The sequence below is a fragment of the Oncorhynchus nerka genome, linkage group LG24 (genome assembly GCF_034236695.1).
Source record: "Oncorhynchus nerka isolate Pitt River linkage group LG24, Oner_Uvic_2.0, whole genome shotgun sequence".
In the NCBI taxonomy this organism is placed as follows: domain Eukaryota; kingdom Metazoa; phylum Chordata; class Actinopteri; order Salmoniformes; family Salmonidae; genus Oncorhynchus; species Oncorhynchus nerka.
Window position 1 is genome coordinate 40,703,280 of NC_088419.1, and position 144,179 is coordinate 40,847,458.

The following is a 144,179-nucleotide window of genomic DNA, read 5'->3' on the forward strand; positions in this document are numbered from 1 at the left end:
CAATGCCTAAACCTGCAAATAGACAAACATTGCTTCAGTAAAATAAAAACAGGGAAACACAAATCCTTACAAATGGTGAAATTAGGCCGAGTTGTTTTTCCCAGCTCTGGTAAGATGTAGCAGGAAGGAGAGAGGCAGAGAGACTAATACAAAGTGGTCATTTCCCAGACCATTTATCTGATGACACATCCATGCTGTACCACCTTCCCCACCTACCTACCTACCTAAATGGCAAGGTACATTTCCCTGTTGTTGTTTCCAAGGGGGGGGGGGGGTCTACACAATTCTTCAAAAGTTCAAAACCAGATTTAAGCGTCACCTAAACAGCTTAGACCAGTTTATACAGTACCCGTGGACATGGACCCATTGCATTGGAGGGGTTGGTGTGACATGCTGCTCAGTCTCGCACCCAGACGTTTTTATCCCCCTTCAACTTGAGCTCTCAACCTTGAAGCCGATGGAAATGTAACAATTCTCAACAATCAATATTGTTACAAGGTAGGCGAACAGTAGTCAGCTACCATAACAACTGATATGACAATTGTGCCACATTATTGAAGTAGTCGAGTGACATGTTCAGGTCATGGGTGAGCCATCGTTTTGATTTAACCAATGATCGATAAATATGCTGGCCAATTCCTGTGATTGTCTGCATAATATGGCAGTTCATTAGCTTGAATGTCATCACTTAGCAGGCAACCACCGTTTCAACTAATAGGAGCTCACAAGTTAGTTAATAACCTGGAAGGCACCTTACAACGCAAAAACGTGGGAATTAAATGCATGCATGATGTCATCTTTATGCCGTAAATGGAACGTTGGCCATCAGATATTGTGACATCGACTATTCAATGCACCTGCCTGCATGTGTCACAGTGAGCGAATGACTATTGGTTCACCCACAATTCAAAACTGCAGAATAAATGTTCTCATTAGAAAAGTTAAGTATCTTTATCAGCATCTGTGGAGCTCGATGTTAAAACAGATGTGATATCATCGCTAGATTACGCAAAATTGCGAACTGATCTGCGCACTTTTCCCGAGTCTCCTGCCTACTGGTGTAGTGCGCACATACACTACCATGATACTGACAGAGAAACATGCGACAAAATAACAAAAACACCAATATAGGTTCAATAAGCTTAACACATGTTAGAAGCGATCATATGGTCAAAAGTTAAGCAGTCTACCTATCCAATTAGTCTCATTTTATTATCCTGTTGAGCAAGCAAGCCAACAATGACTGTTTCACGATGGATAATAACATCCACGCATTGCCAATTTACACCATACAGCAAAACGAATGCATGCTTTTGGGATCAGATCTACAACATCGAGTCGGTTATTGCTCGAATTCGCACTTGGCTAACACGAGTAGCAGTTACGAGTAGCCGAGCTGGCGTGGATGGCCAGGCAGTGTACATCACACACGCTGTCTGGCTGCACAAGCCAAGTAGCTACCACTCCCCAAAAACAGCTTCCTATTTCCATGGCCATTTGCCTCACGAATGCCCATACACCCGACTCGAAACAAAAACAAACGCCATCAAATGGAAGAACGACTACATCGTATGAACTAAGTTTACTGGCATTAGCGCTAGCTAACGTACTCCCCCGAAACAACTCAAAAAGAGATAGAAACGCAAGCTACTCACCCCTGTGGGTCTCTGTGGCAACTCTCCTCCCTAGGCAAGTTCACAATATATTAAGGAGGCGATCTACAGTATAATCCCGACCAGGACACCTTGTTGTTAAGAGGTGGATATATCGCTAAACACGACGCACTAGCGTCCGACGTTAGTCCGACGCTGGGGGCTTGCTGGCTTCTGTTCTTGACTTTTAAGTGCTCGTCTCACTCAGCCTTCCGCGAAAGTCAATGTCGAATGATTAGATTTGGCTTCCTCTAGCTTTCCTACACTCTATTCGAGGAACCCCCGAAAAAAAAAAAAAACGACGAAAGAAGCAAAACCACTCCAACCACCCTCTATTCTCCGAAAGGTAGCATATTCCCTGGAACTGTTTACCAGCGTTACATCCAACTCAAACACGGATCTGTTTCCACACACGAGTTGATACCGCTGAAGTGTAGAGAAACACGTCGCTTGATCCGTTATGGCAGTACAAGGCAGTTTTCAGTTGCGCACCAGTCTCACAAACACGCCTGCTCGCAGCTGAAGTGTTGTTAGCCTATTCTATTGCACTGGCAGGGAAAATTGTAACCATCCTCAAGCCGAACGGTCTTCAAAAGCAGAAAAAAATCGCGGAAATATTTTCTGCAGCATGTTTAAATAAAACACCTTATTTTTGCAGTGTAGCGTGTTTTTACATAATAGCATCATCCAGCAGCCGCTGTATGTCCGATCACATGTGAGGGCCACATGGAGAGCCTTTTAAAGGGGCACCAGCGCTTGGCCAGGCAACTGATCAACAGCGATAATGGGTAAGGGCAATTATGGGTCCCCTGGGTGCTACTTTTTATAGCATAGTCATAGACTAGCTTGAGTTATAAACATACATCCATGATTTTGGAAGCCCATTCACGCCACTATTTTTTTAAATGTTGATAGCCTACATTCTAAAAAAATCGAGATAGTATCTCAATGTTTAGATAGTAAGTCGAAATTTCGAGATAAGCACGTTCGAATTTAGAGATACTAACTAAAAATGTGAGATAGTAGACCATACTTATAGGATAGATTTCTTTCTTTGTAAAACATTCTGTGGTAATTTCAGAGGTGTTGCCCAGGGGCTCCGAGTTTTCCTGATCTGGTAGGCTAACTTAACCAGGTAAAACTCTGGGCCCTAGTAATAAACATAGTTTACCAGACAGTAGTAAATCAGCTGTAAACAGTTTTATATGGGCTATGATGGGACCAGATTTGTTCAAACTGGACTAACAGGGCTGAGCTTGCTTTATGCAGGGTTGCATCATAACATCTGTAATTACTCACACAGTATGTGATCACTATTGTGTTGATTGATTAATTCCAGTCAATCATTTTGGATTGAGTCTTGGTAACCTAGCCACCCGAAGTTTGAATATAAACCAAATTTAATCACGTTCTCTTAACACAAATAAATAGGCCTATTTTAGGCTATAAATACATAGCTTAGGCTATAAATACATGACGTTACCGCCTCATTTCCTCTGGCCAGAGGGGATCAGAGTGCATAGGCTTCTCTAGGCTACCTGCAGCTGTGGTTGTTATCAGTAGGCTACAGTTGATCAGACTGAAGCACAGATTAATTGTGCTCGAGTTGACAGCTCATGACCTTGAGTTGGAGTGGGGTGCGAGTAAGGGGAGAAGAAAAATGGTCCGTATGGCCCACCTGAGTACTCTTACCTACTGATGAGCCTGGTCTCTTTAAAGGACAGGTAACACATAATGACCGGCAGTTCTGCAAGACAACTCTGGGTGTTAAGTCTGCGTAAGCATGCGGCTGGAGACAGCCTAGCCTTGCCGAGTTGCATCAGCTCTGAAAAAGGTGAGTAGGCAGAACTTGGTAGACTCTCTGGGGATCTCGGGTAAGCTTGAATCCTCTAAGACGCCAGGGACTTCCGGAGTTCCTCGGAGGCAAGGGGGGATCCTTGGGCAAGCGATTGGGACCAGAATCAGACCTCATCTCCCTCCTACGCTCCCGTCGATTCGACCATCGATTCGGATGGTCAAGGCGATGTGCGAATCGAGATCCATAGGCAACTGCGAGCTCATCCTCAACCTCCTCCAATAATCCATGAAGGAATGTGTCGAACAGGGATTCCGGGCTCCAGGCACTCTCGGCAGCCAACGTGCGGCAATCAACCGCATAGTCCGCCACACTGCGGGAGTCTTGATGAAATTGGAGTAACTTCCGGGCAGTCTTTCTCCCGACAACGGAGAATCGAAAGCCTTTTTTCACCTCAGCCACAAACTCCTCCAGGCTGAAACACAAGGCAGATTGTTGTTCCCACACCACCGTAGCTCAGGCGAGAACCCTCCCGGACATTAGCATTATGAGATACGCTATCGTCGAGTGGTCCGAGGGGAAGGACGAGGGCTGCAGCTCGAAGAAGGAATACTGGGAGAGAAACGCTGACATGTTCCTGACCCTCCAGCAAAGCGTTTTGGAGGAGATAAGCAGGGTTCTCGGGAAGCCGGGGTGGCCTGGAAGGATGCACTGCTGACAGAGGTGTTATTTGGGGCTGGGAGGCTAGTGTCGTGGCCGGCTGCTTCACAGATAGTCCGCGGAATTGCTCCAGCAATGTATTCAAGGCACAGTGATGGCGTTCTGCCAAGGTCTGGAATCCATCCAGAAGACCTCAAAGTAACTCCTCATGTCTCCCAATGGTGGCTTTTTGGGCGGAGATGGCCTTGCAGAGCTGGTCCGAGTCTGCTTGGTCAGTCATGGCCCGTTTGTACTATCAGACCTCTGGATAAGACCCAGATCCAGACAGTTCGAAGTAACAAAAGTTCTTTACAAAAACAGGGTGCAAGGGCAGGCAGAGGTCAGTAATCTAGAGCAGAGTCCGAAAGATACAGAATGGCAGGCAGGCTCAGGGTCTGGGCATGAAGAGGTCAGTGATCCAGGGCAGTATCACAAGGTACAGCACGGCAGGCAGGCTCAGGGTCAGGGCAGGCAGAATGGTCAAAACCAGGAAAACTAGAAAACAGGGACTAGAGAAGAGTACAGGGAAAACGCTGGTAGGCTTGACGAGACAAGACAAACTGGTAACAGACAAACTAAGATCACAGAAATAAAGTCACAGGGGATAATGTTCTACTATCTAAGAATTTCGAGTTTGCATCTCTAAATTTCAAGTCAGTATCTTGAAATGTTGACGTACATACAGTGGGGCAAAAAAGTATTTAGTCAGCCACCAATTGTGCAAGTTCTCCCACTTAAAAAGACGAGAGAGGCCTGTAATTTTCATCATAGGTACACTTCAACTATGACAGACAAAATGAGGAAAAAAAATCCAGAAAATCCCATTGTAGGATGTTTTATGAATTTATTTTATTTTCACCTTCCAACACGACAACGACTCTAAACACACAGCCAAGACAACGCAGGAGTGGCTTCAGGACAAGTCTCTGAATGTCCTTGAGTGGCTGAGCCAGAGCCCGAACTTGAACCCGATCTAACATCTCTGGAGTGACCTGAAAATAGCTACACTCCCCATCCAACCTGATAGAGCTTGAGAGGATCTGTAAAGAAGAATGGGAGAAACTCCACAAATACAGGTGTGCCAAGCTTGTAGTGTCACACCCAAATACAGGTTTGCCAAAGGTGCTTCAACAGGGCCTCCAGAGTGGCGCAGCGGTCTAAGGCGTCACAACAGGTCCGGGTTCAATCCCAGGCTGTGTCGCAGCTGGCTGCGACCGAGAGTCGGAGACCCATAAGTCGGTGTATCGTCTGGGTTAGGGTGCGGCTGGCTTCCTGGTGAAGCGCGGCAGTACGGCTTGGCGGTTGTGTTTCAGAGGACGAATGGCTCTCGGCCTTTGGCTCTCGGCCTTCGCCTCTCCTGAGTCGGAACGGGAGTTGCAGCAATGGGACAAGACTGTAACTACCAATTGGGGAGAAAAAGGTGTAAAAAAATAAAGGTGCTTCAACAAAGTAAAGGGTCTGAATACTTATGTAAATGTGATATCAGTTTTAAATTTTTAATACATTTCCAAATATTTATAAAAAGCAGTTTTTGCTTTGTCATTATAGGGTATTGTGTGTATATTGATGAGGGAAAATAATCAATTTTAGAATAAAGCTGTACCGTAACAAAATGTGAAAAAAGTCATGGGGTCTGAACACTTTCCGAATGCACTGTATGGGATCGGGAGACTATCACTCAAAAAGCCCAAACAGCATTACAGTTTGTTCATTAATGCACAACTACCTAGCCTGCTCAATGGACTCAATGGACAAATACAGGTAAGACTATAGAGACTTGATGTCGCTCTAATACTGGCTTTGATTGAGTCAGCAACTACAAACAGGCATGCCCAAACTAAAGACTCAAAACCAAACAAAAGGCATCATGGCCACCAAACCAACCAGCAGCCTCACAGCTCTGCAAGCTGGGACACTGACTGATGACAAAGATTATGGATGTACTGACAAGATACACTACATGACCAAAAGTATGTGGACATCTGCTTGTTTAACATCTTATTCCAAAATCATCGGCATTAATATGAAGTTGGTCCCCCCATAGCTGCTATAACAGCCTCCACTCCTTGTGAAAGCCTTTCCAATAGATGTTGGAACATTGCTACAGGGACTTTCTTCCATTCAGCCACAAGAGCATTAGTGAGGTCGGTCACTGAAGTTGGGCGATTAGGCCTGGCTCGCAGTCGGTGTTCCAATTAATTCCAAAGGTCTTTGACTGGGGTGAGGTCAGGGCTCTGTGCAGGCCAGTCAAGTTCTTCCAAAACCTCTACAAACAATTTCTGTATGGACCTCGCTTTGTGCACGGGGGCATTGTCATGCAGAAATAAGTAAGCCTAAACCATGAAAAACAGCCCCAGACCATTATTCCTCCTCCACCAAACTTTACAGTTGGCACTATGCATTGGTGCAGGTAGCGTTCTCCTGGCATTCGCCAAACACAGATTTGTCCATCGGACTGCCAGATGGTGAAGCATGATTCATCACTCCAGAGAACGCATTTCCACTGCTCCAGAGTCCAATGGCGGCGAGCTTTACAACACTCCAGCCAACGCTTGCGCATGGTGATCTTAGGCTGCTCAGCCATGGAAACCCATTTTGTGTTTCAGTTCTTGTGCTGACATTGCTTCCAGAGGCAGATTGGTACTTGGTAGTGAGTGTTGGAACCGAGGACAGATGATTTTTACGTGCTTCAGCACTTGGAGTTCCCATTCTGTGAGCTTGTGTGGCCTACCACTTCGCTGCTGAGCCATTGTTGCTCCTAGACGTTTCCACTTTACAATAGCAACACTTACAGTTGACTGGTGCAGTTCTAGCAGGGCAGTAATTTGACAAATTGATTTGTTGGAAAGATGGCATCCTATGACGGTGCCACATTGAAAGTCACTAAACTCTTCAGTAAGGCCATTTTACTGCCAATGTTTGACTATGGAGATTACATGGCTTTGTGCTTAATTTTATACACCTGTCAGCAACGGGTGTGGCTGAAATAGCTGAATCCACTAATTTGAAGGGTTGTACACATACTTTTTGATATATAGTGAACATCTCTCTGTCACGTGATAGAGAGATGGCGTGATAGTGACTTGGGTCGGTCATCTAGGTGAAATTGTATTTCTATGGTGACCTGATATGGGTCCCAATCAGAGGCAGCTGTTTATCGTTGTCTCTGATTGGGGATCATATTTAGGTAGACCTTTCCCCATGGTTATTCGTGGGATCTAGTCTACATTTAGTTGCATGTGTGCAAATCAGTAGCTGCACGGTTCGTTTGTTGAGTTTCGAATTATTAAAAAAATGTGTAACTCTGCGCCTTGATCTACTCATTACGACGATCGTGACACTCTCTGCACTAACAATTGGAGTTGCTGTCTACAAAGTGGCGTGGCGGGATGTCTAGTTCCCGCCTACCCTTTCTTTGGATTGGTGGGTACACCTCATTATTGTAGTCATTGTTTTTAAATATTCGATGAAGGTTGTTAATGTCAACCTCCAGTATTCAATTGAGAGATGCTATGCTCCCAGCCTCATTTCATGAATATGCATAGCCATCTCTAGACCCCGATATATAAAGTGTTTTTTTTTCTCAAATTGGCTGTCGTACTTATATCCGCACACTCGTAACATCTTAAAACATTACAAAACTTCCATTCGATCAAATAAACCTTACGTAGAAAGTAAGTATTTTTATTATTTTGTTGACCAAATTCGACACACTCATTGACCTCAATATAAAAACTCCTTGTTTGGTGAGCGAAACAATAAAAAAAAATTAAAGATGTACATGCTGGAGGGTTTTCAGCCGAGTTGGGCCTCTCTTCCTAACTGCTGACGATCTTCTTAATTGCCTGCACCTGATGTGCTCGTCAAGGCTTCCTGGCAGAGCACCACCCATGACCTCGGGATGGAATGTGAAAGTGTATCCTAGTACTCTATTGCCTAACCGTGTACACGGCTAACACTAAACTACCCCCCCCCCCCCCAACCCCCCAATTAAAAACACTAAGGCGAGTGAGACCGTAGCTTAAATGTGTTCCATTCCTGCAGCATTTGATTTAATGGTGGAGTTGTGATACAATCTATATTTTATTGGTCCTCGCGATACGAACCACGTTATAATTCCCAACAAGTAGGTTAACCCTATGGCACAATGCTTAGGGTGTTTGCATTTTTACACCAGTGCCCCGGGTTTGCTTCCTGTCCAAATATAATACCATAAGCCACACAATTTCAGTGGGATCTGCTCCTACAATGTTTAATTTTTAAAAATGTATTTTAGCCAAAAAAAAAAAACTGTCTGGGTGAAAATGAAGTCAGTGTCCTGGTTTAACAGTAATTGTCAAAAGTTTGGACACAAGTACTCATTCAAGAGTTTCTTTATTTTTACTATATATATTTTTTTACATTGTAGAATAATAGTGAAGACATCAAAACTATGAAATAAAACATAAGGAATAATTTAGTAGGTGAATGGATGATCTCTGCATGTGTGGTTCCCACCGTGAAGCATGGAGGAGGATGTGTGGTGGTGCTTTGCTGGTGACACTGTTATTTATTTAGATGGCACACTTAACCAGCCATGCCATCTGGTTTGCACTTAGTGGGACTATAATTTTTGTCAACAGAAAATGACCCAACACCCCACCAGGCTGTGTAAGGGTTATTTGAAGGAGAGTGATGGAGTGGTTACTTTTCTGGTTACTACTTGATTCCATATGTGTTATTTCATAGACATTTTGATGTCTTCACTATTATTCTAAAGTGTAGAAATAGAAAAAATAAAGAAAAACCCTTGAATGAGTAGGTGTCAACTTTGAATGGCACTGTGTGTGTGTGTGTGTGTGTGTGTATATATATATATATATATATACAGGTGAAGTCGGAAGTTTACATACACCTTAGCCAAATACATTTAAATTCAGTTTTTCACAATTAATCAGAGTAAAAATTCCCTGTCTTAGGTCAGTATCACCACTTTATTTTAAGAATTTGAAATGTCAGAATAATAGTAGTGATTTCAGCTTTTATTTATTTCATCACATTCCCAGTGGGTCAGAAGTTTACATGCACTAAATTAGTATTTTGTTGCATTGCCTTTAAATTGTTTAACTTGGGTCAAACATTTCAGGTAGCCTTCCACAAGCTTCCCACAATAAGTTGGGTCAATTTTGCCCCATCCCACCTGACAGAGCTGGTGTAACTGAGTCAGGTTTGTAGGCCTCCATGCTCTCACACACTTTTTCAGTTCTGCACACCAATTTTTTATAGGATTGAAGTCAGGGCTTTGTGGTGGTCACTCCAATACTTTGACTTTGTTGTCCTTAAGCCATTTTGCCACAACTTTGGAAGTATGCTTGGGGTCATTGTTCATTTGGAAGAGCCATTTGCGACCAAGCTTTAACTTCCTGACTTATGCCTTGAGATGTTTCTTCAATATATCCACATAATTGTCCTCCTCATGATGCCATCTCTTTTGTGAAGTGCACCAGTCCCTTCTGCAGCAAAACACTATGATGCTGCCACCCCCGTGTTTCACGGTTGGGATGGTGTTCTTCGGCTTGAAAGCCTCCCCTTTCTCCTCCAAACATAACGATGATGATGGCCAAATAGTTCTAGTTTTGTTTCATCAGACAAGGAAATTTCTCTAAAAAGTATGGTCTTTGTCCCCATGTGCAGTTGCAAACCGTAGTCTGGCTTTTTTATGGCAGTTTTGGAGCAGTGGCTCCTTCCTTGCTGAGCGGTCTTTCAGGTTATGTCGATATAGGACTCGTTTTACTGTGGATATCGATACTTTTGTACCTGTTTCCTCCAGAATCTTCACAAGGTCGTTTGCTGTTGTTCTTGGATTGATTTGCACTTTTCGCACCAAAGTACGATCATCTCTAGGAGACAGAACACATCTCCTTCCTGAGTGGTATGACGGCTGTGTGGTCCCATAGTGTTTATACTTGTGTACTATTGTTTGTATAGAAGAATGTGGTACCTTCAGGCATTTGGAAATTGCTCCCAAGGATAAACCAGACTTGTGGAGGTCTACAATTTTTTTTTTCTGAGGTCTTGGCTGATTTCTTTTGATTTTCCCATGATGTCAAGCAAAGAGGCACTGAATTTGAATATAGACCTTGAAATACAGACCCTGGCCTTTTTGGTGGCCCACCTTAGTTCCTGACGTCTCCGCCTGCATCGTGTGTGCCCAGAATAAAACTATGTCCTCCTCCTCCAACCTCATCCCATTCCTCACTGCCCCTGGTCCAATATATCCCTGGACTTCGTCACGGGTCTCCATCCATCAGATGACAACACCACGATCCTCACGGTGGTGGATAGATTAACCAAAACTGCCCATTTCATTCCCCTTCCCAAGTTTACGCTCAGCGACGGAAACGGCCCAGCTCATGGTGCAGCACGCCAGATCAATGGACTTTCGGTGAGCATGGTCTCCGACCGCGGTCCTCATTTCTCGTCCCGGTTCTGGCCGGTGTTCTTCACCCTCATTGGGGCTTCGCTAGCCTGTCCTCTGGTTTTCATACCCATTCAAACGGCCAGTCGGAGCGAGCCAATCAGGACCTGGAGACGACTCTTCATTGCCTCGTCTCTGCCAACCCCACCACCTGGAGCCAGCAACTCATGTGGGTGGAATACGCCAGCAACACCCTTCCCTGCTCGGCCACTGGTCTCTCGCCTTTCAAGTGTTTAATGGGTTATCATCCTCTGCTATTCCCTGAGCAGGAGGAAGAGGTCAGCTTACCCTCGGCCCAGATGTTTTCCCGCCCTTGTTGCCGTACCTGGAAGAGAGCCCGGTCCGCCCTCAAGACCATCTCCGCTTTTCGCCTTCTGTTGTCCCGCACTCTCCGTACACGTCCCACTTTCCATGTATCTAGAATTAAACCCCTGTCTCACAGCCGTTGTCTCCTGTTTCCAGGCTCACTCCTCTCCCCGGTCTCATCGACGACCATCCGGCATACCCAGTGAGGCGCCTCCTGAGTGTTCGACCTCGGGGCAAGGGATTCCAGTACATGGTTGATTGGGAGGGTTATGGCCCGGAGGAGAGGTGCTGGGTCCCCGGGAGGAAACATAATGGACTCAGCCCTCATTGCTGAGTTCTGCTGCCAGCAGGTATGTGCCCAGGTAGGACGCCAGGTGGCGCCCTTAGAGAGGGTGGTACTGTCGCACCCTGATCTCTTTCACCTGTCTTGTGCTTGTCTCCACCCCCCACCATGTGTCTCCCACTTGTCCCCATTATCTCCTGTGTATTTATACCTGCATTTTCTGTTAGTCTGTTGCCAGTTTGTCTCGTCCTGTTAAGTCCTACCAGCGTGTTTACCCATTTTCGAGTTTCTGTAGGTGCTATTTTCTCGTCCTCCCGGTTTTGACCATTCTGCCTGCCCTGACCCTGAGACCGCCTGCTGTTCTGTACCTTTCTGACACTGCCCTGGATTACTGACCTCTGCCTGCCCTGACCCTGAGCCTCCCTCTAATTCTGTACCTTACTGACACTGCCCAGGTTTACTGACCTCTGCCTGCCCTTGACCTGTCGTTTGCCTGCCCCCTGTTTTGTAAATAAACATGTGATTCGAACGGTCTGCATCTGGGTCTTACCCTGAGGTCTGATATATGGTGTCCAATTGCACACAGGCTTTTATGGTCACAAGGTGCTATTTGGGAATTCAAAATAAGTAGGCGTACAATTATTTACATTGCCCCAGTTCCTTATGCAACCCAAGTTGAGCAAAATAACCATAACATTTCAAATAGATAGGAAGTTGCAGTTGTCAAAGATTAAGTTGCATTGAATCCAATTAATCAGATGCAATAATTTACCACCCATAGCGCGGAGTACGCTATTTCAGGTAGGCCTTCATCAGAGGATGGCAGAGGTCAATTTAAGCTGTATACAGTAACAGTCAAAAGTTTGGATACACCTACTCAAGGGTTTTTCTTTATTTGTATTTTCTACATTGTAGAATATTAGTGAAAATGTGGAAACCAAGGAAGTGTATTTATTTTATATTATATATTTTATATTCTTGAGATTCTTCAAAGTAGCCACCCTTTGCCTTGACAGCTTTGCACACGCTTGGCATTCTCTCAACCAGCTTTGAGGTAGTCACCTGGAATGCATTTCAATTAACAGGTGTGCCTTAAGTTAAGTTGTGGAATTTCTTTCCTTAATGCGTTTGAGCCAGTCAGTTGTGACAAGGCAGGGGTGGTATACAGAAGAGAGCCCTATTTGGTAAAAGTCCAAGTTCATATTATGGCAAGAACACTTCAAATAAGCAAAGAGAAATGACAGTCCGTTACTTTAAGACATGAAGGTCAGTCAATGTATGGTTCTTTTTAGAGAAACATTTATTTAGGAAAACAGCTAATTTCCTGCAATTTTACAAATTTGACTATGGGGCAGAGAAACATGCAGTTCTATAGATAATCATATGCTATTCTGCCATGAGTCTGAGGAAATGTTGCTGTTTTATAGCTAATCTCATGCTATTCTACATGTTTTGCCGTGAGGCTAAGAGAAAATGTTGCAGTTTTATAGCAAATCCTGTAATTCAAAATATTTCGCAATGGATTCAAATAAAATAAACCTTGGGAGCCACTGAAGAAGTGCATCTTAAGCGACTGCTCACGCACCAGAGGGCTCTTACTCACTCTGGATGTGGCAGTATCTCAATAATCTAAAGTGGATCCATTGTCTTCCATCCTCACTCACACATAACATGGCACTCACTCCGTATGTACCTCAATCAACTAAAATCGTTTCCTCTCCTTGTCCTTTGTCCGCACCACCAGACACTCAATTTCAATTTAAGGGCTTTATTGGCATGGGAAATACATGCTAACATTGCCAGAGCAAGTGAAATAGATAATGAACCAAAGTGAAATAAACAATACAAATTAACAGTTAACACTACACTCACAGAAGTTCCAAAAGAATAAAGACATTTCAAATGGCATATTATGCCTATCTATATACATTGTTGTAATGATGTGCAAATAGTTAAAGTACAAAAGGGAAAATAAATAAACATGAATATGGGTTGCAAAAACAATGGTGTTTGTTGTTCACTGGCTTCCCTTTTCTTGTGGCAACAGGTCACACATCTTGCTGCTGTGATGGTACACTGTGATATTTCACCCAGTAGATATGGGAGTTTATCAAAATTGGGTTTGTTTTCAAAGTCTTTGTGGATCTGTGCAATCTGAGGGAAATATGTTTGTCTAATATGGTCATACATTTGGCAGGAGGTGCAGCTCAGTTTCCACCTCATTTTGTGGGCAGTGTGCACATAACCTGTCTTCTCTTGAGAGCCAGGTCTGTCTACGGCAGCCTTTCTCAATAGCAAGGCTATGCTCGCTGAGTTTGTACATAGTAAAAGCGTTCCTTAAGTTTGGGTTAGTCACAGTGGTCAGGTATTCTCCCACTGTGTACTCTCTGGTTAGGGCCAAATAGCATTATAATTTGCTCTGTTTTTTTGTTAATTCTTTCCAATGTGTCAGGTAATTATCTTTTAGTTTTCTCGTGATTTTGTTGGGTCTAATTGTGTTGCTGTCTTGTGGCTCTGTGGGGTCTGTTTGGGTTTGTAAACCGAGCCCAAGTACCAGCTTGTTTAGTGGACTCTTCTCCAGGTTCATCTCTCTGTAGGTGATGGCTTTGTTATGGAAGGTTTGGGAATCGCATCCTTTTAGGTAGTTGTAGAATTTAACGTCTCTTTTCTGGATTTGGATAATTACTGTGTATCGGCCTAATTCTGCTCTGCATGCATTATTTGGTGTTTTACATTGTGCACAGAATATTTTTTGCAGAATTCTGTATGCAGAGTCTCAATTTGATGTTTGTCCCATTTTGTGAATTATTGGTTGGTGAGCAGACCCCAGACCTTACAACCATAAAGGGCAATGGGTTCTATAACTGATTCAAGTATTTTTTTTAGCCAGATCCTAATTTATTTACCTTTTGATGGCATAGAAGGCCCTTGCCTTGTCTCTCAGCTCGTTCACAGCTTTGTGTAAGTGACCTGTGGCGCTGATATTTCGGCCGAGGTATGTATAATTTTTTTGTGTGCTCTAGGGCAATGGTGTCTAGATGGAATTTGTATTTGTGGTCCTTGCGACTGGACCTTTTTTGGAACACCATTTTTTTTTGTCTTACTGAGGTCTACTGTCAGGGCCCAGGTCTGGCAGAATCTGTGCAGAAGATCTAGGTGCTGCTGTAGGCCCTCCTTGGTTGGTGACAGAAGCACCAGATCATCAGCAAACAGTAGACACTTGACTTCAGACTCTCTCTGCCTCTCTGACAGAATCTCAATCTCAGTCTAAAAAGTTACCCCTGCCCTTCTTCTCTCATTCACTCCCCTCTGGAGTTCTCAAATTAGACCGGGTAAGGTTTTCAAAACAAACCTGTCAGTGCTGATGGAGAAAAGGAGGATAGGAGAGGATGCTACTGTAGACTATTGAGATGTGCCCCTCTAAAATGGGATGAGAGATTGATGAAAAAGACATGAGGGAGTGAGGCTTAAAGTACAGAAGAGCTCGATGAGAGAGTGGGTGAGAGTCTGAGGGACTGACGAGAAACTAGGATGAGTGAACGTTCAGTGATGTTGAGCTAGGTGTGTTTTAGGTGCACTAAGTGCAAATACCTGCGTGCTATACTGATGATAATGTTGCCTACATTATCTGCTCTCGTTCCTTTCCCCCTGGCTGAGTCTCTATTAATCCCCACTTTGTAAACGCTTCTAACCGATAAACTGAATTGATTTTCTATGTGTTGTCTTCACAAGAAGGGCCTCACAGGGAACTTGTCTGACTTCATTCTAAATAGGTGGAGAGATTTTATTCATGCTTTTACCTCCTAGGTCTGAATTCAATCCATATAATGATCATCAGACTTGAATAAAGGGTTAAATTGAACTTAAGTACGAGGTCTATTCATGGTTGTACTGGTTTTTGCTTCCATAAGCATTAAGGTGACACGTTTTTGCCATGGAAGTAATAACACAGAGGCAGATTGTGTGAGTTGAGTTAAATGGGTGGAAATCAACCTCTACCTTGTTACGCAACAAACCAGTTTAATTATGCAAGCTAATTTGTGGGTGGCATGGGGTGGCACACCTTGAAAGTTAGGCTCAGTGTGCTCATCTCAGAGTTCCAAGGTGCAATTTAAGGGACTCTCAGTCCCAGGCCTTGCATCCTCTGGTTCCTTGTCACCAAATGAGCTTAACCAATCAGCAGTCTGGGTTCAGATGCCTTAGAAGGCATGGCAACAGAGCTTGAGGTCACTGAGGCAGAAAGGTACAATGAAGTAGAGAACAAATAAACTACAAGCTCACTAGCACACACACACACACACACAAACCGTATGTTGGTGTGTGGAGAAGGATAGATCAATGGTTCCTCAATCAAATTTGATGTCTAGTTCTTTCTGCAAATAATCTGGGCCTAGATTCCCAACAAGCTAGCAGAAGCAGTGGCAAGGAACAATCTCCAGAGGCACCAGGCTCAAGAGAGGAGTCTTCTTTTGGCTGGCTGGGCAAAGGGTTCTTACATACATATTGGCCAAGTATCCAACAGACAGAAATGGTTGACACCCTTGAGCTCCTGGTGTTCAGGATCTTCATCTCCATTGTGGGTTATGTAGTCCTGATCCTGTCTTTAATAAAGAACCAGATCTCCTGTCTGAAGACCTTCAAGGTGTTTCTCCCGGGCCTTGCTGCCTCCAACCTCGTTGCCACCAACCACAAAGTCATTGCGCTCCGCGTCCATCCTCATCACCTGGTGGCCGCTCAAGTTCTTCCCGGTGAGAGTAAAGTAGTATAGCAGCTGACGGCTAAAGTGCATTGCTAGTGCCTCCCTGAGACCTAGAAGTACTGTGACCCCAGATGGCTTAGCTTTTCTTGGTAAGTGGTGGGCTATTTCTAGGCTATTGCTAGTGCTTCTTGTTTCTTAACACTGTAGAGGGTTATATGAATTTGCGCCCGGGTCAGGCGTAGATAAAGTTGTGTTTGGCTCTATTGGTTTGGAATGTTGGTGTTCGCCAAAATTGCCAGCATCCTCTTCACCGTCCTCTTCAACATCTTCCGTTACCAGAAGCGTTGAGATCCTGAGACGAGGGGGCAACTTACCCATCTTTCTGGACAACATCCGGTTGGCCTGGGCTCTGAGTGGGCTGTGTTTGATGCTAGCCATACTCCTGGGAGCTCCTTCTCTATCTCATGAACCTGGATGGTCATATGGATAACTATACACGTGACGGCAGCTGCCCTCCAGACTTCTTCCACTTTCCCAAGGAGAACCTCCCAACCACTATCCAAGTCTACAAGTACCTTTATATTCTGCTCTGCAACCTGCTGCTTCTATTCATTGTCACCGCCACCAGCTGTCTCATTGTAAAGGTCTGTAAACCCCATGGAGTCGGGAGAGGTTCCCCCTAACCACGGATCTAGGGTCAGATATTTTGTTATCCCGCTAGTCTAATGGTTTATAAGGTTAGTTTTGGGGTTAGAGTGATCTGATTCCAGATCTGTGGTCTTTGACCACTCTTTTCTCAGGGGTGTCCAGCTGACACAAAACATGTAGGGGGTGGATCAGTTTTAATATTGCGGATAGATTGTTGCTTCCATCAATGTAATTGTCTGCATCATTTCCAATCCCCCAGTGTCTTGATATGTTTGTCTCACCTACTTTTAGTTGAATGCACCTACAGTAGTATAACTCATCATATAAATGTTTGCTAAAGGTTGGTGATGCTGCTAGAGTAGAGGAAGGGTGGTGGTGCCAGCGCTAAGTGCAGCAGGGGGGAAGACTCTGAGAAAGAAGGGGTGGTGGGCATCCTAGTAGCCATGGGGTTGTTCCAGATGGACTGGACCCTCTACTCGGTCCTCTACCTGGCCTTCAGCCCTTACGACTTCCCCCTCCTGGTCCGAGGTGGAGTTATTCATCACCAGGTTCTATACCACCATCAGCCGATATGTGTATGGGATAGGGAGTAACCTGTTTTCTCGCAAACACTTTAAGAAGTAATGGAAGAAAGAAAATGTAGGCCTTAGCTTAGGTGTTAGGAGCAACTTATTTTCTTAGAGGCTCTGGAGTGTTAGGAGTGCAGTATGAGTATGGGATAGGGATAGGGAATAACCTGCTTTCTCTTAAACATTTAAAGTAGTTGAGGCTAATTTATCAACCCTAGGAGTTTTTAGGTGTAGGTGATTGTCTATTTTCTGGATAAGTGTACCTTGAAAACACTTGCAATAGTGCAGCCTTACTATGATTATGCTTTCCCTACTTGGTACAAACTATAAACAGCACACAATAAAATAGCAAGGACGATACTGAATCTGAGCCCTCTGTCTCATGTTGGCCCTTCTCAACTCAGAACTCTAGTGGCTAACGGTTGATAAAAGGGTTGTTCAATTGAAGTTGGGATTGACCCACAAAATCTTATATGGCACAGTCCCCCAGTATCTGTTTTTTTTAAACTTCAGTTAGGGACTCTTCGGATGCCATGAGAGGAAAAGCCATAGACTTTGTGCAATGTCGATTTTAAGAGTTGTACTGGTCAGAATATGTTTTATATACGGCAGTGGTAGAGTGGAAAAAAAACTACTGGCTGGAATTAAAACTGTTTCTGCCAGTCATAGGTTCAAACACTCCTGCAAGGTTTGGTTAATGATGAGATAATCTTCTAGTGTTAACAACCCCCTAAATGTTTTTTAAAAAATGAACAATTCTGCGCTAGACAGAGTTATTTGCTAGGTGCATATATTTGCATTTTTTGATACCGTGTATGTAAATATTTAAACTTTATCTATGGTTGAATGTATGGCACAGATTGCCCATGACACTTGACTTTTCCCTAAAGCGCTTGCCTACCAATAGAGGACCACAATGGAAACAAGTCTCTTGAGTTTTTGGTTTATGTATCCTTAAAAATCCTACAATGTGATTTTTCTGATTTTTTTTTCTTTCTCATTTCGTCTGTCATAGTTGAAGTGTACCTATGATGAAAATTACAGGCCTCTCTCATCTTTTTAAGTGGGAGAACTTGCACAATTGGTGGCTGACTAAATACTTTTTTGCCCCACTGTAAATGCACTGTCTAAATTACAGTAGCTATTACTGCGAAAAAATGCCATGCTATTGTTTGAGGAGAGCTCCTAACAACAAAATACTTTTTTTTCACAGCGATAGGTTTGAAGGTGAAATGTGTACTTTCATTCAGAAATCTTCCTCTGATTTATCATCCAAAGATTCCCAGTGATAACATGAAGTGTCGTTTTGTTAGATAAAATCCTTTTTCAAATCCTAAAAAAGGTCCATATAGCACGCACGATCGATTTTGCATTTCCACTCGTTCATTTTGCAAAGAAAGGAATCTGTGAAAATCTAACCCTAAACGTTGTTTCAACCAGTCAAATCATGTTCGTATTTATTCCTCAGAGATCCTAGAACGTAACCAGACTTCACTATATAATTAGGGGTGTAGTAAATCCTATAGGACACCATATTTGGTCAGAGAATGACGCCTTCATGGCACGCCAATGACGCGGGCGGTCTTCACTTGATTGACTAACTTTGTCAAATAAGCACTAATCGGGGTCAACATTTTAATAAAGGGGGCTATCCCTAAGAAGTTTTAAAGTAATGATGGACTGTTGTTTCTCTTTGCTTATTTGAGCTGTTCTTGCCATAATATGGACTTGGTCTTTTACCAAATAGGGCTATCTTCCATATACCACCCCTACCTTGTCACAACACTGATTGGCTCAAATAAAGAAATTCCACAAATTTATTTTTTTACAAGGCACACCAGTTAATTGAAATGCATTCCAGGTAACAACCACATGAAGCTGGTTGAGAGAATGCCAAGAGTGTGCAAAGCTGTCATCAAGTCAAAGGGTGGTTACTTGAAGATCTTCGAATCTAAAATATATTTAGATTTTTGTATTTTAATTTTTGTTACTACATGATTCCCATATGTGTTATTTCATAGTTTTGATGTCTTCTCTATTACTCTACAATGTAGAAAATAGGTGTGTGTCACGAATACTCCCTCTCCTGTGCTCTAGGTCACCAGGCTGCTCATTATTACATTATTACTTATTATTATTATTGCTCATTATATCGCACACCTGTCACCATTGTTAACGCCCACTTCATCACCTCCTTGATTACCTTCCCTACATCTGCCACTCCCTTTGGTTTCTTCCTCAGGCGTTATTGTTTCTGTTCCATTGTTTCATGGCTGTATGCTGCTCGTGTTTGTTGTTTTATCCATGTTCATTAATTTATATATTAAATGATTCACTCCCTGTACTTGCTTCCCCGACTCTCAGCACACATGTTAGTGTGTCCAAACCGTTGACTGATACTGTAACTGTTCTGAATTTTGTGTTGTCATTTTGTAAAATGATATGGTGAAAACAATAGTTGTCCTAAAACGGAACCTTGAGGAACACTGACATTTACGGTTGATTTGTCAGAGGACAAACCATCCACAGAGACAAACTGATATCTTTCCCACAGAGAAGATCTAAACCAGGCCAGAACTTGTCCATGTAGACCAATTTGTGTTTCCAATCTCTCCAAAAGAATGTGGTGATCGATAGTATCAAAAGCAGCACTAAGGTCTAGGAGCACGAGGACCGATGCAGAGCCTTGGTCTTACGCCATTAAAATGTAATTTACCACCATCACGAATGCAATCTCAGTGCTATGATGGGGTCTAAAACCAGACTGAAGCATTTCATATACATTGTTTGTCTTCAGGAATGCAGTGAGTTGCTGTGCAACAGCTTTTTCTAACATTTTTGAGAGGAATGGGAGATTCGATATAGGCAGATAGTTTTTTACATTTTGTGGGTCAAGTTTTGGCTTTTTCAAGAGAGGCTTTATTACTGCCACTTTTAGTGAGTTTGGTACACATCCGGTGGATAGAGAGCCGTTTATTATGTTCAACATAGGAGGGCCAAGCACAGTTCATGCAGCTTTACTATTCTGATCATATAGTTCTGATCATGGAATTCCGAACGCATCAAATGTCTACACATACATTTAAATGTGTCTACCGTGTCCAGATTCCCCTTTCCTGGTCTACAGTATATTCAAATGCTAGTATGCATTCTACAAACGGTGAAATAGGCTAAATATGATAACACAACAACAACTGATGGCAGTAGCTAACTATTGCAGCTAACTAGCCAGCTAAACTTTGTCCGTCTAGACCCGTCTTTTCAACGCGATCTTCATATTTTGATAGCAGAAGTCGCATGTAAGTGTCAAGTGTAGACATGGCCATAGACCCACTTTCACACTCTTGACATACGCTGTTGCTACTCTGTTTATTATCTATCCCGATTCCCTAGTCACTTTTACCCCTACCTACATGTACATATTACCTCAACTACCTCGTACCCCTGCACATTGACCTGGTACCGTTTCTCCTTGTATATAGCCGTGTTATTGTTATTTTATTGTGTTACTATTTCAATTTTTTATTTAGCACATTTGTTTTGACTGTTTAGCTCTGCATTGTTGGGAAAGGACTGCATAGCATTTCATGGGAAAGTCTACACCTGTTTTATTCATTGCATGTGACAAATAGATTTGGTTTGAGATTGCATGGAGTTTTAACTCAAAATAACTGCTCACATCCTGTTAAAAAATAATCAGTGATCAATCATCAGTAATAATAATGATTATTGATTGATAATCATTAACGATTGATCTCAATAGTAAATTAGTTAAGTTCCTTATCACAATTGAATAGACGAGACTGGGCCTATTTTAATTTCAAAGTGTGTCTTGCTGTTGTTGCTGCTATTACTGTGGGTGTGAGATTCATGGCATAGGCACACAAGTCGGCCCTTTTATAGGATCATAGATCCGTATCATAATTCCATTCGATAAATGCCTAATTTAAATGCACATGTTACTTATTATTGAGTTATTTCATTGATAGGAAATGTCAATTTTATCTTTTAAAACACTCATCACACCTGTATGTGCTGTGAGTCTTCTGGCTGCTGGGTAGAAACTGCGTGTAGCATTTTTATTTATTTTTTATTTTATTTCACCTTTATTTAACCAGGTAGGCAAGTTGAGAACAAGTTCTCATTTACAATTGCGACCTGGCCAAGATAAAGCAAAGCAGTTCGACACATACAACGACACAGAGTTACACATGGAGTAAAACAAACATACAGTCAATAATACAGTATAAACAAGTCTATATACAATGTGAGCAAATTAGGTGAGAAGGGAGGTAAAGGCAAAAAAGGCCATGGTGGTAAAGTAAATACAATATAGCAAGTAAAACACTGGAATGGTAGTTTTGCAATGGAAGAATGTGCAAAGTAGAAATAAAAATAATGGGGTGCAAAGGAGCTAAATAAATTAAATACAGTTGGGAAAGAGGTAGTTGTTTGGGCTAAATTATAGGTGGGCTATGTACAGGTGCAGTAATCTGTAAGATGCTCTGACAGTTGGTGCTTAAAGCTAGTGAGGGAGATAAGTGTTTCCAGTTTCAGAGATTTTTGTAGTTCGTTCCAGTCATTGGCAGCAGAGAACTGGAAGGAGAGGCGGCCAAAGAAAGAATTGGTTTTGGGGGTGACTAGAGAGATATACCTGCTGGAGCGTGTGCTACAGGTGGGAGATGCTATGGTGACCAGCGAGCTGAGATAAGGGGGGACTTTACCTAGCAGGGTCTTGTAGATGACATGGAGCCAGTGGGTTTGGCGACGAGTATGAAGCGAGGGCCAGCCAACGAGAGCGTACAGGTCGCAATGGTGGGTAGTATATGGGGCTTTGGTGACAAAACGGATTGCACTGTGATAGACTGCATCCAATTTGTTGAGTAGGGTATTGGAGGCTATTTTGTAAATGACATCGCCAAAGTCGAGGATTGGTAGGATGGTCAGTTTTACAAGGGTATGTTTGGCAGCATGAGTGAAGGATGCTTTGTTGCGAAATAGGAAGCCAATTCTAGATTTAACTTTGGATTGGAGATGTTTGATATGGGTCTGGAAGGAGAGTTTACAGTCTAACCAGACACCTAAGTATTTGTAGTTGTCCACGTATTCTAAGTCAGAGCCGTCCAGAGTAGTGATGTTGGACAGGCGGGTAGGTGCAGGTAGCGATCGGTTGAAGAGCATGCATTTAGTTTTACTTGTATTTAAGAGCAATTGGAGGCCACGGAAGGAGAGTTGTATGGCATTGAAGCTTGCCTGGAGGGTTGTTAACACAGTGTCCAAAGAAGGGCCGGAAGTATACAGAATGGTGTCGTCTGCGTAGAGGTGGATCAGAGACTCACCAGCAGCAAGAGCGACCTCATTGATGTATACAGAGAAGAGTCGGTCCAAGAATTGAACCCTGTGGTACCCCCATAGAGACTGCCAGAGGTCCGGACAGCAGACCCTCCGATTTGACACACTGAACTCTATCAGAGAAGTAGTTGGTGAACCAGGCGAGGCAATCATTTGAGAAACCAAGGCTGTCGAGTCTGCCGATGAGGATGTGGTGGTTGACAGAGTCGAAAGCCTTGGCCAGATCAATGAATACGGCTGCACAGTAATGTTTCTTATCAATGGCGGTTAAGATATCGTTTAGGACCTTGAGCGTGGCTGAGGTGCACCCATGACCAGCTCTGAAACCAGATTGCATAGCAGAGAAGGTATGGTGAGATTCGAAATGGTCGGTAATCTGTTTGTTGACTTGGCTTTCGAAGACCTTAGAAAGGCATGGTAGGATAGATATAGGTCTGTAGCAGTTTGGGTCAAGAGTGTCCCCCCTTTGAAGAGGGGATGACCGCAGCTGCTTTCCAATCTTTGGGAATCTCAGACGACACGAAAGAGAGGTTGAACAGGCTAGTAATAGGGGTGGCAACAATTTCGGCAGATAATTTTAGAAAGAAAGGGTCCAGATTGTCTAGCCCGGGTGATTTGTAGGGGTCCAGATTTTTCAGCTCTTTCAGAACTTCAGCTGAATGGATTTGGGAGAAGGAGAAATGGGGAAGGCTTGGGCGAGTTGCTGTTGGGGGTGCAGTGCTGTTGACCGGGGTAGGAGTAGCCAGGTGGAAAGCATGGCCAGCCGTAGAAAAATGCTTATTGAAATTCTCAATTATGGTGGATTTATCAGTGGTGACAGTGTTTCCTATCTTCAGTGCAGTGGGCAGCTGGGAGGAGGTGTTCTTATTCTCCATGGACTTTACAGTGTCCCAGAACTTTTTGAGTTAGTGTTGCAGGAAGCAAATTTCTGCTTGAAAAAGCTAGCCTTGGCTTTTCTAACTGCCTGTGTATAACGGTTTCTAGCTTCCCTGAACAGCTGCATATCACGGGGCTGTTCGATGCTAATGCAGAACGCCATAGGATGTTTTTGTGTTGGTTAAGGGCAGTCAGGTCTGGGGAGAACCAAGGGCTATATCTGTTCCTGGTTCTAAATTTCTTGAATGGGGCATGTTTATTTAAGATTGTTAGGAAGGCATTAAAAAAAAAATATCCAGGCATCCTCTACTGACGGGATGAGATCAATATCCTTCCAGGATACCCGGCCAGGTCGATTAGAAAGGCCTGCTCGCTGAAGTGTTTCAGGGATCGTTTTACAGTGATGAGTGGAGGTCGTTTGACCGCTGACCCATTACGGATGGAGGCAATGAGGCAGTGATCGCTGAGATCTTGGTTGAAGACAGCAGAGGTGTATTTAGAGGGGAAGTTGGTTAGGATGATATCTATGAGGGTGCCCGTGTTTAAGGCTTTGGGGGGGTACCTGGTAGGTTCATTGATAATTTGTGTGAGATTGAGGGCATCAAGTTTAGATTGTAGGATGGCTGGGGTGTTAAGCATGTTCCAGTTTAGGTCGCCTAGCAGCACAAGCTCTGAAGATAGATGGGGGGCAATCAGTTCACATATGGTGTCCAGAGCACAGCTGGGGGCAGAGGGTGGTCTATAGCAGGCGGCAACGGTGAGAGACTTGTTTTTAGAGAGGTGGATTTTTAAAAGTAGAAGTTCAAATTGTTTGGGTACAGACCTGGATAGTAGGACAGAACTTTGCAGGCTATCTTTGCAGTAGATTGCAACACCGCCCCCTTTGGCAGTTCTATCTTGTCTGAAAATGTTGTAGTTTGGAATTAAAATGTCTGAATTTTTGGTGGTCTTTTACGGTGATACTACCTCTTGCAAAAGTCAGGTCATTCATAGTTCTTGCACTTTTCAACCAGCGCAGAGCAGTTATGAACGAAGTTGTCAAAGTGGTGTGCGCGGTGTTCAGACAGGACCTCCCGCCCCCACCTCCCATCAACCAATCATGTCAATGCGGAGCTATACAGAGCCCTCGGCATTGTTACAACATTTGGGAAACGCGTAGCGATGCGGTACAGAGCTCAATTTGGCCTTTGTCCCTCCAAAAACTGCGAAATTGTGTAAAACTGCGAAATTGTGTCACACCCTCAGTACAGAGTCTCTTACTACACTTTCAGATCAAGCATAAATTGTCTTTTACGGAAATGCCCAAGAACAGAAAGCCTTCCGACACTCGAAATGATATAACGAGTAACTATTGGTATTCAGAACATTCGCAAAATATCACACAATAATCCTAAAAGTGTTTGCTGGCTATTTGTTTTTATTAGGATAAGGGGATGTAAATTATTTGCAGCAGTATTTTGTCTCTAATTCCATGTGAGGTGTTCTAGCCAAAATAAAACCGTTGTTGCGGCCCTCACACACAGCCTGTCGAAGGCGGAAATAGGCTGCAATACTCGGCTGGCCCTGGAGTCCTGTATCTGGTCTCCTTGTCCTTCACCCCTCCCTCCTACTGTGGTGGGCTGAGTCAGCAGTCATGTTGTTGATGTTATTCAAGTGCGAAAAATGAGAACAATGGCGCATATGATAGTAGTCTATATAGGCTATTTACATTTGTCCATTTATGGTATGCAGTAAATGAGAAATTGAACACGGCCTACTGATATAAAAATACTGGGCATAAACTATACAGGCCCACGTGCTATTGCTCAGTTCATAACCAGACACCATAACGGGACATAGAGAATGATAGAGATTTCATCTTTATACATATGACTGGGAAAAATACATTTGAACGGCCCTCCAAATGGTATTTACTAGTGGGAAATGTGTCAAACTATTATCCTTGAGCTCTGACTTCACCTACTAACGAAATTACTTCCATAACAGCATTTTTCGGCAGTTACATGCAACTACTTTTTTTTTTTAAAGCAATCTATTCATAATGTTTTTGAACACTTTAATTGGTTTACAAAGCCCGATAGCTATACTTTTAGTTTGGCTAATCGCCAAAAAGTTGTGTCAACAATGAGTTCAAAGCACATGAATACATCCAACGGGTATTTACAACTTCACAACTGGTAAATTCCCACCTCCCACTTGGCTCGCAAGAATGATAGACTGGTTACCACCAGTAGTTACCAGTCGGAGGACCGTTAAAATATATTTTATGTTGTAAACATAGAGAATGAAAGAGATACCTTTGTATGTTTATATATGTTCCATCATGGTGTTTGTTAGCACACGGGCAGCGCCATTGAGTCCATCTCCATTTTGAGGTAGTTTTTTCTTCTACTACTTCTATGAGTTGGCAAATAAACTGAAAGGGTGCATATTGCCAACTAGAGTGTGTAGTTTGAATAGGTATGAAGCCAAGGATGGCGATTTACTGACACCTACAGTTATGGAATGTTTGCTCAATGGTTTAATTCATTGGCTGATCCCTCCTGATGACCCGGATCCTTCCCCCATAGGAAGTCCCACCCAGTTGACTACTTTAAAATGGAGAAGACCTCAATGTCTATGCCAAAATAGGTTTTTATCCATCTAGAACCCTCTATCTAACTCTATGGCGGTAAATTCCCACTTTGTTATGAACTCAGCAAAAGTTCAATTTTAGGCTATAATTGTTGCTAACAGTTTGGCTGGTTAACAATGTAACATTTTGCACTCTGAGCTTTTATATTTCACAACAGTAGCCTGGATGGTCAATGTTGACTTTTAAGAATACATTTTTAAGTGGATACATTTCTTTCACACAGCCTACTGTAACATTGTATTAGGCTACTTTTTTAAAACTTTCTGATGTTGCAGTCTGGCTACAATGTTACAACTTTCACACAGATGATAAATAAGCTCCTATTATTCAGTGTATTGATGGCATATGATAAGGCCTAGCATGTTATGCCTAATAAATATCTAACTTTTCACTGCATTTTTTAATTTCTACCATTGTTTAACTAGGCGCATCAGTTAAGAACAAATTCTTATTTACAATGACAGCCTAGGCACAGTGGGTGGACTGCCTTGTTCAGGGGCAGAATGACAGATGTTTACCTCGTCAGCTAGGGGATTCGATCTACCAACCTTTATGTTAATGGCCCAATGCTCAAACCACTAGGCTAGCAGCCGCCCTATTAATTCTGTTGACAGACAAACAGACCATCAGCAGACAGACAGACAGACAGGTAGACATAAAACAGACAATCATCAGACTGACATAAGACAGCCCAACTAGCGTCATACAGACAGACATTGTACCTTCGAAACAGCCCGCTAAACCTCTGGAGGGAGCCTGCGAAACACATACCAACCGAACCCAAGTGTGTGTGTGTGCCGCCATGGTGACTCTTACGTCACACCCGGAGCACAGATGTGTGTGTGTGTGTGCCTCCGTGGAGTGAGCATTTAAATATAATAGATGTTCGAAAGGAGTGAGAGGTAGCCAAGAAGTGGAAGGACATGCACACGATTTGAAGAGAGTCACAACACTATCCGATTCAAACACGATTCACAAAGGTAGACTCAATTTGTGTGTTTGTTGGTTATTGCGCAGACTTGTCCGAGGCCACGAATGGGCCTCGAGGTCCCAGATATCCAGGGGATGGACTCCGGCGTTCCCTCGCGCTGGCGTGGTAATCACGGGTTGATGTTGTGCATGCGCCTTGGTCGAGGGTGTGCATGGTCCGGATGCTACGTTGCGTGGCTTCGGCCTTGTCCATTTGTGAATTAATGTACATACTCGGAAGATTATTTCGAGGCGTTTTGTTTCGATGACGGCACGCAACAATTGGAGTTTGCGCTGTAGTAATTTCTCTCCAAACAGCGCAACACACACTAACGTTACTGCTGTGAAAGGTAGGCGTCAGTGAATAACGTTTTAACTTGCTGGCTAAATACATGGAGGCCTACAACATGGCTTGGTGAGGACGAAGGGTCAAACAACTTTGAAGGGCTACTCCACTGGCCTATGTTTTTTAAGAAATAGTTCATTTAAAGCTCATGGAAAACAATGGTTTGTTTGATAAGTGAGAAGAAATATGATTTAGAATAACCATATTTAACAAACATTAGTGATAAAACCTCCAATATCCTATGCACATCTATACATGAAAGGACTTTTTGCATTGTTTCTAAACTGAAATTGACAAGGACACTCCTGTAGGAAATGTAATTACTTTCATTTTAGCCTCTAACCTACATTTTGATTAATAATTTTGATGATTTACCTTTTGGCTAGGCTACTAGCAGGGTTGGGTATGCTACTTTCTAAGTGCAATCAGTTAGTAGCTAGTTACCTATCCAAAACTGTAATCTGAAGGTCATGACCTGCACGTTTCCGCAGACAGAGTTCTATGCTGTGACGTCATACCAGAACACCAGGATCACCCAGCTGAAGATAGACTATAATCCCTTTGCTAAGGGCTTCATGGAGGACAGCGGCAGCCCGCGCCTCACCAAGCCCAGGACAGAGCAGTCTCAGGCGGGGAAGGGAGATACCCGCTCCCCTGGTCTGAGCTCCGCTAGGCCCGATGGTCGTGAGGGGACTGAGCAGATTGTGACTGTGAGTGGCGTGGCTGATCTCAGGTTATACTGTAATTCAGCTGTTCCATTTCAGTTGGTCAACTCGGTACGACACAGCAATGGGGAGTTTGCTCGCTAGCACCCTCTACTGAAGAACATTAGAATCACATCTGACAAGTGCCAGTGAATACCATGCCTCACCGGAAGCCCCACCATCCACAGGTTATTCTCCTGGCGGTTTAGCCTTGGTAACTGGTTGTAAGTAAGATGACTAGCACAAACAAATCAACTAAGGTTTTTAAGCTGGTGTTGGAGTTGTTTGGCCACGCAGTCGTGGGTGAACAGGGAGTACAGGAGGGGACTAAGTACACACCCCTGAGGGGCCCCAGTGTTGAAGATCAGCGTGGCAGAAGTGTTGTTGCCTACCCTTACCACCTGGGGGGTGGCCCGTAAGGAAGTCCAGGATCCAGATAATCATTTAGGCAGGTGTTGCAGGAAATTAATTCCTCTGTTTTAATTCCCAATTAAAATGAAACACTCTGTCAATTCATAAGAATTTGTATGACCCTTATTTTATAGAGATCGACAGAGCCCGGTCTTAAAGTCAAATAGCAGCCTTTATTCACGAGAGTACTGAATACGATACAGTTTATCACAGGTTATAAACTGAAAATGACGTCATTAGTTTCAGCACCAACCCGTGCCATCTCCGTTCCAGTACAAAGGCTGTATCTCAAGCCTTCCCACATCCGTCTCCCTACCAATTTAATATAATTTACGAGCCAAGGTCTTCTCGTGTAGATAAGCATTCTAGCCAGTCTGAAGATCTCATTCATTCATTCCTGCCAAGGAACAGACAGTCATTGTTCTAACTCTTGACGACATTCACACACATTATATTCAGTACTGGGATCAAGAAAGAAAACTCATACATATACAGAATAGTATTCTGATTAGTACATATACAGTAACATAATAGTATTCGGATTAGCACATATACAGGAACATAATAGTATTCTGATTAGTCAGTCCTGATTGAAATGTATACATAATTAGTCATCATTGATAAAAATTCCCTTAACAGCAGGTTAATTTCGCTTCCTTGGGCAAAAGGGACTATGGTGGTCTGCTTGAAACATAGATATTACAGACTCGGTCAGGGAGAGGTTGAAAATGTCAGTGAAGACACTTGTCAGTTGGTCTGTGCATGCTTTGAGTACACGTCCTGGTAATCCATCTGGCCCTGGCGCTTTGTGAATGTTGATCTGTTTAAAGGTCTTGCTCACATCGGCTACCGAGAGCATTATCACACAGTCATCCAGAACAGCTGGTGCTCTCATGCATGCTTCAGTGTTGCTTTCCTCGAAGTGAGCATAAAAGGCATTTAGCTTGTCTGGTAGGCTCGTGTCACTGGGCCGATTGTGTCTGGGTTTCCCTTTGTAGTCCATAATAGTTTAAGCGCTGACACATCTGACGAGCATCAGAGCCGGTGTAGTAGGATTCAATCTTAATCCTGTATTGACGCTTTGCTTGATTGATGGTTTCGTCTGAGGGCACAAGGGGAATTTTTACAAGTGTCCGGATTAGTGTCCCGCTCCTTGAAAGCGGCAGCTCTAGCCTTTAGCTCGATGTGGATGTTTCCTGTAATCCATGGCTTCTGGTAGAGATATGTACGTACGGTTACTGTGGGGACGACGTCGTCGATGCACTTATTGATGAAGCCAATGACTGAGGTGGTATACTCCTCGATGCCGTTGGATGAACCCCGGAACATATTCCAGTCTGTGCTAGAGCTTGCGTACAAGCTCTCTCGAGAGGCAAATACCCTTCCTTAGAAGGCTTAGTAGAATTGTAGTTAACTTTCCTCCCCTTGTTTTTTTTTATTTGACCATTATTTAGCTAGGCAAGTCAGTTAAGAACAAATTCTTATTTTCAATGACTGCCTAGGAACAGTGGGTTAACTGCCTTGTTCAGGGGCAGAACGGCAGATGTGTACCTTGTCAGCTCGGGGATTTGAATTTGCAACCTAACCTTTCAGGTTACAAGCCCAACGCTCTAACCACTAGGCTACCCTGCCGACCCTAGGCGATATGAACTTGCACCCCTGGGTGCCTGTATCTCGGTGGAGTCTGAGCTGCAGGATACGAGTGTGGATCTGGGCTCTTGGCCGGATCACTTGGAACTATCATCCCAGCATGGCGATATACACTAAGTATACCTAACATTAGGAACACCTTCCTAATATTTTTGCCCTCAGAACAGCCTCAATTCACAGCATGGACTCTACAAGGTGTCAAACGTTCCACAGGGATATTGGCCCAAGTTGACTCCAATGCTTCCCACAGTTGTGTCAAGTTGGATGGATGTCCTTTGGGTGGTGGACCATTCTCACGGGGAAACTGTTGAGTGTGAAAAACCCGTCAGCGTTGAAGTTTTTGACACAATCCAGTGTTACTGGCACCTACTATCATACCCCATTCAAAGGCACTTACATTTTATGTCTTGCCCATTCACCCTCTGAATGGCACACCTACATAATCCATGTCTCAATTGTTTCAAGGCTTAAAAATCCTTGTTTAACCGGTCTCCTCCCCTTCATCTACACTGATTGAAGTGGATATAACAAGTGACATCAATAAGGGATCTTAGCTTTCACCTGGTCAGTCTATGTCATGGAAAGAGCAGTTGTTCCTAATGTTTTGTATAATCAGAGCGAGCTGATATCTCGGTCTCCTTTCAGTGTTACACAGGACTCACATTCGGATGACGACATGGTGTCTCTGGCCAGTTCCAGGTTTTTTTCTAAGATCGAGATGGAGGGCTTGGCTTCGGGGCAGCAGTACAATCCCTGGCTTCTAGTACGCCGTTCATTGATCTATGCCGTCGAGCAACTGCACGCTTGTCAGTGGAGTGGTGGCGCAGCTTGACAAGGTGTACCTTCTCTTACTATCTGGTCGATCGCGATTGACTGGTCGATCTCCAAGGAATTCCTAGCCATTAGCCAAACATTTCTGTAAAAAACTCAATGATGAAGGCTTGCGGTCCTATTATTATTAAATATTTTAGTCTCACGCTGTTGGCGGTAGGGAGCACCCGATTTCAGCTACCCTGTGCGCCGGGTAGGCGAACTGTTCCCATTTTCAACCATTTTGTGTGTCTTAAGGTACAAACTCTGCCTTCCCGGCGGGCCCAGAGAGCAGCGCACCTAGCGAGATGAGAGGGAGGTGACATGGTCCCCTCCCCAGAAGTTTGCTATGACAACAGTACCCCCAAGTGGCACGGCCAACCCAGAGTGGAACGAGCTTCAGGCAAATGTTGGCACCTAAACACATTGTTTCTACAGCAAGATCCACGGTTTAACAGGTGTCAAGAGTGTTATGTCCTCCACGTGAGCTTACAGTCAGACACTCAGTTCTCGAAGGTGGTGGAAATAATAACCAAATTCTTCCAGTCCACCTTCAGATGGCACTTTACGGGAGACTCACTGTCTGTGTCGACCAATGATGCGCATGCGCAGTGTTGCCCTGGATTATGCAAACAATGACGTTGGGGTAAAGGCTACAATTTGTTGTGCGTCCCCCACGTTTTTACGACGTCATTACATCGACTGTTCCAGAGGCCTCAGCGCCCGTTTTGAGAGAGCAGATTTCTTCCCTTCTCCAGAACAAGGCAATATGAGTGGTTCCTAATTCAGAGGCCCAGTATTGGTGGTACTTCCTGGTTCCAAAACGGGGCGGGACTTTGTGTCCCATTTTTAGGTCTGTGTGCCCTGAACAAGCACCTCAGGCTCTACAAATACAGAATGCTCACAAACAGCTGGTTGTTACAGTCAGTGCGCCAGGGCGATTGGTTCACCTCCATCGACCTGAAGAATGTGTCCGTTAATGTGGCCATATATCCCCCTCACAGAAAGTTCCCAAGGTTCCATTTCGAGGCTGTTGCTTATGAGTTTCGGGCTTTCCCTCTGGCCTTGCACTTTCACCAATGTTGTGGGTGGGTTTGGCCCCTATGTGGTGTCTGGGGCTCAGGATATTGGACTACATGAATGCTTGGCTAGTGGTAGCAGAGTCGAGGGAGCAGGTGGTGTTACACAACCATGCTGGTTTCCCTTGTTCAGTCTCTGGGTTTCATAGTGAGTCAAGAGAAGAGCTGTTTCACTCCATTTCAGCACATTCTGTTTCTGGGTCTCGAGCTCAGTCGAGAATCGTGCGTTCATGTCCCCGCAGAGAGAGGCTGGTTTCTGGCTTTGCATGGCTCAATATCATTTGGGTCACACAGTGCGTTTTTGCCAGTGCCCGAGCCTTTTATGATAGCAGTGGTTCCCCTCTGGCTGTTGCTGATGCAACCTTTCCAGCCGTGGGTGCACTGAAAAAAAAATGGTGCTTTGAATTGACTTAATTCAAATGTGTACATCGGTTCCACATGAATGAAACATGTTAGATAAACACAATTGTTTTATTTTTCTGTTTACTTATTTTCTTTTTATCAAGCCAATATAATTTGTTTATGTAAAAATGCATCGTAATGGAATAGAATCAATCTAACATGATTTGGTTAAGCTAATTCGATTTGAAATAAATGTGTAGCTTTGAAAGGATTTGATCATGTTCCTGATCACTACTTAATAATAATATTTATTGGTGATATTGCTCATAATTATTAATGTAAGCACAAGATGAAATGCTGCCATTTTCTACCTTAGTGTGTGTATTCTCACAAATGATTAGAGAAATATGCTAAAGATGTACATGCTAAAGATGTGTAACAAAGGAGCAAAAGAACATTTGCATCAATGACAAAAAGGCAAAAGGCATGTGTTTCAAAAATGAATGTATTACTTTGGAATGACAAATGTCCATTTACTGACATTCAGCGTTCAATGAATTGCACAGGTCTACATCACGGTAATGTAGGCTATATATCTGTATAAAAAAAAGAATTGTCCTGTCAATGATTGGTCACACACTAATGCATTTTGTTACAAAATTAGGTAGTTATTCTTCATAAGGAGTAACAGACAAAGGATGAGGTAGGTATGTGTACATGTTGGTGCATGTTAATTCTATTGACTAAAAGTCACTACAAAGTGAAACTGAACTTTTTCCATAAGCAGCAAAGAAAACTAAGGGCATCTACTCAAAACACCATACAAAATGTCTAACAAAATCACGACAGCGCCATCTTTAAACATGCTCATTCTGTTTGGAGTTTTTGTGAACAATCTAACAAGTTCAAAGTAAGTCAAACATATGACGTGAAACACACAACAAAACGGCTCACTGAAACAGGCTTTTAAAAAAAAAAATGCAACAGCTTTGTTAAAGTTTTCCCCCATTCAGTTCCATACGTTTTTCTGAAAGAGTTCAAGTGTAGCGGAGCTCGGTAGTGGAACGAGGTTCATGGCATACATGAGGCCGAACAGCATTGCAACAGCAAATGCTACGTTGCCCAGATTCTGCAGCACCTTGACGCCTTCAAGAATAATCCCAGTGTCCTCTGGTTCCTCCTCATTATCTTTGATAATATAGATCCCCACAGTAGTGTCCTCAATGGCTGCCTTGGTGGACTCTTCATCCATGCCCTGAATAAGACAAAGGCAAAACTGGTCAGTCATACAAAATGAATCATTCATCAATGAAGAGTTTACAGTTAGGGACTCTAGGTTGCAAAAAGTATAGCTCATGAAGCACAAGAGCATGATACAGACAGAAATAAATCAAGACTGGAGTCCTTTTAAGTGTCAGCTAAATCAAGAACTGCTGGCAATATTTGAAACCCGCATTTTACAAGGCTAAAAAATTAAGTAATTCTAACCAAGATTTCCATTCTATCCAGATTACATTTGAGACACAGCCAATTTGAACACGGTATTCAGCATTCATGCAAACAAAAAAAGACATGGACTCTAATCTGAATGATGCAATTCTGGAGAAAAAAAATGGTGCATCTAACTGCAGCTAATGAAATAAGATGTAAGACAGAGGAGATGACACAGTAATAGAATAGCTAGTGATAGAATATGATGGTGGCACGGAACAGGAAAGGAAGAGAAAGAAATGGAAGGAAACACATACCACATTCCTGAACAAGGTTTTCTGGGTCTTCACCCATACACACACACACACACACAATCTTTATGATGCAGTCTCAACTGACATCTGTGTTGCTATTCTAAGAAAAGAGAAGGATTTTTGAATTTAGGTCTTATTTTGAAGTCAACTTTTGGTGTAGAACCACATATGTATTTTGAAGCATAAGGAATTATTACATCCGTCATAGGTGCCATGATTGATATGAGTCTTCTGCCCAGCTGTCCTCCTCTTTGGAACACCTTCAGCAGGTCATCTGAGTGTATATCAAGTTGAGAAATACATTTGGACTGGGACTGGGGTTGTGGTGATTCTCTTCTCTCACCGTCTCTGTTTTTCCTTTTCTTCACATTGTGGACAGTAGAGCTTTCCACATGTCCCCGAGGCTCTCTTCTGTTTCTCCTGAGGGATATGTGGGGTTAAAGTTCACTTCTGCTCTCTGGCTTTTTAACACCATAGGCTGCACTTGACTTCCCTGCAGGTTTGTGCTTCAAGGAGTTTATTGTCACCCCTGGACATCCCAGTCTTCTCAGGCGAGTGCGGTAGTTTGCCAGTTTGTATTTCAAACTGGTTCTCCATCCTCCACATACAGTGAAGGAACACTTCTCAGTCAGATTTTTTGTAACTTAAGTCTGTTGAGTGGACTTTACTTTGGTGCACAATTAAGGCGTTCCAGGTCCTAAATGCACATGGACAGTCAATGTATGTACATGGGTAACGGACAGTTCGGCCATAATGTGGGTGCTTTAACTTAATGATGATGCAAAAGTTGGGACCTACTTGACACCAATTCTGAACACCCCTTACATTCACACAACCTAAAACAACCTCTGATAAAAGTACTCACCAACACTATATAGCCTTTGAATGGGTAGACAAAGCAGCTCAAATGTAGTAGGCAAACATCATGGACCTGTAAATATGAATTTTGTCCATCATTTTTTATTATGAAATGTTTGATTCAATTATCTATTGATTTATGCATGCATCCACTAATATGCAGACACATTGAATTATTTTATCATTTTAAATGTATTGATAAATGGACACCCATAATATAAAGTAACACAGTTCAACTGCTAAAATGAACTCCACATCCCATTTCAATAAGTCTGTCACCCTTGCACCGCGTTTTACAACATGGAGGCAGCCATGAGCAAACTGTTGAACTGCATGAAAGCACCAATCTCATAGGATTAGGTGTATAATCATTAGATCTCAAATCTGTAATGAAAAACTTTTTTTTACTTACATTTACCTCAATTTTTTGGGGTGCAAAGTGATTGCAGACAATGTCGTCCACAATGTCGTCCATAAAGCATTAGTTAGCTAGCAAGTTACAGCGGTGTGCACTCCTCAGCAAACCTTAATTAGTTCTTGGCTTGGTAAATTCGAAGTTCTTGAACAATCGGTAAATATCATGGTGTTTTTCCAACTACGTCCTTACAAAATGTAAATCTTGACCTAGTCCTGTTTTACTGATCATAGAAGCTAGCTAGCAACATCGTCTTTTACCTTTAGCTGCCATGCCAATATGTTTCAGACTCGAGCACAAAATGAGGATATGGAGCAATCACTAATAACATTACTGATTACAATTCTGACTACAACAACACAGACAAACGTTAAACAAAATCAACCACCATGCTTACCTTGACCAAGATTCTAGGTACTATCGTCTCCGCTAATGCGCCAGTGCTCTTTCTGGAAGATTCTTCTCTTGTGCGGTTTGAATTGTTACTCGTCATTAATTCACTTTATTGCTTCACACTCCCCCTACATGATTCAAACTAGTAGGTCTGATTTTTCTTCGTGTTGCATTGATTGCAAGCAAAGAAATCATGTTGAGAAGAGAAACAAAACATGTTTGAGTAAATCACACAATGTTTTTGTAAAATCTGACAGCCCGCCATGTTTTTTTCAGTGTGATACACTTGCATGGACGGGTCTTGCCACCTAAACCGGTCACTCCGGATGTCCCAGTCATGCTTATGGACTCTGGCTCAGGGGAGGGACCCACGGCTTTGATTGCTGGGAAACCCAAGGGTCCAGTTATATCCTAAAAGGTGATCGCGACAGATGCATCACCCTGAGGGTGGGGTGCACTGTGCGAGGGCAGCTCAATTCGGAGTTGTGGACAGTGTCACATCAATTACCTGGAGCTGTTGGTGGTGTAAATAGTGCTCAGGCATTTTCTTCCATTGTTGGCAGGCCAGCATGTGCTGGTGAGGACCGACAGTGATGGCATACATCAATAGATAGGGAGGGGTGCGGTCTCGCCCTCTCTTATCCTTGGCTCGCTCCCTACTGCTATGGAGCACTGCGCACTTTCCCTCACACGGGACAGCGTATCTCCCCAGGCACCTCAACACAGGTGCGGCTCTGCTATCCACGGGTCCCCCGCCTCTCGGGAGTGGAGTCTGCACCCCTGGGTGGTCTCCCAGATCTAGGAAAAGTTGGGCAGGGCCGATGTGCGTTCTCACAATGTGTAAAAGATCTACGTTGTTGATTGTTGTTTCCGATATGGGACCCGAGTGCTCCGTTAGGAACTGATGCTCTCGCGAACCAGTGGGGACCCTCCTTTATGCATTTTCCCCTGTGGACCTCTCTAGCGTGGGCTGAATCAGGGTGCGATGGGAGGGCTTGTCGTTGATCCTTGTGGTTTGTCGTTGGACGACCTTGGTTTGCAGAGATCATTTATTTAGGTCCAGTCTGATGGCATGTGGTTTGTTTACCTCTGAACGTTATTTCTACAATACACCCTCCACAAGAAGGTTGTATGGTTACAAGTGGTGGGCATTCGAGCATTGTTGCCAAAATATAGGGATCGTTCCTTTTCAGAGCTCTCTGGTGGACAGTCCTGCTTTTTGAGCCGTGCTGTTCATTCTCCACCCTTAAGGTGTTTATGGCAGCTATTTCAGCGTGTCATGTGGGAATTGATGGTGCCACTCCAGGGGCTCATCCCAGACTGTGCGTTTAAAAAAAATTGTGCACCGTCTCAGGCCGGAGGGTTTGCGCATGGTTAGTTTCAATGTTTCTGCATGTTGTCCATACTGTAGTGCTATCTTCTTGGTCTATGCCATGTAACAGAGTTCTAATACACAATGTGTATTATCCCTATGTTAGCCTTCTGTAATCCACACACACATTTTTTGTTTGTTTTTTGTTTTGAATTTTACCCCTTTTTCTCCCCAATTTCGTGGTATCCAATTGTTTTAGTAGCTACTATCTTGTCTCATCGCTACAACTCCCGTACGGGCTCGGGAGAGACGAAGCTTGAAAGTCATGCGTCCTCCGATACACAACCCAACCAAGCCGCACTGCTTCTTAACACAGCGGGCGTTCCAACCCTGAAGCCAGCCGCACCAATGTGTCGGAGGAAACACCGGCACCTGGCAACCTTGGTTAGCGTGCATTGCGCCCGGCCCGCCACAGGAGTCGCTGGTGCGCGATGAGTCAATGATATCCCTACCGGCCAAGCCCTCCCTAACCCGGACGACGCTGGGCCAATTGTGCGTCACCCCACGGACCTCCCGGTCGCGACAGAGCCTGGGTGCGAACCCAGAGTCTCTGGTGGCACAGCTGGCGCTGCAGTACAGCGTCCTTAACCACTGTGCCACCCGGGAGGCCCTACACACACATTCTTAGCCTATTTCGCCCATTTCGAATTTGGTTTGGATGTGCTGTGTGAGGCCCCTTTTGAATCAATGTAGTGTGTGGATCTGAAGGTCCTCTCCTACAAGTCATCCTGCCCGTGGCCTCGGCTAAACACATTGGACCTCTCTTAAGGGTTATCCGTTCACCCCTCCTGTATGACTTTCGCCCTTGGCGACTAAGGTGACGTTGCGTCCTAATGCAGCCTTCGCCCCTAAGGTCATGACTAGGGTTGCACATTTTGGGGAATATTCAGAGGTGGGAATTAACAGGAATATATGGGAATTAACGAGAATATATGCAAATGAATATTAATACCATTTAAATGTAGATGTTTTTTGCATTGAATATATTTACCATATCATATGGAGACATAATTGCAAATGATGAAATCCTTCCAATTGAAAAAAAATCAATTTAGTTACGAATTGAACTTTAATTAAGAGTTAACTCTTCACATGGGATTATTTCAATGAACAACAAAAAATAAGGAATATTGAATGATCCCAATGATCCATCGCATCTCCCAAAAATGTTTTCAACATACATCTGTAAAATGATAGTCTAGAAACTAAAGCTTTGGATGTCTTCCTCTCAGGCTTCCATGTCTTCTTCCTGGACCTCCTCAGTGAAGACTGAGGCCTCATCTTCACTGTCACTTTCCAACCTTGTTGAGGATGGTTTGTTGTCAGGCCTAATAAGCCTCAAATTTTCTCAGCTGGCCATTTGTTGGCACGACTGCCATATTGCATCTCCATCCCAAAGCGCTTGGTTGGAAGTGTACTTCGCTAGACTGGCAAGAACATTGCCCTCATACAGGCCAAGGTGGCGAGACACATTAGTGATGACATCATAGGCCTTGTTGATCTCTGCACCAGACAGGATGCTCTTTCCAGCATACTTGGGGTCTAACATGTCTGGGCTTCAGGCAGAAGTCTTCATGCTTTTTTATGTATTATAAACTGCAGTTTCCTCTGCTTGGAGCAACAGTGAAGTGGGCAGAGCAGTACGGATTTCTTCTCTTACATCTATCTGCAAGCAGAGTCTGAACATCAGGCATGGTCTCCTTTCAATCTGTGCAATGGCCACTGCTATAGGTTTCAGGAGTTTCAGTTTGCTTACCACTCTCTCCCATAATAAATCATCCAGGAGGATCCTCTTGATGGGGCTGTCCATATCGGCACTGTGATATGGCCATTTCTTGGAGAGACTCCTTCCCCTCCAGGAGACTGTCAAACAGGATGACAACACCAACCCAATGGGTGTTGCTGGGCAGCTTCAATGTGGTACTCTTATTCTTTTAACTTTGCTTGGTGCTATAATTGATGACCCTTCACATATCAAACCATTTCCTTGGCTCTCTTGTAAAATGCATCCATTGTTTTCAGTGCAATGATGTCCTTGAGAAGCAGATTCAATGCATGAGCAGCACAGCCATTGGGTGTGATGTGAGGGTAGGACTCCTCCACTTTAGACCAAGCAGCCTTCATCATGTGTGCAGCATTGTCTGTCACCAGTGCGAATACCTTCTGTGGTGCAAGGTCATTGACGACTACTCAGGCAAGAAAAAAACCTCACCCAAATGTATAGCCCAGTTGGAAAATCTAAATGGACTGTTCAATGTTTTACTTATTTTAATATACACTACCGTTCACAAGTTTGGGGTCACTTAGAAATATCCTTGTTTTTGAAAGAAAAGCCATTTTTTTTTGTCCATTAAAATAACATAAAATTGATCAGAAATACAGTGTAGACATTGTTAATGTTGTAAATGACTATTGTAGCTGGAGGGGGGGTCCAGGGAGCGAAGAGCTAGTTGCTCTTAAAGCTCTCTTTCTATCTAAGTAGTTACTGGACATAAACGGTGGAGATGTTCTTCCTCCGTGGAAGTGAAGGCGACGGGCGAAAAGCTCTAAGGTGAGACTACTTATGCTACCGTCTGGGCAAGTAGGGAATTCGTTCCGAGTTAGCTACTGTAGCAATCCTTATGCTACAGTATGTGCAGGTAGAAATGCTATTGTGTGATTAGCTAGCCAAGTTAATTTATGCCTTGCGGCGTGGGTTAACCCAGTCTCGATATCTAGCCGTGAAGCTAGCTTACTCGAGTAGAAAATTAATTCTACTGGAAGCTGAAATTTTCATTTTGGTCACTTGGTCAATACAAAGGACCAGCTGAAAATCCTGCGTTCAATGGCGTAACCACGGCGCACCTGAGAACACTTACGCAGAAAGACGGGGATCAAGTCGTCCTGAGGAGAGCTCCCAGAGAGTAGCTCTCTTTGCAAGGAAGAGAGGTGAAAATGACCAGAGGTGGGCAGGGCAAGTGGCTCCTTTATAAGGAGGTGACCTCGTTCACCACTCAACCCGTTTGTCTCCAACAGACGGCTTGTCATTGGTTCTTCCGAGACTTAGTGATTCAGAGCGAATCCCATCGTGAGATATCGAAACAAGTATTTGGAAGATAACTATTCTGGTCATTTATAAGAGTTAGCCCCTCTCTTTTAACGTATAACTTATTGATTTTCCTGTCTTTGCAGCTAAAGACTGCTGCCATCCTCTCACCTCCAACTAAAACAGGTAAGCGGGTACCTGAAACCAGAGTGTGAATAACGGGGGAGCCAGGGAGAGCTAAGCTCCCCTGAATAAGACATGAGCTCATTTTAAAGGCAACAAAAGTACAACTTTGAGATGCGCACCAACATCAAGACACACCAATCTCATCGGAGAAAGCATCTGTGTGCGCAAAACAGAGTCCCTCAGTATGTGTAGCCAATGTATCTGATGATGTCTGGCCAAAAATAATTTAACATGTCATTCTCTTTTCGGCCAGATTGCGAATTGAAGGAAAATGGTTAAAGGGTAACTCTCAACCCCAATTTTAGCCTTTGCCCAACCCCTTCAAGTAAAGAATATAAATAATTTCAGGTGAAAAGTTGTGAGTAGGGGAAATTGATCATAATTATTCGTTTTTTTTTTTGGAGGGGGGGGTAAACGTAGTTGTACCTAATGCCAAAAGGTTATCATTAAAGCATACTTACCAGAAGTCCACTGATAATAAAATGATGTGCATCGCGAAACAAATACGGCTCTGGACAGTTAGCTCAATGGGAAGGCGCGCAGTTCCTGACATCTATTGCCGCTTGCGGTGTAAATTGCAATCCCCCATGGGGCGCAGAATTTTTTAAAAAAATGTGGACTCACATTTATTTCGGTATTGTGTTGGGAAGAAAAGTGCAATCATCACCTTGAAAATGAAGATTAGGGGCTCAATTCAATCCATCCCGCATTGCAGGATTTACTTAGTAGCTATTTCTCCAATGGACAAATTAACTCAGATTGCTCTACAGTACTGTATAAAAACCGTCAACTACTACCAGGGTGACCACTCTCACGGGTATGCTTTCACTTTTCAGAATTAGGATGAATATTGTAAAGAAAGGATTTGGAGAGAAAAAATACATCTGCCCCATATGGGATTAGAATTGGCAGCTACTGAACTATGTTTCCCAACTGTTTTAGTGGTTGGGAAAACAAATATAACATGTTGACATGACCACCATATTTACATTTACATTTACATTTAAGTCATTTAGCAGACGCTCTTATCCAGAGCGACTTACAAATTGGTGCATTCACCTTATGACATCCAGTGGAGCAGCCACTTTACAATAGTGCATCTAAATCTTTTAAGGGGGGGGGGGGGGTGAGAAGGATTACTTTATTCCTTAAAGAGGTGGGGTTTCAGGTGTCTCCGGAAGGTGGTGATTGACTCCGCTGTCCTGGCGTCGTGAGGGAGTTTGTTCCACCATTGGGGGGCCAGAGCAGCGAACAGTTTTGACTGGGCTGAGCGGGAACTGTACTCATCTATATTCATCTATGTCTTGTTACGATGGATGTAGTTACGAATATAACCCGTATAATTCTCATAGCCTACTGTCACGGATCCCTCTGGAACTTTCATTGCGCACACCTGGCCCCTATTCCCACTGATTGTATTTATATATATATGCCCATTGTTTACCATGGGGGTGTCGATTATTGTTACTATGTCCGTTGGTGCGCGTGAGTACCTGTGCTGTGTGTTTTGGGCTTTCGAGCCCTTGTGGATTGCGCAGATGATTCCGGGTCTCGGCCCGTGTGTTAATCATCGTGCACGTGCGTTATTTATTCAAGGTACACTTCACTCTTTTGTTTGGGTTTCAGCCCTTTGTTTTTGTTGCGTGTTTGTTTGGTCTACGTCCCCGTGCCTTTACACCGCACGCCGTAATTTGGGCTGAATAAAAAACCCTAGACGCATGAACGCTTAATGTCTCCCGATCCTTCATGCCAGCACCTACATGTTTTTTTGTCTTCGTAAAAGCACAGATGGGTATGAAATAACCAGTGACACGTTGAATTTGGTCACGTGGAACTGTGCCCTTACTGCCTTTTGAGTTTGGTGTAACGTCAGTAGTCTAGTCAAGGATGCATCATGCAAAATATTTTTGGCACACTCCACTTACCAAGATCATTGCCAAGTAAGGCGCGCTGTCACCTGCTTTTAAAGTAAGCATTGAGGTGGTACCACCCAGCGCATCTGGAAGGGAGTGTATTTCATACGGAAGCCCTCCCTTGAGATGACGTGGAGACATCTTCTAAAGGTGCCTCTACATCACGATTTCAATGGTAGAGTTGAACGACTAGGGGCAAAAAGAGCTAGATTTGCTACTAAAAGACCCAAATATCACTTTTGCGACGACCTGTCAAAATGAAGACCAGAATTGATGTGCTTCACTATAACTAAGCATAAAACATTGTTTTCATGACATTTTTAAATGTATTGTTCACATTTTTGGGGAAGCGTCAGTGTTTTGTTCGAGACCGATCCAAGACCAGCGCAAATCGAGTCCCAGTCAAGACCAAGACCAGGGGGGGACGGGGACAAGGGTTCTGAGACCGCGTCAAGACTAAGACCATAGTCTAACTTTTTTTATGGCGGTTTTGGAACAGTGCCTTCTTCCTTGCTGAGTGTCCTTTCAGGTTATGTCGATATAGGACTCGTTTTACTGTGGATATAGATACTTTTGTACCTGTTTACCTCCAGCATCTTCACAAGGTCCTTTGCTGTTCTTCTGGGATTGATTTGCACTTTTCGCACCAAAGTACGTTCATATCTAGGAGACAGAATGCGTCTCCTTCCTGAGCCGTATGAAGGCTGCGTGGTCCCATGGTGTTTATACTTGCGTACTTTTATTTGTACAGATGAACATCCAATGATGAACCAGACTTGTGGAGGTCTTTTTTTCTGAAGTCTTGGCTGATTTCTTTTGATTTTCCCATGATGTCAAGCAAAGAGGCACTGAGTTTAAAGATAGGCCTTGAAATACATCCATAGGTAAACCTCCAATTGCCTCAAATGATGTCAATTAGCCCATCAGAAGTTTCTACAGCCATGCCATCATTTTCTGGAATTTTCCAAGCTGTTTAAAGGCACAGTCAGCTTCATGTATGTAAACTTCTGACCCACTGGAATTGTGATGCAGTTAATTATAAGTGAAATAATCTGTCTAAACAATTGTTGGAAGAATTACTTGTGTCATGCACAAAATAGAGGTCCTAACCGACTTGCCAAAACTATAGTTTGTTAACAAGAAATTTGTGGAGTGGTTGAAAACGAGTTTTAATGACTCCAACCTAAGTGTATGTGAACTTCAAATGTATCTTGGTAGTAAAATTGAGAACTGAGCAAGCCTTCTGGTACAGGGGTGGGCAGACACTTTCATTCATTACTGTTTGACCCATCAACAACAACAAAAAATAGGACGTTTTTGAGTGAGGTGACCATGTGGAATGTGCTGCTCGCACTGATGCGACCAATGAAACATTAAACTTGCGCAACCAAGTCCTAAGGGTCACAGAATGTGACTAAATGTTCACAGTCTGGAGCCCTGGGCCTAATGACAATTGCTGAATGATATTACGCTTGAGTTCTTTACATTCATCAAATGGCGCATGCACAGTGCACTGGATGCTGGAATTATTTTGGATTGGACTAACGTGCGCCGCTGCAGGTAGCCTACTTTTTGAGCACGTGCACCCAATAGAGGCTCCCCGAGAGGCACAGTATAATTCACACTGCCCGAAACCCTTTCTGCCAGGTGTGCTAGCATACAATGTTACATTCGCGTTGACTCTTAACACTCAACCTGTGACCTCTGACCTTTCCCCTGTAGTTGTACCAAGGAAGAGTCCTCCCACCCAGGCCAAGAAGTCTAAAGGTTCTCCTGAGCCCACCATAGAGCTGGAGATCCAGTCAGTGTAACTGGGAACAGCATCGGAAACTGGTCCTGGGCGTTCTGTGTCGACGCATGACCCAGAACCGTCTGTCCGAACCCTTCAACATCGGCCGCTACCACGTCCACCTCGTCTCCAACACACAGACATGCAAGGCCGAGGGCTACATCATCATATTGAAGGTAGGTGGATAATATCCATTCGAATGAAGTGTTTTAGAAACATGAAGTTTCTGTTTCTGTCTTAAAGAAGCAGTTACTTGGACCAACTCATGCTGCCATACAGATAATGTTCAGAATTCCTCCATGTTTCAGTTTATTTTTTATGCATAATTCCATCACTGCATAGAATCTCAATCAGTGACGATTCAATGCTCATGAGTGTTTGATTTACCATCATCCACTTCCTTACTTCAAGGTATGCATCCAGTAAGGCTAAAGACGACAATACCGATGATATTGACGTATCCGATAGTGAAGTCACAGATGACCGTGATGAAGATGAGGAGGAAGAGGGCATCCCTAAGCCAGAGACGGAGATGCAAGTCGGCGTGACTCGCTTTCTGACTGGAGTGGTGCCAGCAGGCAGACTGAGAGCCAGGAAGAAACAACCAGCCAGGTGGGCTAATTATGTTCACTTTACATTGATTTTAGTCTTGTAGCTAGACATAAAAAACAATAATAATAATGACCTAGCATAAAGAGTAGTTTGCAGTGGTTTTATTGTCATTGAGGACCTCCAAATTGTAATTTAAACATTTTGGCTACGTTTTGTGAAAAGCTCAATCCTCCACATTTTCTTTATGTTTATCTTTCTTTCTTCTGCCCCAGGTGAACGGTAAATCATACTCCTAGGCCCGGCTGCCGCTGGGGCAGATGGGAGCTCTGCACCCGACCAATCGACTGGCCGCGTTCGTCACCGGAAGGTTGCGCTCTGTAGCGAAGGCCCCTCAAAAGCCTCTCTCCTGCTCACCCAGGTTGAAGAAAACACCTGTGGGTGCTGGGCGCTTAAAGACAGCAGGCACTGCTGTTACTCCTTTAGGCAGTAGTAGTGTTACATCTATGTCTATGGCCCAGAAAGTATTCCAGACACCAGCAGGTAAGAGGGAATAGAGGCTTGAGGTAGAAGTTTTAACCTTTAACCTTACTTCAACACTTGTAAATGTTTTATTGTGTTAAATATGATGTAATTAGACAGTTGAGTAACCGAAGCCTGATTGTTCAAATTTCTGTATGTATTCTCTCAAAGTTATCTTTCTCACACTGTCATTGTTCTTCTCCAGGGAAGAACAAGCTTCCTCCCTACAAACCACCATGGTCCCTAGGTGTCACCAAATCTAAAGGAAAAACCTCCAATAGTCAAACCACCACAGACCCTAAAGACCCAGCCGGCTCTCACCTGCTGCTGATCCCCATGGCCTCTCCTGCCCCAGGGACCTCCCCAGGCTCTCGTCCTGGTGTGGTGCTCCCTGCAGGGAAGAAGATGCTACTACAGACAGTCGCTTCCTCCCAGGGCTGTAAAACGTATCATCAGACCAACGGACAGATGATGAAACCGGTACCTCTGAATCATCCCAGACCATCCCAGACCTCATCTTCCCGCATCTCTCTGACCAGCTCCTCCTCCCTGAAGACCCCCAGCTACCTGGGCCAGATTGGGACCTACTCCTTCAGGATCTGTTCATCTATTGCCGGGGACCAGGGTACATGGGGCCCAGGCCAGGGCACCAGGGAAGGCCCAGCTGGAGTGGCCCTGCCTCGGGGCTTCACCCTCATCCAGCTCCCTAAACCTGGAGGTACTGGTGGTTCTCCCCGGCAACCCAAACTAATCAGAACCACAGCCGTGGGTGAAGCGGTAGCAGCCAGAACTTCGCAGCAAGGAGGGCCTCATCTGGAGACCCAATCTTCCTCTGGACCTGCAGGTGGAAAGGCCCAGAAGAACCAGAAAGGAACCTCTTCTCCCTCACCTCTAGCCTTGATAGAAAATAAAACAGAGACTGTGCAATCTGAAAAGCTCTCCTACACTCCAGAGTTAAATACCAATACACCTGACTCCAGATTAGCGCTAGCCCAGAAGAGACAGTCTGACTCAGTCAAAGGGCCTTAAATCTGACCTTAGATCAGCCAAAGTAAACTACTCTAGTCCCACAGAGCCCAATGAGCTGACCTGTGAGGTGGGGGGGAGGGGGAGCGACCATGGAGCCCAGAATCATGTCAGAAAGACACAAAGTTAAGTCAGTTTATGACTGAGAATGCATGAGAATGGACATCCTGATTTTAATGTTGAGGACTCGGATCCGGGCGACTCGTCGGATGACTCGGATTCCGACAGTGATGAATATGCCGAGGTAAGAGAGCCTAATTTTTTTTATGGTTTGATTGAAGTCATTTTTTTATTCTATTGTTTATTTTGAAAACTTGTTTGCTGCTGTTGCACTTGAATGAGTTCTGGTGTAGTGTTTTGTAAAGCCAGAGTGTGTTGTGTTCTCCCTCACCCCAGGAAGAAGCGGTTGACATTGAGACGGCGGAGGAGAGGAGACAGGGCATCACCATAACTCAGATGAGGGCCACTGTCAAACACACACACAGTAAGACTAGAGTGTGTTTGTATAGGTGCGTGTGTGTTTGGCTATTTACATTTAGCAGTATGATTTGCGTGAGACTGTCTCCACAGACAAAACAGTCAGGATGGTGAAACGGCACCAAAGGAAACGGTAAGGCTTCTCCCATCTGTTCATTATAACCGCAGAGCCATCTTGTTTTGTAGATTCATAGCTGTCATGAATGGCAAAAATAAAATGCTTTAGAGGTCTCGGAATACCCAATAGAATGCTCAATGGCGCTTAACCTTTGGCCCCTGTGCCGTGCAGCGTCAGAGGGAAAAGAGAGAGAGGGAGGGGTCTGGCGAGGGAAGGGCTCGTAAGAACCGTACCCTGGCGAAGAGGTTGCGTCGCGGCGAGCACCAGAAACTCTTCACCAGACTCAAACAGGTGCTGTTCATGGAAGAACTGGACCCCAAGGTCGCCAAGCTTCACCTCCTTTCACAAGTAAGGGCCAGTCTGTTATGTGGCTGTGTAACTGGTCATTTGTTTTGGTTCATTTTATCGTATCCTGTACTGTGGTAGACACATACTTTTGTCTTGGTTGAATTGTGACCTCTGTTATATAAATATATGTAAACATTCATATACATAGTTCATATATTATACAGCGCCAAGCCAAACCGCCTGACTCAAGTCATTTCACGTACCCCTGCTAAAACAGGAACCAGGTCACTCTCCCTGCAATAAAACTACCCCCTCAGCTCTGTTGTTTCACGACCCCCTCTGCTCTCCTGTCTCAGGAACCCCTGACACAAACATCTCCTAGAATAAACACACTTCCCCCCTGCTACTGGTCGGGTGCCCAGAACAGAAGACTGCTGTGCACCAATGGGGGCTTCTACTCTGACTAGAGCGGGTCCGCCTCCAACCCTACGGGACCATTCAGAAGGCGTCACGACAAGACTCTACCTACTTTATTCTATGTATAAAAATGAATGTAACCTTTGTATAAGTTCTCTTTTTCACCTGACTCCTTATCAGGTTATATGAACTAGATCCGTGCACGTAAAACTGCGGGACAAGATATCCTTTAACTCATTAAAACTGCCTTTTGTTACAACTGAAATCCACTCTGTCCAGCGCCCGTGATTTGGTCTCGACTCTTCAGTATTTAATTACTAACACCTCTGATTTTCTAATTGGTTTGCAGGCTTGATAATTATCGCATACAAAAGATATTTAAACTCTGTCTTTCCATCAGGCTCTGAAGGAGATTCGTACCCCGTCAGTGGACTCTGAGTCTCTGGAGGAGAAGAAAAAAGGATGCTGACTGAGATCCAGTCTGTCTATGTCAAGGAGATTACATTACATTTCTGGTATGTCTGACTGAAATGACTCACTCACTCGCTCACGTGATCTACTTGAATATTATGTTGTTTCGGACTCCTTATTTTCAAAGATGGTTTTTAAAGCAAAAACACACACCAAAAACAGTGGTGTGTGTGTGTGTGAGAACTCACAATGGTTAAGAAAAGCCCGAAAACAGAACTAAGACACTAGCGGCATTCCATCCTAAGAACCAAGAAATGTTGTTATAAACCCAGATCTCCTTCCATCGCAGGGAAGCCAGAGGAGCTGATCAAGGCCAAGCTGAAGGAGATCTGGGAGAAGAAGAGAGCTCTGGCTGCCCAGAGCAGAGCAAATGTGCCCTCTACCTCTATCCATATCTCCTCCACCTGCCAGCTCTCATCCACCGCCTTCACCCCTAGTCCCAACACCCTGACAGGTAACAACAACCCGTTTCCTATATGTCTGACAACAGCAGGAAGGGCACTAAGATGGATCAATGTATTAGCCAACATTCAGATAAAGCTACATTACCAGTCAAAAGTTTGGACACACCTACTCATTATAGGGTTTTTCTTTATTTAAAAAAAAAAAAAAAAAAAAAAACTATTTTCTAGAATAGAATAATAGTGAAGACATCAAAACTATGAAATAACACATGGAATCATGTATTAAATCAAGAAAGTGTTAGACAAATCCAAATATATTTTATATTTGAGATTCTTCAAGCAAAGCCACCCTTTGCCTTGATGACAGCTTTGCAAGCAATAGAGAGAATCAAAGTTAGTTAGTCATTCAGTGCTTTATGAAAAAGTGTAATGGACTACTGAAGAAATACTTTTTTTCATCATCTTTTCCATGTTGTGATTCAACATATTTTAATGTCCAACCTAATCCAGTGATTGTCATGCGTTTTGGGTTGACATTTAGGCTATTGTTATATTCTTACTGTAAAAATATGTCTCCTGTATGTATGTATGTATGTATGTATGTATGTATGTTTGTTTGTTTAATAGAGATTAATCTTCCTGCATCTTAATGTGCACTAATGTCATAGGCTAATTTATTTGAGTGGAAATCTCAAAACACATGAGCTAAATGGCTATCTCTTAATATAATACCCACTGCTGGTAGCTGTGTACTCATCTAACAGAAAGGTTGCAGTTCTAGCCTACCGCCCAGTACTCATCTAATAGAAAGGTTGCAGTTCTAGCCTACCGCCCAGTTTTACATTTATATTTGAGTCATTTAGCAGACGCTCTTATCCAGAGCGACCTTAGTTAGTGACTGCATACAGTTTCCATGAAGCCTATGCAATCCCAGTGGTCAATGCACATTTAACATGCTCCGTATCGCAAATCCATATCAGATATCTCGGTTACAAAAATAATTGCTGTTGAGCTGAAAATAATTGAGAGCTGAGAAATACAAATCATATCTACAGAAAGCTGATAACCTCCTGTCTTCGACTGTGATAACAGGAAAGCTGTGTTTTTACCCGCAATATGCTTTTAAAATGTTATACCATCAGAACACTTTATTGACCAAATACTTATTTTCCACCATAATTTGCAAATAAATTCATAAAAACTCCTACAATTTGATTTTCTGGATTTTTTTTCTCTCATTTTGTCTGTCATAGTTGAAGTGTACCTGTGATGAAAATTACAGGCCTCTCATATTTTTAAGTGGGAGAACTTGCACAATTGGTGGCTGACTAAATAATTGTTTGCCCCACTGTAGCTCTTATTTATTCATGTGTTTCTCTCTGTGTGTCCCAGTTGTCTCGGGCTAGCTCTCTGGGTCAGGCAGGGGCAGCTAGGGGCTCTGTGAAACCAGTGGCTGCTGTTCTACGCACCGAAAGCGGCAAGATCATACTTCCTGCTTCCACACCAGGTTAGCGCATACAGGAACAGGATACCCACATTTGGTCTCTCACTCTTGTCTAGAATGTTATGTAAGTTCTATATCTAAAAAATGAAGTACAAACCACGCTGAATTGGAAGAGCATGATAACTGTGTTTTTAAAGTCCATTGGCAGACTATATGGGTAAAACTGACTAGAATAGGTTGTTGTAAGTCTGTCATTCTAACTGTGGTGTATTTCCTTTATCCACAGCAGGCGGAGCAGTCTGCACAGTGACGGTTATGAAGAGACCATCAACAGCCACCTCCCTCTCCAACACCACCTCAGCAGCCAAGGAGGCTGTGGAGAAGGAGAGCGCTGAGGAAAAGGAGTGTACACACTGGATTATCCGCCCCTCTCGCTGACCCCTAGCCCACAGTGCTCTGCGTCTGCCACTGACCCTGAGAAGAAGGACCAGGGTAGAGTGTCTGGGGAGGCTGAACAGTCCTCAGACAGACCAGCAGAGGAGAGGCCAGAGATAGGTAAGGAGGAACCACAGGCCCCTGTCTGTAATGGATCCATGGGAAAAGAGACTTCCACAGAGAAGGACGACATATCAACTCCTACAGAGAAGTCCCTTATCAATAAAAACTTGATCAATAGGCTTTCTGCTATGAAGTATCCCCTTGTGGACAGCGCCTCCCTAAACAGTGCCATCTGGAGGCCATTGGAGAAACCGCTGGCGGTGGGTGAGCGTGATCCAGGAGGCTGGGACCTGTCTCTGACCAAGGGAGAGGCAGCCGTACTGGTGAAGGCTCTCTCTGAACACGAGGGCATAGTAGTGGGTCGGAAGGGAAAGGATGGTATGGTCACACCAAAGCGCAAGGATAACCTGGTCCAACACAATGGAAAGAAGAGCTCTGTGACACTGAAGGACAATGGTAGCTGTCACACAGAAAAAAAGTGTAGCACAACGTCTCAGAAAGAAACTAACAACTTGGTCCCACAAAAAGAGGATAGCTCGGGCCCACCAAAGGAAAATTATAGCTTGATCACTCAAAGCAAAAGACGGCTTGGTGACATCAAAGGAAAATGATTGCTTGCTGACACAGAAGGGAGGGGGAGGCTTGGCAGATGGCTTGGAGGCTCCAACTGTGAAGAGAACACGACTGCCACGCTTGGACATTTAATCCCCACCAACTGAACATATCACTACTACCCCTGTGGCAACGACTGGGGGGTAGCTGGCCAACGTTACACAAGCCACGGGTAGTACCCGTACCCCAGTGTCTCGACCTGGGGGTATTCTTGTGACTAACACTGGGGATGGTGGCCCTGCCACTTGGGGTAGTCCTCCTAAAGTACGGAAACCTGGAGATAGCCCTACCTGGCCCCTGGAACTCGGGCTGGTTAAGCCCTGCGGTGAAGACTGATGGCAGCGCAGCCAAAACACCACGAGTAGATAGCCCGGCCAGGACAACCCAAGCTGGGGTTAATAGCTCTGCAGCAATGACTAAAGGAAGCCCGAGTAAAACACCACAGGCTATGGGTCGGCTTGGAACACAGCCTGTGACCCGCTCTGTCGGTGGGAAGAGGACAATGAGGTCTGACAAGGCCTAGTGGAGCTGAGACTAAGGCTGCATTTCCACACTGCCTCCATTGGTGCATCTCGATACATTGTGGCTCAGTTGGTAGAGCATGGCGGTTGCAACGCCACGGTTGTGGGTTAGATTCCCGCGGGGGACCAGTATGAAAATGTATGCGCTCACTATTGTAAATCGCTCTGGATAAAAGTGTCTGCTAAATGACTAAAATGTAAAAATGTACAGTAGTTGTCTACCTCGTTTCCTCTCCCTTCATTCCAATGATGATGCATTTCAGCCCAGTTCCAACCAGAGGAACAAGGGAATCATACTCAACACGTCACGTCAACAGATGTGTCATTAACTGTCATTAAAGGCTGCACTCCGGTCCAGAAATCCCATTGAGACCGCCACATGTGCCTGTTCACAAATCCAAAGGACCCTGGACAGTTGTTTGTGTGAGTTAACCCTGTCTCAGCTTTAGTACTCATTTGCCTGCCTGCCTGCCTACTTGTGAATAGACAACAAATCAGACAATAATTTACACCTACAGGACAGTCTTTTTTCAGAACATCTCTAGTCATTGAGCGAAACGTTAAATGAATTAACTGCATGCATGTATTGAAGGTTTGGCTGCTGTTTGAGTAGTTGTACATGGGACATTAGCCCCATGTTGGGGTGAATGTGGGATGTCCTACTTTTTTGGTGAAGTCAATATTGTTATTAGTCAAATCAAATTGATTTATATAGCCCTTCGTACATCAGCTGATATCTCAAAGTGCTGTACAGAAACCCAGCCTAAAACCCCAAACAGCAAGCAATGCAGGTGTAGAAGCACGGTGGCTAGGAAAAACTCCCTAGAAAGGCCAAAACCTAGGAAGAAACCTAGAGAGGATCCAGGCTATGTGGGGTGGCCAGTCCTCTTCTGGCTGTGCCGGGTTGAGATTATAACAGAACATGGCCAAGATGTTCAAATGTTCATAAGTGACCAGCATGGTCCAATAATAAGGCAGGACAGTTGAAACTGGAGCAGCAGCACGGCCAGGTGGACGGGACAGCAAGGAGTCATCATGTCAGGTAGTCCTGGGGCATGGTCCTAGGGCTCAGGTCCTCCGAGAGAAAGAAAGAGAGAAAGAGCGAATTAGAGAGAGCACACTTAAATTCACACAGGACACCGAATAGGGCAGGAGAAGTACTCCAGATATAACAAACTGACCCTAGCCCCCCGACACAAACTACTGCAGCATAAATACTGGAGGCTGAGACAGGAGGGGTCAGGAGACACTGTGGCCCCATCCGAGGACACCCCCGGACAGGGCCAAACAGGAAGGATATAACCCCACCCACTTTGCCAAAGCACAGCCCCCACGCCACTAGAGGGATATCTTCAACCACCAACTTACCATCCTGAGACAAGGCGGAGTATAGCCCACAAAGATCTCCGCCACGGCACAACCCAAGGGGGGGCGCCAACTCAGACAGGAAGATCACATCAGTGACTCAACCCACTCAAGTGACGCACCCCTCCTAGGGACGGTATGAAAGAGCCCCAGTAAGCCAGTGACTCAGCCCCTGTAATAGGGTTAGAGGCAGAGAATCCCAGTGGAAAGAGGGGAACCGGCCAGGCAGAGACAGCAAGAGCGGTTCGTTGCTCCAGAGCCTTTCCGTTCACCGTTCTTTCCGTTCACCTTAGTGTTGTAGAAAGTTGATTACTTGTGTTATTTAATAATCAAACTCCTGTAATTTTTGAAGATAAGTTCTAGGGAAGGTCTGTACAAATATAATGGACATGCATGACCACAAAACAGGTCAATTACTTTCTGGTCCATTTTGAAGTTACCAATAGGTCCTAATCTTTGCAGCTGAAAATCATTGATTTCAGATAAAACATTCATGTGTTTGTTCATGTCAAAAACACTGTAAATGTTATTTCTATGCGACTGTAAAGACTATGCATTATAGCTGCGATTGTTGTGTCCATTCCTTTTAAATACACTCTTAATTTCATTACCAGGCTTTTAGGAGTTCTCATAAAAGTACTAATTAAGTCTTTAGCAAATAGAATTTCTACTGCGCTTTGGCAAAGTGGGTGGGGTTATATCCTTCCTGTTTGGCCCTGTCTGGGGGTATCATCAGATGGGGCCACAGTGTCTCCTGACCCAGCCTCCAGTATTTATGCTGCAGTAGTTTGTCAGGGGGGCTAGGGTCAGTTTGTTATATCTGGAGTACTTCTCCTGTCTTGTCCTGTGTGAATTTAAGTATGCTCTCTCTAATTCTCTCTTTCGGAGGACCTGAGCCCTAGGACCATGCCTCAGGACTACCTGGCATGAGGACTCCTTGCTGTCCTCAGTCCACCTGGCCATGCTGCTGCTCCAGTTTCAACTGTTCTGCCTGCAGCTATGGAATCCTGACCTGTTCACCGGATGTGCTACCTGTCCCAGACATGCTGTTTTCAACTCTCTAGAGACAGCATGAGTGGTAGAGATACTCTTAATGATTGGCTATGACAACTTCAGCTACCTTTTCTGACAGTTGATGCTGCTGCTGAGAACGCAATCCTGTACGCATTCCTTTACCTCTCGTTGGAATTCACAGATTTGCGGTGCACCATCCCACCACGTCACTTAGAGTAGGCCAGAAGGCTATACTGGAAAACCTAAACGCTATCAAAATAACAAGATGGCGGAGTCGCAAATGTTCTTCTGTGCAAGGGTGTTTATTTACAAAGTGATTCCAGAACAAAAACAGTACTGCCATCAAACATATACCTTATGGGACAGCTAAAAACAATGCTGCCCCAATCACAGCTCAATCCAAAATGGCCTCCCCATGAACTGAAAGAGAGGCTCCTTTTGTAGGGTTAGCCCCTCCCCTCAGAACAATTAACACTAATTAATTAAGCAATTACCTATACAAACCTACATTTTCCATTAACTAAACATACTAAAGGATATACATTTCAACATATTTATGAAACAATATCACAACATAACATTTACCAAATGACATCACTACTGACAGTGTCTTTCAATATGCACACTTACATTAATGAGTCATTTGGGACAGGCACTACAAAGTCAGACCATTCCCTTAGCTCGGGTCCTTATCCAGCATACCCGGAAGCTACAGAGATAGAGGAACAGAACAAACAAACAAAGCGCTCATCCATAACATAGATAAGTATAATACATATTGCTTATATTAACTATGAACGTTGACATAAGTGTGAAATGTATGTACTAAGACAGAGAAGTTAACTTGTGTGTCGACCCACATTGTTACCTTATTTGATAATGGAGCAGGGAGGAGTGATGAATGTATGCGTGCGTTAAAGAACCAAATGCTGTCCGCGGCAAGTGACGGACTTCTACTTCACAAAAGCCAACAAAGCTGACATTTCCTCCTGAGGTGCTGACTTGCTGCACCCTCGACAACTACTGTGATTATTATTTGACCATGCTGGTCATTTATGAACATTTGAACATCTTGGCCATGTTCTGTTATCTACACCCGGCACAGCCAGAAGAGGACTGGCCACCCCTCATAGCCTGGTTCCTCTCTATGTTTCTTCCTAGGTTTTGGCCTTTCTATGGAGTTTTTCCTAGCCACCGTGCTTCTACACCTGCATTGCTTGCTGTTTGGGGTTTTAGGCTGGGTTTCTGTACAACACTTAGCGATATCAGCTGATGTACGAAGGGCTATATAAATCAATTTGATTTGATACTATTTATTTTATTATTTCTACAGTCACAACCATGTTAAATATTTTAATTTGCTTTATGCATTGCTTCCCTGTCTGTTTTACAATGGTAGTCCGCGTTCAATGATTCTCATGTCTGATTTTTGAGGAACTTATGCATAACATGTCAACATTTTTGTTATCTTACTTGTAGTCAAAAGACATTTGTTTCAATCTTGTGTGTCAAAAACAATCACGATTAAATCCCTGTGTGTGTGTGTGTACAAATACTCTTTGTAAATGTTTGTCTGACTTGAGGGTTGAATAATGCTTCTCAATGCATTTTTTTTTTGTAAAGAAAAGACTGCTATGTCGGTCACTGGGATGTGCTGGCAAGATACTTTGGCCTTAAATGAATTAAACCGTATACATTTGTTGTATACATTGCAGTTGTTGTAACCTGCCGAAACGCGACGAGGTGGTGGAATAATATCGAATGTGGAATAATAAAATGGAACACAAGAAATAAACCATTTCTAAATATCATTTGACCAGTAATCATAGACATTGATTATTGCAGCGTTCTAATGGTCTATTTATGACACAGCTTAAATGTATGTTTTATCTGGGTTTTACACACGTCTCTATTACACTGGCGGATACGGGGTAATGATTGCATTTATAGGGCTAGTAGAGCGCAGATGTAGGCTAACTATCTGAGCTACTAATACCAATATCATGTATTAGATAAACATGAAAAAAACATTGCCTCTGTGTTAATTTAACGAAGGAACGTGCCACGAGAAGTATGGATGAATGACTGACACACAGAGACTGATCTAGGATCTGCATATTCTGCTGCCATACCCACAGCCCATCGGTAGGCGGGGGAACAAAACTGACCATAGATCTACGTCTACATGGATCTCCTACTGCACTAGAGCAGGGGTTTGCAAACGTTTTTCACTCTGGGGCCCCCAGGGTGAATGCTTTGGGCACAAGCACTGTTGCTTTGGGCACAAGCCCCAATGCTTTAGGCACAAGCACTGTTCATGACGCAAACTGTTCACACCCCTCTTGTTGGTGTAGAGAATTTGCAGGTTTAAAGTTTATTTCCTGCAACTCTACACAGTCATGGGTTGCAAAGAACATTTTGCCGTTTTAAAGCTAATTTTCTAATGTGTATTCATGTGATATGTGAGTGACCAAAAAATTACTATGGGCTAAAAAAAAAACGAAATAAAGAAACTAGCCGTTATGGGCTAGTTGATCTGGACATTTCTGACAAGTTATAAATAGCTCTATGGAATTAATACCAGGACAAGAGGAACTGATGTTATACTAACCAATTTCGAAATTGAACATTGTGCATTCTACTATTACACCTTTCAAGAGTAAGATTAAAGCCAGACTGAGTTCTTTAAAAAATCAATCAATCAAAACGTTTTTTCGCTGACCCTGCGCCCTAGGGTTCGCGCCCCACAGTTTGTGAACCACTGCACTAGAGAAGATAACTAGTTTAGTCGCTAAACATGAGCTAAGCCGACTACAGTACACCCGTCACCGGAGTTTAACGCTACTCTAACCTACTCAAGAGATTAAAGTTTACACAAGCCTGTGCCCCTAAAGTGTACGCGGCTGCAAAAAAAATACTAGTTGGGGATGCAAGCGCGTTTGTATCCTAAAGAAGGATTTCACGGTTCGAACATCGCATAACTTAACATAATACATTTATCGGGATATTTTAGCATCAAGATGGCAGTAGACGGGCACGGGTCAACAATAAAAAGTCGGATAAAGAACATGTTGCGGAAGAATCGGAAGGAAAACCTTGCCGACAAGGTGAGTGACTGCAGTTTTGCTTTTCATAGATTTATGCCCGACTGATTTATAGTGTTATTGCATGCAAATTATATTTCTATTTGTGTCGTTTAGGGAAAATAATGAAACATTTGGCTTTATTGTGGGTATATCACTCTCAAGAAATGCCTTAGATTAAAATGTTAAAATTTAAAACTTCATATTCCCAATAAAATAGTCATAGGTCTGTAAACACCTGAGAACCTGGTGAAAATAAAATAAAGATTATTTTCAAATGCATGAGGTTGAGTCAGTGGATCCATCTAATCGGGTTATTGTTGAGAAAATCAAGTACAGAACAGCGTGCAAACGAATCAATCAGCTTTCAGTGTCAGAAAATACCAGGGAGGTATTGAAGTGTTTGTTTAGCCCTCTGTCCAGACCGACAGTTCAGCTTCTTTCAGTTTGAGGTCGATATTACCCAACTAGCACATTTGGTTCCTTGGAAGATGTGGGAACTTTGACATTGCTTGTGGAAACGAAGCCACACAGTTCCAAACACTTCAATACCTCCCTGGCATTTTCTGACACGGAAGTGAACATTTCGCCTGTTCTGAGAACATTTTAGTTTGCAGGGAGGTTCTGAACGTTTTACTCTGGTTCCTTGATGGTTTACCTGGAAGGTTGTATTACTGATTGTTTCAAATAAGACTTCAATAACACTGCTAGCTTATTTTTTTTAAATACTCCAAGCACAGATAGACATTTATTTCCTTAGGCATCTATCATGCAAGCATTTTTTTTTTTTGTGACCAGCATCAATTTTATTTTTATTTCACCTTTATTTAACCAGGTAAGCAAGTTGAGAACAAGTTCTCATTTACAAGCGACCTCAAGATGCAAAGCATTTACAACGACACAGAGTTACACATGGAGTAAAACAAACATACAGTCAATAATACAGTAAAAAAAAACAAGTCAATGAGATTTGAAGCTATAATTTGATGTTCTCTGTCCATGGAATTAGTCCACTGCGCCACCAAGATGGAGCTAGCATGCCATGTTTTTTAAAAACTCAAACAAAGCTGTTTATCTATTAAAACAGACCACAGCGCTCATTAAGATCAGGTCTGGCCAATTAGTGGGTGTGACCAACACTGGAACACACTTAACAAGCTACAGGATGTACATAGTAATGGAACACTGGTCACTTTAAATAATGTTTACGTACTGTTTTACTCATTTCATACATTATGTATATACTGTATTATAGGTAAGGCCAAACCTATTTAACTACATATACTATTATTCAGATATACTACACTGAACAAAAATATAAATGTAAAGTCAAGAAACCGATTTAAACAGGAGGATCATTACACAGGTGCACCTTGTGCTGGGGACAATAAAAGGCCACTCTAAAATGTGCAGTTTTGTCAACCAATGCAATGCCACAGATGTCTCATATTTTGAGGGGGCGTGTAATTGGCATGCTGACTGCTGGAATGTCCACCAGAGCTGTTGCCAGAGAATTGAATGTTTATTTCTCTACCAATGTTGTTTTTAAATAATTTTTCAGTATGGCCAATAGGCCTCACAACCGCAGACCAGGTGTATGGTGTCGTGTGGACGAGCGGTTTGCTGCTGGCAACGTTGTGAACAGAGTGCCCCATGGTGGGGTTATGGTATGGGCAGGCATAAGCTACGGAAAAGGAACATAATTGCGTTTTATCAATGGCAATTTGAATGCACAGAGATGCCGTGATGAGATCCTGTACACAATTCCTGGAAGTTGAAAATGTCCCAGTTCTTCCATGGCCTGCATACTCTCTAGACATGTCACCCATTGAGCATGTTTGTGATGCTCTGGATCAACGTGCACGACAGCGTGTTCCAGTTCTCTACAATATCCAGCAACTTCGCACAGCCATTGAAGAGGAGTGGGACAACATTGCACAGGCCACAATCAACAGCCTGATCAACTCTATGCGAAGGAGATGTGTCGCGCTGCATGAGGCAAGTGGTGGTCACACCAGATACGGACTGGTTTTCTGATCCACGCCCCTACCAACAGATGTGTATCTGTGAAATCCATAGATTAGGGCCTAATTAATTTATTTCAATTGACTGATTTCCTTATATGAACTTTAATTCAGTAAAATCTTTAAAATTGTCATGTTGCGTTTTATATTTTTGTTCAGTATATCCATATTCCATATTCTATCCATATACTGCCCATATTGCCTATACATCCCATCACATTAACCCTATATATACAAAAATATGTGGACACACCTTGAAAATAGTGGATTCAGCTGTTTCAGCCACTCCCCTTGCTGACAGGTGTATAAAATCGAGCACACAGCCAGCCATGCTAACTCCATAGATGAACATTGGCAGTAGAATGGCCTTACTGAAGAGCTCAGTGACTTTCAACAGGGCACCATCATAGAATGCCACCTTTGCAACAAGTCAGTTTGTAAAATTTCTGCTCTGCTAGAGCTGACCCGGTCAACTGTAAGTGCTGTTATTGTGAAGTGGAAATGTCTAGGAACAACAATGGCTCAGCTGCAAAGTGGTAGGCCACACAAGCTCACAGAACGGGACCACTGAGTGCTGATTTTTAAAAATGTATCCTCGGTTGCAAAACTCACTCCCGAGTTCCAAACTGCCTCTGGAAGCAACGTCGGCACCAGAACTGTTCGGGGGGAGATTCATGAAATGGGTTTCCATAGTAGAGCAGCCACACACAGGTCTAAGATCACCTTGCGCAATCCCGACCGTCAGCTGGAGTGGTGTAAAGCTCGCCGATATTGGACTCTGGAGCAGTGAATACGCGTTCTCTGGAGTGACGAATCACACTTCTGGGTTCGGTGAATGCCAGGAGAACGCTACCTGCACCGATGCATAGTGCCAACTGTAAAGTTTGGTGGGAGAGGAATAATGGTCTGGTACTGTTTTTCATGGTTCGGGCTAGTCCCCTTTGTTCCATTGAAGGGAAATCTTAACGCTACAGCATACAATGACATTCTGAATGATTCTATGCTTCCAACTTTGTGGCAACAGTTTGGGAACGGCCCTTTCCTGTTTCGGGGGGACAATGCCCCCATGCGCAAAGCGACGTCCATACAGAAATGGTTTGTCCATATCGGTGTGAAAGAACGTGACTGGCCTGCAGAAAGCCCGGACCTCAACCCCATCGAAAATCTTTGGGATGAATTGGAACACCAACTGCAAGCCAGGCCTAATCACCTATCAGTGCCCGACCTCACTAATGCTCTTGTGGCTGAATGGAAGCAAGTCCCCGCAATAATGTTCCAACATTTTTCGTAAAGCCTTCCCAGAACAGTGTAGGCTGTTATAGGAGGAAAGGGTGGACCAACTCCATATTACTGCCCATGTTTTTGTACTGGGATGTTTGACGAGAAGGTGTCCACATACTCTTGGTCATGTAGTGTGTGTGTATATCAGTACCAGTCAAAAGTTTGGACACACCTACTCATTCAAGTTTTTTAAATGTATTTTTTACTATTTTCTACATTGTAGAATAATAGTGAACACATCAAAACTATGAAATAACACATGGAATCTTGTAGTAACCAAAAAAGTGTTAAACAAATCAAAATATATTTTAGATTTTAGATTCTTCAAAGTAGCCACCCTTTGACTTGATTACAGCTTTGCACACTCTTGGCATTCTCTCAACCAGCTCCATGAGGTAGTCACCTGGAATACATTTAAATTAACAGGTGTGCCTTGTGATAAGTTAATTTGTGGAATTTCTTTCTTTAACGCGTTTGAGCCAATCATTTGTGTTGTGACAAGGTAAGGGTGGTATACAGAAGATAGCCCTATTTGGTAATTGACCAAGTCCATATTATTGCAAGAACAGCTCAAATAAGCAAAGAGAAACGACAGTCCATCATTACTTTAAGACATGACGGTCAGTCAATCCCGACAATTTCATGAACTTTGAAAGTTTCAAGTGCATTCGCAATAACCATCAAGGGCTATGATGAAACTGGCTCTCATGAGGACCGCCACAGGAAAGGAAGACCCAGAGTTACCTCTGCTGCAGAGGATAAGTTTATTAGTTACCAGCCTCAGAAATTGCAGCCCAAATAAATGCTTCACAGAGTTCAAGTAACAGACACATCTCAACATCAACTGTTCAGAGGAGACTGTGTGAATCAGGAGTTCATGGTTGAATTGCTGCAAAGAAACCACTATTAAAGGGACACCAATAAGAAGATAATTCCTTGGACCAAGAAACACGAGCAATGGACATTAGACCGGTGGAAATCTGTGCTTTGGTCTGATGAGTCCAAATTTGAGATTTTTGGTTTCAACCACCTTGTCTTTTAGAGACGCAGAGGTGGTGAACGGATGATCTCCGCATGTGTGGTTCCCACCATGAAGCATGGAGGAGGAGGTGTGATGGTGTGGTGGTGCTTTGCTGGTGACACTGTCAGTGTTTTATTTAGAATTCAAGGCACACTTAACCAGCATGGCTACCACAGCATTATCCAGCGATACGCCATCCAACTTGGTTTGTGCTTAGTCCAACTATCATTTGTTTTTCAACGGGACAATGACCCAACACACCTCCAGGCTGTGTAAGGGCTATTTGACCAATAAGGTGTGATGGAGTGCTGCATCATATGACCTGGCCTCCACAATCACCCGACCTCAACCCAATTGAGATGGTTTGGGATGAGTTGGACCGCAGAGTGAAGGAAAAGCAGCCAACTTGCTCAGCATATATGGGAACTCCTTCAAGACTGTTGGAAAAGTATTCCAGGTGAAGCTGGTTGAGAGAATGCCAAGAGTGTACAAAGTTGTCATCATGGCAAAGGGTGGCTACTTTGAAGAATCTAAAATATATTTTGATTTTGTTTAACACTTTTTTGGTAACTTCATGATTCCAAATGTGTCTTTTCATAGTTTTGTTGTCTTCACTATTTTTCTGAAATGTAGAAAATAGTAAAAATCAAGAAAAAACCCTTGCATGAGTACGTGTGTCCAAACTGTTGACTTATTCTATATATACCGTGTGCGTTCGGTGTTTTTGGTATGACGCTACAAGCTTGGCACACCTGTATTTGGGTGATTTCCCCCCCCACATTCTTCTCTGCAGATCTTCTCATGCTCTGTCAGGTTGGATGGTGATCGTCGCTGTTCAGCTATTTTCAGGTCTCTCCAGAAATGTTCGATCGGGTTCAAGTCTGGGCTCTGGCTGGGCCACTCAAGAACATTCAGAGACTTGTCCCGAAACCACTTCTGCGTTGTCTTGGCTGTGTGCTTACGGTCATTGTCTTGTTGGAAGGTGAAACTTTGCCCCAGTCTGAGGTCCTGAGCGTTCTGGAGAGGGTTTTCATCAGGTATCTCTCTGTACTTTACTCTGTTCATCTTTCCCTCGATCCTGACTAGTCACCCAGTCCCTGCCACTGACAAATATCCCCACAGCATGATGCTGCCACCACTATACCGATTGCACAGTTTGGCCTGGCGGCCAGCTCTAGGAAGAGTCTTGGTGGTTCTAAACTTCCTCCATTAAGGAATGAGGGAGGCCACTGTGTTCTTGGGGACTTTCAATGCATGTTTTGGTACCCTTCCCCAGATCTTTGCCTCGACACAATCCTGTCTCGGAGGTCTACGAACAATTCCTTCGACCTCATGGCTTAGTTTTTGCTCTGACATCTGAAAGTCTGAATACTTACATAAATAAGGTGTTTCTGTTTTTAATTTTTAATAAATTAGCAACAAAATCTATAACCTGTTTTCGCTTTGTCATTATGGGGTTTTGTGTGTAGATTGATGAGGAAACAAATGTAATGTAGAAGAGAACCAGGGGGAGACTCGTCGAGTTCTGGTGACAGATGTAGCCAAATCAAATGTTATTGGTCACATACACATGGTTAGCAGATGTTATTGCGAGTGTAGCGAAATGCTTGTGCTTCTATTGCCGACAGTGCATCAATATCAACAAGTAATCTCATGTCGTAACGTTGACTATTCATTAATGTGAAGACTTATATTATCAAATCAAATCAATTATCTTTGTAATTATTCCATGATTTCAACTAATCACGGAATAGTAATTAACTTGGAAGTCGGGCAACACAGGAAAATGTTTAAGGAGTTACAATTTCCCGAATTGAACTCTCTTCAGATATTTTCATATCTTATCGATTAGTCACTTATTATTACCTCACCAGTCATACTCTGGATGTCGCAAACCCTTGGATATCTGCACGAACCCTAGCATAAATGATGAATCCGTGATATACAAATTGGCTTAATTATTTATTTACTAACTCACTAAATAATCACACAGAATTACATAAACACACACAGGATAGGTAACACATTGGTTACTCACATGATACACTGAAAAGTCCCTAGTGGAGGAAACTAATAGGACTGCTTGGTAGACAAAGGAAAGGGGTGGGGACAGATAAGAAAGAGCGGAAGAACAGAATGGACCCTCTACACTACATACATACAGTTGTATACGTTCATCGTAAATATGGATATTTAGCACCCTAACAACCGCTCATTTGGATTTTAGAAATGCAATGTGCATATTTAAGCTTGTATGTCATTGCTGTCTCTCCATTGAAAACCCTTGATCAGTCAGAGTCTGGTTGTTTAAGTCTGGTCGCCATGTCCTTTGTAGCTCTGTTGTAATGGATACGTCAGGCGTACTAATGGTCGTTGCATAGGGAAGTGTTCTTGAGATGGAGATTTCAGAGTACCATTGTTCTTAGCGTTGATCTGTTAGAATAGATGCTTCCGCTGTTGTCGGTATCCTCATCCTAGACTTAGACACACATTTCCAGCTGCAGACTGGTACAGTGGCGTCTAGGATTTGCTACTTCTGTAGCAATCTATTGTTCTCGATTGTTGATTATTCAGGTCACAGCTAGAACCACTTCACAACCCGGCATGTTTTGGTCTAAATATACAGTGGGGGAAAAAAGTATTTAGTCAGCCACCAATTGTGCAAGTTCTCCCACTTAAAAAGATGAGGCCTCTAATTTTCATCATAGGTACACTTAAACTATGATAGACAAAATGAGAAAAAAAATCAGGAAAATCACATTGTAGGATTTTTTATGAATTTATTTGCAAATTATGGTGGAAAATAAGTATTTGGTCAACAACAAACAAGCAAGATTTCTGGCTCTCACAAGACCTGTAACTTCTTCTTTAAGAGGCTCGTCTGTCCTCCACTCGTTACCTGTATTAATGGCACCTGTTTGAACTTGTTATCAGTATAAAAGACACCTGTCCACAACCTCAAACAGTCACACTCCAAACTCTACTATGGCCAAGACCAAAGAGCTCTCAAAGGACACCAGAAACAAAATTGTAGACCTGCACCAGGCTGGGAAGACTGAATCTGCAATAGGTAAGCAGCTTGGTTTGAAGAAATCAACTGTGGGAGCAATTATTAGGAAATGGAAGACATACAAGACCACAGATAATCTCCGTCGATCTGGGGCTCCATGCAAGATCTCACCCCGTGGGGTCAAAATGATCACAAGAACGGTGAGCAAAAATCCCAGAACCACACGGGGGGACCTAGTGAATGACCTGCAGAGAGCTGGGACCAAAGTAACAAAGCCTACCATCAGTAACACACTACGCTGCCAGGGACTCAAATCCTGCAGTGCCAGACGTGTCCCCTTGCTTAAGCCAGTACATGCCCAGGCCCGTCTGAAGTTTGCTAGAGAGCATTTGGATGATCCAGAAGAAGATTGGGAGAATGTCATATGGTCAGATGAAACCAAAATATAACTTTTTGGTAAAAACTCAACTCGTCCTGTTTGGAGGACAAAGAATGCTGAGTTGCATCTAAAGAACACCATACCTACTGTGAAGCATGGGGGTGAAAACATCATGCTTTGGGGCTGTTTTTCTGCAAAGGGACCAGGACAACTGATCCGTGTAAAGGAAAGAATGAATGGGGCCATGTATCGTGAGATTTTGAGTGAAAACCTCCTTCCATCAGCAAGGGCATTGAAGATGAAACGTGGCTGGGTCTTTCAGCATGACAATGATCCCAAACACACCGCCCGGGCAACGAAGGAGTGGCTTCGTAAGAAGCATTTCAAGGTCCTGGCGATGCCTAGCCAGTCTACAGATCTCAACCCCATAGAAGATCTTTGGAGGGAGTTGAAAGTCCATGTTGCCCAGCAACAGCCCCAAAACATCACTGCTCTAGAGGAGATCTGCATGGAGGAATGGGCAAAAATACCAGAACCGGTGTGTGAAAACCTTGTGAAGACTTACAGAAAACGCTTGACCTCTGTCATTGAGAAACTTTTGTTATTGACCAAATACTTATTTTCCACCATAATTTGCAAATAAATTCATTAAAAATCCTTCAATGTGATTTTCTGGATTTCTTTCCCTCATTTTGTCCGTCATAGGTGAAGTGTACATACGATGACAATTACAGGCCTCTCTCATATTCTTAAGTGGGAGAACTTGCACAATTGGTGGCTGACTAAATACTTTTTTGTCCCATTGTAAATTTCATCAGAAGTTAGCTTTATACTGGAGTAGAGAAGGGGCGTTCCACTGACTGATCATAAGTTACTATGAAAAGCTATTCTCATTTACAAAGACTAAAATCACATTGTTGTCTTTCCAAAAGTATTCTTATAATAATAATACAATTTGATTTGATTTGAAAAGTATTCTTATACTTAACCATTTATTTTTATACAACAGTCGGATGCAAATCCCATAATTGAGAAGTGTTTACAAACAAATATACAATAATGTGGATCTCCTGTCTCTCATGAGGTCACCAAATGAAACAAATTCGACATGGTCATTCCTTGATTTCCCACCGACCATTCGAACTGTCCGGATTTACAGAGATACTGTTTCATTATTCAACCTTTTGATGTTAAAGTTTGGCCAAGTCTCTCTGTGTCCCAAAGGCACACATTCCAATCCCAATACTACAGACCCAGAAGCAGAGTATTTATGACCGTCATAAAACTGTGGAGAGAGAGAGATAGGGGCACGTCATGACATTAACAATTCCACAACTACCTAATACACACAAATCTAAGTAAAGGGATGGAATAAGAATATGTACATATATGGATGAGGAATGACCGAGCGGCATAGGCAAGATACAATAGATGGTCCGATGAAACAAAAATAGAACTGTTTGGCCATAATGACTATCGTTATGTTTGGAGGAAAATGGGGGATGCTTGCAAGCCGAAGAACACCATCCCAAACGTGAAGCACGGGGTGGCAGAATCATGTTGTGGGGGTGCTTTGCTGCAGGAGGGACTGGTGCACTTCACAAAATAGATGGCATCATGAGGAGGAACATTATGTGGACATATTGAAGCAACATCTCAAGGCATCAGTTAGGAAGTTGAAGTCGCAAATGGGTCTTCCAAATGGACAATGACCCCAAGCATACTTCCAAAGTTGTGGAAAAATGGTTTAAGGACAACAAAGTCAAGGTATTGGATTGGCCATCACAAAGCCCTGACCTAAATGCCATAGAAAATTTGTGGGCAGAACTGAAAAAGCATGTGCGAGCAAGGAGGCCTACAAACCTGACTCCGTTACACCAGCTCTGTCAGGAGGAATGGGCCAAAATTCACCCAACTTATTGTGGGAAGCTTGTGGAAGGCTACCCGAAACGTTTGACCCAAGTTAAACAATTTGAAGGCAATGCTACCAAATATTAATTGAGTGTATGTAAACTTCTGACCCACTGAGAATGTATTTGGCCAAGGTGTATGGAAACTTCAGACTTCAACTGTAGAACAAGATGGAAGCCTGTAGGAGACATTATGCTGAAGTACTGAAATTCCCACAGAAGAACATAGTTTAGAAAACATTAAGAAACAATTTCAGAACATCCCCAATGTCAAACCAAGTTGGTGAATGTTTCTAGAACATTACCAAAATTGAAATGAAATATAAACATGTTTGAACTTTTATGAAATGTTAAAGTAATGGAATAACAATATATATTTTTTTTTTTTTGCCAAGATCCTTAAATATGCTGAGAATCTTCCAAAGCCAAGCAACTATACTGCACCATTCCCAGAAAATTGTTTGAAGGTTGTATGCAACATAACCATAGGATAACCAACCACGCTCTAAGAAACATATGGTTCTCAGAACGTTATTTGCTAGCTGGGTGGTCCATCAGGGCTAATCTTCCAGGGTTCATAAACATACATGCAATACATAAGGGACCATCAACGAGGGGCTATGCGTGAACAACGTTGCATTATTTTCCAGAGAACGCATAGAGCCCCGAGTTGATTATCCCTTTTTTTTCCCCCTCTCAGATCTCCACTAATGCATAATGATTGCGGGCTAGGGACTAGGGCTGGATTTGGGATTGGCTTGTTAAAACTCTGTCTCCCTCTGTAGGTGACTTTGGAGAGGGTCCTGGGAATCACAGCCTCTGGCAACAGTGGTCTGGCCTGTAACCCCCACTCTGGTCTTGTGGCCTATCCTGCTGGGTGAGTCTAGGGGGAGAGAAAGAGAGAGAGAGAGGTGTGAATGCGTGCATGCCATACCTGGGTTCAAATACTATTTCAAATGTCTCAATTACTTTTGCGTACATTCAGATATATTGTATTTGAAAAGATGAGTAGTCATGCTTTTGAAAATACTCAAATACACTCCCATTAATTTAACTCAGGTATTTTTACTGAACAAAAATATAAATGCAACATGTTAAGTTTTGGTCCCATGTTTCATGAGCTGAAATAAAAGATCCCAAAAATGTTCCATATGCACAAAAAGCTTATTTATTTCAAATTCTGTGCACAAATTTGTTTACATCTCTGTTAGTGAGCATTTCTCCTTTGCCAAGATAATCCATCCATCTGACAGATGTGGCATATCAAGAAGCTGATTAAACAGCATGATCATTACACAGGTGCACCTTGTGCTGGGGACAATGAAAGGACACTTTAAAATGTGCAGTTTTGTTACACAACACAATGCCACAGATCTCTCGAGTTTTGAGGGAGCATGCAATTGGCATGCCGACTGCAGGACTGTCCACCAAAGCTGTTGCCAGAGAATTTCATGTGAATTTCTCTACCATAAACCGAATCCAATGTTGTTTTCGAGAATTTGGCAGTACGTCCAACTGGCTATACAATTGCAGACCACGTGTAACCACGCCAGCCCAGGACCTCCACATCTGGCTTCTTCACGTGCGGGATCATCTGAGACCAGACACCCAGACAGCTGATGAACGTGTGGAGTATTTCTGTCTGTCATAAATCCCTTTTGTGGGGAAAAACAAATTCTGACTGGATGGGCCTGGCTCCCCAGTGGGTGGGCCTGTGCCCTCCCAGGCCCATCCATGGCTGCGCCCCTGCCCATTCATGTGAAATCCATAGATTAGGGCCTCATTTATTTATTTTGATTGACTGATTTCCTTATATGAATTGTAACTCAGTGAAATTATTGCATGTTGCGTTTTCTATTTTAGTTCAGTATAGTATTTAAAACAAGTATTTACATTTAAAAGTACAATTTGGTAGACTATACCTCTTTCTTTCTATTTTTTTAAATTTTTATTATTATTATTTTTTTACAAATAACCATTGAAATACTCAAGTATTTACTCAAAAACACATACATTTGAGCCCAGGTCTGGTGCATGCGTGCGTGACTACATGTGAATAAAAGAGATTCGGAGAGAGATTGTCACACTACAATGAAACCTGAAAGCTTATTAAGCACTGTTTGTGGTATCTGTGTGTTTTTTTTCTTCTCTGATCTGACGGCACTCATCAAATAATGTTAAAGCCCCCATGCAGTCTTTTTAAATCATCAATGTATGTCTTAAATCATTGTGTGTGTGTTTTATTTCATGAAAATAACTCCAAATATGTATTTTTATAATTTATTTCCCTGGGCCTCCTTTTGCCATTGAAATGCTCAGTCTGATTGTGTGGGCGTGTCAATACAAATGTAAATATATTTACACACACAACTCTGATTGGAGGATATGATCATCTAGACTCTGTGCAAATAAAAGATGATTGGTCAGAATAATCAGATCAGATTGTGATGTCATGCTGTGGGCCAAAAACAGTCTGAAATTCCAGTAAAAAAAAAAAAAAGCTCTTGCACCTAAAGGGCATTATCATAATTTTCACAACTTCATAGTGTTATTTCAACCTTTTATAGTGTCAAAATATAATGACAAAATAATTCAAATCACTTTTTGGAATACACTGCCCCTTTTAAAGCTCATCAAGATTGCTCTGTAATACTCTACTCTCATCCCGGGACTCGTTCCCTACGTGGTGCTTTAACTTCACTAGGGTAGGGGGCACTATTTTCACTTCTGGATGAAAAGCGTGCCCAAAGTAAACTGCCTGCTACTCAGGCCCAGAAGCTAGGATATGCATAAGCTAGGATATGCATATAATTGATAGATTTGAATAGAAAACACTCTAAAGGTTCCACAACTGTTAAAATAATGTATTTGAGTATAACAGAACTGAGAAAAATCCATCCAGGAAGTGGGATTTTTAAAAATGTTTGTAGTTTTCTATTGAATGCCATTACAGTATCCATTGATTTATGACTCAAATTGCACTTCCTATTACTTCCACTAGTTGTCAACAGTCTTTAGAAATTGTTTCAGGCTTGTATTGTGAAAAATGAGGGAGTAAGCACTCTGAATGAGTGGACACTGCAGTGTCTCAGAGCTTTTTCATGCGTGTGACCGGGAGTGTGCCTTTCTTGTTTACCTTTTTATATTGACAACGTTAATATTGGTTGAAATATTATTGATTATTTAAGCTAAAAACAACATCGTTTTAAATGTTTCTATGAACTTTACGGACACTATTTGGATTTTTCATCTGCCTGTTGTGACTGCATTTGAGCCTGTGGATTACTGAACAAAACGTGCGAACAAAACTGAGATTTTTGGATATAAACAGGGACTTTATCGAACAAAACAAACATTTATTGAGTAAATGGGAGTCTTGTGAGTGCAACCATATGAAGATCATCAAAGGTAAGTGATTAATTTTATCTCTATTTCTGACTCATCTACTTGGCTGGTTACTGTTTGTAATGATTTGTCTGCTGGGCGCTGTTCTCAGATAATCACATGGTATGCTTTCACCGTAAAGTCTTTTTGAAATCTGGCAATCTGAGTTAATCTATAAACCGATGTATAACACTTTCTGTTTTTGAATTTGGCGCTCTGCAATTTCACTGGATGTTGGCCAGGTGGGACGCTAGCATCCCACGTACTCTAGTGAGGTTAACTGTGCTGTACACAGAGTTGCTGTTCCATCTTGCAGACTATGTAAGGTCCTTGTTCAACATTAGCAGTGCTGAATACGTCCAAGCTAAAATGGTTTAGAGAACGAATGGCGTATTTAGTGGAAGATCAGCATTTCTCCGAGTTGCTGCGGACTCTGTCTGCCTGTAAGCAGAAACCGTAAACAGAAGCACAAATGCAGTAAGTAGGCCATGCTTCCTAAAAGCCTCTGTCATAACCTTATTATTCAGGCCAATGTCTGGAACAACAAGAGAATTAGGTCCTTGGACTAGCTCTGTGCCAAGGACTGTGTGTGTGTGCCATTGTTCATACCTTTGCCAATCCTCCTCAGCTCCTCTATTTTAAACTCCTGGCACACTTAATAGGCCAGGGACGTGGTTCACACATCGCTGTTTCACATAGCTGCCAGCGTGTCCTGTCTTAATTAGCGGCCAGTGTATCCTGTCATAATTTACACCCCCACATTCTCTGTGACCAGGAAGTGATGATAGCAGGAAGTGATAGGCACACATTATGACAGGGACTCAGGTATCTGATTTGAATGGCAGTCAGGTAGAAGCTCATAGAGGTTCACACGATTTATCAGGCAGGCTTAGAGATTCTGTTTAGGATCAGTGGAAGCTTTACAGTAGTAACACTGCTTTACATATTATATATTCAGGATTAAGGGAAGCGCTGTTGCAGAATACAGAACAAACAGCCCTTCAAAAGCCTGTTAGGTAACTAACACCCCTGTTGGGTTGCTACTGTTACATACAGTGCCTTCAGAAAGTGTTCATACCCCTTGACTTATTCCACATTTTGTTGTGTTTTTACGGCCTGAATTCAAAATGTATGAAATAGATGTGGGGGAAAAAAATCTATCTTCTCACAATACCCCATAATGGCAACGTGAAAACGTGTTTTTAGAAATGGTTGCAAATTTCTTGGAAAATTAAATGCAGAAATATGTTATTTACATAAGTATCCACAGTGAATGCCATATTCCTCACTGCCTTTTTAGAAATGCAAATTGCCCTTATGTCATGTAAATATTACTCTGCAGCCACATGTTACTCAGCTGCCGATAAAGTGCATAAAACGATGGTAGAATTTAATGGGAGGATGTGTTTCTCCTGCTCTGTAGCTGTGTGGTGGTTCTGCTGAACCCCAAGAAGAACAGACAGCACCACATCCTGAATACATCCAGGTGAGAAGTGACTCACTCACACCACCAACCCCTAATTACCATCCTACTCATTACCTAATCAACCTCTACCCATCCCTGAAACACGCACTGATACATGTATGACTGTTACCACACTCTTCTCTCCTTTTAACAGGAAAACTATCACAGCTCTGTCCTTCTCTTCAGATGGCAAATACTTGGTCACAGGAGAGGTGAGTTGTCTGTCTCTGTCTCTGTGTCTGTCTTGTCTGTCATCCTCAAAAGCTGGTTAGAGGGTTTGATAGAATATCTCCCTGTGTTGTAGTGCGGTTGTACCGTAGGTATGGTAATGTTCTCGATCCAGATTAGCTCATGTGGCTCTACGCTGCTGTGTTGATGTGACGCCTAATCCCAGCTAGCCAATCCGAGCCTAAGTAAATCCCTCTCTGTAAATAGGTGATCACTTCAGTTGCCATAGCAGCAGGGGTCAAAGTTCCAAGTACCATGCTCATAGGACTGCTGTTGGTTACGCGCACGCACGCACACACACACACACACACACACACACCTCTGGGTAGAAGTAACCCTTAGGTACAGAGCTAGGATCAGTTTTCCCTTCCCGATGCTAACCTTAACCATTAGGGTGGGGGAATATGTTATCATTGGTTATTGAGGAAGGTATCTCAATTGAATCCTTCCTACATGGTTAAAGACTGGAATATCACTGATAGACTTTGTCATTTTATTGATTTGAGTCCCTTACTTTGGAAGCAATGATTGAATCTGTTACAGAAGCAGAACAATCAGTAGGATAAAAACTAGGGGTAAAAATGTGGATATCTCTGAGAGGACGATCTGATAACACACACACACACACACACACGCACTGTTTTTCATAGAGACTCTGTATCCTCAGTCATCCATGTCCTGAACTCTGACCTGGGCACAGTCACATTCACGTAACAACCTTTTTGACCTTTTTAAATAGTGTGTGTGAAATGGTTCAGACTGTGTGGATTGTGGCTGACACGGCATGTGTAACCTCGCAGTGACTTTATCTCTCTCTCCCCTTCTCTCGCACTCCCTCCCCCTCCCAGTCGGGTCACCTGCCTGCGGTGCGTGTGTGGGAGGTGTGTGAGTTTCGGCAGGTGGCGGAGCTGCAGGAACATAAGTATGGCGTATCCTGTGTGGCCTTCTCTCCCAACAGCAAATACATTGTCAGCGTGGGTTACCAGCACGACATGATGGTCCACGTCTGGGCATGGAAGGTACGCCAGCAGCCTCTGGCCAATAGGCATCCTACTTAAGTTGCCCAATGTCACCTTTTATGTCAACAAATGAAATTCTCATCTGCCCTGTGTGACCTTTTCTATGAGCCAATATTGTCTGCCCTTCTGCTATAGCCACGGCCCCAGAGACAGCAACATCCATATTATCTACCCTTCTGCTATAGCCACGGCCCCAGAGACAGCAACATCCATATTATCTACCCTTCTGCTATAGCCACGGCCCCAGAGACAGCAACATCCATATTATCTACCCTTCTGCTATAGCCACTGCCCCAGAGACAGCAACATCCATATTATCTACCCTTCTGCTATAGCCACTGCCCCAGAGACAGCAACATCCATATTATCTACCCTTCTGCTATAGCCACGGCCCCAGAGACAGCAACATCCATATTATCTACCCTTCTGCTATAGCCACTGCCCCAGAGACAGCAACATCCATATTATCTACTCTTCTGCTTGTGTAACTGCCACAGGGTCTATACTTCTATGGTTACTGCCCTCATACATTTTGTGTTTTTGTTGTGGTTGCAGAAGAACACAATAATTGCTGCTAACAAGGTGTCCAGTAAGGTGACGGCAGTGTCCTTCTCTGAGGATAGCTCCTACTTTGTGACAGCAGGGAACAGACACGTCAAGTTCTGGTACCTGGACCACTCCAAATCTATCGAGGTACTTTCATCTCTGTTCCTTGTGCAGGCTAATGCTACTGATTGTGAGCAGAATAACAGAATGGCTAACACTTGTTACTCATTGCATTTCACACTACTAACTAACTGCATTTCTCTCTCTCATTTCTCTCCAGTCCCTCTGCTGGGGCGCTCTGGACTCCTGATGCTAAGTCTCATACTAATAACACTAGTGTTTCTGTTGTCTGTGCAGGCCAGTGCTCCAGTCCCTCTGCTGGGGCGCTCTGGGCTCCTGGGGGAGCTGAGGAACAACTTCTTTTGCGACGTGGCATGTGGGCGGGGCTCTAAGGCCGAAAGCACCTTCTGTATCACCACCTCCGGCCTGCTCTGTGAGTTCAACCCCAAAAGGATGCTGGACAAGTGGGTGGACTTACGGGTGAGTCACTGACAGATGGACTGGCCTATGGGTGAGTCACTGACAAATGGGTGGGCCTATGGGTGAGTGACTGACATCGGAGTGTGAAGGTGCCTTTGGACTGTTAACAGATGGCCTCGTGCTAGGAAATGGCCGGCATGTGTCTGTGGAGGGAAACGAGTTCATGTTCTTTGGTATGGACTCTGTCCAACTGAAGGCTCTACTGAGGTCTGTGTGTCCCCTGTGTCCTGCCAAGCAGCAAGGGGATCACAGAGAGGACAGGGACGGGGACAGGATGTGTTTGAGATACTTTCAAATGGGAACACCTTTGTCCATCCAGGAGTGAGGCCAGGAAATTGAGCATAGATATGTAAACTAGATCATTACTGACTGGATCCTCGGGTCCTTGACACTAGATTTTCTCTGTTGCATAACTTCCTGCCCTCTATAGACCGTGCGTAGCAGTGCCAATCTCTGTGTCTGAGAAGCACCTCCAAGTCACTCTTTAATGTTACCGATTGAGTCATTGGTAGACTGATTGGTTGATTGATCTCTTCCTGTCCCCGTAGACCAGTGTGGCCAGGGCTCTGTGTGTGTCAGAGGAGCTGATCTTCTGTGGCTGTGCTGATGGGATGGTGCGAGCCTTCAGCCCTGCTGACCTGGGGTTCATCTGTACCCTGCCAAGACCACACCACCTTGGCACTGACGTGTCCAGCATCACACAGGCCAGGTGTGACACACACACACACACACACACACACCTCTGGGTAGAAGTTACCCTTAGGTATAGATCTAGGATCAGCTTACCCGTCCCAATGCTAACCTTAACATTTAAGGTGGGGGAATACGAAACTAACCTTAGGTCAGTTTCTAGAGGCATCTTCACAACCCTGTTTTGCAACCAATATTAGGAGCTGAAGCAGGTTTCTCCTGGTACACCATGCATTAACATAAGTCACACATGACTTTTTTCTCCCATCAGCCACCTGTTCTCCAACAAGATGTCTGCCCGCTACCCTGACTCTGTGGCGGTGACCTATGACCCGGCCAGTCATTGGTTGAGCTGTGTGTATAACGACCACAGCCTGTATGTGTGGGATGTCAGGGACCTCCACAGGGTAGGCAAGGTGCATTCTGCCCTCTACCATGCCGCCTGTGTCTGGGACCTACAGGTAAAACGTCAAGATATCAGAGTACTATTTGAGGGCTGTAGAGATGATTAAGTGTCTCATTAGTTGAGGCTATATGGAAGTACTTCAGTACGATGCAGAGTGAGTGTTCTTTTACAATACCATCGCATCCTTCTCCATGTGTTCTTCCTCCCCTCTCTCTTCTCCAGATGGTCCCGGAGGTCCCAGAGTCTGGCCGGTCTTCGGGAGAGTTCCTCAGCTGTTCAGCAGACAACACTATCCGACTGTGGAGTACAGAGAGGCAGGGACACACACGTCCACAGAATGTTCTCAGTAAGGTATGTGTCCAATACTTAACAGTGTACTCTAGTAGATACCGACCCACCTCTGCATGTAAAAAGCTGTGTTGTGTCGAGATAAATTGTTAACCCTCTTGCTGTATTGGCTCCTGGGAGTCATCTTTCTCCCTCACCCCCGCTGGTCTCCAGCCATCCTTCTCTGGCCATTCTTCCTTCTTTCATCCACCTCTCTTACCCCTCAGGACTTGTTGAAGGTGATCTATATGGATGAAAACACCGCCGCCCTGGTGGAAACGGAGGGAAGTGTGTCTGTTAGCACAGAGAAGACGGACGGACAGACGGCAGAGGCCAGGACAGGCATTAGGACCATCTGTGTCAGCCCCGATGGGAAACACCTGGCGTCTGGAGACCGCAACGGGATGCTGAGGTACGGAACGGGAAGAGAATGGAATGGAGGCTGGTTATGTCTGTGCAGGGTGTGTGTTTGATGTGTGTGTGTTCTGCAGGGTTCATGACCTCAGCAGTATGACAGAGATTCAGAAGGTGGAGGCCCATGACTCAGAGATCCTGTGTCTGGAATACTCTAAACCAGAGACGGGTCTGAAGCTGTTAGCCACCGCTAGCCGCGACCGTCTGATCCACGTCCTGGATGCTGAGAAAGACTACGGCCTAGTCCAGACCCTGGACGAACACTCTTCATCCATCACCGCTGTCCGATTCGCTGGTGAGTGACCTGTAACCTCCCGGCATCAGAGAGAAAGACGTTACCATGACGTCAACGTATGTAGAACAGAAACGGTCTATGTGGTAACGTTTGACAGTAGGAGATGCTGTATGTAAGATCTTTGTCCTGGTCAAAGCTCTGGGGTTGTTCTCATGGCTAGGGTTACTTTGCCTCTCCCCCCTCAGCCAATGACAACAAGGTGAGGATGATCAGCTGTGGAGCAGACAAGAGCATCTACTTCCGTACGGCTCACAGGGTAAGGCACTCAACACTCAGTCAGGCTACACAGGGTAAGGAACACTTTAGGGTATCACGTTGCAATTACGGAAGTCCAACATTTGCGTTGTTGTAAATGCAACGTTTTGTAACTAACTGGGTTTTCAGTATCTCCACATTTGCAAAAGAGACAGCAGTCATCATCATCTACTCTTCATCCTTCCCTTTTCAAATCTCCCTATTAGGATAATGGATAGGGGAATGGGACTACTGTTAAGTTCTGGAACATTAGTCCATCGCAGGGACAGGGTTCCACTTCCAGACCCAAAAATGTCTTGTTAACTTCCTGCTAGCATCTTTCCCAGTGTAAATAGACATTATTTGAGTGGCAGTTTAGAAAACAAACACTGACATACATCTCTCGCTCTCAATCTGATCTTCTCTGGCAGTGCTCTCTGTTCCATCTATTATCATGCTCTTTGTTTTTACCAAGTGGCTGCCTGTCGGTATTTAATTCAGAGAAATTGCACACCGCCCCCATCTTGTTTTTCAGAGTTTTAAAAACATCCGTTACCGTCTGTAAGTGAATGTAGCTCTGCTTGTACATGAAGACACTGAGCAGACACTGAGCATAGAGAGTAGAATACCTTAAGAGGATAGCATTATTGTTCAAGAGGAAGCTAGATAACGCCGACAGAGGTTGTTGTTGTTGTTGTTCTCTCCTCTCCCTCAGACAGACGGAGGTACAGAGGTTGTTGTTGTTGTTGTTCTCTCCTCTCCCTCAGACAGACGGAGGTACAGAGGTTGTTGTTGTTCTCTCCTCCCTCAGAGAGACGGAGGTACAGAGGTTGTTGTTGTTCTCTCCTCCCTCAGAGAGACGGAGGTACAGAGGTTGTTGTTGTTCTCTCCTCCCTCAGACAGACGGAGGTACAGAGGTTGTTGTTCCCTCCCCCCCTCAGACAGACTGAGGTACAGAGGTTGTTGTTGTTGTTCTCTCCTCTCCCTCAGACGGCGGTACAGAGGTTGTTGTTGTTGTTCTCTCCTCTCCCTCAGAGAGACGGAGGTACAGAGGTTGTTGTTCTCTCCTCTCTCAGAGAGACGGAGGTACAGAGGTTGTTGTTGTTCTCTCCTCCCTCAGAGAGACGGAGGTACAGAGGTTGTTGTTGTTCTCTCCTCCCTCAGAGAGACGGAGGTACAGAGGTTGTTGTTGTTCTCTCCTCCCTCAGAGAGACGGAGGTACAGAGGTTGTTGTTGTTCTCTCCTCCCTCAGAGAGACGGAGGTACAGAGGTTGTTGTTGTTCTCTCCTCCCTCAGAGAGACGGAGGTACAGAGGTTGTTGTTGTTCTCTCCTCCCTCAGAGAGACGGAGGTACAGAGGTTGTTGTTGTTCTCTCCTCCCTCAGAGAGACGGAGGTACAGAGGTTGTTGTTGTTCTCTCCTCCCTCAGAGAGACGGAGGTACAGAGGTTGTTGTTGTTCTCTCCTCCCTCAGAGAGACGGAGGTACAGAGGTTGTTGTTGTTCTCTCCTCCCTCAGAGAGACGGAGGTACAGAGGTTGTTGTTGTTCTCTCCTCCCTCAGAGAGACGGAGGTACAGAGGTTGTTGTTGTTCTCTCCTCCCTCAGACAGACGGAGGTACAGAGGTTGTTGTTGTTCTCTCCTCCCTCAGACAGACGGAGGTACAGAGGTTGTTGTTGTTGTTCTCTCCCCCCTCAGACAGACGGAGGTACAGAGGTTGTTGTTGTTGTTCTCTCCCCCCTCAGACAGACGGAGGTACAGAGGGTTGTTGTTGTTCTCTCCCCCCTTGTTGTTCTCTCCCCCCTCAGACAGACGGAGGTACAGAGGTTGTTGTTGTTGTTCTCTCCCCCCTCAGACAGACGGAGGTACAGAGGTTGTTGTTGTTGTTCTCTCCCCCCTCAGACAGACGGAGGTACAGAGGTTGTTGTTCTCTCCTCCCTCAGACAGACGGAGGTACAGAGTTCAGGCGCTCTCACCACGTGGTGAGAAAGACCACTCTGTATGACATGGATGTAGAGCCCAGCTGTAAGTACGCTGCCGTGGGCTGCCAGGACCGATGCATCAGGATCTTCAACATCAGCAATGGGAAGCAGAAGACTTTCTACAAGGGTTCACAGACTGAGGATGGCAGCCTGCTTAAGGTTTAGTATCATTCAACTCTTAAACTCTTGTCAAAAACAGAGAAAATGTCAACTCTCTGTTGCTGCTCCTCAAAGAAGGTCTTTATGAAGCTTGTGATAGTTACGGCGTTTCGACTGGAGATGGGCACTGATATGGCGTCAAATCTGTATCCATGTCATTTTAGTTTGACTAAATAGCATTGCAACTGTGTGGACTTCACTTATCACGGATTTGTGACATTCAGACAACTTGCTTGCCCATTGGGCCAGGTCACAGGTGTGAATGTTCTGGGGGCTAAACCTACCCACCCAGTTTTGGGGTACAATGGGAAGTCTGTGGATGGCCCATCAGCAGGCAGTTAACTATGCTAAATTGAGAGCCGGTGAGATGATTTTGTGCCTGCGGGAACAGTCACGTATGCTCTTTTACATAGTAATTTACAGCAAGGATAAACCGATATCAAGATATGCCTGGCTCCTATTGATATCAAACGATATTGATATCATTTGAATTGTCGATATTGGTGCCATCACTAGTTTCACCCTTTTTGTTCTGTTATGTCCCATGCAGGTGCAGACTGATCCGTCTGGTCAGTACGTTGCCACCAGCTGCTCTGATAAGAACATCAGCATCTTTGACTTCCGCTCTGGAGTGTGTGTGGCCACCATGTTTGGACACTCTGGTAACAGACCATGATATACTGTACACACACGAACACACACACAGAGTATCAAATCAACCTACCACCCAGCTGATTCATTATTTTCCTGCTCTCAGAGATAGTGACTGGGATCAAGTTCACCAACGACTGTAAACATCTGATCTCTGTGTCTGGGGACAGGTATGACCCCTGCCCTGGTGTGTGTGAGCCTGTCTGCCTGTCTGCCTGTCTGATGGCCTGTCTGCCTGTCTGATGGCCTGTCTGCCTGTCTGATGGCCTGTCTGCCTGTCTGATGGCCTGTCTGCCTGTCTGATTGCCTGTCTGCCTGTCTGATTGCCTGTCTGCCTGTCTGTCTGTCTGATGGCCTGTCTGCCTGTCTGATGGCCTGTCTGCCTGTCTGATGGCCTGTCTGCCTGTCTGATGGCCTGTCTGCCTGTCTGATGGCCTGGCTGTCTGTCTGATTGCCTGTCTGTCTGACTGCATGTCTGTCTGATGGTGTGTCTGCCTGTCTGTCTGCCTATCTGCCTGTCTGTCTGATGGCCTGTCTGTCTGATGGCCTGTCTGTCTGATGGCCTGTGCCTGTCTGCCTGATGGCCTGTCTGCCTGTCTGTCTGATGGCCTGTCTCCCTGTCTGTCTGTCTGATGACCTGTCTGTCTGATGGCCTGTTTGTCTGTCTGTCTGTCTGATGGCCTGTCTGTCTGTCTGATGGCCTGTCTGTCTGTCTGTCTGATGGCCTGTCTGTCTGATGGCCTGTCTCTCTGTCTGTCTGTCTGATGGCCTGTCTGTCTGATGGCCTGTCTGTCTGTCTGATGGTCTGCCTGTCTCTGTCTGTCTGTCTGTCTGTCTGTCTGATGGTCTGTCTGTCTGTCTGATGGCCTGTCTAGATGGCCTGTCTGCCTGTATGTCTGTCTTGATGGCCTGTCTGTCTGGCCTGTCTGATGGCCTGTCTGTCTGATGTCTGTCTGATGGCCTGTCTGATGTCTGTCTGATGGCCTGTCTGTCTGTCTGATGGCCTGTCTGTCTGTCTGTCTGTCTGATGGCCTGTCTGTCTGATTGTCTGTCTGATGGCCTGTCTGGCTGATGGCCTGCCTGCCTGTCTGCCTGTCTGATTGTCTGTCTGTCTGTCTGTCTGATTGCCTGTCTGATTGCCTGTCTGATTGCCTGTCTGTCTGCCTGTCTGTCTGCCTGCCTGTCTGATGGCCTGCCTGTCTGATGGCCTGTCTGATGGCCTGTCTGATGGCCTGTCTGTCTGATGGCCTGTCTGCCTGTCTGTCTGATGGCCTGTCTGTCTGATGGCCTGTCTGTCTGTCTGATAGCCTGTGTGTCTGTCTGATGGCCTGTCTGCCTGTCTGATGGCCTGTCTGTCTGTCTGATGGCCTGTCTAATGGCCTGTCTGATGGCCTGTCTGATGGCCTGTCTGTCTGATTGTTTGTCTGATGGCCTATGTCTGTCTGATGGCCTATGTCTGTCTGATGGCCTATGTCTGTCTGATGGCCTATGTCTGTCTGATGGCCTATGTCTGTCTGATGGCCTATGTCTGTCTGATGGCCTATGTCTGTCGGCCTGTCTGTCTGTCTGATGGCCTGTCTGTCTGTCTGTCTGTCTGTCTGATGGTCTGTCTGTCTGTCTGATGGCCTGTCTGTCTGCCTGCCTGTCTGTCTGGCTGATGGCCTGTCTGTCTCTCTGATGGCCTGTCTGTCTCTCTGATGGCCTGTCGGCCTGTCTGTCTGTCGGCCTGTCTGTCTGTCGGCCTGTCTGTCTGTCGGCCTGTCTGTCTGTCGGCCTGTCTGTCTGTCGGCCTGTCTGTCTGTCGGCCTGTCTGTCTGTGGCCTGTCTGTCTGATGGCCTGTCTGTCTGTCGGCCTGTCTGTCTGTCTGTCTGATGGCCTGTCTGTCTGTCTGATGGCCTGTCTGTCTGATGGCCTGTCTGTCTGTCTGCCTGCCTGTCTGTCTCTCTGATGGCCTGTCTGTCTCTCTGATGGCCTGTCTGTCTCTCTGATGGCCTGTCTGTCTCTCTGATGGCCTGTCTGTCTGTCTGTCTGATGGCCTGTCTGTCTGTCTGATGGCCTGTCTGTCTGTCTGATGGCCTGCCTGTCTGTCTGTCTGTCTGTCTGTCTGATGGTCTGTCTGTCTGTCTGATGGCCTGTCTGTCTGCCTGCCTGTCTGTCTGTCTGATGGCCTGTCTGTCTCTCTGATGGCCTGTCTGCCTGTCTGTCTGTGGGCCTGTCTGTCTGATGGCCTGTCTGTCTGCCTGCCTGTCTGTCTCTCTGATGGCCTGTCTGTCTGTCTGTCTGTCTGTCTGTCTGTCTGTCTGTCTGTCTCTGTCTCTGTCTCTGTCTCTGTCTGTCTGTCTGTCTGTCTGATGGCCTGTCTGTCTGATGGCCTGTCTGTCTGCCGGCCTGTCTGTCTGTCTGATGGCCTGTCTGTCTCTCTGATGGCCTGTCTGCCTGTCTGCCTGTCTGCCTGTCGTCTGTCTGTCGGCCTGTCTGTCTGTCGGCCTGTCTGTCTGTGGCCTGTCTGTCTGTCTGATGGCCTGTCTGTCTGTCTGATGGCCTGTCTGTCTGTCTGTCTGATGGCCTGTTGTCTATTCCAGCTGTATCTTCGTGTGGCGTCTGGCTCCAGAGCTCACCATGAGTATGAGAGAACGCCTTTCCCAACTAAGACGAACCCCCCTCACACCCCCCTGCAACACATCCACACTCAGGTAAAGGATTGGATGGGTGTAAGCGGTAGGGTAACAGTTTCCACAAGAAACCAAGGAGTATGTCCAGTCCTCTAGCACCGACAAGTCTCCTAGGGATGGGTGGTATACCCTATCTGACTATATACCGGTATTGATGCACGGACCGGTTTGGGTTTTACCTTCTAAGACGTTATTTCAATGTTTGGTTTGTTAAATGTGATACGCTACCACGCTACGTGTAGCGTCCGTTTTTATAGTTTAGTCCGCTACTTGAGTCGTCTCTCTCCCTCTCTTCATTCCGATTTCCTCACAGACTAAGCCCCGCTCCCTGTCACTCAAGGAGCCACCGCAGGTAATTCATCTCCACTCTCCTCTACCCAGGTTACATTTATTTTTGTACTTGGCGCCACTCTTCCTCACCACACTGCTTCCCTCTACACTCAGCTCCTTTCCTTCTCCCTCGCTGTCCATTTCCACATCTCCACGCTCTTTCCGCTTCTTCATCCGGTGTAGTAGCAAACTGTTCAAATTGTTATTGTATCTTGAATTTGACGCCATGTCACCTCCGCAAGAGTATGTCAGCTACATGAAACTGCTAAGAGAAAACATTTAATGTTGCTGTAACGAGTGCGCTGAGAGTCGGGAAGCAAGTACAGGGAGTGAGTGTTATGAGGTGCTGGTGCGCTTGACGATGGTGACAGGTGTGCGGGATAATCAGCAGCCAGATGACCTAGAGGCCGGAGAGGGAGTATAAGTGACGGTACCCCCCCTCACCGACGCGTGGCTCCAGCCGCAGGACGCCGACAAAGGGGACGAACCCGGGGATCAGGAGCAGACCGGTCACCCCTGCTGAGGAGCAGGAACCTGACAGACCGGCTGAGGCACGAGAGCCTGACGAACACGTGGAAGCAGGGGAGCCTGGCGATCCGGCTGAGGCAGGGGAGCCTGGCCTGTAGCGGCTCCCGGACCCGACGTCATTTACACTGGCACAAAAAAACAAACCCTGATACTTCCCTTAGGTGAGGTGTTATTCTCTAATGACAGTGCCAGGAAGCAAGTACAGGGAGTGAGCGTTATGAGGTGCTGGTGCGCTTGACGATGGTGACAGGTGTGCAGGATAATCAGCAGCCTGATGACTTGGAGGCCGGAGAGGAAGTATACGTGACAGTTGTGAAAGATTAGAAAACACTGACCAACACTTTGGTTCCTACCCTGTCACGATAACTCCTCCCTGGCTTTTTTATTTGTTTTTTTATTTGTCATGTCAAATTAAACTGTACTCAAAGTGCCCACTATTATATTCTATCTATAGAATTAGAATAGTCATTCTATTCCCATGATTCCAACTGTTCACCCAAGTGTTTTGATCTAAATCACAAGTCAAATCCTAATTGCAATTTTTGGTCAAAAAATAAGGCCTATATTTTTTTGGTCCATATCATGCAGCCATATGTGGAAATGATCTCAAATGAGTGCAAGAAATGCATAAATTGATGAAAATGCTAAAACAATGTTGTGGTTAAAGTTTGACTGTTCGGTAAAAAAACAATCAGAATGGAGGATGCACCATTTACATTTCTTGAAATATCTTAGAACGTATGTGTTGCCACACTAGGGTCACGCACTACTCATGAAGCACATTTTTTTTATTTTGTTATTCAAAAACATCAAATACCATCATACCATCCCAAAATATCATAATATTATATTTTCGCCATATCGCCCAGTCCTACTGTCTCGTTGTTGTGTGTGGTATAGGCGTGAGGTGTACAGTGCACCGGCTCTTGGTCTGATGTCATCAGAGAGTGACCGTGAGGTGGAGGATCCAGAGGAGAGGGACGATCCCTGTGACCTGGAACAGATCACAGTAAACAGTAACACCTCCTCAGGGAGTATCCATGATGACGACGCAGGTACAGAACAGAGTCGTCATATCTGGATGTAACATTTGGGAAACTTCTACCTATAGTGTCTCTACATGAAATACTGCATTCTTGTCTATTATAGGTGCCTCGGATGAAGGACAGGACTGGGAATCAAAGAAGGTTTGTTGAACTGTTGTAGTTACACACACGCACACACACGGTGGTTGCTCCATTCTGCCCTCTGCTGGTCATGCTACTCTCTTTCTTACACTCCCCTACATATTTATTTGGAGAGTGACACTAATTTCCTTATTTTGGCTGTATACTCCAGCATTTGAGATCAAATGTTTTATAATTCATATTATGAGGTAACTGTACAGAATGTCATATTTTATTTGAGTACACTTTCATACATATCTGTTTTATAGTTTAGAAATAAAAACACTGTACCTACCCAGCCAGCACATAACGTTCTGAGAACCATATGTTTCTTAGAACTTGGTGAGCGCGTGGTTTTGCTATGGTTATTTTTCATACAAACTTCCCACAACTTTCTGGGAATGGTGCAGGATAGTTCCTTGACTTTGGAACATTCTCAGCACATTTTAAGGAACTTGACAAAAACTAAATTTTCTTGGTATGTCATTACTTTAACAGACCGTTTCCTAAACATTCAAACACAGTTGCATTTAATTTCAGTTTTAGTAATGGTCTAGGAACGTTCTCCAACTGGTTTGCTGAAGGTTTCCTCATGGTTTTATTTAACTTAATTGGGAGAGGGGGCAATATTTTCACCTCCGGATGAAAAGCGTGCCCAAAGTAAACTGCCTGTTTCTTATACTCTGTGAGTATAATAGAACTGATATGGCAGGCGAAACCCCCCCCCCCCCAAAAAAAAATTCAGGTTACCACTGTTTTCAATGGCTAGTACTATAATTATAAGCAAAGTCCTCCCAAATTGCAGTTCCTAGGGCTTCCACTAGATGTCAGTCTTTAGAGTTTCAGACTGGTTTTTGGAATAATGACCCAGAAATTGTAGTTCTTCTTAGGTGGCTCCCATTTTGGCTGTAGTGTTTCCAAGCGCGTGGAGGAAAGTGCGTTCTTTCTTATTTATCTCCGGTAATGAACATACTATTCTCCGTCTTAAATTTTATCATTTATTTGCGTATTAGGATACCCAAGGTTTGATTATAAACGTTGTTTGACTTGTTTGGAAAAGTTTTCGTAACGTTTGGGATTCATTTTGATGGAGGGAAACTGAGTGGATTATTGACAAGCGCATCAGCTAAACTGAGTTTTTATGGATATAAAGGACATTATCGAACAAAAGGACCATTTGTGATGTAACTGGGACCTTTTGGAGTGCCAACAGAAGAAGATCATCAAAGATAAGGCATTTTTTATATCGCTATTTCTGATTTTCGTGTCGCACCTGCCTGGTTGAAATATGTTTTCCATGTGTTGGTATGCGGGGCGTTGTCCTCTGATAATCGCATGGTTTGCTTTCGCCACAAAGCCTTTTTGAAATCTGACACGGCGGCTGGATTAACAACAAGTTAAGCTTTATTTTGATGTATTACATTTGTGATTTTATGAAAGTTAAATATTTATAGTAATTTAATTTGAATTTGGCGCTCTGCAATTTCCCTGGATGTTGTCGAGTTGTCCCGCTAGCGGCACGCCTATCCCAATGAGGTTGAAGTAATGTTCTCAAATTGTTCCAGGAACATTAAGAAAACTTTCCATGAAAACCACAAGAAAACATTAACTTTCGGAGAACGTTCTAACAATGTTATTTAATTAATTGATAATGGCCGAGAAGCAAACCGTGACGATTTATCCTCAACCCACCTGCTTTGAGGGCATTATCACTTTTATACAACGGGTTACCAACATATTCAAGTAGTGATTGACATTTGAATTAATAACGTTATTTTTATTAATATATTCATACCATTTCATCCTTCCACAAGATATAGCCCCGACACAAGTCTAGGGTTGCTACCCAAGCTGGCTGGTTGTTCGTTCTATTGGTTCGTTGGCCAGAGATGCGACCAAGTTATTCAGTCTTTCTGTTCTGGATCTATGGACGCGACTCAGCCGTTCGTTCCATTGCTAGCTAGCCAACTACGGCTAATTTACAAAATCGCCAAACAGTGCAGATAGAATAACAACAGTAGTTGTATTTGCATTTGTTTATGCTGTTTTCTAGTGACAGTTATTTGGATACATCCATAACAATGAGCTAATGAGGCGCGATGTCGCCTGGCATAGAACATGTGCTCACTCGTCAGGACATTGGTTCAGAGGAGCTAGTTAAGAACACAGCTAACACAATCACTTCAAACTGAATCTGGAAAGACTGCAAACTACAGTAGCTGCGCTTCGTTTAGTTTGACCTTTTTTACCTATATATCCGTAAAAATTATGCAAGTTGAATCATGAGTTCGACTGGCTGAGAAACGCTCCCTGCCTGTCTCTCGTCCCGACTCGTTCATTACTATGGGACAGCTGGAGATCGAATTTGAATATTGAAACAATGTTGCAAATGTCGGAGAGCGACAGCAAGGTTTATACAAATCTCCTCTGTTGAAAACTAAATGTTGGTCGAGAAGAAATGTGCGATGATGTCTAGATGCTTTTTATGCTGGAAATCAAGTTGATAACATGCCCGGCTGGGCTGATGAGACAGTGGATTGCGCAGTCAGATGGAACAGAGTAAATAGGCATTTTAATGTCCTAGATTTAGCCGGTGGTAACTTGTGGAATAGACACCGACTGGAATGCGGTTTTAACCAGCATTCAGGATTAGACCCACCCGTTGTGTAAAAACATATACATTCCGTTCTCAGCGTCAACAAAACTCTCCCTATCCTCTATCTTAAGTATGTGCAGGTGTTTTGGCCACGCCCACTAATTGACCACACCTGATCTTAATGAGGGCTTGTTTCCTTTTAAATAGGGTCTGTTTGAATAGATAATCAGCTTTGTATGAGTTTTAAAAAAACATGGCGTGCTAGCTCCATCCTGGTGGTGCTGTGGACTAATTCTATGGATAGAGAACAGAAGATTATAGGTTTGAATCTGACTGATGCCGTGTCACAACATTTTGTTTGCATGAGTAAGGAATTTCCATGTGTTTTGAGTAAAACAAAAATTAAAACCCAAAACAAGCTAGCAATGTTATTAAAAGACTTATTGAAACATTCAGTGGAAGTTTTTAGGAAGTTATTCATAAACCTGCAAATAACCTATCATTTCTGTTCTCAGAGCTTTAATAAAACCTCCCAAACTTCTAAGGAACCATAGTAAAAAATCACTTCTGACTCGATGTTTAAAAAAACGTTCAGTTTCACCGATCAGGAAACTTAATTCCCAGAACCAAAAACGTACGTTCACACAAATTCCAAGGAACCAAATGTGTTAGCTGGGTAGTCCCCCCATTTGAAGATGTCATGAGTATTTGGAAAAATTCACTTGTAGTGTATTACATTTAGTCAACATTGAGTATTTGGTCCCATATTCCTAGCACACAATGACTACATCAAGCTTGTGACTCTACAAACTTGTTGGATGCATTTTCAGTTTGTTTTGGTTGTGTTTCGGATTATGTTGTGCCCGATAGAAATGAATGGTAAATAATGTATTGTGCCATTTTGGAGTCACTTATAAATAAGAAATACAAACTTCTACATTAATGTGAATGCTTCCATGATTACGGATAATCCTCTATGAATCGTGATTAATGATGAGTGAGAAAGTTAGCGATATAAATATCATACCCCCCCCCCCCCCCCCAAAAAAAAAAAAAATTGCTAACCTCGACCATTATTGGTAATGGTGAGAGGTAAGCAATGTTTTGGTGGCATGATTTTAGTGCATCTGTAATCTTTCTCAATCATCATTATTCACGATTCATTCATGATTATTTGTAATTATGTTCGCATCCACATGAATGTTGAAGTGTTCAATTCTTATTTACAATAGAAGTTATTTCAAAATGACACAATACATTATTTACCATTCACTTTGGTTGGGCACAACATAAATCAAAACACAACCAAAACAAACTGCAAATGCATCCGACAAGTTTGTAGAGTCACAAGTTTGATTATGTGTGTAGATATGTGTGCTTGGATTATTGGACCAAATACTCAACTTTTGACTAAATACATTTTTTGTTCAAATACTTATGACAACTTCAAATGGTGGGGCAAGATACATAAAGTAAACGGTAAAACAGATAGATATGTATGAAAATACCCTCAAAGAAATCTGACCTCGAATCCAAAATGCTGCAGTACTGAGCCAAATTCAACATTTTAGCTTCACTGACCAAATAAATATGTAGGGGAGTGTTCTGTCTTACTTTCACCTCCCTGCACTCTCCTCTCCAGGCCCTAGACAGCCCTCTGGCCCCTGAGCCCTCCAGTCGGCCCCGGCGTCGCTGGTCCTGTCGTATGGGTTCTCTGGAACTCATGGTCAAGTCTATGCTGGACCTGAGACAGCTAGAGGCCTTCTCCATCACCGGCTCCTCTCACAAGAAAGGCCCGGCCTCCCGGCTCAAAGCGAGCGACGCAGGGAGCACCTCCAGCCTGCAAGGGGCCTCGGTAAGTAGAGAGGGAGGAGGGAGAGCTTTGGCATCTATAGTAGGGATGGGCAACTGGCGGGCCGCAACTGGCGGCCAAGCGAGTTAGAATAGTAGAATAAACAAGGTGCAATTCTGAAGTTTTGTTTTTGCATCAGCAGTTTCTCAGTTGTTATGTTAGTCACTGATAGTCAGTCAATTAGCCCATGTCAGGAGAAGTTAGTTTCATGGCCAGCTATTTCTTATCATGGTCCGAGTTTGTTAGGCAGTCTCGCTCAGATTGTCATTTTACGTAGTTTAGCAGACGCTCTTATCCAGAGCATGGAAAGTACATTTTTCTTTGATAACGTAGCTATCAGTACGTTATCAGTAGAGTCAGAGCTAGAAGGAGGGGTGGGTTTGGGTGTGGTGGAGGGGGGTCGGTCAAGTGCAAGTGCTGGTAAATGTTTATTTTTGTTTGAGGGAGGACTGTTTGAAGAAGTAGGGTTTCAGATGTTTTTGGAAGATGGGCAGGGACTCTGCTGTCCTAGCTTCATTGGTAAGCTGGTTCCACCATTGGGGTGCTAGGATAGAGAAGAGTTTGGAGGTGGCCAAGAGTGGGAGGGCCAAGAGACCCAAGGTGGCAGAATGAGTGGGAGGGTTGGAGTGTAGGGTTTGAGCATAGCCAACAGCAAGTTGCAGTAGTCCAGACGGGAGAGGACAAGTGCCTGGATTAGGACCTGCGCCGCTTCCTGTGTGAGGTAGGGTCTTACTCTACTGATGTTATAGAGCATGAACCTGCAGGAGCGGGTCACTGCTTTGACGTTTGCAGAGAATGACAGGGTGTTGTCCAGGGTCACGCCAGGGCTCTTTGCACTCTGGGAGGGTAAGACTGTGGAGTTGTCAACCATGATGGAGAGGTCTTTGAGCGGGCAGGCCTCCGCCAGGAGGAAGAGCAGTTCCGGGTTGTTGAGGTGGCGGGTCGCCATCCAAGTTGAGATTTCTGCCAGGCACGCAGAGATGCGCCACCTGTCGCCACCTGGGTGTCATAAGGGGGAAGGAGAAAAGTAATTGAGTGTCATCCGCATAGCAATGATAGGAGAGACCATGTGAGGATATGACTTGGTGAATCGAGACAAGAGGAGATGGCCTAGAACCGAGCCCTGGGGGACACCAGTAGTGAGAGTACCTGGTGCAGACACAGATCCTCTCCACATCACCTGGTAGGAGCGGCCTGCAATCCAAGAGTGTGACGTTCAGCCCTGAGAGGGTGGAAAGGAGGATCTGATGGTTCACGGTGTCGAAGGCAGCGGATAGATCTAGGAGGATGAGAAGAGAGGAGAGCGTCAGCTTTGGCAGAGCGCAGGGCCTCCGTAACACAGAGGGGAGGGGTGTCTGTTGAGTGTGCTGTCTTGACGCCTGACTGGTTAGGGTCAAGAAGATCATTCTGAGAAAGATAATGAGAGAGTTGGTTAGAGACAGCACGCTCAAGTTTCTTTAGAAAGAAAATAAAGAAGGTATACAGGTCTATGGTTTTTGACGTTAATTGAGTCAAGTGTTAGTTTCTTGAGGAGGGAAGCAACTCAGGCCATTTTCAAGTCAGAGTTGATGCAGCCAGTGGTCAGGGATGAGTTGATGAGGAGTGGGAGAAGGTCTCCAGAGATGGTCTGGAGGAGGAGATGAGTTCGAGCCTGCAGGTTGTTGGACAGCCAGACCTCACTAGTCGACTGGATTGAGAGGGGAGAAAGAGGTCCAGTCGTAGGGTAGTTCTGTGTGAGTGAGACCAGTGGACTCAATAAGCTGAGTCTTCCACAGAGAGGGAGGGGGAGGGGTGGAAGATTAAGGAGGGAGGAGAAGGTGGAAAAGAGTTTCCTAGGGTTAGAAGCAGACGCTTGACATTTAAAGTGGTAGAAAGTGGCTTTAGCAGCAGATCCAGAGGAAGAGAAGGTCGAGTGGAGGGAGTAAAAGGATGATGGGTCCTCCGGAAGTTTAGTTTTCAGATATCATATTAAAAACTGCAAACATTTCTCTCCACCCTAATGTGTAGAATTGCAGGAACTTAGCTGTAAAACAGCTCGTTTTCCTCTCCACCCCATGGCAAAATGAGTAGAATTTCAGGAAATTAGTTATAACATTTTAAAATCTTCTCTCCGCCCCATAGCAAAATGTGTAGAATTGCTGACAAGAGTGGGGCCACAAAATGTTTTGCTCGCAATGTGGGGGTTGGGGGGGTATGGACGTGGGTAGGCAGGCAGATATTTGGTGGCCCCCACCCCCATCAAAGTTGGCCATCCCTGACCGATGGCTAATAGATTCGTAAAAGATTATAGATAGGTACGTAGATGGACTTGAATTTGTTTTTCTCCAACCCTAATGCACCTCTGTTCTGTGGTATAAGCAGGACTTGGAGAAGCGGGTTAAGAGACGTCACTATGCTGCCTGGCTGACTCCCAATTCTGACCTGGGCGCCCAGGGGTCTGATGGACGTGTGCTGTACCCCGAGGGTAGCGATTACCCTGCCAGACGACGGGGCAGGTACACTATGTTTAGACACACACACACACACACACACCACTTCGACCTTCAATTTTTCCTTTCATGTTTCTCTTTATCTATCAAGTTACTGTCTCTGTCTCTCTTTTGACTATCTCTTCTTTTTGTCTTCTCACTGTTCATTCCTTCTTTCTCCCCTATCCCCTATCCTCTTCCCTCTCAGTGATTACCTGGTGAAGGAGTCTCCCCGCAGCCTGAGTAGGGGGAACCGTGGGCCGGAGAGCCAGGACAGCCAGAGCCCAGACAGTGCCTGTTCTGTGGGCTATGGGAGTAGAGGGCTTACTCCTGACCCGGATCATGGAGGTAAGAACACACACATACATACATACATACATACATACATACATACATACATACATACATACATACATACATACATACATACATACATACATACATACAAACAAACATCTTTTGACTTTTGAACTTTGACCTCTCCTCCCAGACTCTGAGGGCACAGCAGAGCCTCTAAGCTCAGACGAGGACAGTTCTGACCTGGAGGATGATGAGGAGGAAGAGGATGAGGAGGAGGAGGAGGAAGAGGATGATGAGGAGGAGAGGAAGATGGAAGTGTCTAGTATGGATGAGGCGATGAGGAAAGTCTCTGACCCTCTAGAAGACGGTCACCATCAGGCCTTCCTCAGACACCACTTTGAAACACTGGCTGAGCCCAGCAATATGGGTAAGAGAGGACACATTCCAACTTTGCACATGGAGGTGACATTCTACCCATAAACTGTTGTACAAGTACACATTACAATTATTTGACTGTAATTATCCACCTCCACAGAAGAGCGCAGCACAGCTCCCAGCGTCAGTATGTCAGCGCGATTCCTGGCCAGAGGCTCCTACAACAGGTAATAGAGCTCGCTAGCTTGTAGTCATAAAAAACCCAAATGAGCTAGCATTTTCTACCTCTGGTTCGTTGGCCATTCCTATGGGGTAAATGAATGGGGTTTTGAGATAAAAGGCAAAAATGAGATCTGCTGAGATTTTATACGGTAATATCAGTCCGTCAACATGACCTTCATGAATTATGAAACCTTTATGTGCTTGTTTTGATTCCATAAATGCTTCAAAATGCTCAAAAAGGGATATTAACTGATTTAGATCAACTAAACGTGTAAGATCTACGTCTGTGACCCTAAAGACTTTTACACACATACATATGGAAGCCCATTTACACTTTCACATGTACGCAACACCAACAAAGCTTTTTTTAAATTGTCTAGTGTTGCTTTCACCCTGTCTAGTACAGGACTGTACACTGTAACCAGGTGATGTCCTCTCTACAGGAGAACCCCTCTGTTTTCCAAGGCCCATGAGAGGGAGCAGGGGCCCTTGGTGTCCAAGGTGAGACCACTGATGGAGGGGGGCCAGGGGAAGGGCCACGAAGACCGGGAGAGGCCCATGACCCCTGCGAGAGGGCAGGAGGGGACAAAGTGAGTAGCTTTAGAGAGGGGGGGGACTAAGTCACTTGTGAGAAATATTTGCAAGTAAAAATATTATTTTATCATATATTTGTGGCAAATATGATTTGATTGATTGATGAAGCTTCCCTCCCTGTGTCAGACTGGAGATGTGTGCTCCAGAAAGGGGCACTGTGCTACGTTCACACCCCCAGAAGAAGAGGCCTCTTGGGGCTCATCTGTGGAGGATGTCAAGCCCCCTGGCCAGAGCTCCAGCCCTGCTGGACAGAGCAGCTGGACTACAGAAGACCCAGTCTGTACAGAACCTGGCCACAGAGGGTGAGTTGCTCAGTGTCACTGATGTTCAGTACATTATAATACTGTACATATTAATAATCTAACCTCCGAGGGGGGAGTACAGCACATACATTATAATACTGTACATATTAATAATCTAACCTCAGGGGGGAGGAGTGCAGCACATACATTATAATACTGTACATATTAATAATCTAACCTCAGGGGGGGAGAGTACAGCACATACATTATAATACTGTACATATTAATAATCTAACCTTAGGGGGGAGTACAGCACATACATTATAATACTGTACATATTAATAATCTAACCTCAGGGGGGGGAGTACAGCACATACATTATAATACTGTACATATTAATAATCTAACCTCAGGTGGGGAGTACAGCACATACATTATAATACAGTACATATTAATAATCGAACCTCCGAGGGGGGAGTACAGCACATACATCATAATACTGTACATATTAATAATCTAACCTCAGAGGGGGAGTACAGCACATACATTATAATACTGTACATATTAATAATCTAACCTCAGGGGGGAGGAGTGCAGCACATACATTATAATACTGTACATATTAATAATCGAACCTCCGAGGGGGAGTACAGCACATACATATTAATAATCGAACCTCCGAGGGGGGAGTACAGCACATACATTATAATACTGTACATATTAATAATCGAACCTCCGAGGGGGAGTACAGCACATACATATTAATAATCGAACCTCCGAGGGGGGAGTACAGCACATACATTATAATACTGTACATATTAATAATCTAACCTCGGGGGGAGTACAGCACATACATTATAATACTGTACATATTAATAATCGAACCTCCGAGGGGGGAGTACAGCACATACATTATGATACTGTACATATTAATAATCTAACCTCAGGGGGGAGTACAGAACATACATTATAATACTGTACATATTAATAATCTAACCTCAGGGGGAGTACAGCACATACATTATAATACTGTACATATTAATAATCGAACCTCAGGGGGGAGTACATACATTATAATACTGTACATATTAATAATCTAACCTCGGGGGGGGAGTACAGCACATACATTATAATACTGTACATATTAATAATCTAACCTCAGAGGGGGAGTACAGCACAAGCCACATGATCTCAAAACAAGATTGATGGCTTATCAGTAAACACCTGTCTAAGTATATACATGTGACATTTAAAAAATAGTTTACATTACATTGGTTGTCTAATTGACAATAAGCAGCATTCTGTTTTTCTTCTATCCTCTCTACTGTCTCATGATCCTGGACCTGCCCCCCCCCATAGTCCCCCGCTCCCTAAACCCCTCCAGTGGTAGAGGAGAGATGTGCCCTCGCCCCCAGCACCTCCCCCTCGATATACACCCTTCCAAAGCCCACTCCTGCCTCCCTTCTCCCTCCTCTACCTCCCCTCCCCCCTCTCTTGTCTCCTGCCTGCCCTCAGAAATCCCCAAGCTCAGATCCCCCTGCGACTACATGAGTCCCACCACCAGCTCCATGGCCAAGACCAGCCACTCTGCATCCCTGGTAGAGGGCTTCCATCTGGGCTTACTGTCCTGCCATGCTACCCTAACAACACAATGCCTGGAGGATGGTAGTGGAGGGAGTAGAAACACACCTAACAGCCCCAAGAGCAGGAAGCCTTTTTGTGGGCTACTGGAGGCTGAACCACCCCGCTTCACTTCCTCCTCTCCTGGTTTCCCCTCTTCCCACTCTCTCTGTTCCCGCTCCTCTTCTCTCCCTTCCCCTTCTCCCTGTCCTCTCCCTGGTCCCTCCCCTTCTCCTCCATGTGCAACAGTCTCACCCAATCCCAGCTTGTCCCTGAGCATCCAGCCCTCCCGCATTCCCCTGCCCAGCAAACAGCCACTCAGCCCTCGGTGCAGCCTCTGCCCGGAGACCAAACCGCAACCTGATTGGACTGTTTCCCCGACGAGAGACCTTGCCCTCGGGAAACAACACCAAAGTATGCCAGAATTGTTTTTTGTAAAGTTTCAAGGTTATTAGAGGACATCATCACAAAGCAAGTATGCAAATGAGATTTTTTTACATGTTGTATTGAGGATGTTATAGATACTGAAAAGTGTTGATTAAAGGAATGTTTAGTGAACTTAAAGGCATTGATACTAATCAACCTGGGGCTGTCTGTCCCTGCAGCCTTCGGTAAACGCCTCTCCCTGACTACGGCCCAGATGCAAGGGCTTCGGGGTAACGTCCAGCTGGTGTCCGTCTCACCTACCTCACTTCCTATAAAGCACTCGGAGAGGTAAACTGTAGTCTATTTACTTAGGATACACTCAAATAGCACCCTTATAAATTCTTCATAGTGCAGTATGTTTGGCTAGAAAACAAAGTATTCAAACATTTGGTGACTAAGGTGTCGTTTGAGGGCGGAGCCCCCTAAATACAATGATACATTCCAAACTCTCAAAGTTTCCCCGTGAAACCTTTCCTTTCCCTTCTCAGTGCTCCAGATTTGGAGGAGGCGGTGTGTAGAGCGCCCCTTCTAGTGTCGGTCCAGGCCAACACCTTGACTTTCGACCCCCAGCCAGGTCTGAATCGACGCAGACGCTCCTCTATCATCCTCACCGCCACTCTTCCTCTCCGTCACTCCATCTCTCTACCTCCGCTTCACCCTTCTCTTCATCATAAGTGTCTGTGTGCTTTCTGGCCTGTTTGTCCATCTGTTACTGTCCCTTCCTACTGTCAACACTGCTGCATGAACGGTGAGTCAGCTTAATGCCTCCAGCGTTCAAACCTTCCCTTTGCCTATTTGTATGTGCTGTTTGTCTCGAATTGACTAACTCACACCAATGCATCCATAACGTGTTACCTTTTGTGTGTGTTGTATTCATTACGTGTGTGTGTGTGTGTGTGTGTGTGTGTGTTACACTGTAGCATGTTTGTGTTTACTACTCTCAGCTCCTCAATGATTATGAGACACCAGAATGTATGTTTTCTACCACAGATCCCCCTGTCACTGTGGAAATCTGTAGACGGGCTGTAGCAGAGCTGCACAACAGTGTGAGGAGAGCCACCCAGCTCTATACCACGGTCAGTCTGGTGTGAGTGTTTGGTTTTACTGTCCTTGTGGGGGACCCGAAGTCCTCACAAGGAACATTCAAACAAGTGGAGACATTTACCCGGCACCCCCCCACCAGGATAAATGCTTCGGTGTTAGGGTTGGGGTTACAATTAAGATTAGGGTTAGGTAAGGGTTATATTTAGGGTTAAGGTTAGGGTTAAGTTCAGGGTTGGGTTTATGGGTTAGGGAACATGGGATTTTGAATAGGAATCAATTGTTTGGTCCCCACAAGGATAGTAAAACGTGTGTGGGTGTGGGTGTGTGTGTGGGTCCATGTCCTGGAAGAATGGCGCCGGAGGAGATGGCTGCCGTTTTACAGGCTCCTAACCAACTGTGCTGTTTTGTGTTTGTTTTTTTGTATTTTATTTTGTACATAATGTTTCTGCCACCATTTTGTATGATTGAAAAGAGCTTCTGGATATCAGAACAGCGATAACTCACCTCGAACTGGACGAAGATGTTTTCATTAACGAGTTGGCCGCGAAGGATTTACTCCGGATACCCGACCAGGCCAAAATCCCCGTCATTCACAGGAAAAGCAGACGGCGATACAAGGGACGCAGGTCCAGGTGCCGTGTGAGAATTTGTCGGCGAGTGGGTTACCCACCTCAACGTGAAATCTTTGGAGAATAAACTGGATGAGCTCCCTTCAAGACTATCTTACCAACGGGACATTAAAAATGGTAATATCTTACGTTTCACTGAGTCGTGGCTGAACAACAACATGGATAATATACAACTGGCTGGGTTTTCCGTGCATTGGCAAGATCAGCTGCCTCCGGTAAGACAAGGGGTGGCGGTCTGTGTCTATTTGTAAATAACAGCTGGTGCGCACAATCAAATATTAAGGAAGTCTCAAGGTTTTGCTCGCCTGAGGTAGAGTATCTCATGATAAGCTGTAAACCTCATTATTTACCAAGAGAGTTTTCATCTATATTTTTCGTAGCTGTCTGTTTACGACAACAAACCGATGCTGGAACTAAGACCGCACTCAACGAGCTGTGTAAAGCCATAAGCCAACAAGAAAATGCTCATCCAGAGGCTGTACTTCTAGTGGCCAGGGACTTTAATGCAGGGAAACTTAAATGTGTTTTACCTCATTTCTACCAGCATATTACATGTGCAACAAGAGGGGGAAAAAACTCTAGGCCAGTGGTTCTCAAGTGGTTTTGCTTGGGGACGACAATTGAGTCGCTACCAAATATTATGGACTGTATGAATAGTTTCACAACCTTCAAAAGTTTTTTTTTTACATTTTTTTTTTTTTGGTGTAAGTTCAATAAAATGTAATATGAATATCAGAATAAATTAACAATGATAATTAACATACTGAACAATAACTAATTTGCCTGTTTGTTTATTTATTGTGTGTGTGGCTTATCAGTGGGAAAACTGGGGGTGTTTCTTCAGTTTGATACGTTTATTGAAGTCTGGGGTTATGGTTGACAGGGCAACTTGGAGGTCATGCTGGCTGTCCAGTTTTTTTCTGCTTTTAGTTTTCAGCACGGCCATAGCAGAGAAGCCACTTTCACACCGATAGGTAGTGCTGAACGGTAGCATGATTCTGATTTTGTTGCACTTAGCAATGCGCTGGGCCACAAGGTATGATGCGCAAAGTACCTTTTCTTGTACCTTGCATACGCTCTTCAATGGATCTTGTGAGGCCTCCATATATTTACTTTTTTTTTAGAGTCCGCTGTCTTATCTTTGTGGCTTGGATGCTTGGTGTCCAGATGCCTTTTCATTTTGGAGGGTTTCATGCTCTCATTAGCGAACAGCTCGTTGCATAGGACGCACAGTGGTCTACACTCACCCTGCCTGCCTTCTATTTCTTATATAAAACCACATTTGAAGTCCGGGGCAGTATTTTCTCTTCTTGATAGGGACTGGGTTGTCTGCCTAGTTGTTGTCATCTACTGCAGCTTCCATTGTCGAGGAAGCTGCATGTTTTAAAAACTTGTCCATGATTTTACTCTGACAGCTAGCCTACATGACATAAGTGACAGCTAACTATCCACATGTGCAATGCCTGCAGAACACATTTGCATTGGTAGCTGTCAATCAACTAGCTCAAAAAGATCTGTATTATCTGAATGGACGTGTCACATTTAAAACCAAATAATGTTGCAGAATTACATTTTCAATGTATCAGTGTGTGTGTGTGTGGGGTGAGAACGTTATTGTATTGGTCAGTGAGTATGTGCGGTGTGAAAACCCTCTTGAGTCTGAACGTAGCTAGCCATTTCATCACTGCGGACGCGCTGCACGTGTAAAGTCAGCAACAATAAGCCATGCAGTGCATGCACGCCTGTGTAGCGCTAACGTTGTGTAAAGTCAGTTGCGACCCCCCCCCCCTCAATCACTGTTCTAGACAACCTTTACTCCACACACAGAGAGGCATACAAAGCGCTCCCTCTCCCTCCATTCGCCAAATCTGAACATAATTATATGGCCTGATTCCTGCTTGTAGACTAAAACAGGAAGTGCCAGTGACTCGCTCAATACGGAAGGGGTCAGATGATGCAAATGCTAAGCTACAGGACTGTTTTGCCAGCACAGACTGGAAAATGTTCCGAGACTCACCGGCTTCATCAATAAGTGCATCGATGACGTTGTCCCCACAGTTGACCGTACGTACATTCCCCAACCAGAAGCCATGGATTACAGGCAACATCTGCACTGAGCTAAAGGGCAGAGCTGCCGCTTTCAAGGAGCGGACTCTAACCTGGACAAGTATATGAAATCCCGCTATGCCCTCAGAGGAACCATGAAACAGGCAACGCATAAATACAGGACTAAGATCGAATCGTACTACACCGGCTCCAGTGCTCGTCGGATGTGGCAGGGCTTGTAAACTATTACAGACTACAAAGGGAAGCCCAGCCACGAGCTGCGGAGTGACACAAGCCTACCAGACAAGCTAAATTAATTCTATGCATGCTTCGAGGCAAGTAACACTGAAGCATGCATGAGAGCACCAGCTGTTCCGGAGGACTGTGTGATCATGTTCGCCATAGCAGATGTAAGACCTTTAAACAGGTCAACATTCACAAGGCCACAGGGCCAGACGGATTACCAGCACGCGTACTCCGAGCATTCGCTGACCATCTGGCAAGTGTCTTTACTGACATTTTCAACCTGTCCCTGGCCGAGTCTGTAATACCTACATGTTTCAAGCAGACCACCATAGTCCCTGTGCCCAAGAACACCAAGGTAACCTGCCTAAATGACTACCGACCTTCACTTCTGTAGCCTAAAGTGCTTTGAAAGGCTGGTCATGGCTCACATCATCACAGAAACCCTAGACCCACTCCAATTTTCATACCGCCCCAACAAATCCACAGACGACGCAATCTCTATTGTACTCAACACTGCCCTTTCCCAACTGGACAAAAGGAACACATGCATCAGAATGCTGTTCATTGATTACAGCTCAGCATTCAACACCATATGCCCTCAAAGCTCATCACTAAGCTAAGGACTCTGGGACTAAACACATCCCTCTGCAACTGGATCCTGGACTTCCTGACGGGCCGCCCCCAGGTGGTAAGGGTAGGGAACAACACATCTGCCATGCTGATCCTCAAAGCTGGGGCCCTCGGGGGTGCGTGCTTAGTCCCCTCCTGTACTCCCTGTTCACCCATGACTGCGTGGCCACGCACGATTCCAACACCCTCATTAAGTTTGCCATCAACACAACGGTGGTAGGCCTGATCATCAACGACGGTGAGAGCCTATATGGAGGAGGTCAATGACCTGGAAGTGTGGTGCCAGGACAACAACCTTTCCCTCAACATGATCAGAACAAAAGAGATGATTGTAGACAACAAGAAAAGGGGGACAGAGCATGCCGCCATTCTCCAAATCACCAACAAACTATCATGGTCCAAACACACCAAGAGAGTCGTGAAGAGGGCACGACAAAGCCTATTTCCCTATTTTCTCAGGAGACTGAAAAGATTTTGCATGGGTCCTCAGATCCTCAAAGTTGTACAGCTGTACCATCGAGAGCATCACTGCCTGGTATGGCAACTGCTCGGCCTCCGACCGCAAGGTGCTATAGAGGGTAGTGCGTACGGTCCAGTACATCACTGGGGCCAAGCTTTCTGCCATCCAGGACATCTATACCAGGCGGTGTCAGAGGAAGGCCCTAAAAATTGCCAAAGATGCCAGTCACCCTAGTCATAGACTGCTCTCTCTGCTACCGCACGGCAAGTCTAGGTTCAAAAAGCTTCTTAACAGCTTCTACCCCCAAGCAATAAGACTCCCGAACAGCTAATCAAATGGCTACCCAGACTTTTTGCATTGTCCCCACCCCCCCACCCCCTCTGACACTGCTGCTACTCTCTGTTTATTATCTACGCATAGTCACTTTACCTCTACCTACATGTACATATTACCTCGACTAACCTGTACCCCCTGCACATTGACTCGGTACCGGTGCCCTCTGCACATTGACTCGGTACCGGTGCCCCCTGCACATTGACTCGGTACCGGTGCCCCCTGCACATTTGACTCGGTACCGGTGCATTTGACTCGGTACCGGTGCCCCCTGCACATTTGACTCGGTACCGGTGCCCCCTGCCTCCACATTGTTGCTTTTTTATTTTTAACTTTTATTTAGTAAATGTTTTTCTTAAAACTGCATTGGTTAAGGGCTTGTAAGTCAGCATTTCACTGTAAAGTCTACACCTGTTGTATTCGGCACGTGGGTGTGGGTGTGGGTCTGTGTGTGTTTATACCTTGTGTGTTTACAATAAAGTATGTCATGTTTCTCTCCAGGTGCTGAGCAGTGGGTTAGAGGTCAATGCAGAGCAGCAGGAGATGGAGACGGTTCTGGTTGAGGCTCTGGGAACAGTAAAGACTGAACTAGACTCCCTACCTCACCTTGTACATAGAAGTAAAGGGCTCAGGGGGGAGGTAGCAATGAGAGGGGAGGTAGGGGTCAAAGGTGAGGGGGACAGGACATTGGCTCTCCTGCAGCAGTATTCTGAGCTCTTACTAAAGTCAGTGGAGAAGAGACTGGACAACAAGATCTAAAAATGATACATACACAGAAGATGCAGACATGCATATGAATTAAATGCGTATTACACATATGAAAATACACACAGGCAGGAATCGCTCGGTAATCAACAAATCATAAGAACAATGAGAACCTGACACTTCCTCATAGAGAAGTTAAGGACAAATGAGTTAAGAATGAATTACATTTAAGATTCTCATGTGTACTTTAAAAATGTCTTGTGTGTATTTCTTTTATATGACTCAGTACTACTGCAACGTTGAGGAAGAACTTGTAAGCAATCATTTCACTGTACTTTTTACACCTGCACATAACAAATAAACTGTGATTGGATTTGTATTTGATTTTGAATGGCTGTAGGGATTAATGAAGGAAAAAATGTATTTATTCTGGGACTGCACTGTGGGCAAATGTGATGTCCTGTCCACAGTTGAGGGGAGAAAATGACATGCGTTTTTCCTAAGAAAATGGAGTGACCATAAATCCTTTATGCTGGTTTTATCCTTTTAACTGTGAATTCCTATTTTTTTTATAACTTGCACGGCAAGGGTAGACATGTTTACATTCACTGTATCTGTGGAATGCCACTGCATTTTCTCAATGATCATACTGTTTTTGTCTTACTCCACATGTTTTTGAATCTATGCTTAATGTCTATTTCCCCTGGTTTTATTGTGAGCGTTGTGTGAATGTGATTTGTTTGTGTGCATCGAGTTGACTGTCAAACTTGTCTTGATATTGCAGTTGTATGAGAGGTCTGATACAATAAAAAATATTTTAAAGGTAACTTCGTTCAATTTAATGGTTTTATTTCATACAATTTTACATTGACATTTTAGTCATTTAGCAGGCGCTCTTATCCAGAGCGACTTATAGTAGTGCGTGCATACATTTTCATACTTTTTTACCATACTGTTCCCCCATGGGTATCGAACGCACAACCCTGGCGTTGCAGGCGCCATACTCTACCAACTGATTTACAGTGGCAAAGGTTAACCCAGCTGGTTAGATTCTAAAAACGACCCCTGAAGGACGCTGAATCCTCTCATATAGAGATGTTCTGTACCTACTGATATCTTTAGTCAGTTCAAAATCATAAAGTATGTATACTTATATAGACATTCAACAGAAAATAGTTATATGAAATATAAGAATTACAATGAAATGGCAGTGTTGAATTCTTAGGCATTTTAACATTACACACATTTGCAGATGGAGTGTTTGTTAGTGGGAATTAATGTGGTTTTAAGTGTACAGCTCATTATCATCATCATAAAACGGGTGTAAAGACAAATGCAGATTGATGCCATGTTATGCATGTAGCCTCTGATGGGTGCTATATACTGTATATAGATGTCGTGGGTGTCATGGCATTGTGTCTACGTTGATGGAGGTGAGGATGACATCATAGAGGATGTTGACGCGATCGATCTGGCTGAGTTCTCTGACACGGTGTTTGAACTCAAACCGCTGAGCTCTGTTCACAGCCACCTTGAACTCCCCAGATGTAACCAGAATCTTCATCTGAAAGGAAAGGAAAGACTATGTTGGTTGCTAAAAATTCTAATAGTTTGCCTCATTTCAGTTTGTGACAAAACAAGCAAGTATAGTGAAGAGAATCATTGTACCATCTGAACACAGGAGGCTGCTGAGAGGAGCACAGCTCATTATAATGGCTGTAATGGAACTGCTGCAATTGAATCAAACACGAGTTTGATGCGTTCAGTACCATTCCATTCACTCTGTTCCATTCATTACTACGAGCCGTTCTCCCCAATTAAGGTGCCACTGACCACCTCTGCATCTAAACCACTTTGAAATATCTTTTCAAAAAAGCAAAAGTATTGTTTTTTTTCCAGCTGTTTGAAGCTGCTATACAGAACTAAAAGCATAGAAATAGTGCATAGATCTACCGCTTCTGAGACTTGCTTTCAATGAGAATGACAGATCTATAACACATTTGTATGTGAATTTGTTCGGGTTGCCCCAAAAGTGACGTTGCAGCTTTAAGCCAGATTGGCTTTGCAAAATAGCCTGGTTCGATAAAGATCCCTGAAAGGTACATCTGACTTCTTTCCGGACACTCAACAACACATAGACTCACAGACAATGCTTCAGAGAGAGGATATCCCACAGTGCTAATCTATAACCTACTTTAGTTAAAGTACTTTATCCCTGTACTAACCTTAACTAGTAGAGATCAATAAAAACAACTAACCTACGTTCTATGCTAATTAATGATAGCAAACACACTTTTCTATGTTCCATTTATTAGTTAGAACAGTAGGGGCTACAATTGCACTGCTGTAAAGAATATTCCCACTGACCTCGAAGGACTGTCCTGCCATGAAGGGGAAGCCTCCCTGTGTGTGCCTCTCCTCCTTCCCCCAGCGCTCTCCCACCTTGGTGTTCCTCACCACTGCCTGCTTGCCCCCCTCACTGAACCGAGAGTTGAGGTGGAAGGCGATGTCTTTACCTCGCAGGAAGTTGACTGTGAACCTGGAGGGGGATACGACCCAAAAAAAAATGAATCAAAAAAGGATGTTTAATTGATCAGATTGATAATAGGATAGGCCAAGACATTAGACAGTAAAATCAAGCCACTGTCATCCGACGAAGGCAGCTGACATATTCAGAACAATCAACTTTACAAAATGACACGTATGTTAACGTCCAATGCTTTCACTGGGTCTCTCCGGGATCTTAATACTCCTAGTAAACAACAAAGACCATAGTAGACTATGGTAGTTGATGAACTCACTGCTTAGCATTTGGTTTGACCCGGCCCATGATGGTGATCATCATCTTGTCGTAGATGCCTCTTTGTAGGTTCAGGTTGTAGGGCACGCTCTACACACCAACACAACACACTGACATTTAGGATATGGCTCTGTCTTCACACCAACACAATTTATTGCAAATGTCCTCCTTCCATCCACATCCACTGTTGTGAAATTGTTAGATGACTTGTTAGATATTACTGCATGGTCGGAACTACAAGCTTTTCACTACACTCACATGAACATCTGCTAACCCTGTGTATGTGACCAATAACATTTGATTTGATATTGAAAATCCTTCCCTCCCTCCCTCCTTGTCTCTCACCAGTCCAGCTGGTGTCGGATTCCACTGTGGAGCAGGTGTGAAGCCATCTGTGTCCTGAACAGGGCCTAATGGCCATCCAGACCCTGGGTTAACGCTTGGGCTAAGGCCTGGGACTGGCCACCCTGGGACACTAGGCTGACTCTGGGCCTGGGCTTGAATCAGAGCTGGGCCTTGAGGTTGAAAATGCTGGGGTGTAGGCTGAGGCTGGAATTGGGGAGGCTGGGGATGGGGTCCAGGCCAGCATGGTTGGCAGGGATGGGCTGGGGATGGTTGTGGTTGGGGACCAGGCCAGTTTAGAGATGGAGCTGGGGCTGGTTGGGATGGTTGCGGACCAGGCCAGTTCCAGTTTTGGGTTGGAGCTGGGGCTGGTTGGGATGGCTGTTGCCCAGGCCAGCAGGGGGTGTTGGGCTGCCCAGGAAAACAGGGCATTGGCTGAGGTTGAGCCGGAGTTGGGGCTGGTTGGGATGGTTGTGGACCAGGCCAGCAGGGGGTGCTGGGCTGTCCAGGAAAGCAGGGCATGGCCTGGGGTTGGGTGGGCTGTTGGCCAGGCTGTGTCGACCAGACAAGACCCCCTGGTTGCTTCTGACTGGGCCAGATACCATTGCTTCCCTGGGGGGTATAACCAGAGGACGGACAGCCACACAGAGCATCAGAGAGCTAGGGGGTCAAGATTAATACACACACACACACCGTCAACGATACACACGTGCACACTGGCACCAACACTCATGCACACACTCCTATACATACAGACACAGACAGACTATTTCCACACAATATTTCAAGAATACTGAGACAGTTCCTTTCAGGGATAGTTCTCAGCCGTTAGTTGTCAGTGTAGAGGTTGGAGGAGGTGAGGTACTTACTTCCATAGTATCTGTAAGTAAAGAGAGAACAGCATCACTACGATTTTTTATCTTCATCAGAAACGGAAGCAGTGTTGTAGCCATGGTCCCCTAACAGCAGAAAAAAATCCCACTAGCAAATCACCACGGTCAGATCATCAGGGCATTCAGTTCAAGTTCATCGTTTCCCCCAGTTTCATCCCTGATTATACCAGCTTATCCTAAGGGACATTAGAGAGGGACAGTCATGTCCCCCTCTCCTCTAAAGTACCAACTGACAGCTCAGACAAAATAAGCAGGAGTTTGGAAACATTCCTTGGTGAATTCAAATTGGCTTACAACATCTCTGTATTATTGTAGACCAAGTCCCTACTCATAGACAGAGTATGAAGGTCGAAGGTCACCATAAAGACCATTGTAACACTGGAGTAAAGACCATTGTAATACTTGGAGGAAATTGACACAATATGGCATCTATTGCATAATAAAGCCCTTTGTGAAGAATGTGTATGGAACTGTGAATCCGTTGTCTGTAATCATTCTGCCACAAGTGACTGTCCTCTCCTCCTGGCACATCAGATTCCACAGATAGCTACTCACCAATTACATCATAACCTGATTACCTGCCCTCAGGCTAGTCTTGCATTTGCTGTGCATTGTCTTTGTCTTATAGACTATAACATGACCACAATTATGATATGGATGCGTAGTATAAGATCGGCTCCCATCCCATAATAGGCCTCCAAACCGTAACTGCAGTCCTGCCCAAATAAGTTGATTACCTTTTCTCAGCAGCTACGTTAAGAAGCAACAATTCAGTCTAACATATTTGCTTTGTATATTTCTTTGTCATTCAGAATGGGACATTCAAGCGGTAACGTCTTAGAGTTCTTAGTTATATATATATATTATTTTTCTACTTTTGAACATTCCATAGATCAGTACAAATATTTCTTTACAATAATTAAAACATGTTTTCAAACAGCTTGCTGAACATGTCTCTCTCATAGAGAATAATTGCCAAAATTGAGGTTTGTTTCACTCTATATGCCAGGACCTTTCACACTGCAGAAGGTTGGTTGGCCAAAGGAGAACTTTTGGACTGCAGCATAGCACACTCTAAAGTCGGATAACATCAACCTTTAGCCCAGAACTAAATTGGCTCGGCCGCAGAGAAGAGCAAGCACCAACTTTTGGGGAGGGCTAACCAGTGTCAGAGATCAGCCAAAACTTAATTGGAATATTCCCTCACTAGCCTAGCGGTTAAGCACATTGGCCAGTAACTGAAAGCTCGCTGGTTCGAATCTCTGAGCCGTCAAGGTGGAAAAATCTACCGTTCTGCCCTTGAGCAATGCAGTTAACCCCCAACATTAACTGCTCCCTGGGTGCTGATGACATGGACGTTGAATAAGGCAGCCCCCCGCACCTTTCTGATTCAGAGGGGTTGGGTTAAATGCGGAATACGCATTACGGTTGAATGCTTTCAGTTGTGCAACTGACTAGGTATCCCTTTTCCCCTTCTATGTATCATGAAATATGATTCTGCACATCTGGAGCTAAGCTTGATTTCAAGTGAATTTAAAATTGCATCACAGTGTACAGTAAAACAATAAAAATAGGATAAGAACTCTAAACCAATGGGACAACACAATCTCAAACTCAGTCTCAAGACATAAATTAATACAACGTTACCTGTTATTCACTGGTCTTCTCAGATGTAACACTGTAGAACCAGGTTGTTGCTTGGTTGTTGAAGTGACAGCTAGACAGCTCTAGCAGGAATCCACACACACATATTTATGATCTCCTTTATACCTTCCCTTTTTCATTAGGCCACTCCCAACTCTTCTGGAAGAACCGCGCCCAGGGGAAAAGATTCCCTGTCACAACATCTCCCTTATCAAAGTATGTTCTTCAATCTTACTAAAAGCAGATAACTAAACTCAGAAAAAAATAAATGTCCCTTTTTCAGGACCTTGTCTTTCAAAGAGAATTTTGGGTTTAAATACTGTTTCCCATGTTTGTTCAATGAACCATAAACAATTAATGAACCTGCACCTGTGGAACGGTCGTTAAGATACTAACAGCTTACAGACGGTAGGCAATTAAGGTCACAGTTATGAAAACTTACGACACTAAAGAGGCCTTTCTACTGACTCTGAAAAACACCAAAAGATGCCCTGGGTCCCTGCTCATCTGCGTGAACGTGCCTTAGGCATGCTGCAAGGAGGTATGAGGACTGCAGATGTAGCCAGGGCAATAAATTGCAATGTCCGTACTGTGAGACGCCTAAGATAGCACTACAGGGAGACAGGACGGACAGGATCGGTACATCCGAACATCACACCTGCGGGACAGGTACAGGATGGCAACAACAACTGCCCAGGTTAAACGCACAATCCCTGGACTGAGGGCTTGTAGACCTGTTGTAAGGCAGGTCCTCACCAGACATCACCGGCAACAACATCGCCTATGGGCACAAATCCACTATCGCTGGACCAGACAGGACTGGCAAAAAGTGCTCTTCGCTGACGAGTCGCAGTTTTGTCTCACCAGGGGTGATGGTCGGATTCGCGTTTATCGTCGAAGGAATGAGCGTTACACCGAGGCCTGTACTCTGGAGCGGGATCGATTTGGAGGTGGAGGGTCCGTCATGGTCTGGGGCGGTGTGTCACAGTATCATCGGACTGAGCTTGTTGTCATTACAGGCAATCTCAACGCTGTGCGTTACAGGGAAGACATTCTCCTCCCTCATGTGGTCCCCTTGCCTCCAGCATGACAATGCTACCAGCCATACTGCTCATTCTGTGCGTGATGTCAGTGTTCTGCCATGGCCAGTAAAGAGCCCAGGTCTCAAAATATACAAATATTTACACATGTTAAGTTTGCTGAAAATAAATGCAGTTGACAGAGAGAGGACGTTTCTTGTTTTGCTGAGTTTATATAAAAATGTTTGTTGTAAAAAAACTGTGGGCCAATATATATGTAGGACATAAGCAATAATTTACACCGCCTTCAGAGTGACTACCCCATCTCTGTAGCCCACACATACAACTATCTGTAAGGTCCCTCAGTCGAGCAGTGAATTTCTAACACAGATTCAACCACAAAGACCAGTGAGGTTTTCCAATGCCTTGCAAAGAAGGGCCCCTATTGGCAGATGGGTAAAAATATAAAAATCAGACGTTGGAACATCCTTTTTTTTTAAACTAGGCAATTAAATTAAGAACAAATTCTTATTTACAATGATGGCCTACACCAGCCAAGCCCTTCCCTAACCCGGACGACACTGGGCCAATTGTGCGCCGCCCTATGGGACTCCCGGTCACAACCTGTTGTGATACAGCCCGGGATCAAACCATGGTCTAATAGTGATGGCTCTAGCACTGACATGCAGTGCCTTAGACCGCTGCTCCACCCTTTGAGCACGGTGAAGTTATGAATTACACTTTGGATGGTGTATCAATTACACCCAGTCACTTCAAAAATACAGGCATCCTTAACTCAGTTGCATGAGAGGAAGGAAACCGCTCAGTGATTTCACCTTTGAAGCCAATGGTGACTTTAAAACAGTTTAATGGCTGTGATCGGAGAAAACGGAGGATGGATCAACAACATTGTAGTTACTCCACAATACTAACCTAATTGACAGAGTGAAAAGAAGGAAGCCTGTACAGAATAAAAAATATTCCAAAACATGCATCCTGTTTGCAAAAAGGCACGAAAGTAAAACTGCAAAAAATGTATGTCCTGAATACAAAGTGTTTGGGGCAAATCCATCATGACACATCACTGAGTAGCACTATTCATATTTTCAAGCATGGTGGTGTCTGCATCATGTTATGTCTATGCTTATCTTCGGCATGGACTTGAATGTTTTTACTATAAAAAGAAATGAGAAATCCTAAAGGAAAACCCAGTTCTGCTTTCCAACAGACCCTGGGAGACAAATTCACCTTTGGGCCAAATATACACTGGAGTTGCTTACCAAGATGACATTGGATGTTGCTCAGTGGCCTAGTAACAGCTTTGACTTAAATCGTCTTGAAAATATTTGGCAAGACTTGAAAATGGCATTCTAGGAATGATCAACAACCAACTTGACAGAGCTTGAAGAATTTTTAAAAAGATGAATGTGCAAATATTGTTTAATCCAGGTGTGCAACGCCTGGGTATTTGGTGTAGATTGTTGACAAAAGAAAAGACAAATAAATCTATTTCATTCATACCACTTTGTAACTCAACAATATGTGGGAAAAGTCATGTGTGAATACTTTCTGACAGCACTGTATATATACACTCAATAATTGACAGGGGGCAGCCCCCCCACCAATGAAAACAATATTCAGAAAGTTATAAAAATGCATTTATTAATGTCTACATACAAATAATACAACAATTATATGTAAACGTTTTCCTTAAAGTATATATATTTTTTAAAGTTCTAATGTAACTGTCCACACTACAACAACAAAATAGGTTATATAAAAACGTCCCTATAATATCAAAAAAAGGCACTTCACTTCCATGGTGTTGATGCTCTTAAATTGTCATGGGTGTGGCTGGAATGCATCAACCCTTTTTTGAGAGAGAGAGAGAGAGAGAACAACACTGATACAATATTGAAATGTTGCCATAGAAACCAGGGAATTTTGTCAGTAATGGCATTACAACAGATACCTCCACTGTGTCAGAGCTGGGCTTGGTTCCCTTGGTTCATTGCATTGAGTCTGTAACGCATCATAAGAGGGCCCAGTCTAACAGTTTCCTGGTAACGGTGATGAACATAATCAACTCTGCTGATCCAACTCTGCTGATCCATCTCTCAACGTAAAAGTTATGTCATCGCTATTTCATTGTTATGACAGTGTTATGACAGTGTTCACCCTCCCATAGTAAAGCTATTCCTGGATATGTTCATTTTAATACCTGAATGAAATTAATAGCTAAAAAATATAAACCATGTTGAATGATTTTTATAATCTCTCAGATTGAGTTTGGTTCCAGGTGTCAATCCTAATCCTTCTCTCCATCCATGATCAGATTATCTGTAGATATTGAAACCCCTTGCACCTATAACATCTGACCACCTCTATGGAAATCTAGCATGGAAACTTTAACTTTTTGTGCTGTCTTGCCACTTGTATGTTGTCACGCCAAACAATGACCATAGGAGTTGGCAAGACATCGCAAGCAGATCTGGGATCAGGCTAATTGTAATCCCCTGTGCACCTAACTTCTGGCGACTAAGGGCTCTATTCAATCCACATCACAGAAGTTCAGCTTTACAGTGTGATTGAAATTTGAAGGCAATGTTTCCCCTTTAGAGAGACTGCATTCACTTTAAACACTGCATATGTTGGCTCAGTCAGAAATTACCTTTACATTTCTGTAATCTGTAAGAGGGCTGTGGTGACCGTATTAATGCCACACCGGCGGTCAAGAGTCATGAAGGCATTCAAATTCCTTGTGAGCGTTTAGTCACTGGTAATTAGGCTTCTCCAAACTCTGATGCTGCTGATGGTCATTAGTAGCCTACCAAACTTGCTAACTGCCTGGTACTCTGCACTCTATTGTCCCTCTAATCCAGGGGTGGGCTATTCCAGTCCTCAGGGGCCTGATTGGCATCACACTTTTTTTCTTCCAACCCTGGCAAACACAGCTGATTAATCAGATTGCATTCTAAACTGAAGACCATGATTAGGTGTTTATTGGAGTCAGGTGTGTTAGCCGGGGCTGGGGCAAAACTGTGTCACCAATCAGGCTCTCGAGGACTGGAATTGCCCACCCCTGCTCTAATCAATGCAAATGTCTTCGAAATCCTAATCAAACACTTCATGAGAGACCAGTGCATAGATGACTTGTCATTTTTCTCACTGCCCCTGTTTCGAGACAGGTGCATATTAATGGTCCATTCTATATCATAACAAATGTCACACATATATTATTTAGTATATGTAAAGACAAGATTAAATCAGGAATAGTCTGATGGGTGACAATATTAGCCTATCACTTTTTTTTGTACAACTTTTTCTAATTGTAGTCGCACACCTCTTGTAGCCTAGCCCATGGTGTGTATCACAAGGTTTGTATCACAACTAAAGTGGCCAAATAACTTCTTAAAATGAAGCACATTAATCCGCTTTACAGGGGGTTTAGAGTCTAACTGGGATACATAAGCAGCGTGTGAGTTTCAAGTTTGGGGAAGATTGTTTTCACCATAAAAATGCGCCTTTATAATAAAAGCATTACATGCATAATCGTATTTGCGGTCATGGTGTTTTCCCGCTAATGGAACAGTCAGTGGAACAGTCAGTGCTTATGGCCTACTACCATCTGCACATTGCTGTGCTTATAATGTGAAGAAATAGCCTAATAGTTTATCAACATTTTAAGGTAAATGTTCTAATCTGTTGCGTCAGCCACATTGTGTAAAAAATGTGTTTTGATGCTAGTGGTTGTATTAATTTGGGATCTATCGCATCTCACAACTGCTTAAGACTATGTTTGGAATATTTATTTCTTGCACAGAATAGAATAGGTCGACTTTTGTACAATGCGGGATAGTAGATTGACATAGGCTAGTGCTTTTGCTGTTTGTTTGGCCTACTCATCTTGCTGGCTGATGAAAAGTCAATGTGAGCAGTTCTTCCAATATCTTCAATATTCACAGTTGCGTCCCCAATGTGTCTGGCTTCACTTGTAACCTGTGAGAATGACCCGATCCCGTGATGGAGAGCCAGGTGGGTGAGAGGTGCTTAGGAGTGCGCAGCACTCAGGGAGAAGGGCTCAACGCAGCACTCCGGGACAAGGGCACAACGCAGCACTCCGGGACAAGGGCATAACGCAGCACTCCGGGACAAGGGCATAACGCAGCACTCCGGGACAAGGGCATAACGCAGCACTCCGGGACAAGGGCTCAACGCAGCACTCCGGGACAAGGGCACAACGCAGCACTCGGGACAAGGGCACAACGCAGCACTCAGGGAGAAGGGCTCAACGCAGCACCCCGGGACAAGGGCACAACGCAGCACTCAGGGAGAAGGGCTCAACGCAGCACTCCGGGACAAGGGCACAATGCAGCACTCAGGGAGAAGGGCTCAACGCAGCACTCCGGGACAAGGGCACAACGCAGCACTCAGGGAGAAGGGCTCAACGCAGCACTCAGGGAGAAGGGCACAACGCAGCACTCAGGGAGAAGGGCACAACGCAGCACTCCGGGACAAGGGCTCAACGCAGCACTCAGGGAGAAGGGCTCAACGCAGCACTCCGGGACAAGGGCACAACGCAGTACTCAGGGAGAAGGGCTCAACACAGCACTCCGGGACAAGGCCACAACGCAGCACTCCGAGACAAGGCCACAACACAGTACTCAGGGAGAAGGGCTCAACGCAGCACTCCAGGACAAGGGCTCAACGCAGCACTCCGGGACAAGGGCACAACGCAGCACTCAGGGAGAAGGGCTCAACGCAGCACTCCGGGACAAGGGCACAACGCAGCACTCCGGGACAAGGGCACAACGCAGCACTCCGGGACAAGGGCACAACGCAGCACTCAGGGAGAAGGGCTCAACGCAGCACTCCGGGACAAGGGCACAATGCAGCACTCAGGGAGAAGGGCTCAACGCAGCACTCCGGGACAAGGGCACAACACAGCACTCAGGGAGAAGGGCTCAACGCAGCACTCAGGGAGAAGGGCACAACGCAGCACTCAGGGAGAAGGGCACAACGCAGCACTCCGGGACAAGGGCTCAACGCAGCACTCAGGGAGAAGGGCACAACGCAGCACTCAGGGACAAGGGCTCAACGCAGCACTCAGGGAGCAGGGCTCAACGCAGCACTCCGGGACAAGGGCACAACGCAGCACTCCGGGACAAGGGCACAACGCAGCACTCAGGGAGAAGGGCTCAATGCAGCACTCCGGGACAAGGGCACAACGCAGCACTCCGGGACAAGGGCACAACGCAGCACTCCGGGACAAGGGCACAACGCAGCACTCAGGGAGAAGGGCTCAACGCAGCACTCCGGGACAAGGGCACAATGCAGCACTCAGGGAGAAGGGCTCAACGCAGCACTCCGGGAGAAGGGCACAACGCAGCACTCAGGGAGAAGGGCACAACGCAGCACTCCGGGACAAGGGTTCAACGCAGCACTCAGGGAGAAGGGCTCAACGCAGCACTCAGGGAGAAGGGCACAACGCAGCACTCAGGGAGAAGGGCACAATGCAGCACTCCAGGACAAGGGCTCAACGCAGCACTCAGGGAGAAGGGCACAACGCAGCACTCAGTGAGAAGGGCTCAACGCAGCACTCCATGACAAGGACTCAACGCAGCACTCCGGGACAAGGGCACAACGCAGCACTCCGGGACAAGGGTTCAACGCAGCACTCAGGGACAAGGGCTCAACGCAGCACTCAGGGACAAGGGCTCAACGCAGCACTCAGGGAGAAGGGCTCAACGCAGCACTCAGGGAGAAGGGCTCAACGCAGCACTCAGGGAGAAGGGCTCAACGCAGCACTCCGGGACAAGGGCACAACGCAGCACTCAGGGAGAAGGGCTCAACGCAGCACTCAGGGAGAAGGGCACAACGCAGCACTCAGGGAGAAGGGCACAATGCAGCACTCCAGGACAAGGGCTCAACGCAGCACTCAGGGAGAAGGGCACAACACAGCACTCAGTGAGAAGGGCTCAACGCAGCACTCCATGACAAGGACTCAACGCAGCACTCCGGGACAAGGGCACAACGCAGCACTCCGGGACAAGGGTTCAACGCAGCACTCAGGGACAAGGGCTCAACGCAGCACTCAGGGACAAGGGCTCAACGCAGCACTCAGGGACAAGGGCTCAACGCAGCACTCCGGGACAAGGGCTCAACGCAGCACTCCGGGACAAGGGCACAACGGCCACTGGCAGCAAAAGGCATGGATTATTTTACGGTGAAATTCGAGGCATTATCAAGTGCTTGTCAAATTGTGAATGAGAGACTAATGAAGTGTGTTCAGCCTGCGCAAAAAAAACTAAGCAGAGCTCATGCCTTTTAGGTGACTATTTTCAAATCATCATTAGAGTCTCATCGTGCAGCCTTACAATGTATTAAACATCAAAACATAGCACAGCGTTTGTAGAACAACTAAAGTTACATTAATAACTCTAAATTAAGCATACAGGACTACCTATTTCTTTCTTAACCGCTTTATCACAGAATAGAATGTGCGCATTCCCTCAAATTGTTTGGAGAAAATATTTATATTTTATTCAGCTTTGTTCAGTTGTATTCTTCATTCTATGAAATAATTTAAAATAATGCCACAGAATTCGACCCAAATATTTAGTGCCCGCCACAGCCCTCTGTAACGCTAATATTTCTTTATCTAATCCAGTCTTCTCCCTAATTCCTGTAGATCATTATGGTGGAGAGAGGAGATTCATGGTCAAACTAACTCACAGCTAAATTAACGGTGTCCGCGGTAACAACAGCAAAACAACAAATCCCTACTTCTGTTCGCTATCTGGGATGTATCCTTGATGGAAGCTGCTTGGGAGGTGTGAGCATGGCCAATAAGGTGCTAGGGAAGGTTAATGCCAGGACTAAGTTATTGGCTAGAAAGTCCAAGCTGCTTGATAAGGACTCCATGAAAGTGCTAGCTACTGCCCTCATTCAATGCCATTTTGACTACGCTAGTACTTCCTGGTTTGGGGGCTTATCTAAGTTTATGAAAGGGACGCTCCAGATAGCCCAGAATAAGCTGATCATGGTAGTATTGAAGGTGAGTCCATGTACTCACATAGACAGGAGCTTGTTTCAGGAACTAAACTGCCTGCCTGTTGAGGCTAGGGTGTCCCAGGTTAGACTAGGTTTGGTTTACAGGAGTGTTTATGGTTCTGCCTGTTGAGGCTAGGGTGTCCCAGGTTAGACTAGGTTTGGTTTACAGGAGTGTTTATGGTTCTGCCTGTTGAGGCTAGGGTGTCCCAGATTAGACTAGGTTTGGTTTACATGAGTGTTTATGGTTCTGCCTGTTGAGGCTAGGGTGTCCCAGATTAGACTAGGTTTGGTTTACAGGAGTGTTTATGGTTCTGCCTATTGAGGCTAGGGTGTCCCAGATTAGACTAGGTTTGGTTCACAGGAGTGTTTATGGTTCTGCCTGTTGAGGCTAGAGTGTCCCAGATTAGACTAGGTTTGGTTTACAGGAGTGTATATGGTTCTGCCTGTTGAGGCTAGGGTGTCCCAGATTAGACAGGTTTGGTTTACAGGAGTGTTTATGGTTCTGCCTGTTGAGGCTAGAGTGTCCCAGATTAGACTAGGTTTGGTTTACAGGAGTGTATATGGTTCTGCCTGTTGAGGCTAGGGTGTCCCAGATTAGACTAGGTTTGGTTTACAGGAGTGTATATGGTTCTGCCTGTTGAGGCTAGGGTGTCCCAGATTAGACAGGTTTGGTTTACAGGAGTGTTTATGGTTCTGCCTGTTGAGGTTAGGGTGTCCCAGATTAGACTAGGTTTGGTTTACAGGAGTGTTTATGGTTCTGCCTGTTGAGGCTAGGGTGTCCCAGATTAGACTAGGTTTGGTTTACAGGAGTGTTTATGGTTCGGCCTGTTGAGGCTAGGGTGTCCCAGATTAGACTAGGTTTGGTTTACAGGAGTGTTTATGGTTCTGCCTGTTGAGGCTAGGGTGTCCCAGATTAGACTAGGTTTGGTTTACAGGAGTGTTTATGGTTCTGCCTGTATAGGCTAGGTGGTCCCAGATTAGACTAGGTTTGGTTTACAGGAGTGTTTATGGTTCTGCCTGTATAGGCTAGGGTGTCCCAGATTAGACTAGGTTTGGTTTACAGGAGTGTTTATTGTCCTGCACCCAGATATCTAACTGATTACTTTCCCCATGTTAGGGATGCACACAATCACAGCACCAGATCAGGTGTTGCTGATGTGTGCTTATACATGTTCAGGAGTAATGCTGGGATAGGTACTTTCTTGTATACTGGAGAACTCAGAATGGAATGAGTATGCCCAGAATGGGTCTGCCCATAAAAACGACTTCCTCTCTGGGCAGCTTTAAAAACAAAGTTAAAATATGTTTGATGTCTTCTGTGCCCATATGAATAACCCCTATGATGTAACTGCAATGATGAGATAGGTGTTCCTCTTCTTTGTTTTTATGTTTTATTATCAAGTGCCCAACCCTAACTGGAAGTGCCAGTGTGGCACTTCCGCATCTGCGGTGAAAGGTGGCGGCACTAGAGCGATGTTTGTCAGACCATGAGACATCCCGAAAATAGATATTCTCATGAAAACGTCCGTAGCATCCAAACATGACCACTCTATGGAAAGGGGAGACACTCACGAACACAATGGTGGTGACTATGACCCCCATAAGTGTCAGGAGACTTGTTTGAAGTCAGTTCCGTCAATGTGCCAACCTCTGTTTGATAGCGTCCGAACCGTTTGGGCTACAAACTAATGGGACCCCAATGTGGAAAGGGGATATTCTCACGAACACAATGTTTTCTGTTTTGCTCTACATCCCCCACAAGTTTCACGGGACTTGTCTGAAGGTAACTGGTACTGTTTTTTTTTAAACGAATGGAAGTACGAAGGTAGTTTTGCACTTACCCAAAAAAGGGGTTAAATATGTGTAAAAAAAAATATATATATATATATTTCCATAGTTTAAAAAAAAATATCTCTTTGATTTAGGAAAGACACTTCAAACCTTGTTTCTTATGATAATTTTTTTGACGTGTATGAATATGTGCCATTGGCCATATACCATGTCCCTTCAGGCCTTATTTCTTAAGTTTTTCTATGAAAAATAGTAAATGGTATGAGATGGTAATTATACATTTTATAGGATCAAATGCTAAAGCAGGAAGGTGTGAAAAATGGCATTTGATAGTGTTTGGAATTGCTAACATGCTCCATGCTGTACATTGTATTGCTGATTTAAAGTGTTTATAATACAGCATTAATTCAATCAAATCAAGTACATCAAAGTACTCAGAACCAAGCAGGTAGTTATGGTATTACAATCCAAGCATAGATAGTAAGGCCTATTGTATACTGTCTGCAATACTATGCTTGGCTGACAAGCCCTCCTAAAGTATGATCGGGCCTCTCTGCAAAAGCAACATCTAGTAATATTGAAAATAATTTCAGATATGAAACAGAGAAGAGATGTTCAAAGTGAAAAAGTCACTGAAGTACCGTACAGTGTACAAAATAAGTGTCCTTTTTTATGTATGGCCATATATTTAAAAAAAAATTGACAACATTGTTCCAGAAATGGAGAAAAACTATATTGCCAGCTGTATTTTATTGGGAAAATATTCAGTGTACACAGGTCTCAGAACTCTGTGGCCTTTTTCAAAACAGTAAATGCATTTTGAAAATGTAGTTGCCTTCTCAAAACATCAAATAAATCAAAAGAACATAACTGCCTGCATAAAGAGTAATAAAAACTATACATGCATATCTCTAGAGTCAAGCTGACTAGAGGTATGCCTTGAAAAATATTCTTTGCGGTCACTAAACTATCAAAATTGGAAAATCAACTATCAAAAGGTTTACAAATTATGGTAAATTACTCACCTTTTATGCATATGTCACCAATCATTTTCATACACATCGAATCAAATACTTGTTCACGATCAAAAATGAAATGCGAAATATGCACGTTGTGCAGGATTCTTCCCATGTAGGCCTATTCAATACGTAGGTCGGTCTGCTCTTACACGGTAGGTTTGTAGACTTTGCATTGGCAAGCAGAAAAAGAATCCCCAACAGACATCAGGGAGAGGGAATTCAGTAGAAGAACACAACTGTTGTGAATGGACAGGCCTCAAACTACACCAAAGCAAAGCTCTGTAATGGATGCTCACAATGTTGGAGATGATGAGTTTAAAAAAGCATTTAAAAATAGACGGTCCCCATTGCTTAGCTCTTTCCTTATATTATGCATGATTTGGAACGGATAGAGCCGCTTACAATTTTGTGCGCTTATATTTACTGATTGCTGGAAACAGTTGATTTTTCTCTTGATGAAAGCAACGTGTCACAGTAAAGAACATTGCAGAAGTTTTTTTTTGTCCTAAGATCACGTATATTTGCACATGGACAGAGTTAGTGGGCATTAACACAGTACTGTGTGTGCACCACAGAATGAACACAGCTCATCATCATCATCATCATCATCATCATCATCATCATGAAACAGGTGCAAATAATTAATTGTATGTATTTAGCACATGCTGGGTGTTATATGCTGTATAGTGATGTCATGGGTGTGGGTGTCATGGTATTGTGTCTACGTTGACGTAGGTGAGGATGACATCATGGAGGATGTTGATGCGATCGATCTGGTTGAGTTCTCTGACGCGGTGTTTGAACTCAAACAGCTGAGCTCCGTTCACAGCCACCTTGAACTCCTCAAACGTAACCAGAATCTTCATCTGAAACACAGGTGGAGAAAGGGAGCAGAGGAGTTAAATAAAGTGCAAGTTAGCCGCAGACATTATCGAAAGTGGAACTCAGTTGATTTGTTAGTCAGGAGAGTACAGACGACAGGAGCACTGCCTCAGTGGAAGTTCCCACTGACCTCGAAGGACTGTCCAGCCATGAAGGGGAAGCCTCCCTGTGTGTGCCTCTCCTCCTTCCCCCAGCGCTCTCCCACCATGGTGTTCCTCACCACTGCCTGCTTGCCCCCGTCGTTGAACCGCGGGTTGAGGTGGAAGGCAATGTCATTACCTCGCACAAAGTTCACTGTGAACCTGAAGGGGATATGATCAATTAAAACAGTTTTATTCATCAGATTGATAAAAGCATGGGCCAAGACATTAGTGAGTGAAAACAAGCCACAGTCACCAGGTTGATAGGCCCACTCTTCCAGGACAGTCAACAGTACAGATTGACTTGTTCCATCAGTTGTGTTCAAATAACGTACTGGTAATGTGTACATCTAAGGGATAATTCAGGGATCTTATTAATCCTAGTAAACAACAAAGACCATAGTAGACTATGGTAGTTGATGAACTCACTGCTTAGCATTTGGTTTGACCCGGCCCATGATGGTGATCATCATCTTGTCGTAGATGCCTCTTTGTAGGTTCAGGTTGTAGGGCACGCTCTACACACCAACACAACACACTGACATTTAGGATATGGCTCTGTCTTCACACCAACACAACGTCTTTGCCAATTCCCTCCCTCCATCCATCCCTCTCTCTCTCCTTCCCTCCACTAAAGCTACACTACAGCTTCTCTAGATCCTATTTCTTGTCTCTCACCAGACGTCCAGCTGGCGTTGGAGTCCACTGTGGAGCAGGTGTAAAGCCACCTGGATTCTGACCAGGCCAACCAGACTGACCAGGGCTGAAAGGCCATCCAGACCCTGGGTTAACGCCTGGGATAAGGCCTTGGGTAACCGGCCATCTTGGGGCACTAGGCTGGCTGGGGACTTGGGAAGAAGCCGGGGCTGAAGCTGTAGGTTGAAAAGGCTGGGGTGCAGGCTGAGGTTGGGGCTGCGGCTGGGGTTGGGGAGGCTGGGGCTGGAATTGGGGAGGCTGGGGCTGGAATTGGGGAGGCTGGGGTCCAGGCCAGCATGGCTGGCAGGGATGGGATGGGGCTGGTTGGGGTGGTTGTGGTTGGGGACCAGGCCAGTTTTGGGCTGAAGCTGGGGCTGGTTGGGATGGTTGTGGCCCAGGCCAGCAGGGGGTGTTGGGTTGCCCAGGCCAGCAAGATGGGGGCTGGGTGGGCTGTGCCGACCAGGCAGGACCCCCTGTTTGGTTCTGGCTGGGCCAGATGCTGTTGCTTCCCTGGGGGGTAGAACCAGAGGACGAACAGCCACACAGAGCATCAGAGAGCTGGTGGGACAAGAAGGGTACACGGATACACAGTCAGAGACACACACACATGCAGACATGCACACGTGCACACATGCACGCTAAAACCCTCAAGGCATGCACACACAGATAGAGAGGCCTATTCAGACATGACATTCAAGAATTCAAGAAATATCTCAGAATGCTTGAATAACAACCGTTAAATACTTCAAGAACACTGAGACAGTGAGAGCTGTGTTCTCAGTCGTTAGTTGTCAGTGTAGAGGTTGGAGGAGGTGAGGTACCTACTTCCATAGTATCTGTAAGTAAAGAGAGAACAGCATCACTACCATTTTTCCTCGCCATCACAAACGGAAGCATCATTCAAATCAAATCAAAGTTTATTTGTCACTGCGCCGAATACAACAGGTGTAGACCATAACAGTGAAATGCTTACTTACAGTCTCTAACCAACAGTGCAAAAAAGGTATTAGGTGAACAATGGGTAAGTAAAGAAATAAAAACAAAAGTAAAAAGACAGTGAAAAATAACAGTAGCGAGGCTATATACAGGCACCGGTTAGTTGGGCTGATTGAGGTAGTATGTAGGTAAGGCTATAATTGAACATAATCACTAGGAACTCACCACTGTCGGATAACCAGTCATTAAGTTCCAATAAAGTATTGATATGACAAAACTCCCACTTGAGATCTGACACATTTCCCACATTTTCAATCCTGATCAATAATTGATATTAAATAGAGGGACAGCTCTTCTATATATATATATATGACCACTAGATGGCCCCAGTTACCAGTCCCTGAAGTACCAACTGACAACAAAAATGTGCAGGCGTTTTGGAAACACTCCTTAGTAAATTCAAATAGGCTTATAACCTCATTGCCTCCAGTACATTGAAGACCAAGTCCCACACTACTCATACACTGAGTATGAAGTCAATTGTAACACTTGGAGCAAATCTCATTTGGCACATGATGCACCATAAAGTCCTCAGTGAAGAATGTACATGAAACAGTGGAAATGTTGTCTGTCATTTTAAATTGAATTATTTTTTATTTCACCTTCATTTCACCAGGAAAGTCAGTGAAGAACAAATTCTTATTTACAATGACGGCCTACCCCGGCCAAACCTGGACGACGCTGGGCCAATTGTGCGCCGCCCTATGGGACTCCCAATCACGGCCGGATGTGATGCAGCCTGGATTCGAACCAGGCACTGCAGTGACGCCTCTTGTACTGAGATGCAGTGTCTTAGACTATAATCATTCTGCACCAGTCTCACAAGCCTGCTGTTATCCTACCCTCTTAGCACAGCAGATTCCACAGATAGCTACTCACCAATTACATCATAACCTGATTACCTGCCCTCAGACTAGTCTTGTATTTGCTGTGCATTGTCTTTGTCTTATAGACTATAACATGACCGCAATTATGATACGGATGCGTAGTATAAGATCGGCTCCCATCCCATAATAGGCCTCCAAACCATAACTGCAGTCCTGCCTAAATAAGTTGGTGACCTTTTCATCAGCAGCTACGTTAAGAAGCAACCATTCAGTCTTTGGCTCTGTATGTTTCTTCGTCAAGTTTAAACACCAACTTCTTGGAGGGACAAGCCCATCACAGAGGTCAGCCATCACTTCTACTGTATGTCTCGTCAAATAGGATTTCACACAGCTTGAGCTTGAATAAGTAAATCAAATGAAATAAACGTTCATTTCAAATTGCATCACACTTAATACTAAATCAAATGAAATAAGGTGAGAGCTCCCTGGTCAGATGTCACCAATGGGACAATATAGATTTTCTGGATCTCAGCCTCAAAGGGACTAACCTGGATAAATAAAATAAAAAACAGGTCAAATCTTAGTTACCTGTTATTCACTGGTCTCCTCAGATGTCACACTGTAGAACCAGGTTGTTGCTGTGTTGTTGAGGTGACAGCTAGACAGCTCTAGCAGGAATCCACCCACATATTTATGAACTCCTTTATACCTTCCCTTTTCCATTAGGCCACTCCTTCATTCCCAACTCTTCTTGGAGAAACACGCCCAGGGGGGAAAGATTCCCGGTCACAACTTTCACCTTGTCAAAACATGGTGCACAATATCAAGAGTAGATGTATGCATTTCTTTACTATGAAGTAGGCTGTCTTAACCCTGTGAAACCCCCAGGTTGTAAAAATACAACAGGTCCTAAACTCATGTCCAACACCACACAGTACATTTCCATAGACTAAGATGTATCTCTTAGTAGCATTTGTTGTGTGTCCTGTCTTCTCTAAGACGTGGCGATTTATGTGTACATTCTTCTCTTGACAAACAAACATTCCAGAGCAAGAAGCACTCTTGTAAGTGCTGCAAAAACCGATCAGCAAAAATGCTTGGGTCTCGTGAAAATCCATCAAGCGGAGGTAGGATACAAATCAAATCAAATCAAATGTATTTATATCGCCCTTCGTACATCAGCTGATATCTCAAAGTGCTGTACAGAAACCCAGCCTAAAACCCCAAACAGCAAGCAATGCAGGTGTAGAAGCACCTATAAGGCATGATTGGTGACTAGTTTTGGAAATGTGCTAAATAATGTGGTAGTGCAGTGGACTGATGCACTTTTGTCGAGCTGTCGGTTGATTAATAAATTGAAGTGGACATAATTTAACTAATGATGGGGTGGCTGGAATGAAACAATCAACAGAGACACCAGAACACATTTAGAGAGAGAGAGGGGGAGAGTGCAAACAACACATGACACAAGGTTTTTTTGGAATTTCCTCTTAATGAGTTTGAGCCAATCAGTTGTGTTGTGACAAGGTAGTGGCAGTATACAGAAGATAGCCTTATTTGGTAAAAGACCAAGTCCATATTATGGCAAGAACAGCTCAAATAAGCAAAGAGAAACGACAGTCCATCATTACTTTAAGACATGAAGGTCAGTCATGTCTCTTCAAGTGCAGTCGCAAAAACCATCAAGCGCTATGATGAAAGTGGCTCTCATGAGGACCGCCACAGGAAAGGAATCTCACAAACACACTGATGGGCTCTGACTCTGCTGTGGGTAACATGGCTGACTTCATTGCTCAGCAGCCAGTCATGAGACTATGTCTCACAGACACTAACCAACTCCCTGACATGGTCTCTGTGCCAGGGACAGTAATGGCATTACAACAGACAGATACCTCCACTGTGTTGCAAACCTGAGAGGAGCTTTAGAGTGAAGGCAGGCCTCTGGTTGGTTCCCTGTGCTGGTGGAAAGTATGTCTCACTGGGTTGAGTCTGTGGCTGCATCCAAATTCCCTTCATAGGGCACGACTTTTGAGCCATAGGGAATAGGGTGCCATTTGGGACAGTCCCTGTATCTCAACAGGAGAGGGGCCAGTCTAACAGCTGGTAACGGTGGTGAACATAATCAACTCTGTTGATGTAGCTCCTAAAGGAAAAGTAATGTCGTCCTTATGACAGTGTTACGAAGCCCGTATGACATATTGTTAGAGTAAAGTGTAGCCTAACCCTCCCAGAGACCAGTAAAGCTGGAGGAAATTGATAACTGAAGCATAAACAATGTCAAAGGAATTTTATAATCTCCCAGATTAATATCCGGCCCTGTTGTCAACCCTAATCCCTCTCTCCATCCATGATCAGATTATGATCCCTGTAATCGGTCTGTAGGTATGTAAAAAATTCAGCCAGTGTTAAAACTGGTCGTGCTGTCTTGCCACTCGTATGTAGTCACACACAACAATGACCATAGGCCTTGTCAAGACATCACAAACAGATCTGGAATCAGGCTAATGGAAATCCCCTGCACCTAACCTCTGGCAACTAAAATGTGTTTTTCTAATTACATTCCTAATTCCTGTAGATAGTATGGTGCCGAGGTGGAGAGTCATGGTCAAACAAACTCTGTGATAAACAGATCAACGGTGTCCACGGTAACAACAACAGAACAAAACAAACATTCCCAACATGGCACACTCACTGTGTCAGTTCTCTTTGATTAGACTAGCTGTGATTTGAGTTGAGAAATGTAGGACATTTAAATGGGGTGTGAGTAGACAGACTGGGAATTGGACGAGCCATGGACTTGGTCTATCTCGCTGCGTTGTTTTTATTTCTATGGATACCTCAACTCCGATCTATGCTGTTTTACCTGTGCTTTGACCAGCAAACAGAAGTCATTCTGTTATAGCCACTCTATTGACACGGTTCTGCTAGCCCCTGGAAACCTGACTGACTGCACAGTGAGCCTGTGGCAAACTGGGTCAATACATTCCAGCATGGAATGGATAACTCACATCCGCTTTGGCGATCTTCATGAACTAAGCAATAGCAACGATTCTGCATGGGAAAGAGCTTGTAGTACATCCACTGAACCACTTGATGACACTGGCACATTCGCAGCATATACTGCAGTTGCATTTTGGGTTTAAGTTGCCCTTAGGCACAGATCTAGGATCAGCTTACCCAGCTCACTCCTTGGTGTTACATTGCCCAGATTACTGTCTATTTCCATGTACATTGGACTGATATGACTCACGACTCAGAGTCAGGATATCATTGGAACGCGTGGACAACCATTACACAGCTTGCCTTTCAATGATTGGATAATACAGTAGAACAAAGTTGAATACACTTCATGTCAACCTGCGTCTAGGAGGCTATGTTCCATCCTCTCAAGTGTAATCATCGGCCGTCAAGGCTCAACATGATAACATATAGACACACACACACACGACACACACATCCAGCATGGCTGCGTGAACGCGAGAGAACACCCCGCAGGAGGACCTCAACTCGCCAGCTGTGACCCACAATGCCGTGCATTGGGTGGCTGAGGGTTGCAGGGCATTTGAGGGCCACAGGCATTGTGTGTATGTGTGTGTGCGTATGTATGTATGTGTGTGTTAAGTGGAGCATCTGATGATGCCATGTTGACTCACTTTCCCATGAGCCCCTGGACTGGGACTCAAACTGTGAGCAGTGAAACTTGAAGAAAGACTTTGTACAAAATAGAACCATCTGGTTCCTCATAGTTACATTCTGGAGTCAGAGAAAGCTTCTGTATGTGTAATGTTTACTGTTAATTTTTGTTGTTTTTCACTTTATATATTCACTTTGTATGTTGTCTACCTCACTTGCTTTGGCAATGTTAACACATGTTTCCCATGCCAATAAAGCCCTTGAATTGAATTGAATTGAATTGAAAGCTTCTGATGCCATAAACAGAAGGGTTGTGATGTCATAATGAGAAGGGATATGATGTCATGATATCATAATGAGAAGGGATGTGATGTTATGATGAGAAGGGTTGCGATATCATAACGAGAAGAGTTGTGATGTCACGATGAGAAGGGTTACAGTGCATTCAAAAACTATTCAGACCCCTTCCCTTTTTAAACATTTTGATATGATACGGCCTTGTTCTAAAATGGTGTCACGTGTGCTCCCTCTCCGGCCTCTAGGTCACCAGGCTGCTCGATAGGGCACACACCTGTCACCAGCGTTAGGCGCATAATGACATTCACCTGGACTCCATCACCTCCTTGTTGATGCCCTATATATGTCGCTCGCTTTGGTTCATCGTTACAAATGGATGAATTAAAATCATTTCTGGGCCTCCCGGGTGGCGCAGGTCTAAGCCTGGGTTCGATCCCAGGCTCTGCCGCAGCCGGCCGCGACCGGGAGGTCCATGTGGTGACGCACAATTGGCCTAGCGTCGTCCGGGTTAGGGAGGGTTTGGCCGGTAGGGATATCCTTGTCTCATCGCGCACTAGCAACTCCTTTGGCGGGCCGGGTGCAGTGCACGTTGACCAGGTCAGGTCGCTAGGTGTACGGTGTTTCGTGCGGCTGGCTTCCGGGTTGGATGCGTGCTGTGTTAAGAAGCAGTGCGGCTTGGTTGGGTTGTGTTTCGGAAGACTCATGGCTCTCGACCTTCATCTCTCCCGAGCCCGTATGGGAGTTGTAGCTATGAGACAAGACAGTAACTACTAATAATTGGATACCACAAAATTGGGGAGAAAAAGGGTGTATAATAATAATTTCTTCATTAATCTTCACAAAATACCACATAATGACAAGGGTATTTAGAAATGTTTGCTAATTTATTAAAAACAGAAAACATTTTTGCAGCGTTGAAGGTCCCCAAGAACACAGTGGCCTCCATCATTTTTAAATTGAAGAAGTTTGGAACCATCAACGCATCCTGGAGCTGGCCTCCAGGCCAAACTGTCATGTTGTTCGTAATAATGAATGTCGGACCAAGGCGCAGCGTACGTTGAGTTCCACATAATTTATTAAAGAAGTGAAACTTTAACAAAGACAAAACAATAAACAATAAACTAACAACGAACCGTAACTACAACACTAACTCAAAACATAAACAATATCCCATAACCCACAGGTGGAAAAAATGCTACTTAACTATGATCCCCAATTAGAGACAACGATAACCAGCTGCCTCTAATTGGGAATCATACAAATCACCAACATAGAAAATAAACCTAGAACCCCACATAGAAAATATAAACTAGAACAACCCCCCAGTCACGCCCTGACCTACTCTACCATAAATAAAAGCTTTCTATGGTCAGGACGTGACAGTACCCCCCCCAAAGGTGCAGACTCCGACCTGAAACAAAAAGGGAGGGTTAAGGGGGGGGGGGTCTAGTGCCGGTGGCGGCTCTGGTACGGGACGAAGAACCCGCTCAGCTCTCGGATCCACCATCTTTGGTGGTGGCTCTGGTGCGGGACGAAGAATCTGCTCATCCCGTAGATCCAGCCATGGACCCAGGCTGAACACTGTGCCTGGACTGGATCTAGTTGCCGAGGAAGGCTCCTGCCTTGGAGTGGGACTGGACGCCGTGTTTGGACTGGACATCGGCACAGGGGAAAGCTCCCTCCATGGAGCTGGACTGGACGCTGTGCCTGGACTGGGCACCAACGCAGAAGAAGACTCTGGACTTGGAGCTAAACTGGACGCCGTGCTCAGACTGGGGATCGGCGCAGGGGAAGGCTCCGGCCATGGAACTGGAGGTTCCGGACCATTGACCGTCGCAGAAGGTTCCGGTTCGTGGACCGTCTCAGTAGGTTCCGGACCGTTGACCGTCTCAGGAGGTTCCGGACCGTGGACCGTCTCAGGAGGTTCCGGACTCTGGACCGTCTCAGGAGGTTCCGGACTGTGAAACGTCGCCGGAAGCTCTGGACTGGGAACTATCGCCGGAAGCTCTGGACTGGGAACTGTCGCCGGAAGCTCTGGACTGGCAACTGTCGCCAGAAGCTCTGGACTGGGGATCGTCACAGGAAGCCTGGTGCGTGGGGCCGCCACTGGAGGTACCGGGCTGGTGACAGGCACCTCAGGGCGAGAGCAGGCACAGGACGTACTGGACTGGGGAGGTGCACTGGAGGCCTGATGCGTGGGGCCGGTACAGGTGATACCGGACTAGTGAAACGCACTTCAGGGCGAGTGCGGGGAGGAGGCACAGGACGTACTGGACTGGGGAGGCGCACTGGAAGCCTGATGCGTGTGGTCGGTACAGGTTGCATCAGACTGATGGCACGCACTTCAGGGCAAGTGCGGGGAGAAGGAACAGGACATACTGGACTGGGGACACGCACTTCAGGGAAAGTGCTAGGAGCAGGCACAGGACGTACCTGACTGGGAACAAGCACTTCAAGGAGAGTGCGAGGAGCAGGCACAGGATGTACCAGACTGGGGACACGCACTTGAGGGAGAGTGCGAGGAACAGGCACAGGACGTACCGGGCTGTGGAGACGTACTGGAGACCTGGTGCGTATAGCCGGCATCAATGGTACCTGAACTTTAACACACTTCGCACGGCAAGTGTGAGGAGCTGGCACAGGACGTACTGGGCTGTGAAGGTCCACTGGAGACCTGGTGCATATAGCCGGCATCAATTGTTGCGGAACTTTAACACACTTCTCAGGACGAGTACTGGGAGCTGACTCAGGTGGCACCAAACTGACAACACGTTCCTTAGGGCAATATCCGTGCATCCTCCACCAACTCAACAAGTCTCCCATTTCTCTCTCCTCCAAATTCTCCCTCTTCTCCCAGACTGGCTCTGGTTCACTCCTCGGCTCCACCGACTGCTCCATGAGACCCCCCACAATTTTTTCTTGGGGTTTCTGTGGCCTTCCTCCCCGACTTCGTCGCTGTCCCTCCTTCGTCGCTGTCCCTCCTTCGTCGCTGTATCTCCTTCGTCGCTGTCCCTCCTTCGCCGCTGTCCCTCTTTCGTCGCTGTCCCTCCTTCGTCGCTGTCCCTCCTTCGCCGCTGTCCCTCTTTCGTCGCTGTCCCTCCTTCGTCGCTGTCCCTCCTTCGTCGCTGTATCTCCTTCGTCGCTGTCCCTCCTTCGTCGCTGTCCCTCCTTCGTCGCTGTATCTCCTTCGTCGCTGTCCCTCCTTCGTCGCTGTATCTCCTTCGTCGCTGTCCCTCCTTCGTCGCTGTCCCTCCTTCGTCGCTGTCCCTCCTTCGCCGCTGTCCCTCCTTCGTCGCTGTCCCTCCTTCGTCGCTGTCCCTCCTTCGTCGCTGTCCCTCCTTCGTCGCTGTCTCTCCTTCGCTGTTTCCGCCTGCTTCCATGACAGGCTCTTGTCTCCTGCCATTATTTCGTCCAAAGTCCAGGATGTTCTCTCCTTTGATCTCCCCCAAAGACCAGGATGCCATCTCCTCCCGAGCACGCTGCTTGGTCCTTTGTTGATGGGATATTCTGTCACGTTGTTCGTAATAATGAATGTCGGACCAAGGCGCATATTAAAGAAGTGAAACTTTAACAAAGACAAAACAATAAACAATAAACTAACAAACACTGAACCGTGACTACAACACTAACTCAAAACATAAACAATGTCCCATAACCCACAGGTGGAAAAAATGCTACTTAAGTATGATCCCCAATTAGAGACAACGATAACCAGCTGCCTCTAATTGGGAATCTTACAAATCACCAACATACAAAATAAACCTAGAACCCCACATAGAATATATAAACTAGAACAACCCCTCAGTCACGCCCTGACCTACTCTACCATAGAAAATAAAAGCTTTCTATGGTCAGGACGTGACACAAACTGAGAAATCGGTCGGGGAGAACCTTTTTCAGGGAGGTGACCAAGAAGCCGATGGCCACTCTGACAGAGCTCCAGAGTTCTTCTGTGGAGATGGCAGAACCTTCCAGAAAGACAACTATCTCTGCAGCATTCCACCAACCAGGCCTTTATGGTAGAGTGGCCAGACGGTAGCCACTCCTCAGTAAAAGGCAACTAAAGAACTCTCAGACCATGAGAAACAAGATTCTCTTGTCTGATGAAACCAATATTGAAATATTTGGCCTGAATGCCAAGTGTCACATCTGGAGGAAACCTGGCATCATCCCGTATGTGAAGCATGGTGGTCACAGCTACATGCTGTGGGGATGTTTTTCAGCGGCATGGATTGGGAGACAGGATCAAGGGAAAAATGAACGGAACAAAGTACAGAGAGATCCTTGATGAAAACCTGCTTCAGAGAGCTCAGGACCTCAGACTGGGGCGAAGGTTTACCTTCCAACAGGACAACGACCCTAAGCACACAGCCAAGACAACGCAGGAGTGGCTTTGGGACAAGTCTCTGAGTGGCCCAGCCAGAGACCAGACTTGAACCCGATCGAACATCTCTGGAGAGACCTGAAAATAGCTGTGCAGCGACGCTCCCCATCCAACCTGACAGAGCTTGAGAGGATCTACAGAGAAAAATAGGAGAAACTCCCCAAATAAACAGGTGTGCCAAGCTTGTAGCGTCATACCCAAGAAGACTCGAGGCTGTATTCGCTGCCAAAGGTGGCTTTGACTTACCAAAGCACAGATTAAATGGTAAGCTTCCTGCTTTTACTCCCTGCTTGTACTTCCTAGGGGTACACTCAAAATGACTGCCAGTCTATCCATTATGCCGTCATTGACATGGGAGGCCCGTTCCATAGTCTCAGTTGGTATTAGATAGAACGTCGCCGCCCCGTCCACCTGTGGGGAAAACAATCTGTGGTTACCTAGTTTATCCCTTTGGCTCACAACAAAAACACAATATTTTTCAAACACAATGTTCTTGTTGTCTGCTTGTTTTAATTCATTACTAAGCTACATTTAAGAAAAAGACAACATGTATAAAGATTTAGATTTCAACATTGCCTGCTCGCTAGCGTTCTCACTACTTAGAAAAATGTAATATTGTAGGGCTTCCCTCATGCCCTTTTTCATGACGGTGCTAGTAACCACGCGAGTGAGTGCTAGCTAGCTACCAACCAGAACATGAAGCTAGCCAAGACCAAAAACATACAAACGGACTGCACAGCAACAACTAGTTACAAACTGACTATACTAAGCAAGTTAAATGTCTTGCCTGTGATTAAATAATTCTCACACACCTGCAGCAAGACAGTACCAATAGACTTGGTCACCCTCTTCATGGTTCCTAAGCAACTTTGCAGTATATATATATATATATGTATATATATATATATTACATACACCCGGAAGTAGCTTTTGGATATTAGAGTGACGTTTACTCACCAGCATTTAGACCAGAAATACCACTTTCCTGAATGACTTGGACATCGGGTCCCCACATTTCCCAATCTCCACAGGGCTCTTCTTGCAGGCTCTATTTCCCTACTTGGGAGCATTGCGAACTTTAGGTTGGGATTTTTGACCTGGGTACATACAGTATACATTAATTGAACAGCAAAGCAGCTTTTCACCGTATTTAGTTATTTCTTCAAATCAACGACAGAGTTGGCCCTGTGGGGGTCAATGGGAAAGAATGTTTGCTCTCCCCAATTTGTGGGCGTGGTCGAGGGGAATTCTTTCTTGTGACATGAATATGGACTCGGAGTATGGATTCTATTACTATCAGTTGTTCTGATAACAAAATGAAAAGGTTTCTGATGTCACAATGATAAGGTTTCTAATATCATAATGATGAGGTTTCTGATGTCATAATGAGAAGGGTCCTCATGTCAATGAGAATAGTGTCATTATCAGAACAGTTCTGATGTCACAATGAGGATGATGACACAAAGCCAGGCATGATGGCCCATAGATGGTTGTAAGCTGTGACTGAGTGATATTGAGCTCAGGCAGCTGAAAGAGGAGAGGCTCTATTCCTGTCCTTCTCTGCCTCAGCACACATCACCAACCTCATCAGCCCTAACCCCTCAAAGCCTCTCAAGCCACCATCGCTCCCTATCTCACCCTCTATTTCCCCCCGGCTCTCTATCCTTCTCACCCCCCTCAAGCCCCTGGCCACCCTGCTGGGTGTACCTGGAGGTAAGATGACACAACAAGATCTCACGGTTTCACTTCAGTATTCAACGTTTGTCCAGGGTAGGGTAAACGTCTATGTATGACGTGAAAGTACACTGTAACAGAAAACTCATTTATATGGTAATTTTGGGTGTTGTCAACGGTAAAATACTGTGAAACATTTTACTGCAGCATACTGTAAAGTATGGAGCATTGTGGCAAAAGTTTGTGGGCGTGGAAAGAATTGTGGTATTTTGAATGGCACTATAATTCCACCCCACAGAATACAGTATCCGTACTGTATTTGTGGAGTACCAAAAACCTTTTGACCACTAGAGGGTGGATGGTATTTTTGGTAGAGGCTCATTAACATATTTTGAGGCATGCCTTGTAAGAGGCTATATTTGTTGCACCCGTGAGTGAGAATGCGGTACCTATTTATCTCCTATGTAGCAGTAGTGCTCCATCAATTTCAAATATATAGGGGATAGATTTGAGTTGCAGCAAGTCTTGAACCTTAAATGGCTAGTTTGGAAGCCTTTGTAAGGCCTCTAGAAGTGCAAGTGATTTAAAACGCCAAATATTTATTGATATGCTGTAATGTGTAAACACATGACCTAACAGCCAACCTGCTTGCACCAATCCCTTGTAAATACTGTAAAACACAAACCTCACCCCTCAATGATTTTGATTCTTCCATCCATTCATTCATTCATTTATTCATCACGATTACGGTAGCATTAACTTTTTACAGTATAATACAATCAATTTTACGGTATTGTGCTGTGCTTCATTACACAGTACTTTGCTTTGATGCTGTATTTGTATTGCAGTAGTTGTACTACTATATGATATAGAGAAATGTACTTGCCATGAACTGCATATAAGCTAATGTCAAATTCACATCAACTCCTTGACAGTGTAGGCAAGGGTTAAGACTGGTAAAACAGAACAGACTTGACGGTTAAGTTTAGGCATTAATCATAACTTGTTAAGGTAGGGGTAAAGGTTTGGGATAAGGAGAAAAAGTCAACAAGTGCCTAGCACTGGGTTCAAACCTGCAATCCTTGGATCTGAAGCACATGGTTTAAGCACTTTGCCTATCCCCATCCACAATGTCCTAGCAAGCATTGCGCCTAATTGAGTGTAATGTGTGCTCACATTGCCCCTAGTGGACGGTATTGAAGGCATCTCCCGGTGTCTGATGCTCTATCTTATCATATCCCAATCCTATTCTTTCCTATCCTATCCCATAGTGTGGAGGTTGCATGTATGTGGTGTAGAAACGTTGTTGTGTTGCGTTCTCGATGGTGGTGACCTTGTTATGGCCAGCCAGAGGATGGAGAGCCACAGACCTGCGTGATCATGGGATATTGTTTAGCAGGGCAGAATAAAACAGCCTCCCCAAATATCAAGGCTCAGAACAGAGTCCTTGGTCCATCTTGCCACTGTATGGTCTGTGTGTGTGTGTGTGTGTGTGTGTGTGTGTGTGTGTGTGTGTGTGTGTGTGTGTGTGTGTCTGCAAGTGTTTAGTGTACCTAAATGGCCATTAAAGAGGGATCCTGTGACCTGTGATGTCACTTGTGTAAAATCTCTGTTCCCTGTTCTCAGCCCATGACAGGGCTTTAAAAAAAAGTAGCTTGGGGCTGTTACGCAGAAGAGAGCATCCGGGGTCTGCCAGCTCCAAAGGGTTGTATGTTTGTGTATGTGTGTGTCTATACTGTGTGTGTCAACTCCAAAGGGTTGTATGTGTGTGTCTATACTGTGTGTGTCAACTCCAAAGGGTTGTATGTTTGTGTATGTGTGTGTCTATACTGTGTGTGTCAACTCCAAAGGGTTGTATGTTTGTGTATGTGTGTGTCTATACTGTGTGTGTCAACTCCAAAGGGTTGTATGTTTGTGTATGTGTGTGTCTATACTGTGTGTGTCAACTCCAAAGGGTTGTATGTTTGTGTATGTGTGTGTCTATACTGTGTGTGTCAACTCCAAAGGGCTGTATGTTTGTGTATGTGTGTGTCTATACTGTGTGTGTCAACTCCAAAGGGTTGTATGTTTGTGTATGTGTGTGTCTATACTGTGTGTGTCAACTCCAAAGGGTTGTATGTTTGTGTATGTGTGTGTCTATACTGTGTGTGTCAACTCCAAAGGGTTGTATGTTTGTGTATGTGTGTGTCTATACTGTGTGTGTCAACTCCAAAGCGGCTGCGGCGGCATTACGCCCCGATAAACCCTGGGCCTTGTTCTAATACTCTTAAACTGCATACGCCCTCCTCAATTTCATCCTGCCTTCATCCTTCCTAGACGTAATCCCTCGACCCTCGTCAGACATGACTAGATTAGTGGAAGAAAATAATTGCAGTGAAAGCTAATCTGAAAACCTAAATCAATCAGTCAATCAATAAAGCATTCAAATTGTAGCTGCATATACTGTTACTGCCATGAATGTGGGTCAGTTTTGCTTTTTTACTCCTAATGATTAGGGTTAGGATTTTAGGGGTGGGTAAACTGATCCTAAATCTGTGCCTACAACCCAGGCAGCTTCTGCCCAGAGCTCTCCCAGAGAGAGGTGGTTTAACTTGGAGAGAGAGGTGATAGGATGACTGTCTGCTGTTGCCATAGGGACAGGAAGCAAGCCAGGCACACTGACCTGGGGATTTTAAGACCCATTTGATGGTCTCTGTTTCTTTCACTGACATGGAAAGAGTTATTTGAAGCATGCTTGAAATGTTTATGTTGGATTTAGTTGATGTGCATTAGCCTCTGATCCACTTACTGACTCATAATTCATAATTTACATGGAAATGATCAAGAGCTCAATCAGAGGTTTTGATGACATTTCTCGTCTTTTTTCCCGACAAAGCCTACTTTTTCATGCATATAGAGATGTTAAATGAGACTGTATATAATTCCACGCTTTTTGCCAATTCATGACTAAATGAAATATATGAATCCAAACTTTATTACAAGAAGTAACGTTGGATTCACCTGTCCAGTTTAGATATGTAGTCTGTATTTCATATGTGCGGCTGGCCCCCTGGTGGCCAGGGACAACGAAACATGTGGTTTATTCAAAACCAAGCTCACAGATAAAGAAAATACACGAAACCATACATAGTGTTATATCATTTCTCAAAAAAACATATTGACCAATATAATACTCTATTAGCTACCATTGAAATGTAATGTTCTTTCTCTCTTAAGCCTCTTTATTTACTTATGTCCCTTTGAATGAAAGGACAACTTCCAGGGATATAGTATATATCACACCTACACATTCATGAGTTTTTCTTTATTTTTACTAACCAACAAGTGCTCAGCATATGTGGGAACTCCTTCAAGACTGGGTGGCTACTTGGAAGAATCTCAAATATAAAATACTCTTTGTTGGTTACTACATGATTCCATATGTGTTATTTTATAGTTTTGATGTCTTCATTATTATTCTACAATGTAGAAAATAGTAAAAATAAAGAAAAACTCATGAATGTGTAGGTGTGTCCAAACCTTTGACTGGTACTATATATACTATATCCCTGGAAGGGCAATACAGGTTCTTTCAACAGTAGAAGTTAGTTTCAAAGTTGTCCTTTCATTCAAAGGGACATAAGTAAATAAAGAGGCTTAAGAGAGAAAGAACAGTACATTTCAATGGTAGCTAATAGAGCATTATGGCCTCAGGCATGTTGCAATCACAATCTGACACAGTTGATATGGTCAGTCACCTGTGCATTCTTACGTGTTCAACCTGAATGTCAACAGCCACCAGTCATGTGGTATAGGCCTCAGTGATTCCTGGTAGAAGTTACTGAAAGGCTCAGATCTTGGCATTACTTAATAAGATTGAAAAGAGGGTTCTTTGCAGTTCGCACACCATATGAAGTCCCAGGTGCATGGTGGGACAACCCCTCAATATTAGAAAAATAATCTCCAGCACACTGGTAAGCCTACACTGTATACTATACACTGTAGGCTTCGTGGGCCTGTCTAACTTGTTTGTTTCTTTGCTCAAAATTATATTTATCTGGCTAATAATGGGGGCCTCGAAATGGTCCAGGTTGACCGAAATGCCAGAGATGATTTCTAGTCCCAGTCCTACCCTGCCAGTGTATTTGAGGTTATTTTACTAGCACTGTTTTACTTGCCATGTCCTCTGTTGTGGGGATTCCCTCTCCTCTCCCAGCCAATAGACATGGTTCCCTTTGCAGCCATTTGAGGGTGATGCTGAAGAGCCATACCAAGTGTGCTAGCCACTGCCTGACATAGGCCTGAGCTAGAGACAGGAAGGATGACGTGGTTGAGTGGTGGACACTGTACACGGAAAGGGGCTCACATTCCCTGAGAGAGAGCTGTGGAGAGGATGAGGAGGGGTGGGGAGGAGAAGAGCGAAAGGAGGGAGAGTAGGAAAGGGAGGAAAGTGGGAGGATGATGCTGTCTGGATGATGCCCCCCCCCCCCCCCCCCCCAAGTCAAAGGCCTCAGGTGCCTCCAAAGTGGGTGGCCTGCACTTGTCTCCTCAGACACTGGGACAGCCCCTAACTGCATGCCAACACAGGCTGAGATCAATGTGGGGCCTGACACTGTCAACTAGCAGGGATGTCACACTTTACAGTAGCAGAGGTCTTGTTCAGTTTACTGAGTCCCACAGTTAGAATATGATCAATATATATTATATATAGCCCAATTATCAGTCCGGTTAAGCACTGCCTATCTGGACTACTAATCAATCCCTCCACCTCACTGATAGTATGATAACAAGTCGAGTTGTAAACAGACTATAATGTGACCACTGTTGACGACTTTCAAAGTCCCTATCGTCATACTATCTGGACATCCAGTCCTGATATCAAGCCGGGGTTTATATCAGATCAATGTGCTGCATTGTTTTGTGCTCATCCTCAGATGTATAACAACTCGATGTAAAGCCAACTCCGTGAACATCACTGCCGTTGCCCCAGTGATGCGCGAGCGTGCACGTTGCCAGCCGCGCCACATCACAGCAAAACGCCATTAGTGTCGTCACTGTTCACACTCAAGCCTGTATACGTCATTGATGGACCGCTTTGAACTTTTTCCCCCTTTTTCAATTGTATTTTCCGTGATGTTGCACATTTGGATTATTCCTCTCACTGGCTGTCGCTTATTCCCATTTTAGCCTATTTCTCATAGAAGTATTTTGGAACTGCACGTGAATGCCATGAACAGCTGCAACGTGGTATAGTCATGTTACCGATTATAGCTCTCAATAAATAAACATACAAACACGTCGGCTTCATTCGCCTATAGGCCTATAATAATATGTGTCACTGTTGCTGCACGTTTCACCTACAGCCCTTCACTGTCATTCAATCATCTCAGATGTTAAAGAGGGCGTTGCATTGACTATACTGCGACCACGTCTTACTGTTACACTGAAAACGAAATAATAACCCAGGCTACATTATTTATTTTAAATTCAATTTGTACTACCCCCCCTAATATTTCCCGGCCGAATCGTCTTCCAACGTCCGACCACGGGCCACTCTAGAAATACAGGTGCTCTAATTTCTGACGATCGCTCCAAGCCCCACTCCTCTCCTCTCCACAACACCCCGGATGTAAGCCTGCACACAGCGGTTGCTCCATACCGTATCGTACGGCGCAGCTCAGTAGCACCACCGAGAGACATTAACATGGCGCTGACAGCCACATAACGGTACCCACCACAATAATCCTAATAACTAGACCACATACAGCGGCGGGACATGTGAGCGGGTCAACCTCAAGACAGCAGGTAGGTGCAGTTCTAGTATTCGAGAAGCGCTCTGCGATGTGCCATTTTGGGAAATATGTCATGCAGAAAACCGCTCTCTTTAATAGCGAAATAAGGGTTAGCTCCGTCCCTCCCAGTTAGTAACCTAGGCTGATAGTTATACAGTTAAACACCACGGGCACTGATAGCCGTTTGTTCATCTCTACAAGCCAGTCGGGAATAGTCTACATATGTCGTTGGGAGCGAGCGTATGTTACTGTATCATGGCTACAGTCTGTGGGGTTGAATACGTGCTACAACCGCTGTCCTTGGTGTTGAAACGGGGTGCGCACCTCGCTGCGAAATGCTGTCTGCATTGTGTAGCCTAAATAGACGATGGTCAGTGGCTGCATTTGTGGTGAAGCATTCAATCAATGGAGCCTTAAAGAACGCGGATGTGTGTTTGTTGCCAGGGGGTCACATTCACATGCAGTGTTTGACATGATCCTTTGTGCCATTAAGGATGTCATTTCACCCGACGGACCGTGTAGACTATGTATGATGATTGTGGTGACGGAGATGAGAGTACAGCAGGCTACAGTAGGCGGTTTGGTTGAACAGATGGTGAGTTCAATGTTTCTCCAGGATTAGAAGGTGATTGGAGGGAGAATTAAAAGTGGTATGCTGCTGGGGTCTAGCTCTTAGCCTAATCCTGCTATAAAGAACTGGATAGAAGGCTAATTTACATAGGAACCGAATGTAGCCTATTCCTCTTGAGTGTCATTGGCACATAGTAATGTTGCAAATCAATGACAGGTAGGCCTAAATAATAATAATAATAATGTAATTACATTGTAATAGTCCTTTTTATATATTTGACCAGTTTTAGTGTGTAGATATGTATGTGTTCATGCAGCTATTTTGGTGTGACTGTTTTAAACTGATGTCATGTGCCTCATCTTCAGGAGAAGGCCTTGATTCAATAACACTACTACTACAGTGGCACCATTCTCTCTCTCTGTACCCATCCCTGTCCAGGTGTTCCCTAAACAGGTGTTCTACTCCGCTAGCCAGCACCTCGCCTGAACAGGTGTTCTACTCCGCTAGCCAGCACCTCTCCTAAACAGGTGTTCTACTCCGCTAGCCAGCACCTCTCCTAAACAGGTGTTCTACTCCGCTAGCCAGCACCTCACCTAAACAGGTGTTCTACTCCGCTAGCCAGCACCTCTCCTAAACAGGCGTTCTACTCCGCTAGCCAGCACCTCACCTAAACAGGCGTTCTACTCCGCTAGCCAGCACCTCTCCTAAACAGGTGTTCTACTCCGCTAGCCAGCACCTCTCCTAAACAGGTGTTCTACTCCGCTAGCCAGCACCTCTCCTAAACAGGTGTTCTACTCCGCTAGCCAGCACCTCACCTAAACAGGTGTTCTACTTCGCTAGCCAGCACCTCGCCTAAACAGGTGTTCTACTCCGCTAGCCAGCACCTCGCCTAAACAGGTGTTCTACTCCGCTAGCCAGCACCTCGCCTGAACAGGTGTTCCTACTCCGCTAGCCAGCACCTCGCCTAAACAGGTGTTCTACTCCGCTAACCAGCACCACTCCTAAACAGGTGTTCTACTCCGCTAGCCAGCACCTCGCCTGAACAGGTGTTCTACTCCGCTAGCCAGCACCTCGCCTGAACAGGTGTTCTACTCCGTTAGCCAGCACCTCGCCTGAACAGGTGTGCGTTTCTTTCGCCTTCAGATTAGCTGGAGCAGGCTAGGCCACTCGCGCTATATATACAAAAATATGTTGACAACCCTTCAAGTTAGTGGATTCGGCTATTTCTGCCACACCCATTGCTGACAGGTGTGTAAAATCGAGCACACAGCCATGCAATCCCCATAGACAAACATTGACAGTAGAATGGCCTTACTGAGGGCCTCCCGAGTGGCGCAGCGGTCTAAAGCACTGCATCCCAGGCTGTGTCACAACCGGCCGTGACGGGGAGTCCCATAAGACGGTGCAAAGTTGGCCCTGCGGCATCCGGGTTAGGGGAGGGGAGGGCGCTGAAGCGACTCTTTATGGTGGGCCGGGTGCCTGCAGGCTGACCTCGGTCATCAGTTGAACGGTGTTTCCTCCGACACATTGGTGCAGCTGGCTTACAGGTTAAGCAGGCGGGTGTTAAGAAGCGCGGTTTGGCGGGTCATGTTTCGGAGAAAGCATGACTCGACCTTCACCTCTCCCGAGCCTGTTGGGGAGCTGCAGCGATGAGACAAGAGGGAGTAAAACACAAAAATAAATAAATAAAATAATTGCCTTACTGAAGCGCTCAGTGACTTTCAACGTGCCACTATCATAGGAGGCCACCTTTACAACAAGTCAGTTCATCACATTTCTGCCCTGCTAGAGCTGCTCGGTCAACAGTAAGCGCTGTTATTGTGAAGTGGAAATGTCTAGGACCAACAACGGCTCAGCCGCAAAGTGGTAGGCCACATAAGCTCACAGAACAGGACCGTCGACTGCTGAAGCGCATAACGCGCAAAAATGGTCCTTCTTTGGTTTGCAACTCTCACTACCGAGTTCCAAAGGGCCTCTGGAAGCAACGTCAGTACAAGAACTGTTCATTGGGAGCTTCATGAAACGGGTTTCCATGGCTGAGCAGCCGCTCACAAGCCTAAGATCACCATGCGCAATGCCAAGCGTCGGCTGGAGTGTCATTGGACTCTGGAGCAGTGGTAACACGTTCTCTGGAGTGATGAATCCCACTTCACCATCTTGCAGTCCGTTGGACAAATCTTGGTTTGTTGGATTCCAGGAGAGCTAGGCCCCTTAGTTCCAGTAAAGGGAAATCTTAACGCTACAGCATACAATGATATTCTAGACGATTCTGTGCTTCCAACTTTGTGGCAACAGTTTGGGGAAGGCCCTTTCCTGTTTCAGCATGACAACGCCCGCATGCACAAAGCGAGGGCAGAAATGGTTTGTCGAGATCGGTGTGGAAGAACTTGACTGGCCTGCACAGAGCCCTGACTTCAACCCCATCGAACACTTTTGGGATGAATTGCAACGCCGACTGCGAGCCAGGCATAATTGTCCAACATCAGAGCCCACAGCAATGTTCCAACATCTAGTGGAAAGCCTTCCCAGAAGAGCAGAGGCTGTTATAGCAGCAATTCCATATTAATGCCCATGATTTTGAAATGGGATGTTCGATAAGCACTTTTGGTCATGTAGTGTAAAATAACGTACACACAACCACACGCACAGTCGCTGGTTATCCGGTCGCTAATGTATTCAGCAGCGAGCACAACAGCTTTGCATAATGATCAAAGCTAGAGGGTGCTCTGCATGCAGTAGCCCTAATAATAACCTTTGAAGTTATCAGAACACTCATTCCACTAATATTAGACTCTAATACTACAGTAGAGTAGGCATAGGCCGATAGTATAGACCTGTTTATGTGTGTCTTGCAGTGGTAGTATAGGGGCTTGGAAAATGAATACACATGAATTGCTATATTTGGCCTGTGGCTATACTAGGCTATCATGGTGTATGCATGCCTTAAGGATGTGTCTCTGAAGTATTCATGGACTTCACGTTGTGAAAGACCACTCATCCAGTTGCTTCTTTCACAATGACTTTGTATGTCTGTAGCATCTTTATCACTGTTGATACAGTAGGAGGGGGGATTACAGTGTTGTTTCATATGTAGTAATCGTGGGAATATTTTTTGAATGGTTCATTTTGTGTGTGTATGTGTATGTGTGTGTGTGTGTTAATGTGTGTGTGTGTGTGTGTGTGTATGTGTCCGTGTGTGTGTGTGTGTGTGTGTGTGTGTGTGTGTGTGTGTGTGTGTGTGTACGCCTCTGTAAGACTGGAAGTTTGAACCCAGTGTGTCTGGGAGACAGAGATCGATTCTGATGATGGAGGGAAAGATTGGAGGTGCATGTAAATGAACTAGACCCAGATAGAGGGGAGGAGGCAGAAAGGAGAGGGAGAGAGAGGAAGAAGAGAGGAGACAAGGGTAACACCGAGGAGTAGAGAGGAGGAGGACAGAAGGATGAGAAGATGAGCAGAGAGGCCTGTCTGGTGAGAGAGGACAGAGTGAGTGCGACAGACATGTCTTCATAGGTCACAGATTTGCATATCTGTGTTTCACTGTGCTTGTGCTTTTTCAGCATGGCCCTCTGTGTGTGTGTGTGTGTGTGTGTGTGTGTGTGTGTGTGTGTGTGTGTGTGTGTGTGTGTGTGTGTGTGTGTGTGTGTGTGTGTGTGTGTGTGTGTGTGTGTGTGTGTGTGTGTGTGTGTGCGTGCGTGTGTGTCATGACTCGGTATGTGTGTGTGTCATGACTCGGTGTGTGGGTGTGGGTGCATGGCATGATTCGGTGTGTGAGTGTGTAGCATGACGCGGTGTGTGTGCCATGACTCGGTGTGTGTGTGTTCTGCATGACTCAGGGGGCTGTAGCAATGCAAATGTCACGTGGGGTTGGACTATGTCTGTCCCTCTACCCAGCCAGCCAGCCAGCCGGAGGAGAGCTCCACTCAACAGTAACCTAGTTATTCCCTCTCCCTCTAGACATCAATTTACGGTCACCCCCCCCCCCGGGTAAGATTATAATTGGGAGAGGGTAAACTGATCCTATATCTGTGCAATCTACTTTGATTCAACACTACTGTATTTGTGGCAGAGAAGACTACTGTCTTTGTAGCTCCAATGATTCAGTCGGTGGGGGTTGTATTGGGATCAGAGTGCACTGATGAGGGGAAGTGTGTGTGTTTATGTCTTTGAGAGTAAGATAAAAGCTGGAGAGAAAAAGAGCAAGTGTGTGTGTGTGTGTGTGTGTGTGTGTACCAGTGGGCTGGGCGTTGGGGGCTTAGCATCAGAGGGCAGTGATGAGAGGGCTATTGGAGCCTGAATACCAAGGGAGGCCCTCAGGCTATGCTGCTGCCCTGAACTGGCATTACTGCTCTGCCACTCACTCCCTGTCCTAGGGAATTACTGTTTCAGAGTGTGTGTGTGTATGTGTGTGTGTGACTGTGTGTGCGTGTGTGCGTGCGTGCTTGTGAGAGAGAGAGAGAGAGAGAGAGAGAGAGAGAGAGAGAGAGAGTGTTTGCGTGTACATGTGTTTGTATGTGTGGTGTAGGCCTCACTCAAGTCTACTCAATCAGTAAACCGTCTGGTAACGTGCGAGTGAGTAAGTGTGAGCGTAATTCCAGTGTAATCGCTATTAAAGCGATAGCCGTTTAGAAGGGGCAGGTTTAAAAAGACAATTGGTCTGGATGTTGTGTCTGGCCTCTGCCAGTACTCCATAGCAGTTACATAGGAAATCCAATGAAGAACAAAACTGACCGCTGCCTCGTGTTTTCATCAATCAAAACACCTTTTAAATGAGTAAGAACACCTGCTGGGAAAGCCATTCAGGGATTTAAAAAACATCCAGGCCAGTATTCACAAAGCGTAGGACTAGGGGTGCTGATCTAGGATCAGTTTAGCCTTTTAAATCATAATGAAAAAGAGGCGAGCTGAACCTAGATCAGCACTCAATACTTTGTAAATATGGGTCTTGGTCTGTGTTCCATTAGTCTGAATGGGGCTCTAAAGTTTAGGCCCAAACCTAAAGGTAAAACAGAGATGAAACTGAAATGATTATCTTTTTCCGGGAAACAGTAATGGTGTGTAATGCAGGTTGTTTTACTATGCAACATTCAAGACCATGTTAACCTATTATCTCTGGGAGATAACACAAGTCTCAGGCAAGGTTACTTATCACACAAGCCAGCAGGCCTTTTGGGGGCCCTATGTGAGATTTGGTTGGGGGGCCCCCCATCTCATGGAAAAACATTATTGAAAGTGGAGAGAAAATGTTTAGTTTTAAAGTTAATTTCCTGTAAGTCTGCAAATCTTGCCATGGGACATTTAGCAGTTTTAAGGGCCCAGTGCAGTCAAAAACGTGATTTTATTGTGTTTTATATATATTTCCATACTATGACTTTGGAAAAATACCATGAAATTGTGAACATTATGATAATGTCATTTTAGTGTAAGAGCTGTTTGAAAAGGTCGCCTGAAATTTCAGCCTGTTTTGGTGGGCTGGAGTTTTGGCCTTCCATTGTGACATCACCATGCGGTAAATTTGTTAATAGACAAATAAGAAAGAGAGTTCCAAACCTCTCTGCCAATAACAGCCCATTATCAGTAGTCCCCTCTCCATTCAGACCACTCCCAGACAGTCCTAGCAAAATTATTGCTTAAGAAATTCCTCTTTGCTAAGAATCTATTTTTGTTTATTTTTGACCATATTAATTGAAAAAAAATCACAGTACATTTTGCGATGGCGCGGAGAGAAAATGCTGCAATTTTATAAAACATTTCATGCAATTCTACTCTTTTTGCCATGGGGCAGAGAGAACATTTTTTCTGTTTTAAAGCTAATTTCCTACAATTCTACACATTTTGTAATGACTTATGACTTCTAAAAATAGTTAGCTGATAGGACTATCAGTGACTGACATAAGAAGAAAAAACTGCTGATACACTAACAAACGTCGAAATTGCACCTGGTGTATTCTACTATTCTAACTCTCAATAGTAAGTTGAGGCCCCGACTGAGTCCCCCCCCACACAAAGAAAAATAGGTAACACTTTACTTGACACCCAGAGTAACCATGTCATAACAGCTGACATAGCTTGTCATAATCTGTCATAATATGGTCATAACACATATATTTACACCCGTTATGACATAAGAGTGTCAAAACCCACAAAACCTACCACACAAGGCAAAACATTCCATTATTACACCATAGCCTACTTGTCCACAGTATGTTTATGTTATATAGCATTTTCAGAAATGGACCATATTCAATTGCCATTGTAATTGAACACAAATTGATGTCAGACATGCACCTACCCCAGTGCTCTGTTGCTGATGACTGGGATGAATGCAGGAGCAGATTTCAGGAGCAGAACAAGACACCCTTTGTTGACTGATGACTGACATAAGGACATGTAGATGATAGGCCTGGCTTATTTGACTATGTTGTCATAATGCTTCTTCCCAGTGTAAGCACATGGGTCATGACATGATTATGACCATATTATTCCAGGTTATTCCAGGTTATGACAATTTATGCCAGCTGTTATGACATGGACATGTCACAACATGTTAGTGGTGTCAAGTAAAGCGTTAACAAAAGAGGTTAATATATACACCAAACATCGGGACCCCCCCCCCCATTCGAACACCGGATGCGAGCCAGGCCTAATCACCTAACATCAGTACCCAACCTCATTAATGCTCTTGTGGCTGAATGGAAGCAAGTCCCGGCATCAATATTCCAACATTTAGTGGAAAGCCTTCCCAGAAGAGTGGAGCCTGTTATAGCAGCAAAGGGGGGACCAACTCCATATTAATGCCCATGATTTTGAGTTGAGATGTTTGACGAGCAGGTGTCCACATACTTTTGGTCATGTCGTATGTGTATATATGTATAAACAGTACCAGTTAAACGTTTAGACACACATACTCATTCAAGGTTTTTTCTTTATTTTTACTATTTTATACATTGTAGAATAATAGTGAAGACATCAAAACGATGAAATAACACATATGGAATCATGTAGTAACCAAAAAAGTGTTAAACAAATCAAAATATATTTCAGATTTTAGATTCTTCAAAGTAGCCACCCTTTGCCTTGATGACAGCTTTGCACACTCTTGACATTCTCTCAACCAGCTTCATGAGCTAGTCACTTGGAATGCATTTCAATTAACAGGTGTGCCTTGTTAAAAGTCCATTTGTGGAATTTCTTTCCTTCTTAATGCGTTTGAGCCAATCAGTTGTGTTGTGACAAGGTAGGGGTGGGATACAGAAGGTAGCCCTATTTGGTAAAAGACCAAGTCCATGTTAAAGCAAGAACAGCTCAAATAAGCTAATAGAAACAGCAGTCCATCATTACTTTAAGACATGAAGGTCAGTCAATCCGGAACATTTCAAGAACTTTTAAAGTTTCTTCAAGTGTAGTCGCAAAACCCATCAAGCGCTATGATGAAACTGGCTCTAATGAGGACCGCCACAGGAAAGGAATACCCAGAGTTACATCTGCTGCAGAGGATAAGTTCATTAGAGTT

At 44.5% G+C, this 144,179-nt stretch overlaps 5 protein-coding genes and 1 long non-coding RNA gene across 10 annotated transcripts in view; 3 read left to right on the forward strand and 3 right to left on the reverse strand.

Moving 5' to 3' along the window:
• Window positions 1-32,639: 32,639 nt before the first annotated feature.
• LOC115107349 (uncharacterized) lies at window positions 32,640-40,000 on the reverse strand. Its single transcript, XR_003860187.2, has 3 exons — window positions 39,924-40,000; window positions 34,893-34,958; window positions 32,640-33,537 (listed from the first exon to the last, which is right to left on the reverse strand). It is a non-coding gene; the product is annotated as an uncharacterized LOC115107349 (long non-coding RNA).
• Window positions 40,001-44,804: 4,804 nt separating this feature from the next.
• LOC115107350 (uncharacterized) lies at window positions 44,805-52,705 on the forward strand. The gene is made up of 7 exons (XM_029630747.2): window positions 44,805-45,070; window positions 45,255-46,319; window positions 46,472-47,018; window positions 47,315-47,890; window positions 48,136-48,300; window positions 49,643-49,757; window positions 49,981-52,705. Exons 1-2 carry the CDS (start codon window positions 44,848-44,850, stop codon window positions 46,076-46,078), a joined length of 1,047 nt encoding a protein of 348 aa, XP_029486607.1. The 5' UTR covers window positions 44,805-44,847; the 3' UTR covers window positions 46,079-46,319; window positions 46,472-47,018; window positions 47,315-47,890; window positions 48,136-48,300; window positions 49,643-49,757; window positions 49,981-52,705.
• A 3,705-nt stretch (window positions 52,706-56,410) lies between these two features.
• On the forward strand, window positions 56,411-101,061 carry LOC115107992 (mitogen-activated protein kinase-binding protein 1-like). Of its 3 annotated transcripts, none has more exons than XM_029631834.2 (32): window positions 56,411-56,811; window positions 67,198-67,289; window positions 71,220-71,282; window positions 71,416-71,473; window positions 72,338-72,508; window positions 73,064-73,201; window positions 73,412-73,594; window positions 74,143-74,303; window positions 74,556-74,745; window positions 74,913-75,041; window positions 75,245-75,429; window positions 75,509-75,726; window positions 75,912-75,982; window positions 77,901-78,098; window positions 78,649-78,760; window positions 78,856-78,919; window positions 81,333-81,443; window positions 81,736-81,774; window positions 83,181-83,335; window positions 83,430-83,467; window positions 87,685-87,897; window positions 90,256-90,389; window positions 90,571-90,710; window positions 90,853-91,089; window positions 91,198-91,264; window positions 91,703-91,849; window positions 91,980-92,155; window positions 93,455-94,129; window positions 94,321-94,429; window positions 94,630-94,889; window positions 95,132-95,217; window positions 100,031-101,061. In XM_029631834.2, the coding sequence occupies exons 1-32, from the start codon at window positions 56,725-56,727 to the stop codon at window positions 100,286-100,288; spliced, it is 4,965 nt and encodes a 1,654-aa protein (XP_029487694.2). In that variant the 5' UTR covers window positions 56,411-56,724; the 3' UTR covers window positions 100,289-101,061. The 3 variants fall into 3 exon arrangements, with proteins under 3 accessions (XP_029487694.2, XP_029487695.2, XP_064864969.1); XM_065008897.1 differs by having other exon boundaries at window positions 56,412-56,811; window positions 94,630-94,715; XM_029631835.2 differs by lacking the exon at window positions 81,736-81,774.
• On the reverse strand, window positions 101,037-105,992 carry LOC115107993 (galectin-3-like). Of its 2 annotated transcripts, none has more exons than XM_029631836.2 (6): window positions 105,917-105,992; window positions 104,246-104,256; window positions 103,380-104,036; window positions 103,036-103,124; window positions 102,602-102,773; window positions 101,037-101,798 (listed from the first exon to the last, which is right to left on the reverse strand). In XM_029631836.2, exons 2-6 carry the CDS (start codon window positions 104,249-104,251, stop codon window positions 101,640-101,642), a joined length of 1,083 nt encoding a protein of 360 aa, XP_029487696.1. In that variant the 5' UTR covers window positions 104,252-104,256; window positions 105,917-105,992; the 3' UTR covers window positions 101,037-101,639. The 2 variants fall into 2 exon arrangements, with proteins under 2 accessions (XP_029487696.1, XP_029487697.1); XM_029631837.2 differs by having other exon boundaries at window positions 101,038-101,798; window positions 103,380-103,988.
• A 10,504-nt stretch (window positions 105,993-116,496) lies between these two features.
• LOC115107351 (galectin-3-like) lies at window positions 116,497-121,011 on the reverse strand. Of its 2 annotated transcripts, none has more exons than XM_029630749.2 (6): window positions 120,925-121,011; window positions 119,339-119,349; window positions 118,496-119,023; window positions 118,247-118,335; window positions 117,808-117,979; window positions 116,497-117,661 (listed from the first exon to the last, which is right to left on the reverse strand). In XM_029630749.2, exons 2-6 carry the CDS (start codon window positions 119,342-119,344, stop codon window positions 117,503-117,505), a joined length of 954 nt encoding a protein of 317 aa, XP_029486609.1. In that variant the 5' UTR covers window positions 119,345-119,349; window positions 120,925-121,011; the 3' UTR covers window positions 116,497-117,502. The 2 variants fall into 2 exon arrangements, with proteins under 2 accessions (XP_029486609.1, XP_029486608.1); XM_029630748.2 differs by having other exon boundaries at window positions 118,496-119,071.
• A 14,931-nt stretch (window positions 121,012-135,942) lies between these two features.
• Window positions 135,943-144,179, forward strand: part of LOC115107994 (serine/threonine-protein kinase PAK 5-like) — a 117,391-nt gene continuing 109,154 nt past the window's right edge. The window contains 1 exon segment of the mRNA XM_029631842.2: window positions 135,943-136,108. The gene's annotated coding sequence lies outside the window, so the exon portion shown is untranslated.

Bases quoted from the DNA above. Each gene is read 5' to 3' on its own strand.
- LOC115107350 (XM_029630747.2), top strand. From the start codon at position 44,848: ATGGGAGCTCTGCACCCGACCAATCGACTGGCCGCGTTCGTCACCGGA. The intron at 45,071-45,254 runs GTAAGAGGGAAT...GTTCTTCTCCAG, and splicing joins AGTATTCCAGACACCAGCAG to GGAAGAACAAGCTTCCTCCC.
- LOC115107992 (XM_029631834.2), top strand. From the start codon at position 56,725: ATGGCAGTAGACGGGCACGGGTCAACAATAAAAAGTCGGATAAAGAAC. The intron at 56,812-67,197 runs GTGAGTGACTGC...CTCCCTCTGTAG, and splicing joins AGGAAAACCTTGCCGACAAG to GTGACTTTGGAGAGGGTCCT. The intron at 67,290-71,219 runs GTGAGTCTAGGG...CCTGCTCTGTAG, and splicing joins CTTGTGGCCTATCCTGCTGG to CTGTGTGGTGGTTCTGCTGA.
- LOC115107993 (XM_029631836.2), bottom strand. The intron at 102,774-103,035 runs GTGAGTTCATCA...ATCCCCCTCCAG, and splicing joins GTCAAACCAAATGCTAAGCA to GTTCACAGTCAACTTCCTGC. The intron at 101,799-102,601 runs GTCAGTGGGAAT...CTTTCCTTTCAG, and splicing joins TGGCAGGACAGTCCTTCGAG to ATGAAGATTCTGGTTACATC.
- LOC115107351 (XM_029630748.2), bottom strand. The intron at 117,980-118,246 runs GTGAGTTCATCA...TATCCCCTTCAG, and splicing joins GTCAAACCAAATGCTAAGCA to GTTCACAGTGAACTTTGTGC. The intron at 117,662-117,807 runs GTCAGTGGGAAC...CCTGTGTTTCAG, and splicing joins TGGCTGGACAGTCCTTCGAG to ATGAAGATTCTGGTTACGTT.